Source organism: Camelus dromedarius, chromosome 19, assembly GCF_036321535.1.
Source record: "Camelus dromedarius isolate mCamDro1 chromosome 19, mCamDro1.pat, whole genome shotgun sequence".
NCBI classification, from domain to species: domain Eukaryota; kingdom Metazoa; phylum Chordata; class Mammalia; order Artiodactyla; family Camelidae; genus Camelus; species Camelus dromedarius.
In genome coordinates this window covers 36363802-36507980 of record NC_087454.1, presented here as the reverse complement: position 1 = coordinate 36507980, position 144179 = coordinate 36363802, and the positions used below count along the sequence as shown (strand labels likewise).

Sequence of the window (144179 nt, the reverse complement as noted above, 5' to 3'; positions counted from 1 at the left end):
TGTCAACAATCTTAGGCTATCTTAAATTCATTTCTTATGAATGGTGTCGTACATTGGAGTTTGTACTTAATTTGCTAAGCAAAAGGAGACACTGAGAAGTTTAAATGTGAGGATAACATGTTTAGATTTCTGATACTAAAAAGAAAAGAGAGAGAGTGTGTGTAAAATGGTTTGGGTAGATTGTTGGAGGTTGGGGGGCAGTTAGGATGTTACGCAATCATCCCAGTGAGAGGTGAGGCAGTCGGGTACCATAATGGCGGTCGTAAGAAAGGATACAGTGATTCAGGGAGAGAATATATTATTTGCAATAATTAACATCAACATAAGTAAAAGCAAGAGGAGTAAAGATGCCATTGGTCAAAGACCCACAGTTTTGTAAAGAGGAACTTTCATTCATTGTTGGTGGAAATATAAATCAGCCAAATCTCTAAGTGGGGAATTTGGTAATTTATACTAGAAATGATAAAAACAAAAGTACAATCATGCTTCTTTTTCCAGCAATTCCATTTTTGGTAATAATTAAGGGACTATTCAGACAAGCCTGTTACAGTGTATGAGCAAAGATTTTTACTGCAGCTTTGTTTCTGAGGTAGCAAGTTAGGACAAATCGATAATTTATTCAGCAAAATAGAAGAGTGTCACCAAAAATGAAGGTATAAATCCAAATATTTGAACGTCAAAAATTCACAATCTGAGTAATAACGTAGGTCACAGACTAGTATGTAAACTTTTGTACCGTTAACAAAATAATATGCATGCTGTGTAGAGCATATTTGAAAATGTGTTTTTAGCAAGCCTTAGGTCAGTGTATTTTTCTCTATTGCTTTATATTTTGACAATGCATGTGGATTGCTGTGGTTTGGAAAAATGATGATACCGTTCATAGGCACTTCAGAGAAGCTGGTTTAAACTACTGGTTGGCTGGGGAAGGTGATGACTTACATGCTGCTTGAGGCTCTGGTTGAAAAATCCACTTGGCTATATCAGAACGTCAGTTTGAAGCAGTTTTGACTATCGAGGATTTAAAATGGCTGATGATGGAATTTTCAAGAATTTCAGATTAAGTGGCTGATGGAGAATTTTTTCCAATAGCTAAGAAAAATTAATGCTTCCAGGATGTTTGGTACTAAATTTTAAATGCTTAGTTGAAAACATGAGAGATGCCTGTATTCTGGTAGTATTTATAAGCCTCTTTCCTTTATGTATAATTACGTTTATCAAATATTTGAAGTCCTCATAGATTGGGTGGGTTCTACATTTTAAAGAAATACACTGTACAAGTGAGGAATGATTCTGTTGGTCACTATTTATGACTGGGACATCTAATAGGGTGTTTTAATTAAATCCCATAGTTGAATAAAAATTCTAACATGTTCACTTCCTCCCAAACCACTTTTCAAGGCAACCTTTGACTAACACATTCTTCAATCATTAGTTTGCCAATTTGAAGTTTTGACTTTTAAAAAACTCCCAACATATGCTTGCATGCTTGTTTTTTCAAAGGTTAAAAGTCTTACTTATCATAACAAGATGGGAACTCCTCGAATGGATTTATGGTTGGTATGAAAATTTGGTAAATCCTGTGGACTAAGCTGTTTCGATTTCACAAGTAGGAAAATTGGTCACAAATCTACACCAACCAAAACGGAGGTTAAAAAAAACAACTGTTCATTTCAAAAGTTGTTTGCATCTGTCTCTGCAATTTAGTTAAAAACCATCCACTCTCCTGGTTCAAGTTCTAACTTTTCCCCTGGATTATTGCCTCCACCGAGACTCCCTCCTCTCAGTGTCCCCTCATTTCAGCCTCTCCACATTGGTAGTTGATTATGCAAAGTCTCTCCTAAAAAATCTCCACTCCCCACTCCTGCCCGACTAAATGTTTCTGCGTGAAAAGCAAAACCATCCACATTTTTGCCCGATCCCACTTTCCCTCTAAGATGCTTCAAAACACACCCTACCATTCAGCTCCTCAAAGGTCTTGGGGGCGTGAAGTGAATTTTCTTGTCTTAAACGTTTGTGTCAGTGCCACAAACTTCTTTCCCATACCTCTTTACCTTCTCAAATTCTTATGGATCGGTTTTGATAGGCAGCAAAACTAGCCTGCAGAATCTGGGGTGACAATTCATTTATCTCGTGGCTCAGTAGATTTCCTGATTCTCCTCCAGGTCCCAATTCTGGCTCAAGCACAGGGTTGAAAACAGTGACCTTTTCAGGGAAAGAAAGGCCATTCTGTAACAAAGAATAAAGTCTTCCTTGAGGACTCAGCTCACACATCACTGTGTCTGAAGTTATCACAAGTTCACCCTCTTCACCCCACAGCCCGATGTAGCATTTCCATTCTTACCATGTATTTCCCTCCTATTCATGTCAACACTGGTGATGGCTAGGTAACATTCCTTGATTGTACTGGTTACAAATTCCATCCTTCCCCTTCAGTCTGGGGAGGATTTCTTCTGTGCATTTTAGTGACAATTCAAATGAAGGAAATACTTTTGAAGTGTAACTAGTAAGTGTCATTATTTTAAAGTGTAATTAATAAGGAAAAAATGACTTTTGATTTCCTAGAGGAGGCAGAGACAAGACCTTAAGGAAGGAAACAGGAAATAATATCGTATCTCTCTTTATAGCCTCCTGGCTATCTGAAACTAGGAGACATTCTTTAAAAAATTTTTTTAAATTTTTTATTCAAGTATAGTCAGTTACAATGTGTCAATTTTGGTGTATAGCACAATGTTACAGACATGCATATACATACATATATTCGTTTTCATATTCTTTTTCATTTAAGGTTATGACAAGATACTGAACATAGTTCCCTGTGCTATACAGAAGAAATTTGTTTTCTTAATCTATTTTTATATATAGTGGCTGACATCTGCAAATCTGAAACTCCCAAATTTATCCCTTCCCACTCCTTTTACCCTGGTAATCATAAGATTATTTACTATGCTTCGAGTCTGTTTCTGTTTTGTAGGTAAGTGCATTCGTGTCCTCTTTTTTCCTTTTTTTAGATTCCACATATGAGTGATTTATGGTATTTTTCTTTCTCTTTCTGGCTTACTTAACTTAGAATGATGATCTCTAGGTCCATTCATGTTGCTGCAAATGGCATTATTTTATTCTTTTTTCTGGCTGAGTACTATTCCATTGTATAAATATACTACAACTTCTTTATCCAGTCATCTGTCAATGGATATTTAGGTTGCTTTGAAACTAGGAAACATTCTTGATGATACATTTGAGCTCCAACAATGATAAGTATGGTATTGGTTTCATGAAGTTAACACGTACGTGTACAGCCCCCCCCCCGAAAGTGTTCCCTTCCAAATTCACCCCCTCCCCACCAAAAGCAAAAAAAAAAAAAAAAAAAAACAAAACAGAACAGAAACAGAGTGTCTAGAGAAAAGTTTAAATGTCCTCATTTTCAGAAATAGAAATTTGTTTCAGACAGAAAACAATTGGGAGTTTGGGATTTGCAGATACTAACTACTATATGTAAAACAGATAAATAACAATTTTCTACTGTGCAGCACAGGGGACTAAATTCAATATCTTGCAGTAACCTATAATGAAAAAGAATATGAAAAGGAATGTATGTATATATATGTACTACTGAACCATTATGCTGTACACCAGAAACTGACACAACATTGTAAACTGACTACACTTCAATTAAAAATAAATAAATGAATAAATGTAATGGCTTCCCTTATATTGGCCAGGACCTTGCAGGCTTGGGTTGTGTCCAGGGTCATTGACATCCATTAGTCCCTGGAGACTAATTGAACCCAATGCCTGGGTGTTTTGTAAGTAGAAGGAAAAAAATGAATAGGTCCCTTACATTTGTAAGACGATTAAGTTCTTTTTGAGTGGATTATTTCTAAATCTGTGGGAAACATTCTACTTCAAATTTCAGCTGGAGAGAGATTAAATAGGAGATCTCTTCCTTGGGTTCCTTAATAGAATGCTTTTAAAAATTAGTTTTCTGTAGCTATTTTGTTTACTTAATAGTTGCTCACTACTAAATGCTTTTAACAGTAATAATTTTCTTCTGGGTAAAAAGTTTTCGTTGCTGGTATTTATCACCATTCCTTTTGAATTAGGCATTGAAGTCAGAGGTCCTGGCATCATCTCTCCTCATTAATTCTATTTATTTTCTGCCTCTCATTTGCTTACTTCTGCTGCTGACAGTCGCTTAGAGAGCAGTGCCAAGATACAGCTTTGTTTTTATGCCTTATTTTCTCTCTCTTTTTTTAAAATCATCTCATAAGACACAAGGATTTTTGTCTTAAGTACCATTTATTTTGGTTTGTGTACTTTTAAAACTTCCATCTTGATATCTTTGGGCCAAATGTTGAGTACCCCTGTACCCATTTTCCAAGTGGAAAATGTGACTGTGTCATCCTGTACTGTCCTGGGCTTCCTGATCAATTCTGAGTCATTTCTTGGTTTATAAGCTCTCTGTGCCATCAAAGTCTCGATTGGGCGTTTCTGATAGCATGGACACTTGCTTCCCTGGCTCTTCAAAACCCACACCCAGCCTGGGCCCCTTCTCCGCCCATCCAGGTCCTCAGGACTGCTGCTGTCCTGTTATCTCTTTGGAATTCAACCTCTCTCTCTGAACAAATGAGTCACGTTTATCTGTACCTTACCTTTCAACTCTTTTTTTTTTTTTTCTTCTTCTTCTTTTTCTTCTTCTTTTGCTTATGTTTGGGGTCTCTGGAAATCTGAGCCTGGGGAAAAGAAAAACAAATATTCTGAACTTTTCCAAAGAATGCCTTGGCTCTTACTCTGTCTGTGTCTCTGCAGCAGACACAGAATGTCCCTGTCCATTTCACAGAGATCCTTCTCCCCAGAGTTCTTTGATTCCAAAGCAGAGCAAAGTCATAGTCATCTGGTGAATTCCAACACAGTACTTCGATTTTTTAAAATAGAGATTTTACTGCTTAGTAGGTTGGCTAGGCTTATCTTATTAATCAATATTATTAATGATCTTGGTAATAATGACCAGTATCAACTGATTGTTTTTTATGTGCCCAGTGCTGAGTTAAGTAGTTTATATACCTAAGAAATCTAGATTATACGAAGTAACAATCACCTTTTTATTTCAGTCAATACTGTGTTTTATGAACCATGATGCCATCCATTAAACATGTCTAGGATTGCTGTCCTTGGATCAGAGACCTGGGTTCAATTCCATGTCTGCTAAGTAGTAGGAGTATGACCTTGTCTAAGTTATTAAATTTTGTTTTAGCCAACAAATTTTTTTTGGAAACAGATATGCCATTTATTGATTTTTAAATCAATTTTAAAATTTAAAATTATTTGCTGAATGTGTGTACATTTCAGAACTTAAGCTACATCATTAATCCAAGGAAATGATCCTGTATCTCATAGAGTTATTGTGGGGAGGGAATAAGGTTATAGATGCAAAACATTTAGCTTAGTTCTTTAGACAGACCAGTAGTCAGTAAACTGTGGTTATCTCCCCTTCCCCGGCAGTTTTCAAGCTGCTAAATTCCTGGGGCCAGGAATCTGCCAGGAATTCTTACTTTATGTCTCACAATATTTCATGACAATTTCTAACATTAAACTGGCTAGGAGAGAAATAACATGAAGTCAGTATACGATTAAAAAAACGACAATTTAGATATATGTTCAATCAGTTTTAAAGCAACGTCTAAAATTTTACACTTTTCCATTTTATTGTTAATTTCCCAGATAAAATTGTTACTTTCCCGGATAAAATAATTATTTTATTTGAGGAAATAAGGGATAAATCATGGGGTTGACTCTCTCCTTTCAGATAAAATTTAAGAGGCAAAGGCCACTCAAAATGTGCTATAACTACTGGCTAGAGGATGCCTTCTCAGAACACAAGAGAAGAAGGGAATTGCTACTTAGAAAAATCTGAGAAAAATAGTCTAGAAAAATGTAGTACACGCTGATTCACAATGCCATTAGGCAACTCCAATCTGTCAAAGAACAAAGATCAGAGAGCAGGTCTATGATTTTGACATCCTACGGGTAATTAGCAAGATCAGATCTAAACACTTAAGCCCTGAATTCAAATTTCCAGCCTGCTTTTCGTATTGTTCTATATTTTCCTACACAGCACACCCGGGCTGGACCACTTGCTCCCCGTGAATAGATTATGTCAGTTGGACTTTGCTCCTGTGATCCGCTGTGTAAGGTCTCCACGCCTCTCCTGCCCCACCTGGGAAACCCACTAGACTTAGCTCACGCCCATCACGTCCACCCTCTCCTTCAAACCAGAGTCAGGGCTGCAACCTCTTCTTTCCCATTTCTGCTTAGCAACCTTGATCTTGGTGTTTCCATGGCAGTTACGTCTGTATCTCTAGTAGAACATTTATTTGAGTCTGTCTCTTCTTATGATTTTTTTTAAATTAAAAAATCTGAGTTTATAACATTTGAAAAAAATCAAATCATTAGTTAATCTTTCCACAAAGAAAACTTCAGATCTAGGCAATTTTATAAGTGAATTCTACAGACTTTTAAGTGAATGGATCATTTCAGTCATATGGAAATTTCCAGACAATAGAAAACCAGGGCTTGCTACCCCCTCACATTTTATAATATTAAAATAATCTTGATATCAATATTAAATAAAGACAATAAAAGAAAAGTGAATTACAGGCCAATCTACTCCTAAACATGCATGCAAAAGAATCCTAAGCAAAATATTGCCAAACTGAATTCAGATGATGTCCCAAAATATATAAACTGAAATTCTTCTATTCTGAAAGTTCAAGGTTGGCTTGACATTAGAAAGTCTATTAATGAGTTTGCCACATTAATAGATGAAGGAAGGGGTTAAAAAATCAAGATGCTTTTCTTAATAGGAGTACATACATCATTTGATAAAATTCAAAATCCATTGCTGATTAAAATAAAAAGACTTTAGCAAATTAAGAATAGGAGGCAGTGTATACTGACAATATAGAGCAAACATGATGCTTAGTGGGGAAGTGTCAGGCACATTCCTTTTCAAATCAGGGATAAGAGGAATGCTCAGCATAGCAGTTTATACCCAGCCTTGTTTAGGATGTCCTGGTCCTAAAGATAAGTGTCTATGATAATTCCCACTGTCAGGGCTCAGAGGACTGCATGCCCCTCTGGAATCTGTAACTGGTGTAGTCTAGGGTGGGCAAGGCAGACGTCACAACTGCGTTGTGCTGAGTATCTTTTCCTACCTCAGTCTCCCTATGGATATCAGATGCCTCCAGCTGGACTCTGCAGTAAGGGGGCGACTGTGTACCTGGGGCTGAAATGTGGTTATTCTGTGTTGAAATGTACTGTAAGCATAAAATTCAACCCTGTATTTCAAAGACAATACAAAAAAAGCAAAATACCTTACCTCATTACTAATTTTTTGATAACATGATGAAATGCTAATATGTTGGATATATTGGGTTAAATGAATATATTATTAAAATGAATTCCACTAGTTTCATTGTACCTTTTAGAAGTGTAGCTAGTAGAAAATGTAAAGTTATATATGTGGGTCACTGCACTGCATTCTATTTCTACTGTCCAGCTCTGACCGACCAGAAATCCGAGTTAGAGGGCATTAGTCCAGGATGGGAGGGGTGGACATGACATGAATGCTGGCGGGATGGCGGAAGAGCCCGGCTCCCCCTCTGCACTGTAGCCGTCAGACCTGGGGGGCCCCAGCTCCACAGGGTGAGAAGCCACAGCTGAAGACACGGGAGCTGTCCAATGGGGCATGTCTGATTCTGGTCTCTGTTGGTCTCAGATGACAGCCAGTTGGGGGCCACAGTGGAGCCATGACTGTGATCCCTGGTGACTTCCATGGACATGTTAAGTTTGGTGTGGGGCCTCCTGCTGTTAAAAACTTTCTGTATCTCTTATTAGACTACAAGATTCTGGAGGAGGTCCTTCATCTTACCATCTCTCTATTACATACTATGTTAACACAAAATGTCTTGGACATAAAATACACTCCGAGTTATCTTCTGAATCAAATTGGAATTATGTGTCAGTTCAAAAACTTTCCATAGAGCCATCTTTTAATTTAATTTTATTTTAATTAATTAATTAATTAAATTTTATTGAAGTACAGTCAGTTACAATGTATCAATTTCTGATGTATAGCACGGTGTCCCAGTCATGCATATACATATATATATATATATATACATGAATATATATATATTCATTTTCATATTATTTTTCCTTAAAGGTTATTAAAAGATACTGAGTATAGTTCTCTGTGCTCTAAGGAAGAGGCCATCATCCTTAATCTCACTCACTACTACACTCCCTCTGGATAAAAACCCAGCACTTGCCAGAAGGCATAGAATCCCTTCCCTCTGCACCGTTCCATGGTGTTTTTAATGGATGTTAGAGACTTTTCTATTAACATCATTATTCTTGTGTATATTAATTGCTTTTTTAAACTTGTTTTTCACAGCCTTCATTAAGAAGTCTTTGTACATAGGATGATCTTTGAAATTCCAAAATCATAGCAAAAATAATGGAGGAATTTGAGTGTCACAGTTACTAAATAGAGAGTAAAATTATTATTTCACTCTTCTGCGTCTTGCCTTTCTTCACTCTTTTTGCTTTCACATTGCTGACAAATGGATTCACATATTTACTCGTGTTATTGAACATCTACTCCATAAGGCTCTGTGAGGACTGAGAAATACACAAGCCATGATCTCTGTCTTCAAGCTGCGTACTATCTAATAGGAGAGTTAAATACACCAATAACTTTAGCATACACGGTGTGTCAAAAATGTGATAGGAGCTGTCAAGCTTTAAGACTGCCAGACTTCCCGGGAGAGTGGGATCTCTTTCACTCGAGGAGATCAAAGCAAATATCCTTGTTGAGATGATGTCTGGGCTGAGCCTTAGATGGTGAGTGGAATTTGGATAAGTGGAGGAAGTGGAGAGGATGTTATCTCTGGGCAGAGGAAATGGCATGAAAAGTGATACTGTCTTGTAAAAAATGTTTAATTGTATGAACTGAGCAACAACTTTGAGTGCTTTTTCTCTGTAAACATACAAGTAGAGTTTACTTTATTTGCTAGGTGATAGGAAAGCACTGGGGAGAGAACGATTGTGAAGGTATGCGATGTGACCAAAGCAACACTTCAGTAAGATAATGTACAACTGTGTAAGGTGATGAAGGAAGGCTGAGGAGGCTGTATGCTTCAGAGGAGGGTGGGTAGGAAAATGAAATAAGTAAATGTGGAATCTGCTTCCCAGAAAGAATTCTCAGCATTTAGCAAGTGACCACTTTTGATTTTGATATAGGTGATGTAGAGAATGAAGAAAAGATCATCCCCAGAGATCTGAGACTGAGTGACGAAAGCATGTTCTGCAAATCTAAATGCAACCAACTATCCAACTTCCTTTTATTCTTTAGTAGCAAACTTCTCTCTCCCCTTCCTTTTACTTTTCAGATTTTTCATAAAATAGTTGTTTTCATTTATTTTTTTCCATGATTTTGTTTTCAATACACTTTGAAATCTGGTTTCCACCAAAGCTACCCCACCAAAAAATTGTAGATAAAGGTCTTTGATGATCAGTCTGTGGCTTGAAACGATGGATTATTTCTATTCCTTATCTTACTTGACCTCACTAAACTATTTGAGAATTGTAACTACTCCACCCTTTTGCACGCCCTGTTATCTGGGCTCTGTGACACCACCTTCTCTTTTTCTTTTCCTACATATCTGGCTCTTTAAAGAACGATGCTTCCTTAACCTGTTTCATGTATACTAGTGTTTCCTAGCCTTCTGTTTTTAGCCGTTGTAGCTTATCATTCTATATTTGCACATTCCCGTGGTTTTAACTGTCACTTTTTAGACCAGTGTTTATGGAGCATCTTCTTTTCCCAGGCATGGCATTGACAAATCCCAAATCACGATCTCCAGCTCAGCTCTTTCTTCTGAGCGCCAGACTTCAGCCGCCCATCTGCCTGCTTGAGTTAACCCCTTGATTGTCTCTCCAGCTTGGCAAAGACAGCATTTTTCATTCTGATCCCTCCTCAGACCTGCTCTTATTCCTCTATTTTTTTTTTTTTGTCTTGGTAAATGGTAAGATCATTCATCCACTTGATGCAGTTAGAAACGCAGGAGCCTGCGGTGCTTGACTCACCGTTTCAGTAGATGATAAAATGGACAGATACCAATGGCCAGAGACCAGATGCCTGCTTATCATTACATAAAATTAAATACCTTCCAAAGAGAAAGGGGAGTGGAAGGAAGGAAAATTTTAAGTAGAAGGCATTTAAATTAGAAATAAAAATGTTTTCAAAGAATCGACTACAGTATGGTAATGTAAATTAAAAATTGAGATTAAAGTGAATTATAGAAAAATGATCCTAAATTTTTGCCTACCTGAGTATATGGCTTGGAACTATGACTTAAACTTGTTTAATTATAATACCCTTATATAAACATTTTTTCAGAGGCTCCTCATAACCTTTAGGATAAAATCCCCAAATTATAGCATGGTCTGTAGAAAACCTTCCAGTATCTCTGGCCTTGTTGTATTCTTGGAATAGGAGCCCACCTCAGCTCTGCCACCATCCTTCCTTTGCTCACCATTGGAGCCATTAACCAGTGGCTTATGCCTTTAACATTTTCAAGGTGGGAGTAAAACACGACCCACTGCAACTCCCACCTCTAAGATGTGCACATTGTGTTCTCTGGGGAGCGCACTGAAATCCTTGTAATTCAGTTTGATGTTAGAAGCAGACACCCTCCCCAACTCCTTCCCCTGAAACGGAGGAGAGACTCTCAACGCAACAGTTTTCTCTACTTTTGACCTCTGGCTACTCTTGAGGTGAAGGACTTACGGGATTTTTAAAGTGATTTTCATAAACCTCCTTTGGCCAGTTTTATGTCTGATGTCTAATAATCTGTCATTTGAAAGCGTTGGTTAAGCTTCCACATTATCACTCTGTACTTGTGATCAGTTGTTTCACGTTTGCTTCTTCCTTAGACGTTTACCTCCATGAGAGCAGGGACACTTTTTTTCTAATGAATGTACTGCCAGCACCAACCTAGATGCCTAACTTATGGTAAGGCAATAAATAAAATGTTTGTTGAATGAATGAATGGAATTTATAGAAGCATTTTCCCCCGGTACCAAATTTTAGAATACAGTTGTCATATGATGTGTTACAAGGGATATATTTAGAGATGGATAATATTCTCAACATCAGTATTATAGAAGGTCTGAGCCAACATAGCTTATTTTACACCTTATCCTTAGATCAAGTTTTCTCACGAAGTATCTGGATAACACGCCCATGAGATGATCTTTTCTAAATAGCTCGTTTCTTGGCCATTTTTAAAAATCAGAAAACAGATTTTTGGGAATAAGTTCTTTGATGAGCTGATCTCTGTAAAGCTGATTGATGACTGACGCCGAGTCTTTAGAAACTGGTCCATCAGGTGATACTATTTCTCTTATGAGTTTTGAGATGCTGGTACCAACACTTTTCCTAAATTAAAGGCTCTTGCAAAAAACTATCCATTATTACATAACAGACAACACTCCAAACTCAGAAGCTTAAAAAAAACAAACATCTATTATTTCACACTTTCTCTGGGTCAGGAATCTGACCCCAGCATAAATAGACACCGATGCTCCAGACGCGGGACTACGGTTAAGCTGGTGGTGGTGGCTGTGGTCCCATCTGATGGGTTGATGGCGGTGGATGAGGGGTGAGATCTGCCTGTAGGCTTACTGATGGAGATGCTAGAAGCCTCAGTTCCTTACCTCATGGACCTTCCCCTAGGCTGAATGATGGCTTCATAGCAGGACAGCTGGGGATTCAGGAGAGAGAGCCAGAGAGTGAGAAAGAGAGAGAGCCTCTGAGACGGGGCAAGTCTTGTTATAACCTGAGAGTGGAGGTGAGCCCCCGTGACTTCTTTTACTCATTAGGAGCAAGTCAGTAAGTTCAGCTCACACTCAAAGGGAGATGCTGACACTAGGGTGTGAATACACAGGAACTATTTTAGAGGCTGCCTCCTCATGAGGACCTAATGCCAAAGCTAGAATTATCTCCAAGAATTCAAATTTCCACAGTGTAGAACATGTGAAAATTCTTAACTTCAGTCATTTAAGGGGGGAGGGTATAGTTCAAGTGGTAGAGCATATGCTTAGCATGCACGAGGTCCCAGGTTCAACCCCAAGTACCTCTTCCAAATATAAATAAATGAATAAACCTAATTACCACCCCTCATAAAACAAACAAAATGAGCAATAATTTAAAAGCCAGTCTTACTATTTGGCAACATGCACATACATTTTTTTTTTCTGTGATTATTTCAAGCAATATATGAGAGTACCACATTGGTGATCAACTGAATAATTGTTCCTGAAATCTGTTTATAAACATTACATTGAGACAAACACCCTGAGTTTGTTGAAGAGAAACCTGCCACAATGTTTTGCAGAGATTTCCAACACTTCCTCTTCATATGTCTTTTCACTTCATTTTTAAAATTTTTTTTGGTAGTGCCTTTGGGTAAACGTCCCAGATCAGTCTTCTAGTTCATTAATTTTTCTTTCAGGTATGTCTAGTTGGTTGTTCAAATCATTTATTGAATTTTAAAATTTTGAAAATCATTTAAAAATTTTCTATTTTTTAAAATCATCCTGTTCTTTTTTCAATGTCCTGCTTTAAAAAAAAAATTGTGGTTTCTATGTCTTCTATTGTCTCTGTCACCATTTTAAGCACACTTTAAAACAGTCTGTTTCAGATGGTTTCTCTGCCTCCGGGTTGGCAAGGGTGACACCTCTTGCTGTCTTATTTGATGGCACCTGCTACTGTTAGATTGTTTCCTTGTGCAGTTTGTAATTTGTGATTGTGAACTTCTCTTCAGTGAGAATTTCCCCCCTTGCTGGAATACTGTGTACCCTCAGATGTTGAAGTGATGCTCGGTACTCATGTTTGTTCAATTGGTTTTAGGACTAGTTTTTTTTTTTTTTTTAATTTCTAGCCTTGGGGATTCTACCATCATCTTGGAAGACAGCCTAGTACCATGAAATCTTTTGTTTTAATTTTTAAAGGAGAACTTTTTTTCCACTTAGGTCCTCAAGCTAAGTCAAAGATCCTCATTACTTTCCCAGTGATTTTATCCCTTTCCTCTATCACTCACGAGTCAGTTTTTCATTTTCTTAGCTTTTTATAGTGAGCTCAGGTTCCACATCAAACCTCACGTATGTCCAAGGTCATGTTCTTATCCCAAATGGACATTTAATCTGTAGCCCCTACGGCTGAGGTTTTACTTGAGTCTAATAAGCCCCGAACACCTACTGAGTCACTTTACAAAGTTTTGTTTTACATTTCTTCTTTTTTGCTGGCTCCTAGGAATTTCTCTTTCGTTCCTTTAAATTCTTACACATGTATTTTTTTCTTATTATTTTGATTATATGTTACTTACTGTTTTTCTATTTTTATAGCCAGAGGGCCAGATTGTAAGAACTGGACTGAAAAAATAGTAGAATATGCTGTTCAACCAGTTCCTTTATTTATTTATTAAGTCTGTCTACTCTTCCATTCTTTATTTTCCTTGTTTTGTCCCATTCAGAGAAAAACATCATAATTTCAGATGCTGCCCTAAATGAAATCTGTCTCTATTTATAGCCCTCCATCCCATCTCACCCACCAATTAGTCCCTACATGCACCTAGGCACCTACTGTATCATTTCTTTTGCCTTATAATTTAAAACTGTATACATAAAACACTTATGGGTGGGAAGGCATAAATCCTTCTAGCTGAAAGAAATGCAATTAGGGATTCTGAGTGTGTCACTGCAAAATCCTGTTCTGTAGGGCGAGTGGTGTGGTTTGGTATAAAGAGAAGTAATAGAAGTATTCACAACAGAGCCCGAGGATATAAAAGTCCCTTTGTGTTTCTCATTACTGGGTCATTACTTCCCATTCTTTACAAAATAAACAGGAAGAATTGTTTCCAGGTTCTAAAGTTCGAGAGTTTGGGGACCAGCTTGCAAAATGGAAACCAAAATACTAAAAGGACTACAACTGAGAAACAAAAATCTAAAGATGGATATTTTCACAGCAACTGAGATAGGATTACGAGTGCTAAAAGCTGAGAGTATGTCTAAACATTTTCTTTAAAAAAGCCTCCAGTGAACTTCGGCAGCTTCACAGTTTCTATAACCAAGAGGTGGCAGTGTTCCATTTGGTATCCTTTGGAACCTCATCTTCTAGATGTATAATTTTCAGATGTATCCTGCCTCTAATTTACTTTTAAAACAAATATTAAGCAATGTTACTATTATCACTTGTGCCAAAAGATAATTATGACTGAGAAGAAAAAAAAATTTTTTTTGACAACAGGCACTTTAGAGGATTTATTGTATAGAATGCTTTAATCTGAAGAGCCAAAAAAAAAAAAAAGACATTTTCAAAATCAGCGTGTGAGTGTTTCACTTCTAAGATATTTTATTTGTTATTAGGTGATCTCTTTGGTGTTCCATTCTGTCCTGAATATTGATGGATTCATTTTATAACACTCTGCAAGCTTTTGATTTACTTTCAGCTCTAAGTAATTAGTGAGGGAAACAGTTTGGCTTTGTGTTCATCACAGACAATATATTTTCATCACTCTGGCTGAAAGTTTTCTTCAAGAAGCAAATAATATTTATGACCATCGATGAGTAAGTAGGTTGAAAATCTACACCAATGTATTCTTAAGCTATGAATATTGCAATGAAAGCAACTAACATAAATAATTTAAAAAGATTTCAATCCCAAACCCTAAATCTGCTCCAAAATCTTAAATGAAAGCTTGCAGGAGGCAAAAATCCTCTTTTATAAGTGTATTCTGGCAAGAATTGACCTAACAGTCAATTATTATAAACAAAGTCCTGGTTTCTTAATTAAAATACAAAATATTGGCTCTCCTACTTAGTCTGAAATTAGTTACGTCTTAAGGAGTCTGCAATTACCCGGGTGCCTTGTGTCACAACTGGTGGTCAGAGCCTGTCAGCGTTTGTATAAAACCCCCTTTTTCAGAGCGTCTCAACAGTGCTGTGGATTGTTCCTTCCTTAGCTAAAGCTTGGCATCAAAATCCTAAAACAGACGTTTAGGAATTTTGTTTTGAGTTTGGTCTGGGCACCAGAAGACTTTCATTTTCATTCCCACGCATGTGGGAAAAAGTAAACTCTTCCATTTATTACGGCTCCATTTTTGGACACGGGGATTTTATCTCTGTTCACCTACTATATATAAAAATTATAATTGGCTATATTTGGCAAATAAAGACCAAAGACCAAGTAATGAACCATTCATAGTACTTCTCGTTTTAGAATGGCTCCTAAAGACAGCCTTGTTGTATTCGGATGGTAGCTCTTTTTAGCTGGTGAACCAAAGTTAGTTTTTATAACTGATTTTATCAAAATGAGCACACCTTTTATTTTCGGTTGTCTGTGTTAAGGCACAAAGTCTTTTTAAATGACTCTATTTATTCCTTTAAAGCTCCTTTACCCCCTAACCTAAGAAAAATTTCTGGGACAGAGCAGGTTTGATTCATTTTAATATCATCTTTCTTCTGCTGCCCTGCTTCCCTATTGACAGAATGAATGCGAATGACAATCAGATTGTCTCCAGTTGGTCAGTGAGAGGAAGAGAAAGCGTGAAAAGCCATGAACTGATTTTAATACCTTGGACCCATTTTTATGATCTTTATTTTTTTTTTCCCATGGAGTATTTCTCAAAGTATTTGTACAATTTGAAAAAGTGAAGCTGTGTCTTTTCAGTTCAAGAAAACTACTGTTAAAAGCACATAGTCCTAGATTCCTTTGTGATAACTGCCCGTGGCTAATGATGTTAAGGTTCACGCTGGTGCGCGGAAACCTCCTATAGGAGTTGGGCGTTTAGACCTTTTGTGTGGTCAGTTGCAGGGTAGATTCTGTTGAGCTGTGTTATTAATGGCATCACAGTTTTGTGGACCAGTCGCAGTCACAGCCTACCTTTCTTAGCCTTTGATGCTATATTCGCAGGTAGTAAGATATGCAAGCACTCACTGATTTAATAGTTGCTGTGGTTTAGCTACAGGTATATGCTTAGTAAACATTTTTGAAACAGATGAGTGGATATTCATTCTATTAAGCACCTCTGTGCTGAACACTATGCCAGGCATGGAGGGGTCTTGTGAGACATTGGAAGAAAATCCTGTCTTCCAGGAACCAGTCACTAAGTCGTGAAGTCCATTATTACCTGCCACGTATTACATAGTCTGTGCCAGACCTTGTGCTAAGTCTTTATACACTTATTAATTCATTTAATCCTCATAAAACCCTGTGTGGGAGGAACTGTTTTTTAACCCCATTTTGCAGAGCAGGAAACTGAGGCAAAGCCTGGTGACACAAAAGAGTGGAGCCAGGATTCAAATTCAGTCTGGTTTCTGAGCACAGGGTCTCAATCATGGTTTTATCTTGCTTCCCCAATGATAACAAGACACGGATGAATTCTTTCCCCAAAAGTGCTGATTGCAGATCAGTCCTCGGATGTATTTTGCAAAACAGCAATTGGCTCCTTAAATAAATGATAAAATTTGTTTGGAAAACACTGCATATTATAACTCTGCTCCATCACTGCCACCATTAACCTATCTTTGTTTATTCTAAAGGTGCCCCAGGATGCTAAATGCTTTGAGTAGTCTCTCGGCTAAAAGTATGAGAATTGTCCAGTCCACCACTCAATGACAGTGTTCTGAGTAATAAATGTAGCACCATTTTTTTTTTTTTTAAAAAGAGGATGTAACCGAGGCAGAGGTGTTAAGTGACCTTCCTCATGTGGAACAAAGCAGGCAGTACCAAAATCTCTACTTGACTCAAGTCTTTGGATCCAAAATGCAGGGCTCTACATTGTGTAAGTATCTCTGCTTCCCTTGCACACGTGCCCATATGCATTGGACAGTCCCTTTCCCCCATCCTCCGTCCAGTGTTGCTCACTGAGTCCAAGAGAAGCAAGCTCTCTCTTCCCCTCGTTCACTCACCAAGTTTCCATGAACACGAACCGAAAACCTCCACTGAGTGTGCATTTTACATTTTCCATCTTGTGCAGTACAGGAGCTGTTAGTCCAGCAAATTTTTTTTTTTTTTGGTCCTGCACTGGGATCCCATAGGATGGAGAACTGAGATGAGCTGATAAAACCAGGAGGGGGTGTCACCAAGGAGAAAGAGGTTTTATGTCCTTCAAGATGTTGGGAGATGGTGCATAAAGATAACAGCGTAAAATCCCTGGCTTTGTTGATCTTTGTCTATTTGCAGACATAACAACCTTATTTCGGGGAATGATCTTTCCATAGCAATTCTGAAATGTTTTTCTCTCCATCAGCTGATAAAACAGGAATACAAACATCGTCTCAGTCTATCAGTGTGCACTGACCAATGGAAAAACTTACAGGAATCCAGTTGCACTGGGTCACGTGCCCACGATGAGACACGAAATACATCCACATCAACTTGTACTCATGTCTTCTCTCATTTTAATGGCTTTAACCACCCTCCTCCCCGTGGTGAGGTCTTGTTTTTTTTTTTTGCCCCATTTCACAGATGAAACAACTTAGATTCAAAAAAGTGTCTCTAGTTGTAAGGTTCCAAAATGACATTTCCAAGGTCATTCAGACAGCTAAGTGGCCCAAACCAAGATATAAATCTGGCTTCCTGACTGACGTTCTCTGAGCACGTGTTAAGCGATAAAGTGGAAGGGGGTGCCGAGTGGAAGAGTCAGGCATCCAGACAGCGTTTGGAGACTTGCCAAGAAAACAGCACGGAGATGACAGGGCGATGAGCTTTAAACTCATGCACTGCAGTCACTGCTTTTATCCATCTAAGTGGCTCTGATGCCAGTGGATGTGGACCGTCTAACACTGCGTGCCAGCGAATTCCTACAGACCCGGGCATCCGTTAACATCTGTAGATTTAGAAGTGCAAACCTCAGAGCCGCTGAACTGCTCCAGAGTTCTGTGGACACAACTTTTGCCACGTAGAAAGCGCTGGAAAATCTTAAGCAGTCCTGAAGGTTGGCATTTAAACCGCTCTCTTTAAGGGACATTATCTGATCGGTCCTCATCGAATGAGTCCTTCACTGATTTAAGAAGAATAAGTTTGAAAATACATGTGAGTGAGTGGTTTATTGACATGTGAGGAATTCCTGGGTTACATTAGAAATTGTAGACGATTTGGCTTCATTTTATTTTCTTAAAAGAGTTGGAAGATAACATACAATTGATAAGCATTGCATCTAGAGAATTTTCTAGGAAAAGTCTGAAAAGACATCTTAGAAGACAGTATTAAATTATATGGCATATATAATAAAGGCCTCCTCTTAAAATAAATGTCTCCTGTCAGAATATAAAAATATTAACTAACGCAACATTGTAAATCAACTATACTTCAGTTTAAAAAAAACTTAAAAATAATTGGATGAAGGTGAAAAAATATTGAGAGAAAGAAATTAATACGTTGGGCTCAAAGATAATTAACCATTTTGCTAGGTGTGGACTAGTATCAGGGTATTTCAGTAGCTATGTATGTTATTTTTTTGTATTTTCACTATAAGGCTGTGTATCACATTAAAACTCAGAGTTATTATTATTGCTATTTTTAACATATTGGCGAGACATATTTTTAAAAAGTTATCAGTGTTTCAAAAGTATTTCTGCATCTGAACACACAGATCAAGAGTTGGATTGACAGGTTACGATATTTGCATCCATTTCTCCTGAAGCAGCTTAAAAGTAAAACGGATTTATTAGCTGGGGAGAGTATTGTTACAGTATGATCTGATTTTATCACTGCCCTGCTAATGAGCACGCAGCTATGGAAAACACAACTGTTCTCCAAGGAAGAAAGAACTGGAGATTAGGAAGGAGAGGGCAGGCTTACCCTGCAGGAAGAGCGAGGCGGTGAAAGGTGAGAGATAAAGAAAACAGCCGCCCACTTGAAAGAGAGTTCTAGATAAGGAGGCCAGAGGGATAAGGCCTTTAAAAAGGGAGGCGGAGAGATAAAGAATTTTTTGGAAAATGGAAGAACAAAAGATATCAAGGGAATGCAAGGGTTAAGAAAAGCAATAGCTTTTAAATATAGAAAGTACCCGGGAAGTGAAGCTAGAAAAAGACCCGATCCCAGAGGGAGCCTCAAAATGCACGTGCCCCTCCGAGGAGCTCACGTGCATTCACTCGCGGACCCCCCCCCCCCCCCCCCCCCCCGACAGCCAGGAAGGACCACAGGGCGTTTTCAGAACTGAGCATACCCAGGCTAGGCACGCAGGGCGCCAGTTATGTGGGTTGAGATGACAATTTTTTTTAATTGAATTATAAACACTTACATAGTGGAGCGGCCTTTGCGATTCACCTTACCTTATAGTCCAAGAAGGAACTGGAAACGAGCAAAGAGGCTGGTGTGATAAACAGATGCCCTTTTGCGGAATACATTCTTATTCTTTCTGTGTCTAAGAAGTTGCCCCCTTTCAGCTCAGCATTCAAATACAAATATCTTAGGAAATTGTTCTAGAAACAACTCACCTCTAAATTTGGAAAGAGCAGGGACTGTGTGTTTTATTTATCTATTGCTGAGTGAGCTGTATTTAGTGTAAAGATGGGTGCAAAAGGTTCTCTGAATGCAAGCATCATGTGCTGTTTAAATTGGATTACATTCCAGGGAATCTGAGCAGCAGTCAAGTTAAAAATCAAAGATCTTGTCCTAGTTCGGAGACGCGCTCATGATACTGAAACATACACATATTATGCGGGTAGTGGTTTGGATGTTGCCAAGACTGTTTGTTAGGGGTGCTCAACTGTCACCACTTACTAATCAGTATTAAAATGTACTGATACCTGGGCCCTCCTCCAGAGTTGTGATTTAATTGGTCTTCTGTGCGGCCCAGACATTAGTACATTTTTTTGTTTTGCTTTTTTCAATTGAGGCGTAATTGACATACATTACATTAGCTTCAAATACACAACAAGATTCAATATTTGTGTATATCACAAAATGATCAATACAAAATACATAGGAGTAAGAGCTACTCTCTTAGCAACACCATTAGTAATTCTTAAAGGTTCTCCCAGCTCCCCATTTGTGGCTGTAATGTGTAGCCTGGTTTGAGAGACTTTGTGTTAGACGGATAGCATTGTATGTTTCCAACTTGAATATTAGTAAATATTGTCCACTGGCCTCCTAATTAGTTACCTTTCCTCAGCGTATATTGACTTAGAAAACAGAGTTGGTTTCCTCTCGTGTGGCAGAACATTAAAGGGTATCGAGTGATATATACACAAGTTCTTTCTGTCGCTGCTGGACAGTGTTTGTGTTATAATTAGGGCTCATTTGTTAGGCTTTAAATTTATCCTAAAGCTTTACCGTAAAGTTTTTGATGAGGATTCTATGCAATTGTGTCGGTTTCCTGGGAAAAAAGAAAGATAATATGGAAGAGTAGGGCTTTACTTTTTTATCTTAAATTAAAGCATTGCAGATAATAGTAAGTATACTCTGAAGGCAGTTTTGCATTAGGTAAAGTCATTTAAAAATTTCCTTTGAACGGTCTCATTCTGAACGTATCACAACTAGTGACATTTATAGATTGTATTTTCCACTGAGGACTAACGCGCTGTTCCTGGGAATTATGGGGATAAATTGGCAGTTGTGTCATTCATTGATCTGAGAGACTCCTACACGTTTTGACTTGGCCAGTATGTTGGTAAGATGCTTGTAGAGTCTTCCATTGCTGAAGTGTGAAGTATGAAAAACATGGGTTGAAAGGCTTTGAAACTCTCCGACTTGCTTTATCAAATGCCGACTGTGTGTCTCAACTCTGTGTATACCTGTGTGAGCCTCAGCAGGTGTGGTGTTCATTGCTAATGTTTATTAAACAAAAAGGGGTCACTTTCAGGGCTTCTTGCATTGTGATACGGGTCATAAAAACAGCGGCAAAACACAAAACTAAACTAACCAGAGAAGCCATTTCAACTCAACGTTATGAGGTATTAATGGATACGAACAGAAGTTGCTCTTTTGGGCCGAGGGCCACTTGCATTCAAGAGGCAGTCACCTGATCAGTGTTCCCTGTGGGGACAGACCAAGGTATTTTGCAAGTGCTAATGTGATTCACTATATGATGCTTTTCCTTCTGAGTCATCGTGATTATCTGGTACTGGCAGAAGTTTGCACGTTGATTCCCAGCTGTGAGATGAGGCACGGAATAAGCCAGTTTCCCCACGAGGGGAACCTTTCGTAGTATAGGTAAGCCTACGTATTAAAAGATACAGTGATTTGTCAACTACTGTGTCTAATGAGTCCTTATACTGTTTCCAGAGAATACTGCCCTTATAAAACCCCTGGAATTTTGTTCACCTTTATTTAAAAACTGATTGTTCACCAGATATTAATTGAGCTGCTAACTTGTGCTGTTTATGCTGATGAACAAAATAACCTCAGCCCCTACTTTTATCCTGCTTGCGTTCTAACTCAACTCTCAAGAAAAATGTAGAATTATCTCTTGATCATTGAAGCTATAATATATGATTGTAAACTCTGTGAGGACAAGAATCTCAGTTGGGTTTTTTGGGGGGGGGGTGGGATATAAAGCTTATGGCACATGGTAGTCCCACAGTAGGCATTCGGTCAATGCTTGTTGAATGAATAAATAATTCCAAATGCTGAATTGTTGTGAATGAGTTTTTAAAATTATGAAGTGCTCTACAAATGAAGTTATTCTTTCATGGTTAATTACATAACTGCTTAATGGCCAACCTACCTATTTTAAATATTCTGTCAACTTGGCTGATGCCTAAAGCATCTGCCCTAATAATTTGACTTAGGAAGTGTCTTGAGGTCAGTTATTTGGAGTCTGTTTGTCAGATTCAATCCTTACATGGGTATTTCATTAATAGTGCTTACTTTTTAATGTTCCAGTGTTGTTTTATTCTCCTTTAAATAGCTATTAGAACCCCTACTCTCATGAAACAATATAAAACAATCTTAGGAACGTGTAATAATATGAAATGTACTGACAAATTCTCTGTTCACTTAAAAATAGTCAGTGATGTCACCACTCATTAAAAATAATACCAAACATTTCAAATGTTTTCAGTCACTCTCTTTTATTATTCATTTCTAAGGCTTCTTTAACAACTGTTAACCAGATAGAACATGCAGCTACTTCCACAACCACAGTCCCTTTCAGGTTACTCCCGCCACGTCTAAGTCGGAGGGTGGGGGTGTAGGCATCACTGCCTTGCTGTGGACCCCTCCTATGGACGCCATGTTCCCTGCTTACATATGTGCTGTATTTGGGCTCCAAGAAAAGAGTGGGCTGAAAGCAGTTTCATGTCACAGACGCTACTCTGTTCTGCACTTGTACATGCATTCACCAAGAAGCTTCTAGAAGGGGGTGTCTCCCCTGGGTTCCCCCCCTGCTTTCAGCCTCTTCAACCGCCTAAGTGCTCTCACCCCGTCCAACAGTTCTCCTGCTCCCTCCAACACAATCTAAGACCGTTTCTGCTTAAGAATTTTATGATCATATTCAAATGACTCTGGATCGTTTTCAAACTTGGGAGTGCAGATACCATCGACATTGGGTATCTGTCTTTCACGGCAAACGTTTGTCTTTCAACGAGGACTCTCCCTTTCAAGGAGAAACCAACATAACAACACCACCAACAACAAAACCAGGCGGGAAACAGAGAGATTTACAAATGCTTCAGCTTTCTTTTGAGCAAGTTTCTTTTTGAGAGGCTGGGGAAGATGGGATCCGTCTATGGGACACATCAGTTTACATATCCACAGACTAAGTGCGTCAGATTTTTGTGAGGGAAAGGGAGAAATGAACAAGAGGAATGACAGTGGGGAATTACCTCTTCCATGCATTCAACTGCCTCTGTTTCTCGCCAGAAGGCCACTTATATCAGCGTGTTAGTACGTACCCCAGGCAAATACTACACTGTGAGAGGTGGGTTTCCACGAAGGCCCCTCTTCGTGGAATGTGCTTATCTTTACGAACAATTCTTGTAAAAGCCCTGGATGTTTCTCCTGTCCCACCTTCTTTCGTACTAAATAGATTTATTCAGTCTGTTTAGTGACTCATATGACTTTTAAATACATGCTCTCACATTTAGAACATTAATACTTTGCAGTTGCAAAAAATTTCTTCTAAATTGCTCTCACCTACTTAGATACAAATTGACCCAGGAATCCCGATGATGTGTTAAAATCCCTTTACTTTTAATTAAAAATAAATCTGACTTTTCGTTTGGTGGTTAGCATTTCCCTTCTATTCCTGGCAGGTTTTTTTTTTTTTCTTCTTCTTCTTTATTTTCTTTCTCTCATTGCACATGTTGATCCTTTTGAAAAATGAATGTTTGCCAAATCTTGTCTGCGTTAGAAGGAAAGGTTGGGGGGAGGGTGGATACTAAAAGTGCTCACCAAGATTGCTAGCAATTGACTTCCAGGACAGAGGTAGCACTATGCCTGGCTAAGCAATTAAATTACAATTACACTGATTAATATTATAAATCATACTTCGGGAAAATGAGTTTTGGGGACTTGTGATACCTACACTCATTTTTATTTTTCACTTGTATCTTGAGGGGAAGAAAACCAGCACGTGTGGAAGATAAGAATTGTTTCTAGGGTCGCCAATTTTTTTACTTGTAACTCTGGAGACATGAGACAAATTCATAACCTTGATGATTTCTTCTAAAATATAGGGGAACACCGTAATATACTTCATCTGGGATTATGTAGCTTTTTATCTCAAAGTAATTGATTGGACTCTGCACCAGTGACCAAAAGATTCTGAGTTTGGTTTGGCTATGAAATAAACAATGGCAAGAATTTTAGTGATTTAAACCATTTCTGACTGAAATGGTATTCTTTCACTAAATTTCAAACTGCACTGCTGTTACTCATGCGATAACTGTGTTATAGAGGTGTTCCCGTGGATGTCAGTGTTTGTGCCTGCTACTGTGGCATCCTGCTTGGCTATTAGCTGAAGGATTTCCAGGAGGGCAAAGGCTGAAGAGCAGCACCAAGTTTGAATGCAGTTTGTGTAAGTTTGCAGAAGGAAAATGATGCACACGGTAAGATTTCACAAGCCCTTTCAGTATCTTGCCTTCACCAATAAATTGCCAACTTACGAGAAATACGGCTTTGCTTTAGACACTCGGAGGAAATATTTAAAAAGAAATTCAACCAGAAACCAGGTGCCTCTAAGTAGAGTAAAGGAAAAACATTAAAATTTCATAATAGTTCTAGAATTTGCTCGATAAATCTACACTGGTATCAGAAAACTATCCCAGACAATGAAAGTACTGTGAGCCCTCAAGTTCAGGGAGAGCTTGTAAGGAAAATTATAGCTGCACAAAAACATTGTAGACTTCCAAATTTTAAAGGCATTAAACATTAAGGATAAACACGTACTTTGCTCATTTCCCTGGATTAAGTATGGTATTTTAGAAAGGTGTGCACGTTCCCCCTTGTACCCATCAAATTTTAAAAACGCAAATTTCAATCTTCATGCAGTCGTGAAGAACATTTGACTGGTGTTTATTTGCATAGGTTAAACCGAATCAAAGTACTGAGTACAACTGATGGGAAATAGCTAATTTGTAAGTCTGTTTACATTTCAACCGAAATGACTTAAAAGTTAAGAATCAGGACACCATATCTTAGGCTATTTGTATTTCCAATGCACTGAGTTAACAGGAGAAATATGAATGTATTTTTCTGCATAAAATACTGATATTTAAAGATTATTAAAGCTGGGCTATCTAATCACTATTATTTAATTATTATAACTACTGCTTTGGGAGTGAGAATATATTTACCGGTGATGAGTTCTCTACTGTATTTTATTCTGAAAAGATCTGGCTGTCATTAAGGAATAACAAATTAACCTCAGTTTATGCCTTGTCCTCTTATTTCTTAAGAAGTAACGTTTAATAACTTATAAAAACTAGAAATAACCTCAAATATAGAACGGAGTCATGTGAATTCAGCCGCAACCTGAGACTTAATATAGAAGTGTGTTCAATGTGTACTATGAAAAGAAAGATCTGAAAGGGTCCACTATAAAATTGGTGACAAAATTTTCAGTCTGCTGCTTGAAAAGTGGCTTTTCCCCACTCCTAGGACTTAACACGCTCCAGGCATCACTGTGCTGTGTTAGATGCCTGGCTATCAAACTGCGAAAATGGAGGCTTTTCTGGTAGCGAAAGGGTTAAGTTCTTTTTGCTTTACCAGTTTCAAATTACAATGAGAAGCCTCTTCTTTCCCAGCACGGTTGTGCTTACATTACTCTTTAGATCTCCCTTGAAGAGGGCTGGTGTATTTGTGCCTGCTGGAGGTGGAATTAACAGTCAGGAGGAGAAAGGGAGTGAAGGAGCCCACAGGAAGGTTTTCAAGTAAATTCAGGGAAACACACTGACTTGACTAGCACAACCTTGAGTCTTGCTTTACACTAAGACGACACAAAAGATGTTAAAGTTATCACCAAGCTGCCGGACAAATATATGTTCCAACACCAAGGTGCAGATCAGCGTAGATCTGTGACTCAGAAATCAGGATTTGTCTTGGGAAGAGCACAAGGGCTGAGAAGAAGTCAAGAGACAGTGAAGATGACTTTGGGAACTACAGTTTATCAGAAGATCAACCTCCGTTAATTCAAATACCAAAGGCCTGATTGGCATACATTCATATAGGAATGCATAGGTCATCTGATCAAATCATATTAGCCGTCTCCCGCTACATCAATGCAGCAAAAACTCTTAACAACTGTGGATAATTGGAAATCCGAGTTTCAGCTTTCTTAGAAATAACAACTCTTGACATATTCCAAAAATATTTAAAATAGGGCAGGAAAAACCGTGAGGATGTTGTGTTCAGAAATGACACTGTCATGAAGAATAGGTAAATTTGTTTTCAGCTACTGGGAACGTATACCTCCTAGGAACTTAGATTTTTTTTTTTTTTTTTTTTTTTTTTTTTTTTTTAAGAGGAGAAGAAGGACTAAAAATACCAGCTTTTGCTTTTGGACAAAAATGCATCTGACTGTATTTTTACTTAGGGGTATTGTGGGTTTCCTCTGGAGCTGCTGGGTTCTAGTGGGTTGTGCAAAAGGAGGTTTGGGAGACAATCATGTTCACTCCAGTTTTATTTATAGAAGACTACGGAACCACGAAAGACGGGAGATCCAGAGGGAAATTCTCTCTATCTTGGGTCTGCCTCACAGACCCAGACCTTTTTCACCTGGAAAGCAAGCTTCCTCCGCACCTCTCTTTATGCTGGACCTGTACAACGCCATGGCCAGTGAGGACACTTCCGAGGAGCCGGAGTCCTCGGGGAGGGCATCCTTGGCAGGAGAGACCAGAGGAGCCAGGAAGGGACCCCCAGCCTCTCCCAATGGGTACCCTCGCCGTATACAGTTGTCTCGAACGACTCCCCTGACCACCCAGAGTCCTCCTCTAGCCAGCCTCCATGATACCAACTTTCTGAATGATGCTGACATGGTCATGAGCTTTGTCAATTTAGGTATGTTGTTCGTTTCTTTGTTAATCTGTGTTATAACAAAGTAAAGTTTTCCTAATGGTAAAGTAGCTGCCTGGTAGGTGGTCATGTTTATTTAGAGTCATTTTCTATAACTCTTCTCTCTGGCTTCTGTTTCCTTCCTTTCGTTGAGGCAATGTAAGATTTTGCCTTAGGCAACAAAGTCATGTGTACATATATATATTTTGTTTTTTCAATATAAAAAGCTAAAATTAAACACATGGTTTGGGTAGATTTAGGTCTTTTCACATCTTGTTAAAATTTCATCCTTGCTTAAATGTATGAATAAACAGGCAACAGTCTTAAAAAAAAGAGAATTTATGAGGATTGCTATGCTATGGGCAAAATTAATAATAATACTACTGCTAATAATGCAAGTACTTATAGATGGAAAAGTAAAAGTGACATTCTGAACCTTTTTTTTTTTTTTTTGGTTAGTAATTTAAAAAACATACAAGTGTAATTTATATGCCACTTAAGAACTTCCATTTAGGGGAGGCAACTCCTGTGAAAATATTGATGTGAAATTAATTTAAGATCAAATAATATTGTAAAAGATTACTATCAAAGACTTTCAAGGATAGAGTCTGAAATTCTGTCGACAAAGATTTTGGAAAAGAAGTTGCCATTGAACATTTTTTAACTATAAGGATTAAAATCTAACCTACTTATTTGATTTCTTTTTAAAAGCAAGAGAAATGTAAAACATGTTATGATGGTCTTTACCTATACAAAACTTTCCTTTCCATTTAAGATATAAAATTTCAAATGAAAAATTCTTTAAGAGCAGTGTTAGAGAATAATTTTTAAAATTATGTTTTACTCAGTGCTGTTACTGACAATACCAAAAACATTGTTATTGACAGTTTCAAATAATGAATTAGAGCACAGTATTTCATCTTCCAATGATATTAAAGAGTCATTACCTTTAAAATGATTTTACAAGGGCTGTAATTTTCTTCAAATGTTTTGGTAAAGACCCAAGGTGAAAATTTACTATCTTCAAACATCCAAAAAAAAAAAAGTACGTGTTTATTTTTGAAGACAAAACTTAATCAGCAAATGTAATCAACTTTTGGCGTAAGAGCTTTTAAAACTTCGTTTTAAAAATGCAGTCTGCTTGGGCTTAAAACAGGACATGTTTTATTACACACTTAATTAAAAACTTCCTCATCTACTATCTCAAAAAATACTCTTTGAAAATCCAGATAGCAACAAATCTTAATAACACGTGATGCTTTTATAATATATGTGGCTTAATATGCCCTGCTCATTTGCTCTTCGGAATCGTAGCAGGAAGGAGAAGGTCCCTAATAAATCATGTGTTTCACGTTGCTGGAGACAAAGCTCTCATTATGGGTTTTAGTAAGTCTTCATTGGTTGCCCTAATCAGGTGTCCTTGGGGCCCTTTCCTTCTACATATAATTAACAGGTTCAGTTTGGACCATTCAGGCCATTAAAATATGTCTTAATTCTAAATTAGTTTGATTACTTTTTCCTAGTATGAGCCGCATGCAAACATGGTATGTTTTCCTGTGGAGCAGTTTTTCAAGATGATTCAGTAATTTAAATTTGTCCTAATCTTTTCATAGAAAAATTGCAACCTAGCATGATTTACAGATTCACACAATAAATCACTGAGAAAAAAATCAGTTCAGGTCATCTGAAATCTGACAGGAAAGAATGCGTTATGTTCTGCACTTTATAAAACAATAGCTCAGTCATGAGTCTGTTCTAATGATGTATTTTATTATATTTGAATGCTTTGATCATTCACAAGAGAAGTGTGTTTTTTTTCAGACAGGAATTAAGTATGATTTTTGAACCTGTGTGCCATTATGTTTTACAAACTTACCTAGAATAAGAAAGCCAAACACAATAATAAACAGTTTTATTCAGTGATTTCTAGGACCATTTTTATCATGAAAGAATGCTTTTATTTTTAAACAATAAAATTTTGGCTACATTGTTTGGATTATAATAACAAAGTGGTTTATTAAGTATACCGTGAAATAACAATGATTGATTTGACTCCAGAGAAGCAATACTGGACATAAGCTTCAGAAAAATATTTATTTATTCCTATCATGCTTGAATTGCTGAGTAAATCATCTTCAGTAATAAACTGCATTGCCTTTTCTTTATTTAATAATGCTGAACAAAATGTCTTACATGAAATTAGTGACAAATTGATTCTGATACGAAGTGATTTTTACCTAGTAGTCTCTGAAGAGAATTGAACCACAATTTTATTTTATTGTCTTTAGACCATGCCTTCTCATACATCTAAAGCTTACAGTCAATCACTACTTAGTAAAAATTTTAACTTCTATATTTCTTCATAATAAAGAAGGTCAAAGCATGCTTAGAAAAGGTAAAAGTGTAATAGCGTTATTAACTGTGCTAAGAATTTTGGTGTTTCTTATTGTAACATTCAGTAACAAATATTATTTGCAATTTTTCTCATGTTTTATAAGACTCCAGTGGGTTTTGTTTTGTATTTTTAGTAAAGATATATATATAGTGGAGACCAAGGGCCAATGATCAAATTAGCAATAGTCAAGGGACTTGTATGGAGGAAGTCACCTGGATATTTAAATCTGTGAAAAGAATTTGTTGACATTTCCCATAATAAGTTGAATTATATTAAAGAGGGCCTAGTAGCATCTTTGTTATTAATGCCTGCCCTTGTCATTTTGGAACTCAAATAATGGATTTTCTACAGTTATCCTGTCATTCTGGAAGACATTTTTTTCCATCACAAGTTTTACTCACCAAGAACAATTAAATTTTATTCGAACTTTGACTCATATTTAACAAAATATCTCTTTTTAAAAACTTCAGATGAGACTAGTTTTATGTTCATAAGCGAAAAATAGATTAGAATTTACTGAAAGAAAAAAAGTAAAATGTGAAGAAATTGCTTCAAGGCCAATGTAAACAACTAAATATGAAGCCAAAAACATTATTTTCCCTTTTAAATAATTTTAGTGATTTGTTCACGTTGAACAAACGAATATTAACTATTAATTGTGTGAAGAGAAACTTCCCACTCTGTTTTATTCATTATTCTTAGGCCAACTTTTATCAGTCTCATGGCCTCCAGCTTTTACAGGCTGACTTCTCTGCTTTGTCCCTGAAACTATTGAATGTCAGTGGAATTTTGCTTAGTCAGTACCACATTATTTTGTTAGTAACAAAAATATTTTTCCGGTAATTCTTTTAACTATCTCTTTTTCAAAAATGTTAAGGGTTAGTTTACGTATCAGTTAGGTACTTTGCTTGCAATGTTTAGTGTATCTAGTGTATCTCTAGTTTACGTTAAGATAAACATGTAGTGCATTTCTAAGATCTTTTAGTTAGAAGCCAATCTTATTTGATTACTTGGTGATAGTATAATTAAAATGACATAATGCTGTAGATGTTTCAGAGGAAATTACAAAAATCAGTAAACACAGGAAATTCACTTTTATATTGTCCTTTGTCTACATGTATTTCTCTGATAAAGAAGAACTTTGGGTTTATTATTGGGTTTTGATCAGTTGGCTTGGTGTCAAATACTGAGATATAGTTCAAGAGTATATACTAATTCTCATGCATAAAAGTATAAAAATGTGGTTAAATTTTTTTCATATTTTATAACAACATATTTAGCATGCTAAGATATGAAATAGGAAAAAAAAAGGGCTTTCAAACTTTTCAGTTAAACCCTTCTCCCCTCACTTCCCCAAATCATTAAATTCTCCTGGTACTGGAAGAAAAAAATGCTTCTGCCCTCAGTTGACAGATTTGAAAGACATCATTGATATTTACTGTTGTTTTTGGCTGACTCAAGTGCCCAGTGGAGAGGAATTTCTACACAGATCTGCCGAAAGATGCCTATCTATGTAGTCTCTCCAACAGGGTTATTAACACTTGGGTAACATAAACACACCTATAAACACACGGCAAGATTTTTTTCCTTTTTTCAAGGAAGGGGGGTGATGAGATGGGATGGAAAGAAAGATGATCTAAAGATTACAGTTACATATTCAGGGATTATGCCTGGAATAACAAATGCTAATATTGAGTAAAACAGCCACTCTTTAATACATTGAACTTTTTAAATTTCCTTTTTTAATTATGATTTTTAATTATTATTTTGGGGGAGGTAATGAGGTTTATTTATCATTTTGATCACTTTTTTGACGGAGGTACTGGAGGTTGAACCCAGGACCTCAAGCAAGCTAAGCACGTGCTCTACCACTGAGCTATACTCTCTCCCCTGACATGCCTCACTTTTGAAGAGAAAAGGAGTTGCTGAGGGTGGAGCCCTGCTCTCTCTCCTCCATCCACCCTTGGCATCCGCGCGTGCCCGGGGGATGCTTGCTGTCCCCTAAAGCTGTGTGACTCCAGATTGACGGGCTTGGCAGCAGAGAAGGTTATAATCACCGTTCAATGAGAAGTTTTTTTTTTTTTTTTTTTTTTGCACATTTTAATGGTCACTCCCAAATTGCTAGTTTTAGAAGTTTAATCAAAGTAACAGCTGGAAATAAGAAAGTGTGACAAAGAACGAGGGCTGGGGGCTGCTCACTCTGCACTTCCGGTTCCTTCCCTTTCATTCTTCCTTTTTGTCAATATCACCTCCCTCTCTCCTTCCCCCCACTCCCCTCCCACTCTGTGGCCTTTCTCTGCCGTTCTAGGGCCTCCCCGGCTCCAGGCTTTCTTGGCACCCCTCTCCTCACTGCCCCCACCCTTCCTGGGGTCTGCCTTTGGTCCCACTTTCTTCATAGCCTGAGGCTTCGATTAGCTGAAAATCAATTCGTTACAGCTTAATCATTTAGGTACAGTCTCCTGTTTCCTCTCTGGTTGAGAAGGAAAGGCTTATAAAGTGCCAACTGCAGCCTCCACCCATCAGGAGAAAAGCTCCCCAGGGCATCCCAGCCTCCAGGGCTGTTCGTTTCCCGACCACCCCATCCTTCCTTGCCTCCTCACCTCTCCCTGACCATCCCATTGATTGAATTTCATGGGTTTTGCCTTTCCTATTTTATAACATAATTAAAATTTAAAAGGGGAAATTGAAGGGAAAGTAAAAAAAAAAAAAGAGGGAAAAAGGCACATTGAACAAAAAGAACAATAATCAAACATGCAATTCGTTTTTGGCTTCTAAAACCCTTTTGCGTCTATAATTTTGATTGAGTCCTCCTGTCACGCCTGTGAAGAAATTATTAGCTCTGTTTTTAGTGGAGAGGAGATGGTGAGAGTGTAGGAGAGGTCAAGACTCACAGTTGGAGGCAGAGAGCAAGGAGGGTGAGGTGGAGAAAGATAGGAAGTCTTTTCTGTTTTGTTTTGTTTTGTTTCCAAGCCCTTGAAAAGAAGAAAATGAATGAGGTGAGTCATTCGAGGCTGTCTCTGGGCCACGCAGGTGGAGGCTGTGTTGGGAGCTCTCAGTCTACCTCATACCGGCACGGCAGCTAATTCCACATCCCCAACCGCATCAGCTCCAGGGGAAGCCCTTTCATCCTTCCACACTGAAATACCAAAGTGGGGAAAAAGGAGGGGGCCGCTCAGTGTGTGTGTACCAGGAGCGCACAGACGGGGCGACTCAAATTTATAGTCATAAATAGCGTAGTGGCTCAGCTTGAAAAAACCACAGGTTAAAGGGAGAGGCTTCCCTGACACAGAGAGAGGCTGAGATCAGAGCAGCCACTAGAAGGGCTGGAGTGAAACAACGAACCCCTTGTTCCAGGGAATATTTATGAGTGCTTCTTTGCACCTCAAGTTCATATTTTATTGGCAGGACCGTGGGGTTTCCCCATTTGCTCATCTCTTGAAATAATACCCTTGGCTAAGATAGCCTTTAAAATGCACCAGTCAGCCCTGACAACTGGCTCATTTATTTTTGGCGGGGAGAAAGGGATCTGTTGTGATGTGGATGTCTGATGGGGATGTTTCAGACCCGGTCGTGGATCTTAAAGTTACGACAGTTAAGATGAAAATCGGAGCGGGGAGTAGTCACCTGTCTTTTTAGGGGATGTTAACAAGAATCTACGTAACCACGCAGCAGCTCTAAATTTGTGAGAGCCTTGTCTCAGCGGTTGTAATAAAATTATTATCTAACAAGGTAGAAACAAAATCTATTAAAGTGTACGACGTTGAAAATGAGAAAGAAAAATCACTTGTAGGTTAGTTAGAAGGATTTTTAGTGGTTTTGAGAAAAAAGGAAAACAATAAACCTCTATAACCCGAGTACACATCCTACACTCAGAAAGCAGCGAGTTACACAGATGTCACATAGAACGTAAAAACTCAGACCTTGTGTAATGTTAAATTGTTTGATCAGTAAAGAAATTCAACTGAGGTACATGCTAGTTTATAATTTCTAAGACGATGAAGACCCTTGTCAATGACGTGTTGTTTCATTTTACTTTTCATAAAGCACGGAGGGTCAGTGCTTGCATTGGGGAAGAAAAATACAACCCTGTATTTTAGACATAAATTTATCTAATTAAATTATCACTTAGCTATTGTGTTTATTTAACTTTTTTCTGGAAGTAAGTATCAGCTTTTATCGTCCTGGTGGTTTAATGGCTTTCCTGAAGTTGTTTGGAATAAAGAAAATAGTTTAAGTAGGTCAGATGCAAATCTCATTTAGATTTTATGCAGACCTATAAGACCCGTCAACATCCAAAGATTTATTAACATTTACAAACCCCTTCAGCTATGCTGTTCTGATATGAGAAATTCAATAGTATCTGTTGTGCACAGATGTCCTGTCCCTCTTGTAATTTTGCGATCAGCCTTCCAATGTCAGGAGACCCGGTGTATTTTCAGAACCTTAAGTCCCTGGAAAATTACTGCTCAAACGGCTTTGAGGTTTAATTATAAATTCAACCTAATTGCTTTCGTCGCTGCTTCCATCCCAGAAGCAGAGTAGCATAGAAGAAGCCAGCAAGCCTGGATTGGAATCCCACATTCTACACTTATTCTAGCAGCGTGACTTCGGGCAGGTGACTTACTCACGCTGTGCCTCTGGTTCTTTGCCTAAAAAGGGCTGATGATGATAATAGCACCTCCCTCCTTAGGTGTTGAGAGGATTAAATGAGTGGATGGCATACAGTTTTAAGGACAGTATTTGGACCCAAGTGAGACCTCTCTCAATGGCCGTGATTGGTGCTGGAGTTGCACTGGTAGCCAACATCTGTATCCCATTTGCAGGGGCAGCAAAATCAAAAGGTGGGGCCACTTGTTTAAAAGTTACCGAGATTTCCAAGATGGCAGCAAAGTATTAGACGAAGTGCGTGCGGGGCCCCTTCTGAGTGCAGATCTGGTGACATGCGTAGGAGCAGGGACCACGCCCTGTTCGTCCTGTCTTATCCCCAGTGGAAAGAGACAGCGTGCACAAACTGAATCATCGGAGGGGAGTTTAACTGGCGTTATAGCATTTCTGATGTTGTGGGCGGGGTTTTCTGGAAAGACAAGGGAGGATGCAGCACCTGGAATGGGAGCTCAGAGGACAGCTAAAGGGGGCTTCGATAGGCTTTGTGGTTAATGTTTTGTAGATATTTCCTTTGCTTAGAGTGAGAGGGGATTACATGGTTCTCCAACTGTTTCAGTAGGGTTTAAGTGTCAGGGTTTCAGAGTCAGACTGGACTGAATACCAGACTAGCTTTAACAGCTACGCATCCTTGAACAGATGATTTCACTGCATTGGAACTGTTTCTTCCTCTGTAAAGTGGAGATCATAACACAGAATTGTAATGAGGACTCAGTGAGGCAAGATCATAGGTCTCTAAGCCTCCATAAGCAAAGGACTCAGTCAGTGGTCCCCGCTGCTACTACACCTTCTTCTGCTAGAGTCGAATCTCTGCTGTCCTAATGTTGGAGGAGATTGCTACCCCGCCCACCAGCCTCTGTCAAAGAAATGCCTAGCTGAAACCGTGGAACGCAATGCATTTGACTTTTGCTCTACCCAAAAGAAAAGTAACTTGAATTTCAGTGACTCTGAAGACTTCCGAGTCTTCAAGTTGGACAGCTGGGCTGAGATCCCTCCTCAGGGTGTCCTGAGAAAGGTCGGTCCCCATCAGAGCCTTTGGGCGCCTCTGGGGTTTCCCTCTGAGCACCTGAAGGCAGCGCTTTCTGCTGCTGAAAGGTGCTTTTCAATTCCTTTCGGTCAGAAGCCTAGAACGAACCCACCGTTTTCCCTTCGTTCCAGATATTACCTGTTCCATTTCCTTGCTGGTTATGGAGAAGGGAACCGGTGGCGGGCAAAGTAATAATATAGAACTAGAAAACATTTGGTTGTGAAGACACGGGCACTCTCTAAAAGACCCTTTGAAAGATGGGGAACAATCTTGAGTTTTCATGCTTTTCCTTTTTTTTCATCAGCCAACTTGTTTTCCTAGTTTTAATGCCAGAAAAAAAAGTTGATTTGTGATGAAAAATCTTGGTGAATAAACTCCTGAACTCTAAATGGGAAAGCCACTCTGTTCAAATAATCATTCAATCCTGGAGCTTTCAGCGTTGTCTGTTATACAGATCATGTTTGAATTTATGATTTTCTAATTTGTAGCTGTTCTTACTACTATTTGTATCATTATAATCATTTTATTTCTATTTCATACAGTTCTACCTTAAGTATTTTGACTTTCCTAGACTGTTTGTTTTCTTCAGATGATAGATCTTTTAAAAAATTTTCTTGAATTGCTTCTTGTTATTGTATTTTTAAAGCAGGATGAGAATTTATGGATTTTATCCAAAAAGTCACACAAAGACCCTAGATGAACTGTGGACTACTTCTGTTTACAGCATCCATATTGTAAAGTAATCACATTGACTTTAGATACTTCCTAATATGTTGAAGGGGAAAATACGGATTCATCAGTCTTTCATTATTTGATAACATCCTGAAAGAGGAGGCATTAAGATGTTCTTTGCTAAAGTTTTCACTGTGATGCGTAAAGACCTTAAAATAAAATACGGATTCCAACTACATATTTTGACATATTCAAATCAGCAATTAAGGTTTTTTTTGCTTCCGTACTACCATGTTAAAAACAGTTATCAGTCTACAGTTACTTACTTTGAGGAAGAATTGATCAGAATTAAGCAAACAGATGACTATTTCTTATATGTATGTGATCCTTTTAAAGAATATGACATTGTCATATAATATGAAATAATAGTATAGCTGTATGTTAAAGTAACAATGACAACAGTGGTATAATTTCTGTGCTGGGAACTGGACTGAGTGATTTACAAGCATGATTTCAGTTAATCCGCGCCTCAGTTTTATGAGCAAGTATTTTTCTATTCCCATTTTATTGATGTAAAAATTGAGACCTATCAGAGGGTAAGTAACTTACAAAGGACACCCAACTGGTAAAGGGCAGAATCAGTATTGGAACCACAACCTGTCTCACTATAGATTTTTGGGTCTTTGCCACTACTCTTTAGCTAGGGAGCCTACTTTTGAAAAATATAGTCCGCCCTGGAACTTTTGACAACAACAATACTCACGGTTTACACTTTTTGTGCATCGTGTTGCTTCATCGACATTGCTGCAGTGTCTAGCACTCAGGGAAGTACATCTGACCCACAATACGCATCTGTGGGCACTGGAGCTCGGAGGGGTCATTCACTCCGTCATCCGACGATGCTCAGATCACAGGGCAGGAGCAGCCAGGCCCTGGCCCAGAGCCCCTGATTCTTGTGCCAGGATTTTTTTTTGCTCGGTGTCACATGCTTGAAAGAAATCACGGCAAAATTCCAGCACTAAGTAACATTAAAAGCACTAACAAACATTATCTAAAAGAATGGGTTCCTTTGTTATTGAAATGACCAGGAGGAATTAACCTCCTTTGTATACAGAAAATATTTGTAACAAATCTCAATCCCTTAAAAAAAAAAAAAAAAAAAAAAAAAAGCCTCTTACCAGCAAACAGAACCTAAGGAAGTCTTTTAGTCCAAAAAGCATCGGGCCGAGATAGAACCAAGCTTCAGCAGAGCCTTGGGGCTTTGTCTGAGACCCTCTGTGTAGGACTTCACTAGGATGGAGGCTCCAGTGATTTGAAATGAAATATCCAAAAAGAAGGTTCATGTTTTACACTGGGTGCTTATTGCACTTTCCAGAGCGTCAGTGTGGCTTAAACATCCATTATTTATTTGTGCTCTATGTAGGAAACAGGGGTAAAGGTCATACAGTTTTTCAAAATTAAGTTGTTGGAGCTGTCTAAACCTTGACTCCCTGACCCCTCACCCCCTTACTTCTTCAATTGTGTGCTCACAAGTTTGTGCTCAGTGTCTACTTTGTTCCTGAGCACACTGGACGTGGTGTGGATTCAGGATGTAAGAGTCACTGAAGACACATTTTGTAGAGTGGAGAGTAATGGAGAATTCCAAGAATTGATAAATACAGACCTCTTTGATATGCTGCTTTGAATCAACTCGGGATCCTGGACGTTACATAATGACCTCACGTTCATTATTGAGAAAATTTGACCGATATTTTCCAACTGTTTTACTTGTTACAAGCAATCTGCTGTTGATTGTGAAATGAATATTTGCAGCAAAATGCAGATCTAAGTCTACTGGTACACCATCACCGGAACTGGGGTTTACCTATTAATTCATATCAACAAAACACCAGATCATCAGAGATTTCAGTTAATAAAGAAGAACTTCAGACCTGTAATGATTTCTCTCCACTGGAATTCGCTGTCTCCCACAGCTAGCCTGTCTTCGGTACTTATTAAGTGCCACAGTGTGCTGATAGCATTTCAAGCGCTAGCATTGCATTCTCACAGTCACCCTGTTTTACAGATGAGGCAAGCGAGCCCCAGAGATGTTAAGTCATTTGTCCAAAGTCTTACATCTTGTAAGAGGAGGAATTGGATTCAGAGTCCAAGCTGCTCCCTGCCGTGCTGTGTTGCCTTTGTAAACACTTTGGGGAAGGCTGCGGTCGGGACGTTATTTAAACTCTGTACTGTTCTATCTATCTTTCCAACATTTCCCATATTGGATTTGAAACCTTTTCACTTCACTAGTAATGCTTTATATTTTAGGGGAAAGAAAGTCTCTAGTAATGACTTTACCAAGAGTCTTATGCCTGGAGTTGTGCTCCTTCAGGCCTTCTTCTGAATTAGGACGCTGTGGCCTTTTGAAGGAGGCAAATACAAGACTCACAGGGCAGGGGCCAGGAAGCACTTTGCAGACACCAAGGCCTTTGTGCCTTACAACCAGCTGGCCAGTGATGACGGGAGCTGTGCTGATTCTCAGCTCTATTAAAAAAAATTTTTTTTTTCTTTTTAAAAAATACATTTTCTTTCTTTTTTAAACGGAGGTACTGAGGGTTGAACCCAGGACTTCGTGCATGCTAAGCTCGTGCTCTACCACTGAGCTGCACCCTCCCCACCTCATTCCTACCTTTAAAAGACAGGCTTGGCATGAACAGGAGTACCGTTTGGCATAACAGAAAAACGGTAGGATATCAAAAGTTGCACACAGCAATCGGCCTCAAAAGCAATGGTGGGAGGTTGGAATAAACTAACCGTGAGTTCATTTGGCTGCTGGGAAGACTCAACTGCTGGCCACCAGCAGTCCAGGGTCCCCTGCAGCTGAGGATGCGCGCCTGGTCACAGCTTTTCTGGCCCAGCCCTGCATTGGCCAGTGAATCTCGCGAGAGAATTCCTAGCCTGGGCGTTTGGGCTGCAGGACCATCTAAACCTACCAGTTAGGAAATCCCTGCTGCTGTGGATGGGAACTCTGGCGGGTACCCTCTGCTCCATCCTGCTGCCTATGGCCCAGGTGTCCTCTGTGTTCCGTATGAGCCTGCACTCTTCGCGTTTCAGGCACATCTCGTGCTTTGTAGCAGAACGGCCCTAATCTCTTGCATGTGTAAACTGAATGCCGCCCACATAGCTCACTCACCGCCCCTTAATGTAGCACAAAAGCTAAATCTCTTATTTCTGCTCCTTGAGTATCTTATAAATTAAGAGCTAAGGCCTTGGGATAATTCTTTTTTTTTTCCCCCAAGAGAAGATATTTCTGGGACAGCAGTAGTTTTCAAAGTCAAGTGCTGAAGGACTGGAGGACTCTCAGCTGCCCTCAGTCTCAGCTGCCCGCGGCTCTCAATACCCAGCAAAGAAATCAAAAAAGGAATCGTAAAAAGCAAGTCTGATTGCTAATAGATCAACGTTCAGCGACGTGCCCCAGAACTAATCTCTGCTTTGCAAAGCAGGTCAACGTAGCCGCAAAGCAAAGACGAGCGTTTAGGACGTCACCTGCTTCCTTTGAAACATTTTGTTTTCTTTCTCCCTCCCTCTTCTTGCCTTTCCCTACCGACGCCCGCCCGGGCTACCCCGAGCCGGGCTGTAATGTAGGACGAAGTGTGAACAATCCCAGCATCTGATTTCTAATTATTTAGATAGAGATCCACTTAGAAGGTCAGACGGTAAAATTACTGTTTCGGAATAGTAAACACAAATCAGATTTAATTTTAATTCAGCTAACTTCATTGGCATATAATAACTCAAGCCCTTCCTGAATCATGCTCATTTAAACCTCCTGGGTACTTTCAATCATTTACTCGTTTTCATCCAAATTCTTAGTATTTGTAAGGGGATTTCGCTGAAAGCGTTTCTATGTCCTTTTAAGGGGTCTATCTGAAATGTTACAGTCAAATACATTTGCGCTGTGCTGAGCAACAGTAACTGAACAGGTTTTGATATTTCCTATTTTAAGAGAAGACAATGAGACCTCTCAGTATCTTCATTCTGCTAATGAGCATTGTGAACCTCTGCAGGGCGGATGTGGGTTGGTTTCCCATGCACATCGCACCCTGAAAGTCCCCTGACAGAGCACACGGGTACCTGGCGCTCCAGGGAACTCACTCTGAGAAACGCTCTTCCATGTGGAAATCCTGTTCTATAAAAGCCATTTTGGAAATATGGCAAACGAGCATTACGATAATCTAATTTGTTGAAACTGTGGTCACTTTATTCCCCAAATTAAAAAGAAGCAGGAAAAAAAAAGTTTCCATTCTATTATCTAGAATCAGTATTGTTGGTATTTTTATATATTTCCTTTTATACTTTTCAAACATACCTTTTTCATAGAGTTGAGCAATGTTTACCCAATGTTGCACCCTTCGTTTATTCTTGATTTTTTTAGTACATGTGTGCTCTTTATGAGTAGATTTTTAGTGACAACGATATTTCAGCTGAAGAATTCATCATTTGCATAAATATTCTTTTATAGTTGGGCATGTAATTTTTCCAGCTTTTACTATTATACATTCTGTTGCAATGGATATCTTTAAATACAAGTGTTCGTAAACATTTTGGACAATTTCTGATCATTTTCTTAGAATCTGTTCTTAAAAAAGGAGTTATCAGAAAAAAGATATGAATGTCTTTTAAATTTCCTGTAAAGTATTACTAAGTTGTTTTCAATAAACTTGTTTCAGTTACTAGTTGCACTAGTAACTATTTTATCAGACTAAAAGCTAAATTAAATCTAATATATTTACATTCTTGATAATCTTAAACATTTTTTCTTGAATTTGTATTTCTTCTGAGATTGATTTTTTTAATATCTGTGGGTCATTTTTATTTTCTTTTTGGGGAGTTCTATTTTGCTATTTTTGTTCATTTTTCTATTTGCCTTATCTCATTGTTACTTATGTTTGGAAACTCCTCCTATGTATGTATATTTAATAATTATTCACTTTTAATTACTTATTTAATAATTTAAATTATTTAATAATTTAATAATTACTCACTTTTAATTTTTCAAGTTTTTATGCTTTCATTTCTCACTTTCCACCTCACTTGTCGTTTGGGTCTAACGGTCATGGGAAAAACACTTCCAGTTATTTAAGAGTTTGGAAAATATTCCATCCACATCCCACTCGAGAAATAACGGCTCAAAGGTGCAATGTAGCTGATTCCTGGAACAGAAATCGAGAAGAATGAGGGATTCATAGTCTTCAAGGAACCACAGTTTGTGAATTAAAATCAGCTGAACAAATAAATTTGGCCTAAATAACCTTATGCCAAATAATCTCCTTTAATTTAAGTATAAAACACGCATTTATATATAACCTAAGAACAGGGTGGCAGGCGGGTAATAAGTACCTCACTGACTACACTGCTTAAAGGTGGCTTTTGGGGATGGGAGGGTGGGGGCACTAATTATATGCACCCTTATTTTTTTCTCTGATTAGCAACTACCAGCATTTACCCACAAATTGCATCCTTTCTAGTTTAGTATTAAGTTTGATTTTTGAGTCTCAATCTTTTCCACAGAATTCCAAAATGTTTTGGAATCACTTCTTGCCATCAGCAGTTGTGTAAATGAGCACAGTGATGTGGAATATTCACAACCCACTTTTTCATCACCTGGATCTCTTTAGCACCTTCCAGGTTGATAGCTACATCAGAGGTTAAGGAAGCGTGCCAGGGTATGCCTGCATTTTTATTTTGGCTAAATCGAGTCTCTAAATCATGGTTTTGCATTACACTTGTTCATCATCTTATCAATCTCTCTTGGCCCTGAAAATTCAATACTGTATCATAGTATAATTGTAAAAAAGACATTTGGCAACAGTTAGATATCTGGATATTAGTACGATGGTGTGCTAACTGCAAAAATCACTCAACTAAAGTGACAATCAAATAATTAGGTATATTCCAAAGCAAGGAATAAGGTGTATCAGAGATACACGAACAGAAAAAATCAGGAGTCAGACTTTAATATGAGCAAGTCTAGGATCCAAGGGAAAATGAATGACAGGGAACAGAACAAGTCGCTGTGATCATGAACTATATAAAGCTCAACAGAGTTCCAGCACTTCCTCATCTTTATATGGGAAGTAATAAATCAAAATGGTGAAAACAAGAATTGTTAGAAGTGTAAGTAAAAACTGGTAGAAACAAAACTGTAGTATGGAATCATCACACAAAGCTGCATAATAGGACACACATGCACACAAATATAAAACAATGATGTGCTGGAATAATACAATTAATAAAGTTAAATTAATTGACATAGCTCGAGGGCTGTAGTTTGAGATACACTGACATACGCCAAATTGTGTAGAGTATATACTTTTTCTGAGATTCCATGGACTGTTTAAACAAATCACTAATTGGATGATATATACACTTTAAAATATTGTAAAGGTTATGGATAACCAATAGGTACATAAAACCATGGTCAACATCATCAGTTACTAGGGAAAAGCTAATTAAAAGCACAATAAGCTAGCACTACACATCATAAAAGTAACTAAAATGGAGAAATTAAAAAAAAAAAAACCGAAAACAACAAAACCTCACAGTACCAGTGTTGGCAAGGACATGGGCCTGTCATAAATTGCTAGTGGGAATGCAAAAGTGATACAGCCATCTGGAAAAAAATTTTAACAGTTTCTTACAATATTATACATACACTAGCCCTTGTGACTCAGATATCTAGGTATTTACCATAAAGAAATGAAATCTTAAGTTCACCTGTACATGTTTACAGAGGCTCTCTTCGCAATTGCCCCGGAGTGTGAAGAACTTAAATATCCTCCAGTGGCTGAATGGTTAAACAGATAGTGGTATATCCATTCAATGGAATTCTCAACCAGAAAAAAAGAAAGAATTATTGAGACATGCTAAAACATAGTTAAACTTAAAAAAAATACATTTTTAAGTGAAAAATACCAGACCCAAAAGGGTACATATTGTATAAGTTTATGTATTCATGTGAAGTTCTAGGAAAGACAAATCTATAGAGTTGGGGAACAGATGAGTATTTGTCACAGATTAAAGACAGGTAGGAGTCTGACTGTAGGATGGTGAAGGAACTCCTGTGAATCTTGATTGTGGTGATGGGCACAAAACTCTGCATTTGTCAAAAGCCAAAGAACTAATTGCAGGTTTTATTTGTGAAAGTAAATCACAAAGAGGCAGATATTTTATATGCCATAATTACAAATGAATATTCATAATATATGTAATAACTCAGTCTATTTAAAAATAAATTTCTCGACTAAATCAAGAAAGAAATTAAATGTTGAAGGAATAGAATTTAGGAAATGCCATGCAGGAAAATTTATCAAAATGTAAGGATGGTTGCCAAAGCTATACTCTATGATAAATTGATACCTTTAGCGTTTTCATACTAAAAGGAAAAACTAGAAATGAATGTAGATTAATAAAAACTAGAAGTGAATGTAGATTAAGCATTTTGTTCAACATGCCCCATTAAATCCTGAAAGGACAACAGAGAAAAAAAAATCACTGAATTGGAAAACAAACTGTGAATTAATTAATTTAAAAGCTGTTAATTTAGAAGACCAAGTAATCAACCAGCTTCTGGCAAATAGTAAAGAATAGATAGAAAACAAACAAATAGAAAGAGAAATGATATATAATTACAAATAAAGACTGACAACTTTAGAGAGTACTACAATAACTCTATGCTAATAAATTGAACATCTTAATGTGTTAGCTAACAATGAGAAATATGAATAGGTAAACAGCACTGGTTAGTTATTGAAAACTTGATCAAATCATTGTTTTTTCAAAGATTTGGAGCTTTTCATTTTAGGCAGGGGAGTGAAAAATTTAAGAAACAGAAAGGTAAAAAATGCTACACAAACTGGTCCAGAATGCTAAAAAAAAAAAAAAAAGACTACTTAGTAATTTTTGATAAATTAGCAAACTTGGATAGAAAAATCTGAAAAAGAAAGAGATCTTTTTTGCATGGCAGAAATCTCAATTAAAATTACTTACAAATCAAAATCAAGAATCCTGTGGCAAAGTCTTAATTAAAATACTTGCAAAAATTGTGCTCTACACTGGAACTTGACACAACATTGTAAAATGACTAGAACTCAATAAATAAAAGTTTATAAAATAAAATAAATAAATAAAATACTTGCAAATTGAAATTAATTTCAAATAGCCATGTATCTTTACCAAATGAGTTTGATTCTAAACATGAATGGATGATTTAGTATCAGGGAATCTGTCAATGCAATGAATTACATAATCTTAATTAATGGCTACCAGAATATTGACCCTCAGACTACATAACACCTGGCTCTTCTGTCTGACAAATTATTTTCAATGATAATCATGAAATGAATCCAGTAAAATAAGACCACAAAGAAAATACAATGAATAATTTTTTATTGGCTGATATATATACATAATACGTAGGTAAATATGTCAATACAATAATAAAAATGATAATTACAGTGTAATAAGTAAAGGGGTACTAGATTAGTATTTTTAAACTACATTAGTATGTTTTTTTAAAATAGAAGACAAATATCAACCAATTATCAATATATTGGTCAAATATATAAGAAGTAACATTAGAGTTTCTGTTTTGAAGGCTTCCGCAAATTTGTCAATGATTTTGTTAAAAGCAATCTTTGTGTATCATTTTCATAATTTATAACTTACAACTACGTTGCAATTATTTTCAGTAGCAGTGTAGCCACTTTCGTCAATCTGTCTTTACACCTACTTGATGACAGAATAATTTGTGTAAATTTTAATTTTGAGAGGTTCTTTTCCCATACAGCAACAAATAGTTAAGGAAAGTCTTAAACATAAGGATAAATTTGAGATTCATAAAAACCCCATTTCACCTTTCTGAAAAATTGCAAGACTGTCTGAGTTTCTTTGGATTTTCTAGCAGCTTTCAAAAGTGTTCATATTTGAACATTTTCTACTAAGATATCTTTATATTTCAAAAATTTATAATAAAATTCTGTTATATTTGGTAAAAACTTCTGAAGTTCGTAATGGTTCAGAATTGCTGGAGCCTGCTCTGGTTCCTATTTGTGTCTCCAAGTCATGTGACACTATGTATTCCTGCATTTAAGCGGTAGATGTGGTTGGTATAAATAATGACAGCACCATGATTGTAAAGAAAAAAATATAACTGAACCTGGCTTGTTACTCACCTATGTGCACTTGGGACCAGGCTATAACAGGCAGTTTTTCACATTAACGTCCACAGAATACAATGTTTCTTAAAGGATAAATAACAAGAATGTGCTAATTTGAAGCTTACATATATATTAGGAAAATAGAACAGTAATAATAGCAGTTTTTTGAACTGTGATCAGCACAGCATTTTTTTCCTGGAAGGAGTATTTTATCGCTGACACTGTTGAGAATTGCTGTGGAATGTCAGTAATAAGGTGCAGAATGACTTATAGTTGGTTTTATTATTGTCTTTAATGAATCCCTTTCTTCCTAGACCCAGCTTGGATTGCTGTAACCGCCTCCTCTTGGTACACCAATGATCTTAATAAAACATTAATGGTGTACAATAAAATTCAGTTCCCAATCCTATTAGAAAGAGCAAGAGAGGGCGAGAGAGAGAGAACTTGGAATAGAGAGATGTTTTACTCACATGGTAAAACCTATCACAAATCGACAACAAACATTTTAACACCTGAGGCCCATCTATTAAAGAAATAAAAAGGACAAACTAAGCAACAAAACCACAACAGTAAAAACAAATGACTGTGCCCTTTATAACCAGCAATAGTTAACCTAAGTCTAGGCGTTCTGGAAAATGCCAACAAGTCTAACTACACACCATTAACATGATTGCTTACTTTGGGAATCAAGTGAAAAGGTACTAGAATAAATTGGTTTGGCTAAATGAGCAGAAATAAAACTAAAGCTAAAAATACACAGATTTCCTGAATAGAAACAACAACCAGTTAGAATCTATAATGAAGAAATTACATCCCAAAGACAAGCAGAGGTAAAAGAAACCAACACGATATAAAAAGTTTAATTGGAACCCTTAACAAGAACGTGTACGGCCTTTAGGACTCAAACTTGACATCAGCAAAAAAGTATAAATCAATTCAGAGTCAAACTATTTCCTGAACAAGAAAAGAGATGTGAAATATTATCTTTTTACGTGGATATAGGTTTATTTTATTATTCCAATGAAAACCCTTAACTGGATCTTTTTTGGACCGTCACAAAACATACTAAAAATTCATCTTGAAATGAAAAGTAAGCTAAGACCTAGTTGAACAGGGAGTTTAGGAATCTTCTTACCATATCTTACCATGCACTGTAAAAACCTATTATAACGTGTTATAATGCTAGAACAGTAGAAGCAGTATCGTATTTGTATATAACAAAGGATATATCCAAGAAGCAGGAGAGCTAAGAAAGAAACACTACCACACATCATAATTCTTACAAGTCAAATTGGAATTAATGTTTTTTTGGTTAATTAATTTAATTTAATATATTTTTAAAAATGTTGATATATTACATTGTATTACTACAACATGATTTGATACATGTATTTATCATGAAATGATTACCATCATATCTTTGATTAACATCCATCACCATGCAGTTACAAACTTTTTTTTCTCGTGATAAGAACTTTTAAGATCCACGCTCTCAGTCTGGTCAGCTGTAGTTACTGTGCTGTACATTTTAACGTTTATTTTGAAGCACTCATTGTGAGAAGAAGCTCTACTATTAATGGAAAGTGGAAAGAAACTTGGGGAAAAGATAGCTGGATTTAACTACATCACAAATGAGCAATTTCTCCACCTAAAAAAAGGGGACCAGAAATAGGTCAACAACCAAATGGATTAAAAAAAATTGGAATAAATATAAAATATAAATGGTACATAATCACTGTAAAATGAGCTTATATAAATTAACATTAGTACTAAGCTTCTAACAGAAAAAAATCAGAGAATATAATACAGATACAGATCAAGCTACTGTTAAGGAATATATAATGACTTGTGCATAGGTTTTGAAAATGTATCAGAAAATATCTGAGGGAAAAAATGTATTTCTTCCTTGGAGAATTGCTTGTTTAGGTCTTCTGCCCATTTTTGGATTGGCTTCTTTGTTTTTTTCTTATTAAGTCATGTGAGCTGCTTATGTATTCTGGAGATCAAGCTTTTGTCGGTTTCATTTGCAAAAATTCTCTCCCATTCCGTAGGTTGTCTTTTTGTTTTACTTACGGTTTCCTTTGCTGTGCAGAAGCTTGTAAGTTTCATCAGGTCCCATTTGTTTATTCTTGCTTTTATTTCTATTGCTTGGGTAGACTGCCCTAGGAGAGCATTTCTGAGATGTATGTCAGATAATGTTTTGCCTGTATTTTCTTCTAGAAGGTTTATTGTATCTTGTCTTATGTTTCAGTCTTTGATCCATTTTGAGCTTATTTTTGTGTATGGTGTAAGGGGTGTTCTAGCTTCATTGTTTTACATGCTGCTGTCCGGTTTTCCCAACACCATTTGCTGAAGAGACTGTCTTTATTCCAATGTATATTCCTGCCTCCTTAGTTGAAGATTAGTTGACCAAAAGTTTGTGGGTTCATTTCTGGGCTCTCTGTTCTGTTCCATTGGTCTATATGTCTGTTTTTGTACCAGTACCATGCTGTCTTGATGACTGTAGCTCTATAGTATTGTCTCAAGTCTGGGAGAGTTACTCCTCCAGCCTCTTTCTTTTTCTTCAGTAATGCTTCGGCAATTCTAGGTCTTTTGTGGTTCCATATAAATTTCAAACTCTTAATTAGCTTAATCTCTGGGAATTAAAGTTATAGTGATTTTTCTAATTTTGTTCTTTATGTATTTTGTTACTGTTTTCCCAAATATATGTATATTTATCATCAGAAATATTTTACTAAAATACCTACACCAAAATCTCTTTACTCTCTGTAATTTATGTAAGTTCCAGAGTTTTCTGCATATCTTTCTTTCTTGTCTTTTCTTTTTTGATGAGCACCTATTATTTGCAAATCATGATTTTATATAACATGCTTTCTGAATTGGACCAATTTTAATACAGTGAGGGTAGATCTAGAAACAGAAGAATGTTCTAAATTTTTTTGGTTAAAAATGCTTGGTATATAAGACAAGTGTATCTTAAAATTTTTGTGAATAATGGGAGACATGAAAATTTGAGTCAATGTCATTTTTTATCTGAATTTACTGGAAAATTACTAGAATCTTCAAAATTTTTATAGACTCAGACTCAGGGTATCTTGGCACTGAAATACACTTCTTAACATCTGACAAAGGCCAAACTTAAACAAAAGAAAGCTTTTTCATACTTTTAAAGGCATTTTTTCCTGTGATTTACTAGACGGAACAAGGAGATTGCTTCTTATCAGATGCTTGGTGTGACGTCTGATCGGAGTAATAACATGATAGCCATGTCTAGTGTTTAAAATGAACAAGCACTTTTTGTAATTCTTAGTCCTTCTGGGTTTTTATTTTTTAGCAACATTATGCATGCACATGTTTTAAATTATGATACAAAGTCTTATTAAGAAAAGCAGAAGTACCCTCTGTTTTCTGAGCCCACAGATTCCTATGAAATCCAGTGGCTGGATGGCCAATCTCTCCCTCCAGGTATATTCCAGTAGCATTGCCTGGGCTTGGAAGCCCACGTTCCATACCCTGTTCAGAGGTTACCACCCACTGTCTTCAAGATGGACCTGGCTCCAGGCTCCATCAGAGTCTTGGGGAATCTTTCTGTTCCATCTTGCTGCTCTCACCCATCTCCCCTCAAAAGCATTGAACACCCCTCTTTCCAGCTCTGACACACCCAGCATAATGCCATCAACGGCATTAAGTTAGAGGCTTAAAAAAAAAGCCAGGCAGGGAGGGGGCCTACAGGCAACCTCTGTTTTCTGTCTTAAAACACAGTCATCCTCTGAAGGAAAAGGTAGCACCGAGGTCTGCCTAGCTGCTTGGAATGAGGAAAGGAAAATTAAGAGAAGAAAATGATAAATGACTTTCCTTTTGCTTTATTCTATTAAAATAGCAAAAGATGCAAACAGAACACAACACTAACAGTTCAGGCCACTATGCCCCATGCTCAGAGGGACATAAGGAAGGATGGGACATAACATCACCTTTTAGAAGTGTACCGTCTGTTAGGAAGACCAGAGCAATTTTGGTCATCACCACCGGGTACCGTGGCCCTGCTTTGCCGTCTACAAATTGATGGATCATGCAAATACGGGTTGTCACTTGAACCACTCCACACTCTGTAATGTGAACTCTGTTGTCTATTCTCCACTTGCAATGAGGAAACTGAGGTCTGGAGAGGCTAAGTAATGTGCCCGAAGTCACACTACCAATCAGTTAAGAAGATGGGATTGGAAATGATTCTATGAATCCACATCCCACACAGCCTCCAGATACATACATTTAGTAGATGCTAAATAAATATTTGATGAAAGAATTTATGGCAACAAACACATAGCTTAGGACATACGGCAGTACTGCTGTCCAGTAACCATGACTGTGAGTGCTTTGGTGGCAAAGAGCATGCTTGCTGTAAGTAGACAGAGGGGGATGGTGGAAAATGCACACCTAATGTTGGGTAAGGTTTACGCTGGATAGAATTTGGAATAGCAGAGCTCTGTGGGCTCACGTAGTGTGGAAACGTTGGAGTGTGCATGTGTGACCAGGACCCAGCATCCCTGGCTAGGGATTTACAAGGGAGAATGTTAGATATGCGTATATACAATGTATAACCCATATATTATCTGTGATTGTATAGAAATCTATCTCTATTTATGTGTGGTGTCATGTCGGGTGAAAATAGTGAACTTTTATCTGCTACTTATCATTCGCCAGGCATGTTCTAAGCAATTTATATCTATTATCTCATTTAATCCTCAACATCATTATGATAGAAATATTATTATTAATCCCTGTTTGACAGACAAATGACATGAAATGTAGAAAAGTGAAGTAATGGGTCAGGGTTGTCCAATCAGTAATAGCAGCTAAACAATTTGAGTCCAGGTCATCCAAGCAAAGGAGATGCATTAGGGATACACTTAAAGCTTTGCTCTCAATCAAAAACAAGACGAAAAATACAGCACTGATAGTGCTTGAGAATTACCATGTGTGCTGCAAAAATGTTCTTCTTTGTTCAAGGAGAAACATGGGATAGGCCCACCAGAGAATGACGTGCTATTTTGACTTTGTTAGTAGAGGAGGTTATCAAGAGTTGGGTGGAAACAGTCCTACTGTAATTGTTGATCAGAAAAGTCTAGGTCTGTTTTCATAATCTTCCCGTACCCATGATTTAAGAGACATGCAGAAAAAGTTCAGCAAGTTCGGAGGAGATCACTGCAGGTTGTGAGCTTGTTCTAAATCACTTAATTAGTTCAGGAACACTTGAAGGAAATCTGAAAACTTTCCATTCCACAGACTGAAATTCAAAATTCTTATTCTGTCCAACAAGGCTGTAAATAACCCAGTTTCTGGCTAGCTTTCCTCCATATCCCCCTGACTCTTCCTGCAGTTCTCTTGGCTCTAGTCTGCTTGTCCTTAAGTGAGCCAAACACCATCATGCCCCAAGGCCTTTGCACCTCCATCCACAGTGCCTAAATGTTCTCCTGCGGTGTATATATGAGGCTTACCCTCACTATGCTAAATAGCCATTTCCTCGGGGAGCCCCTCCTTGACCGCCTTACTAAAATAGCACCCCTATTACTCTCTATTCTCTTATCCTACATGAATGTACACATGTACACATGTATGTATGTACACAGGTATGTATATATGTACACATGTAAATTGCATTCATCACTATCTGATATTATTTCTCTATTCATCAATTCTTAGTCGCTGTTATTACAGTTTTTACCAGTAGACTATGAACTCCACAAGGACTGGGATTTGTCCGTTTTGCCCATTGCTCTACCCCCAGTCCTCAAAACTAGGTGTGGCACACAGTAGGCTTACAGTCCAAATTTACTGAAGGAATAAATGATTTCTCATTTAGCATGGAGAGAGGGAAAATGCAGTCAGGCTAGTCACCATCCTCAAATGTTTGCATTGCTTTTGCATCGACGTGTGCTTCGACAGAGTTGTCAGTAGCACTCGATTAAGTTAAGATTTAGAGATTCATGCTCAGCCTAGGGGAACTTTAAGGGCTGGTTTAACCCCACGGAATTCTATGACTGGAAAGAAGAGAAAAATGACAACTGCAGCATTTTCTTCTCCCACTCGAGGCCTGGCTCATACCCAGAACCATCACATTTTAGGGCCAACAGACACTAGAGGTCTCACAGAAAATGAAGTTGAAAACTAGAAAGTGACATTATCCCCCTGCAATGAAGCCCTCTGTGGCCGCCCACAGACCACAGTGCAAAGTCCCAGCTCCTCAGTCAACAAGCAAATATTCATTAAGCTCCAACTGCATGCCAGGCACTGTTTTCAACCCTGGGGTTACAGCAGGGGATGAGATAAACAATGTCTTACTCCTCGTTGCGATCCCAGACATTGTTCGGTAGCTACACTTGCATACATGTATGTAAAAGTATGTGTCTATAAACTGAATTTATGAATCGGATGAATGTATTGAATTACGAGCAGTGGACCAATCAGCTAGATTTTGTGCATTATTACTAAATGACAAAAGACAGAAGTCAAATGTGGTGCCTGGATTGCAGTGTTTTCTCTGTTTACAAATGTGCATTCTTTTGGCCTTTGAGTGATTACACCAAAGTGACAGCAATTGGTCAACCAGAAACCAGGAGTCAGCCGGAGTTTTGCAGGATATTTATTCATACATTAGGGTGGTCTTCCAGGAAACAACAACAAACAGACCATTTTACGAGCAGTGTTACAGAAATATACACAAAGAACATTCTGGTTGGAAGCAGAAGCTTTCGGCCTCACTCAGGGAAGTCTAAATGTAACTCAGGCTACACCAACAGTTTTGACTATGAAAGTAAATAGGAGTCTTCAAAAAAAAATTGTTTTAAAAGTAATGGCTTCAGAGTCTAGCTGCACATGTTAGAATCATTTATCTTTGTAAGGAAAATTAACTGGAATGAAATGAAAAGAGCTCTTCTCTGAGAGCAGGAGTGATCCCTGTGGAAAAACCGTAGCAGTGATGTGATGAATCCTCGGTATCCGTTTCAAAATTCTGGAGTGCAGTTTTATTTTTCACAATATTGAGCTATACCACTCAATAAGGGGGGTGCTAAACTCCCCGTGATAATAAACATTCCACACGAAAGAGACTTTTCCGCTTTTTACACAGATCTCTGATTTCCTACTGGACATTCCCTACAGGTGACAAACCAAAACCTGGATTCTAAACCTGTGTTTATCATTAAAATATGAGCTATTCGTACATTTTTACACACACTGATTTCTCCACTAATGTTTTTGGTCTGTACTTTTTTGTTCTCGTCTGAGATTTTAAGAGGCAGCATTTTTGATTCTGATAAATAATATGGCTGACTTCAGTGCAAGTGTATCTGCCTACATTTTAGGCTGTTGCCTTTCTGCTGATGTAAGCTTCTGACTATTTCTGCTGTATCGATACATTACTTTATAATACTGATTTTATGTTGAGGTTTTGGAAACGATGAGGGTATGTAGGATACATTATCTAAGAGTTTTCTTTCAAGATAGAAAATTGCAAAATATTTAGCGTGAAAGGAGACTGAGGGGTCTTCCTGGGCTGAGAATGATTGCTTGTTAGTCCTGGATAAGAAACCTCGCTTGTTAGTCCTGGATTTGGTCAAGACAACTGGACGGGCTTGGGGGTGTTGCAGGAGGCATCGACTTTGAATCCCAGCTCCAGGGCTCTCTAGCTGTGCAAACTTAGGCAAGTAAATCTCTTGGAACCTCAGATTCCACATCTGTAAAATAGGAACCATAATTCTCAGTCTATGAGATAATAGGGTTATGGGTACCCAGCACTGTGGGCAGGTCTGGTCCAGAGTAAGACCTCAGGGATTACTTCCTCTCCCCGTCGTAGAGCAGGGATTCCACCTTGAAACTACCTTTTAACTCTAAATATTTACTTTTCTGAGATGAAATCATCCAAAACCAATCTACCTGCACTTCATTATAAAATATCAACGGATGCGTAAATGTAATACAAAGAAAGACTAAGAGGAAAACAGTTTAGTTTAAAATATTATACATTTAAAAATGTAAAGACTTATTTTGGTAGATGAAACAATAAAAAAAAGTTGCTTGAACTCACCAGAAATGAAAATATCTGAATTTAAGAGACAGGATGTCAGAAGCCATTTCATTCAAAAACTACATTGAAATGAAAGGGCAGATATTCAGGGAAACAGAGGCATGCAGATCAGTGTTAAGTTAAACCGGGCCATTTGCACATGACAAGAGAAAGAGGGTGGTAATAAGCATGTGGGTAAGAGTCCACGTTTAAGTGAAGACAAGGATGCTCAAGAAGAATGGCCAACTATCGAAGTGAAGAAATGAGGGACTTAGACTCTCCCAGGTGAGGATGCAGATAACTCAGTGGGGGTGCTTCCGGTTGCCTTCTGTTCTGAGCTACTTTGGGTGGCGTTTCTCTCTCACAACGTAATGAGGACCATCCCAGACAGCTACCACGTGTCCTCGCTAACAATAATAATAATAAGTAAAATATGAACAACAGAAAAATTAGCCAATCAGCACTTACATTTTCTTTTCCACTTTATTTTACTATCGATGGATCACATTTTGGTCGTACCTCAGCTCCAGTTCAGGGCAGCAAGTCAGTACTTCAGTAATTTCAAGACAATGCCTTTATTCAGCTTGGGATTCCCTCTCTGTGTGGAACTTTCATTGAATGACTAGTATTTTCAGGGAAGTGCTTGTAAACGCTCTTCGGTACTGTTTTGTGCTAAGGAATGACCGGTTGGCATCTCTGGAGGTTCAGTCTGTGGTCCTACAACGGCGATGTGGGGTCTGAGACGATTCTCCCCTGGGAGGGACTCTTGTGTCACTCTTCTCACCAAGTGTCGCAGCTCCGTAAATTCCCAAACTCGATTTTCTGTGCCTTAGAACACTGAGGGTGGGGGTGGGGTCGAGGAGGAGAGGGAATTCGCTTTGGTCCCTTTCCTCCCCAGTACTTTATGGTTCTATAAAGTGTGGGAATGAGAAGGAAAATAGCTACCTAATAGTGCAATATACATTTCCTAAAGCTGACAGTGGAGAATTTAATAAACTGAGCCAACAAGGTTTATAATATACCCTCCAAATTATAGAGGGACAGAAGCATGGTAGCCTCTCTCCCTGCGTGAGAGGAAACCAGTTGTCACTTCACTGTGTTTCTCTGAAAGGCTTCTTTCTGTGGTTTTGTGATTTGATCATCCTCATATTTTGACCCAAGTAAGTATATTGTCAATGTAAGTCCTTTTAAAGGAGCTGTACACTATTCTTATCATCCGTAATTCTCCATAGTTAAGTAAAAAAACATCTTAAAGCCGGTAGGAGACACTCACCTTCGCAGTAAATGAAGTGTTGCATACTCATACCTTCATGGAAATCCCTCCACCTTCTGATTGTATCTTTACATCAAAATATCCAGACTGTGATTTGACTTCAAGAGTTGCTCCACAGATTAGGATTTTAGGATTCCAGGTGAATTTGCTCTAGAGTGATTTAGTTACTTACAGATGTCGAGTCATTTGTACGGTAAAATCCTATCTTGGAATAATTCATAAAGTTCCGTGTTTATTTTTCATTGTCTCAGCATATCTGATTTGTTGTGAAACTCAAATTTCTTGGCAAAAATATAAATCTCATTATAAGTGTGCATTGAAGTAAATATGACAGCCCTGTTTCTCATTATGTGCATGTGCTGTGTAAAGATATTAGCCATAAAATTTGGTGAATGTCCTCTAGGGGTTTTCAAATTTTAGTATGTTTCAAATAACTTGCAGAATAGCATTTGTTTATGGTTTTTCACGTGTGTAGGAAATAATAAATACAGCTGACAGTCATGTACATGGTGAATTAAACTGAAGTTACATGATATATACAAAGTGTCACTTTTTTTCTTTTGAAATGAGCTTAAAATGAATTTAGCATGTCAAAAACAATATTTCAAAATGTACATTTTTAGCTAAACCTTTAAGACTTTTAGAAAATATTTTGGTAGGTGTTAAATAGCATTATTACTTTTTTTCTTAGGTAGTAAGTTTCATACCAAATTTGGTATGAAATTGGAAGTATTGTCTATAGAATTTCAAAAGTACTTCTAGCAAGACTTAGATTGTACATTTACTAGATTTTTTAAAAATAGAAAGGCAAGAAAACAGAATTTCAATAGATTATGTAATTTATAAAATTGTCAATAAAAAGGATCAGTATTCCATTTATTGAATGCCCATTGAATTATAATAATCTGCTGTGAGCTATTTTGGAGTTTAAAGTTTGGGAAACAATGTAATCTCTAATTTCTAGAACTCACTAAATCACTCTCAAGGAAAAGGTCCATTACAAAATGCGAATTGTTTCTAGTTTAAATACGTAATATTAAAAAATACATAATATGGATGATCTATCATAGCTATAAAATTGTATAACTTTATGATACTTTATCTTCCCTCAGCTGAGAGTTTTTCTTTTTCATTTTAAAAAGCTCACCCTCTTTAGATGGATGTCACAGGAAAGAAAACCTGACACTATTTTTAGTCAATTATCCAAATCAAAATTAGATCAATGAGACATGATGACAGCAGCCCAGTTGAAAGAATTGATAAACTATCAGTGGACCATCTCCAAACTCTGCCCGCAAAACTTCTGAATGCAAAAGCTTAGTGGGGGAAGTGGCTTAATGGGGAAGACAGAGCAATCAACTCCTTGGCCCCTGCTGTGTGCGGATAAATTAAGAAGATGCTTTATCCAAAGGGTGGGTGAGAACTTCATTAAACCAAAAGTAACTTATCCTGTAGCATAAACACTGATTCTGGAAGCTGTCTTCCTCTGCCCTTCTCCCTCCGTGTATGTACTGGTAGAGACGTGAACAAGGATACTTATGGTCAAGTTTGACGCCTCGTAAAAAACCTGGTAACTGACACCTAGTTAAAATTCAAGGGCAGTTCCTTCTTTTTTTTTAATTTCTTCTTTTTTTTCCCCACTTAAACAAAAGTGCCATAGTCTAAATTTAAAAAATAGTCAGAGAATTCAAATGTTTTTGCTAGATATTTCAGACATTATTCAGAGCAGGCTAGTAAGAGTCAGGAGAACCTGCATGTGCATCTTGGCTCAGGCAGCACTGGAGAGCCCTGTTAATTTACTCAACATTCATTTATTAAGTAAATATTATGTATCAGAGTTTGCATTTGATATGATACAACGCCAAATCAATGATTTCTCCTCTTTCAGGTTAGTTATTTTTTTTTCTGAGTATCAGATGACACCAGTGTACAATGTGAATCCTAATTCCTCCACTTTATTAAATAAAATAATTATATAAAGTCTTGCCTCAAAACTAGTACCTAACTTCAGTTATTATTAGAATAAAAAAAAATTTCACCAAACTAGAAACTGGTCTATTATTCATTTCTGTTTTTCAGTTATTAATGTTGAAATGAAACCTGAAGAACAAATATTATGTAACAAGTTCACGTGGTACTCAACTTATCTTTAGTAGCAACTTGACTTATTTAACCCTTTTATCGAACCCTTTTACCTAAACAGATTTACAGCCAATTTGACTTTCACTGTTCCCAGTGATTATGCTTATTGAAGAACCATCTCATTCTTTAAAGGCAGCCTAACCAGTGTGAGATCCAGGACCTGCATTACAGATCAGAGTAATGCAGAAAAAAAAAATGTAACTCAGCATTCGGGAGAAAAACATTCCATCAAGCATGATCAAATGGTTACGGCCATATGCAATTTTTTTTGAAGATTTTGCTCCAAATGCCTTTATAGAGATGTATACTTTGGCTTTAGTTGGCTGTATTTCTTGACTTCAGAAATGCATCCATTTACATGGTTTGTAAAATGCTTAAATGCTTAAATATTGAAAGAAAACTTGAACAAAAATTTTTATACTTATACCAAGCAATCCGTGAATCAGCCAGTCTGTTTCCCTCTAAGAAATTAGGTACGAATATCTGCTCACTCTGTGTATTCAGCATTGTGTTGGAGTTCATAGCCAGTAAAACAAGTCAGGAGAAATAAAGACACAAAGATTAAAAAAAAAAAAAAAAAAGAAGCCAAACATTCTTTATTTGCAGACAACATTAGCATGTGCAAAATCATTTAAAAATTTTTATACAATCACTAACAGAAAAATTAGTGGATTTAGTAAAGTCACATGATAACTAGATCAGTATAAAATAATAATTGTATTTTTATATCCTGGCATCAAGCAATTGGCAAATAAAAGTTTAAAACAGTATTAACTATAGTATCAAAAATAAATTTAACAAGATATATATGAGACCTCTGTACTAAAAAGTATAAAACAATAGCTGGAATAAATTAAGGAGATTTAAACAAATGAAGGAATAGCCTGACTTCAGGGAAATCTCAGTATTTTCAAGATGACCCCAACTTGAGTTATATGTTCAATGTTAGGACAGTTGAAATACCAACAGTCTTTAAAAAAAATTCTAAATTGAGAAACTGCTTTTGAAATGTATATGGAAACGGAAAAGACCTAGCATAGCCAAAAGGATGCTGGAAAAAGAACGAAGATGGAAGACTTGTATTGTCTAATTTGGGATTCAGTATAAAGTTACAAAGAGCAAGACAATTCAAGGACAAGTGCTTTAAGAACTGACAAAAAGAGCAATGGAACAGCATAGAGATGCTGAAATAAACCCACAGGATTGCACTCAAAAGGATTTTTGACAAAGGTGCCAAGGAGGAAGGGAAACTCAGTGGGAAAAGATAATATTCTCAACAAATGGCACTGAAGCAACTGGATAACCACGTAGCAAAAATGAACTTCAAATCCTACCTCACACAGCACACACATTAATGGATAAATTAGAGTCGGGTCATGCGATTAAAAAAGTTAAAATTATAATGCTTCTAGGTAAAAATAGATATAATATAGATATAAAATAGACACAATACAAAACAGACACATACAATATCTTAAAGACCCTGGAAGAACTAAGTTAACTCACTCTGTGTATCTATATATACGTATAGGTATATAAATGTATGTGTATATGTAAACGCTGTCACTTTATCTCAGTGTGAATGAATAGTCTAAATCCCCCTTCGCTACTGATTAAAACATATGTGTTGATAAGAGTGAGACTAATGTGTCTAGAGTAGAATTTTTTAAATGAAATGATCAACAGGTGGAATTTTGAAATTATTCTTCTACAAAAGAGATTTCCTTTCCTTTTACGTTTTGATGATTGTTTCATATACATATATGTATGAAAGAGAGAGATGGAAAGGGGGAGTGGAGAGGGGAGGGACGGAAGGAAGGAGGGAAGGGTGTTTGGGTGTGAGTGGCCCATAGTAGCTTTTAGTAGGTTGTCATTTTACTATATTCTTAGTTTGTCGGAATATCAGCAACCATTATGCAATACCACTGTCCTTTTCTTGGCTTCTGCCAACATTTCAATTGATTACAAAGCTTTAGGAACACACTGCCACAAGAAATAAAAAAAAAAAGTGGAGGCTCCTCTTGACAGACTATGTGAAACTCAAAATGCCCTAAAAGTCATCTAGGAGCAAGAACAGAACAAACATTGAACAGGTATCAGCGGTCAAGGATGAAAACAATATTCTCTCCATCATGTCGTATTTTCCATATTTTTCATTTTATAAAACATATAAAGCAGTCTGATTTTTGGAAATAAGCTAAAAAACCAAATGATATCATAGCTATTAAAGGACCTGTAGTGAACAGAGTACGCTGGGAAAATTAGCCACACATCGTTCCCATAAATACCATGCTATTAATATCTCCTAGAGAGAGGTTCCCAACACTTCGTCTGCTCATGCATATTTGCCCCAAAATAGTTCCGTGTGACAGCACGCTAAGATTTGTTCTCTCTGTTATTTCTACACACCTATTTGTTAAACCTTTTCCTGAGTTGTGTGAAATTACAAAATGCAATTAGAAGGAAAAGAGATAGGGAACACAAAGTTATTTGTAATTTATTTATCAATTTCTACGGAAGTATGGCAGCAAAGTCACCATAAGCATATGTGATTCTGTAGATGTTTCTATGGGGTAATAATAGGACAGGGAAATATTTTTTTTAAATGATATAAATAACCTGGAGGTCTGGATCTGGAGAACACCTCCCGAATTTTTAAAAGCACTAGCTAATGTGACAGCTTAAAAAGACTGAGTGATTTAGTTCAAAATAACTATCGATCTATCATCTGTCTCAATTAGTTATATTTTATAAGGTATAAAAGATTATTTAAAAACTTTTCTTAGTTATATAATTTTCAGTAGTTCCCCCCATACTTTCAATACCAGGAAAGCACATTTGATAACAGTATGCTTTCCAAATTTAAAGGACTTTGCTTATAATTTATTTATTCTAGTCTTCCCAATATTTCTTCTGATTTGAATTTTTATAGCCCTCAAGTTCAATATAAGACATGTTTTTAAATTGTTCTGTGAGGTAGTTATTTATAGTATTTAAGATAGAGCTATGAACGTCCAAACACTGATATTTCATTGCCCCAGAACAAGAAATTACAGAAGTGCAGCCAGGCGAGTCCGCTGGAAGATGTTAGCTGGCCCCAGGCGGAAGGGTGGGAGGGCCGAGTGGGTGATCTGGGAGGGCTTCCGGTGATACCTACCTACTTGTGTGGTAGGAGGAGCTTTAAAGGTCTTGAGAGCCTAGAGCTTGTCAGCTGAGCACCTAGAGCATCAGGAGACAGAAATCTCATTCTTACCACTGGTGGATCTATAACTGGGTTCACCAAGATAAATCACCAAGATTTTCATGCTGGACACTGGAACCTCTGACTTCTAGACCTAAACCCTGTTAGAGTGATGGAGGAGGTTTTTGTTTGATTTTGCTTTTGAAATAGGCTCTGTAGTCTTTGCAAAAAGTTCCATGTATGTACATGTTCTAGGACTTGGTTAATGTTTACTACTTCCGAACATTAACAGGTTTGCTGCAACAGTGTAATTAACAATCGCTTTTAACGTTATTTTGAATTTTGGTTATAGATTTTTATACAGTATTTAATAAAAATGCATCTCTGGCCCTTAATTCATTGCGGAATCTACATTAAATGCTCAATAAACAGCCCTTGTAATTACGATAGTGATTTGTTTTCTGATATTTTTCTGAGCCTTTCTAGGTATCTAAATCAAGTTCACAAGTGGGTTAATTTGTTTTATTTTTGTTGGGAAAATTGCACCATGCAGCCCTCACTTAAATAAATGATAAGATGGTGTTATTATTCCATTGTGTATTTAATACAGAAAGAACAAAATCTGTACTTTCTTTGTGTTAAATCAAAATATATTGAAAACATACCAGCTGTGGTGTAGATTCTGTGTCTCTGCTTTAGTTCTAAAGGAGGGCTGTTTAAGTTTAAATTCATCTCTCACTTTGGGTTTAAATTTAAATTGAAAACTGTTTGTAGCACTTTCCTCCAAATAGTTTCTGACAGAAAATTCCTTTCTTAGTCCCTTGCCACTGAAGTGGTTTTCAAGTGTTGCAAATCTGCCCTACTATCTGTTGCCTTTCCTCTTGAACACAATGAACGCTGGAGTTGGCATTCTGGAAAGGAAAAGTGGGTTACTGAAGATTGGACAGAATCCAAGCCTCAGACAGAGGGAGATGGAAAAACAGAACTGCGTACCCCTGAGCCCTGAACAATGTAGTGTGGTCTTAAACACAAAAGTAGTGTTTATAATATAATCTTGCTTCCTTCCTTCCCAATTTCAAGCCGGACACCTAGTACGAAATACGTGCTCAGTAAATATAAATGAGATTAGATTTGCATTTTGAGTTTATTTTCAGGGTAGTATGCAGTGCAAAAGGGCAAAAGAGCACTGCTTACCCAAGTCAAAGCTTTCTCGTACATGTGCATTTCAAGTCAGAGAGCTGATCCCTGCTCCATTAAGAAGGTTATAATCCAGGTTATGCACGTGCTTTTGACGAATGTCAGGTTTTCTTGTCTTTTCCTGCTGGGGAATTGAGTGGAGGGAATTTGGGACAGGGCCTTGATTCTCATACAATTATATTTTGTAGACAGTATATTAGGTAAAATGTGAACGTTTCCCAGTAAATTAGATGATGTCGAAAGATTGCATAGAGACTGTTATTCACAAGAACCTCCTCTCAAATAAACTGCACCCAGAATTTTGTACCATTTGTTTGGTATATTCTGAACATTCTAGAATCTGTTTCTGAAATCTCATGTGTGTTGTCTATTTAAATGGGAGTATGTAAAATGGTATGTTTGACTTTTAGGAGAGGAGTGTATTCTCTGTGACACCTAGTTCAGTATCTACCAAGTGCAAAGTTTCAATAAAATGATAGCTGATTGAATTTTTATAGCCATAAGCTAAATGAATGGATATAGAGCCGGAAAAAAAAAAATTACGTGAACCAGCTGAGTGCAAGTTTTCCTTTGAGACAATTCAGAATCCGGAAAAAGACAGGAACAGCCTTCTGTGTCAGAGACAGGAGGCCAGTAATGTTAACCACATGAGGGTGTCACTTGGCTTATCAATCTAATGCAGATAACATTCCTAGTATTTACTTGTATTGAATTCTTTTCTCAGAATGTAAGTAGACGTGAAGGAAAAGCAGGATTCTGGGAGAAAGGAGAGACAGTGCCTGTTCATGAAATCTAACTTAAAGGGGCTCGGAGAGAACAGAAAATTGCAGATTTCGACAAGCAAGACATTGATCACAGATGGAAAAAAATGCTCTAAGTTTAATTAACACTGATTTCATGTCACTTTCCATAATTTTTATTTTGGAGACAGTCTACCCAGGAAGATAACTTTCTATTTCTACCTCCTCTTCCTCCTTCTCTGCTGAAAATGGTGGCTGAATGATAAGCATCCAATAAATGCGAGCTGAGTTTCTCTCTCTTCTCTCCCTAAGTACATACTGTATTAAATCAGATTATGTGCATTTAGCATAATGTCTCCTAAATGTTAGTTATTATAATTTTTATAAAAGCTATCATCACTACTGATTCTGAACAGTCCAAGGCTTTTAAATATCTACTTAAGCTTCATAAACTCATTAGGATTCCATGATTGACTACAAAGTGTCCCGTGTGATTTGAGAAAGAAGAATGGAGACCCCTCCCCTCCAGCTTCCAACTTCTACTCCACCCTTCAGACAGTTAATGACACAGAATTTGCTTTATTCCTCTGAGGTTGCCGTTGAGTGGACGTGTTCTTTGGCATCCCTTGCTTGACTGTATCAGGTAATGAATATTAATGAGATTTATTAACCCCTTACTCTCCTCAGATGCATTCAGTTTCTCTTTCAAGTGAGTTCCTTAACCATCTCCATCACCACTGCCAGCTCCCTTCTGTCTAATGATTATTTACATGGCTATTTTTGGCTTTAGCTCGTTTCCTTCAAAAGTGAAGAAGAAGAAAGCTCATTATAACTGGACGTATCTGAAGCAGGGCTTAGCTTTGAGATTGCTTTTGTTTTTACTGTGAGTTTGGAGCAACATAGAATAAAACTGCTTGGTGGTGTCCCGAGGCTCTCAGGGTTATGCCTTGCTTGCCCTCATAAACACACATCGAGGGGTGAGAAAACGAAACAGAACTCCAGGTGTGTTTTCTGTTTCCACACAAGAGCCATTCTCGGGGCACTTAAGTGTGACTGTGGGACTCACACTGGCATTTCCCAGAGTCTGAACCTTCTGTGCTGGGATCAGCACCGTGAGGGTTACTGCAAGTGCTCCCTAGAGTTAGGTATTCCAAATCGCTCTATGGCCTCTTTATAAAGGAAACACATCCAAAGGAAAAGCGAGAAACGGTAGAATTTTGGAATGAGTTTAAACACTGAGGCATAGCATAAATAGAAAAGTTCAAAAAGAAATTCTGTAGCCTCTTGGAACGTTTCATAAGGGGCACTGATGTGGTCAGACTCGGATTTGAATCCCTGCTCTAAGGATCTTGATACACATGAACTTGAGTAAGTTATTTGTCTCTTCCTCAATTACATGTTTTATGTTTTATCAGCTATAATTCACGAATAAGTAAATATTAAACCAATTACTACAATGAATAGAAAGCACAAAGCTTGATATTTAAGTCAAAGTGTTTAGGTAGGTGCTTCTGGAATTTCATTCCAGAACATTCTGAACACAGCTTCTGAATGGAATTCAGTTTGCTTGGCAGTTTTTAAATGTCCTTGCGGGGAGGTGGTGTCCTGGAAATCTGGGGAGCTGCAGGGTGGCAAGGCCAGGCATGACCCAGTCAAGCTGAAACGCGGTGAGGATGGGGGTACCGGCCGCCCCGTAATCTCGGCTTCCGGACTCAACATCAGCACCCAGCTCTGAGGAGACTGGCAGAAAAGAAAAACAAACAAATCTCTGTGGGAAGAAGTGAGTATTCTCCGATCCCAGGCAGCAGGGCTTGGAGGAGAGAGCAGGGACTTCCTCAGTACCTGTCAGGAAAGCTGCATCTAGGGACAAGTCTGGTTCAAGGTCACCCAGACTTGGCTAGGGTCAAAGGATGGTGCCGACAGGAAATGAGACCTCTGAGATATGATCCTTATGGTATCTCTCTGTCAAGTCACATGGCTCCAAAATGGACCGTTGACCTCCGTTCCCAGAGGGTAACTGCCATCCTGGGATCTCCCTTCACAACCATCCTGGGAGTTCCCTGTTTCTCTTGTGTTAAATCTTCTCTTCCCTGTAGCCTATGCCTTCATCTTCTGTCTGGCTGATTTGTTTCGGTGGCACAAATTCTTCAGCAAACTCCTAAGAAATGTGTTTTTTTGAAACCAGATTTTTGATACCTTCCTTGTCTGAGAGTATCTTTATTATACCCTCACATTTGTTGAATACGGAATTCTAAGGTGGAAATACTTTCTCGTCATGATTTTGAAGACAGTGTCCCCTTGGCTTCTAGCTTACAGTGCTGCTTTCGAGAAGTCTAAATCCACTTTGATTCCTGGTCCCTGTGTATACGATTTGTATTTCATGGCTGGAAATTTGGAGAAACTTCTCTTTGTCCACAAGGCAGACATTTTCGATCTTGAAACTTTTGTAATTGGGTCAGTGAACTGAATTATACCTTTAATGATTTCTTCTTTGTTTCCTGATCTCTCTTCATCACTATTATTAGGGCTAATTCTGGATTAATCCTCCCCCCTACTTTTTTTTTTTTCAGTCTTCCTCTATCTTCCACTCCTTTAACTAACTGCTCTCCTTTTTGAAATTTTTTTTCATTGTAATCTTTCAAACTGAGATTGATTTTCAGCTTTATTTCCAAGAGATGTTTTAGCGTTGAATATTCGTCTTTTATAACGTCTTGTTTCATGGGTACAAAAGCGTCTCAAAGCTCTCAAAGGAGATTATAGTAGTTTTTTAGTAGGTTTTTTTGAAATACCTACAACTTCCTTTTAAAAAAAATCTACTCGTCTCTATTTAGAGGGAGAGACTTTTCTCAGCTATCTAGTGATCTTTGCTTGTCAGCTTTCATTTAATTGCAAGAGATTAAAAAGCTGATTAGAAGCTCTTAGCATATGGGTGGGACTTGGTATTATTTTCTGTCTCAGATATGTTCGCCTTGCCATTTTGTGGGGACTTGGTCTTTCTTCTGGGAACGGTCAGATTTCAACGAGAGGACGCCCTTTCATTCTCTTGTCTGGAAGGCACAGGCCCGACTGTCAACATCCTGGGGACCGAGAGTGGAAAGAGACCTGGCACTCAGCATTTGAATAAGAAGCTTAAGAATCTTATACACTGATGCATGGGAATCTAAAAACAAAAAAATGATACAAATTCTATTTATGAACCAAAAACAGACTCACGGACGTAGAAAACAAACTACGGTTACCAGAGGGGAAAGGCGGGGAGGGATAAATTAGGGGTTGCGGATTAACAAAGACACACTACTATACATAAAATAGATAAACAACAAGGACCTGCTGTACAACACAGGGAACGATATTTCAATTCTTTGCAAGAACGTATAATGAAAGAGAATCTGAAAAGAAAAAAAGTATATATGTATGTCTATCTATAACGTTAGTATACCTGAAACTAACGTTGTAAATCAACTACACTTCAATAAAAAATTAAAAAGAATAGTAAAAACAATCCCCAAAACATTAAAAAAAAAAAAAAAAAGAGTCTTATGTACTAATGCATGGGCTTGTCTAGTTCCTCTGTTTCTGGAATACGACCACCATCCGCACTTGCTGGTGATGCTTCAGTTTTCCCCTGTCCAGAAACCTTCCAAACACCAGCTCCTGTGAGCAAGAGTGCTCGGTAGCGCAGACGCAGTGTCTTAATTCCACCTGCTTATTAAACATCTAACGCCCAAACATTCTTTCTTGAACCCCACACTCACAGCTGTTTTTCTTCTCACTGACTTCTGGGGACTAGGTACCGCCAGTTCCCGGCCATGGTGGGGACTACGTGGTTCACATAAGGATGCTATTCAGCTTTTCCGGTTGCTGAATTTGGTTCTTTATGCAACAGTCCATATGGGTTAGTTGGATGGATTATTAAATAACATTGAGAACAAGTCAAACTTTGAGCAATGAAAGCATCAGAAAACAGGCCATCTGATAATTAATATAAAACTGGATGGGAGGCTCAGGGAGTTATTAAATTTGAATCTAAAATGAGCTCGTCTGACCTGGATCTCAGAAGACATATTGTGCTTTCCAGGTGTGCATCTTGAGGAACTTGGAGGATTTGGATAGTTTGAACCCAAAACCAGATACTGCTCGATGATTCTTAGCTGAATTTTGCTCTGAGTTTTGTGGTTGCCCTAAAATCCCAATACAAAGGCAAAACCCAGGAGTGTGAAACCAGATCAAGCAAAATATGAGACTGTTCCTATGAAAACTCTGTGACCTGAGACCACGAAGGATCCCTTGACGCTAATTACGATGTGGTCTCACTCCACAAATGTGGGGAGGTCATGTGATCTCTTTGTTTCTGGCACCTGTTACATCTTTATTAAATCTAGCACATGTTCTCAAGTCGGTCTCCAATTATAGAAGACATTTTTAATACAATGTATTGATTCATCAAACTCACAATTTTAATAACGTGCTATAAAGAAATGTTAAGCAAGGCATGTATTATGTGCTCCAGTTTCTAGCTGTAAACACACACACTGATGACAAGAGCTTTCACTTTCGAGGACGGTGTTAGAGAAACTTGCCGAATGAAAGCAGTCGTGATAATTTTTTTTCAAATAAAAAAAGAAACTAACAAAAACAAAACATATTTTTTAAAGGAGCAACTATTTTCAGTGTTTCGGGAAGAAGACTTAAATAATTATGAACACATTATCGAAGATTTGATCAGATTACATAAACATAGTGTGGACGAATGAAATTCGTGGTTTTATGCAAATGGAGAAAAATTAGTGAGAATAGATAATTATATTAAAATGCATCAATACTGTCTTCTATAACATACAACTCATTCTGCAAATTGTTTTAAGTACAGTTCTATTAATCACCATAAAATAGAGCAATGTTATTTAACTTTTGTATTACCGATTTCTCATTCCCCAAGAGGAATATATCCATTTAAGAATCAGAGGTTTTATCAGCCTGGAATATGTCTTTAAATATCAATATAGCTAGTGGAAACAAAATTAGACATTGGGATTCTAAGTTATCATTGTTTATTTGAATTTGTTTAAAGAAGATAGGGAAAAAGGAATATGTCATTTGAAATAGTACTATTTTGAAGTACTGGGCAGGACTCATTGAAGAAGACGTGGTTGAGGGGGAGGGTGTAGCTCAGTGGTAGAGTGCGCGCCTAGCATGCACGAGGTCCTGGGTTCTATCCCCAGTACCTCCATTTGAAAAAAGTAAAAATAAATAAATAAAACTGATTGCCTCTCCCCCCCAAAAAAAGAAAATTAAAAATAAAAGCATAAATCAGGAGTAACCCTCAACCAATGCCAGATGAGAATTTTGGATACAGACTCTCAGTTCCTTGTTCTTGAGTTATGTAACTCTGAAGTGGCTCACAGTCTCCTTCAGGTGGTAGGAAATGTGTAGATGTGATCAGAGAAATGATTAGAAATTGAAATGCTTAGAAACAGAATCAACATTTCTAAAGTTTAAATGTGTGGGGAGAGAGAAATATAAGGAGGCAGAAAAAAGTGAATAAATGATTGAATGGTAAATCAACTATATTTCAATTAAAAAAAAAGAAAAAATGGGTGGGGGGTGGTTTGGCTGAGTTGGATTAACGGGGTCTGCATTTACTCTCCCTCTTGAGGAAAAAAAAAAAAAAAAAAAAAAAAGAACCAGAACCAGAATCAGGCATATATTCCGAAATTCTTATGATCACTCATTTCTCAGGCATGTTGACCACCTACTGTGTGCCGGAGATGGAGGTAGAAGTTGAGGGTACAGTAATAAGCCAACCAAAGGTGTGGCTGCTGTCAATCTTAAAATCTCCTGCCAGAGGCAGTCAACAGTCCGCACATCTTAGGAAACAAATGTGGGCCACCAGTGGCCACTTGCGGTCCTCGCAGAACAGATAAATGAGGTCCCCTGATACTAGTCTTAGAGCATAGAGGTAAGACATCCATATACATCTTTTTACTCCTCATCTTAAATCCCTGTAAAACCGTGTAATAGTGTCTCTAATAACTTGATGTGGTGTTAAGTACAATCACATTTCTCTGTGGTCTCCTTTCTTGTACCAAACTTCACTGATGCAACCCATTTGGCAGGGAAAAAAAAAACGTAGAGTTTGCTTTTGTTTCAAAATGATGGATTTAACCACAGATTGAACTTGAGTGAACTCTATAAAAAGGTATCAGACCCGTTTAAAATTTAAAGCAGTTAATTTGAGAAAGACATTTATTTGTTTGTTCAGCTACAGAAATTCTTAGATCCTTTATATTATGCAAACTGTCTTAAACGCTCTTGGTTTTTTCCCCCCATAGGGAAATTCTGAACACATTTAGTATAATCTCAAGTTTTCTAGTTTTCTTTTCTTTCCATTAAGTATAATTTTTTTTTCTAGACAAGATGTTTCTGAAATTCTCCAGAATGAGCACAGAATACACTAAAAATGAGATATGAAAAAAATCGTTTCTTAGTATATAAATAAAAACATGAAAACCCCAATATTGATAAACTGAGGGTGAGTGGTTTCACTTTGATATGAGTAACGGGCGAGGTGGCTCTAAATTATGACCGAAGCAAGTGAGAATGGATTTCAGGCTTGGGGAAGAGCTATTAAGGGGATAATAGACTTTTGATGTCTGTCTTTTCACAGTAGCACAATAGCTAATTCCCGTGACTCCTGACCTCTTAGTGTCTCCGAACCAAGCATCAGCATTAATCTGCGGCTCATCTGTCACCCACCACATTTGGGAACCCTGGTCTCTGTTTTCAATTATCAGTCATTAGAGAAGGCACTGAGCAATTTCAGAAGAAAACTCACAAAACCTTTGACCTGTTTTTGTCAGATAACCACAACTATTCGCTGCAGATAAACTATCATTTCATTGTATTCAAGATAGAAAGGAAGGTTCTTTGCCGGTCTGTCACTTACTACAACCTCTACCACCTTCAGGTGATAAAAATGAATGATTTTTGTCATTCTAAGTGAAGCAAACCAGAAAGAGAAAGAAAAATACCATATGATATCACTCATATGTAGAATCTGAAAAAAAAAAGGAAAAAGAAAAAAGAAAAAAAGAGGACACTAATGAACTCATCTACAAAACAGAAACAGACTCACAGACATAGTAAACAATCTTATGGTTACCAGGGGAAAGGGGGTGGGAAGGGATAAATTTGGGAGTTTGAGATTTGCAAATATTAACTACCATACATAAAAATAGATAAAAACCAAATTTCTTCTGTATAGCACTTGGAACTATATTCAATATCTTGTAATACCCTTTAATGAAAAAGAATATGAAAATGAATATATGCATGTCTATGCATGACCGGGACACTGTGCTGTACACCAGAAATTGACATATTGTAACGGACTGTACTTCAATTTAAAAAAAAAAATGGAGGGTTTTATTTTACTGATGGGGCAGAATTCACGAGGTCATTCAGTGAAATCTGGTGAGATTGGGATGGTTGACCTCTAGTTGCCAGGCATTCTGCTTCCCCACAGATTTTTCCACTAAAGAAACCATGAAATAAATATTTACCAAGAAGTGGTTATCAGACAGTTGTGTTTTTACACTGACTTCTTATAAGTAAACACAAACTTTTCTCAAATATTTGTATACAGTGGAACCAAAATCCAGTATTTACATACTAAGTATATTCACTCATCATTAAGTAATCATTTTTTATTATATACAATGAATTAGTCAGGTACCATCCTCTGTATTAATTTAAATTAACTTTTGAAGTTTCATATTTATATTCAATCCACAAAAGATGAGTATTTGTTTTAAATTCCAGTTAATGATTTCCAGTATAAAAATATCTAAAATAAAGACAATAACAAAATATTTTCTATACCTCAGGATGCAGTGTTGTTTTCAGGGATAAAAATGACCAAGTGACTTTCAGACTTCTTTAAAGAGGAAGTGTGTCAGAATCAGCTAATTTGATTGGGTTCAGGAGCAATATATGAACGTCAGAATATATGCCACTGTGTTATCTACCTTATAGGTGCGAAATATGTAAACAAGGTATCGAGTAAATACAGTTATTTTCTAACTACCCACTGTTGTAAAAACCTAGCCTGAAGTTTTTAACTCCACCATAACAGAATTTAAAAAAAAGACAATCATAGTAATCACCTTTATTTACCTACATTTCAGATAAAGAAATTGACATTTGATAATCAGAACGGCTGTATTTTAGGCCAGGTAGCAATTTTGCACAATTAAACTTTTCTTGACCACTTACTGTATAAAAAGTCGTGGTTGTGATATATGTAGAAATACAAAGATAAGAAACAAAACAAAAGCATAGATATTCTTCTGAAGTATCTTACTCATGAGGTAAACATAAGGTGACATAATAATTGTAATGCAAATGGAAAGTAGTTAATAGGACAGCTACTTTTGAGAACGTGCTCTGTTCCAGACGCGCTGTGGTTCTCTCCCTCAAATATTATTTAACCTTTACAGCGCACTGTGGAGTAAGCCTTTTATGATCTACCTCATCTTAAAGAAAGAGAAATAAAGGCATAAGGATGTTGAGTAACTTTTCTAATGTCACATTCTTTTACTGGCTTAGGGAACTAAGATTGAATGTAAGTTTCATGTTAAATCCAACTCTTAACTGTGGTCCGATAATGACATCTCCATGTTCAAGAGAGAAGTGGAGAAAAAAGTGCAGTGGGAGCCCCAGCAGGAGAAACCAGTTTGGGGAAGAATTTTCAAAGTAGTCTGGGATTCTTCAGAACTGGAGGTTTTAAGCAGAAGGGGGACTTAGACCTCTGAGCCTGGGGGAAGCATCTCAGCTGGAGGAAAAGGGTACTTGAAATCATCAAGTTAGGAAAGGGAGACAGCCACTGAGGGATCATTCATTCATTCAGCTTTCAAAACTTTTTGAGTGTTGACTATGGGTTCCTTGTGTTGGGTGATACTGATTTAAAAAAAAAAAAAGTTTCTCCCTGTAGCTGTTAGAATATAGAGGGCATTGATGGGATGGGAATCCAGGAAAATGTTGTTCGCGTCCCAGGAAACCCTTGCTGTCCTCGTATTTCCAGTACTGATCATGACGCCACCGACCCTGCCGTTTGCAAGGACAGAGAAGGCTTTACCATGTGCTGCCTGAGCCCTAAGCTCTCCCATCTCTTTTCATCTATGTCAACTCCTTTCTCCACTTGGTGATAAGTCTTCAGGACCGAGTCCAATATGACCCTCCCGTGGAAGCCTACTGCCTCTCTTATTCTGTCTTACATTACACGCGTGCCCCCCCAAGCCCCAGTGGAATGGTGCCACCACGATACTTTTCCATCTCTGTCTTTCTCATCCTGAGCTCCTGTCTCATTGCTTCTTTAATCTCCTTCACTATTAGGGTTTGGCTCAGAGCGGTTATCTGATGAATATTTGGGGCTTGGGTGAGTGTAGGGGTAGCCCAGTAGCTATTTTTAGGATAAGGAGGATGAGCTTATATGGAAGGTGAGAAAGAGAAAAAGCAGCTCTCTGACAGCCAGGAGTGGGTGGGGCAGAGGGAGAAACAACAACAATTTGAACTATATTAACTTTATGAAATCAATAGTGACTTAATGTATTGCTGTCGTTGTTTAATTATTACTCAGTATATCAGTTTTCATACCAACCCTTGCTCTGTAGAACTGTAGGATTCCAGTAACCCCTGAGGGCTGGCTGCTGAGACCATCCATCCAATCTGAGGAGGAGTCCGTGTTCCTCCCAGTTCCAAAGCTCTCTGTATACAATATTTAATTCTTTGGGTCCCTAAATTGCTTATATTTTTTTTAGGACAAAATAACATACCAATATTAGTTCATCCACTACATTTTGTAAACAACAAAACTGTAAGCATTGTATTTTAAATTGATTCAGGAAATCAATGTGTTTAGCGCTCATATTATAAACACTGAAATTATTTAACCATCTCACCTTTCCTTTTCGAGATTTTTTTTTTTTTTTGCTTCCTTGTAAAACTGTATTCATGAAGCATTTATGAGTACAGGTTAAGAGTATTTCAACCGTGGAACATTTGAAAGTCAACTGAGTTTGTCCTTTGAAACAAACCATTCAGGGGGACAGTTTCCCCTTTTTCAAGTCACACATGGCTGTCATATTAAGAGGCTCTTAGAGTTTCTGGAATCTGGAGTTTACCACACTCTCTGGGATGGTTAGCCTTTCAAAGAAACGTATACATGTGCATTCACTGACCAATGAATAGGCCTTCCTAGGACCGAGTTTGTTTCTCAGTGGACTAGTCAGCAAAGGATGCCTTGCAAAGATGTATCTTGGTAGTCACATGATATCTTTGCTTTTTTTTTTTCTTTCACTTTAAAATGTTACAGAGATAAGTAATAATTCTATGAGTAATCTCCTAATGATTTTTTGCACTCAGCAGCGAACAATGATCTGTATTCTTTCAACAGCTGGCCAGGCTCCTGGGAGAATGCTATCTTCGCCTTACAGCTACTGTATCTATTTGTATCTTCCAAGTTACAGCCCTTGTGTGGGAGATTAAGACTGATTGCCCATGGATGGGTGTCCTTAAAACTGCAGATAAATCACTAAGAAGATAAAACTGCAATCCTCTGTTAATTAGTTCTCGTCTTCCAACATTGTAGACAGGCAAATATCTAGTCAGGATGTTTCTATCCAATTTCTTTTAATGATAAAGTCACTCTGAGAGGTGCCTGTTTGGGGGGAAAAAAAGAGAGTGCAGTCAGTCACTAACTTCTGTTAAATTACATCTCAACAGTAAAAGTCTTCAGGGGCGTCTTGTCTTTAAACACAAGAAGCACTAATCTTTGCAGAACTTGGGCAATTTAGAGCATTTAGAGTGTCGTTTGGTGCTTATAGAAAAGCAATCCTGTTTCTCCTCACTCTCAGCCCATTACTCATGGAATGTTAATCTTTTGATTCATATTTTACCTTTTGTAGGCTTTGATGGTGCTGCTTTTTAAAACCAAACCGTAAAAATAAATTCATTCTCTGGTTCTGTCAGCATAGATGAATCTCCATTGTTCTAGGTGGTTCGTAGACAGAAATGTGTAGAATACACAAAAACCTGCTTCCTGGAAGCAGAAGGGTGTGCCCTCCCCACCATCATTACGATCCTGTTTTGAGTGGTAAGCTGGGTGATTTTGCTGAATTTTCTGATGGTTTATTTGCTGCGGGTTGGTGTGTATGTCTAGACAGTAGAGCAACTCTTAATTTTTGCAGAGAGCACTGTGGGCAACCATCAGCTCAAATACCTCAGTCAGCCCTATGTTGGGCGGGTTTAATTTATCATGATGGTCACTGGTTTACATGCAGTGATCTTCAGAACAAGCATGTGGCATCAGTGGCGCCGTGGGAGAAGAGCATCCGTGACACATGGCATCTGTGACACATTTGTTTGGCTGCTTGTAAAAAACACAGCCTGTGGGTCTTGTTTAGGCACCGAAACAGTAGCCTGGGCAGGTCGTTGTGTTGTCTTTAAATACAATCTTCAAACGTGAATCCGTTGCTACCGGATGTGTGTTTTCAATCTAGCTACAGAACTCTCTTTTCCACTTCACAAGAGAGAAACGGGGTCTATGGTGTGGGACAAAGAAACGGTCCCCGCTAGAGAGAGGTGTTACCATCTTGCCCTCGACCTGTTTTTAACGTTCATGTCGTTTCATCCCCTGTGATGTGTCTGGGTCTGGCTGGAGTGAGCTAACCCTTCTGCTTGTTTTGTTTTGTTTTGCTTTATCTGTTTTGTCTGGTAATTAAGAGATCTTTTCTATCACCAAATAGGAATATAAACATGGTTTTTTAATGCAGTCTTGTGCAGATTTTAATCTGGTAACAGATATTATTAGAAATGATCATAAAGAGATTTAGAAACCCGTGGTATTTTGTTGATGTTACATTTAAAGGTGAGAATGAATTAGAAGATTCAAGTATTTAATACATTATGAATAACCCCCACTAATAGTATACCTTTTAAAGATTTTTTTCTACTTGTTTATTTGCTTTTCTTTTCAGCTTCCCAAGCAATTGACAATTGCAAGGGGTTACAGAGCACTGTGATAAGTAGAGAAACACAATATATTTAATATATTTACCAAAATCATCACAGTAGGAACAAGGCAAAGCTAGCTCCTATAAAAAGCTTACATTTAAGGAATATACAGTGTGTGTGCGTGTGTTCTCTTTAATCTGTCTTGGGAGTGTTGCTTGGGGTAGTGGGTCTGATGGGCAAAGTTTGGCGTATGGCGGGGTTTGTCTGGTGAGTTACACTTATTTTAAGATACGGTTGTAGGCGAAGGAAGACCTTGCGTACTAACACCGATATTGTATGATGCTAATTCAGGTGGTGAAGACAGTCACTTGCTGATTCATAAACATTTCCTTAGGTGGGTAGTTGAGTCAGTATAAGCAAGTGAATATAATATGACATTTGCGACAATAAAGATCAGAGGAAGTGAGTTCTAGAAAAATGAACAGAATCCAGAATGACTGGCACCCGCTATGGGCAGGAGTGTCAGGGAGGAGAACGTGAACATTGAAAGGTCAACTCCCCTGAGGGATAATTAGTTCAAACAAAGGAACAAAACTACATCCAGGAAAGACAAACGCATGCATGGGGCTGTGTTGTTGAGGGCTTGAGGCATGGAAACCCCCACCGTGGGTGGAAGTCTGTTCGCTCCCAAAGATAGGCTGTGTGTGGGCTCTTGGGCACATTCCAGAAACTCTCGTATGTAAGTTAAGTTGTGAGGATTAAATAAAACCTGTGCCCCGAGGATGAGAGTTAAGTATGTTATCCTGCCCTCAGGATGCTGCTGAGGGCAAAGACAGATCCAGCTCTTGCCCCATTCACAGTCTTCCATTCAGCCTCTTCGGATCAGGCGCTGTACGGTGTTAAGCACTCACCCGCCCTGGCCCTTGCAGCCATTTCTCTATGTTGCTGTGCGGTGCTGATAAACCTCGTTTGATATCCAGTTGACCCTCGAACAACACGGGTGCAGCTGCATGGGTCTACTTATTTGTGGACTTTTTTTTTTTTCAATAAATAATATGTTGGAAAAAAATTTTTGGAAATTTGCAACAATTTGGAAAAAAAAAAACTCAGAGATGAACCGCGTCCCCTGGAAATACCAAAAAAAAATTTTTTTTTAAGTTAGATATGTGATGAATGCATAAGGTATATGTAGATAGACATGTAATATACAAAAGATGTGTTTAATCAATGTGTTTACGTTATTGGTAAGGCTTCCGATCAACAGTAGGCTATGAGTAAGTAGCTACGTTTTTGGAGAATCAAAATTATATGCAGATTTTCGACTGTGCCAGGCGGTCAGTTCCCCTGGCCCTCACATTGTTCCAGGGTTAACTGCACGAACAATGAACTAGTCTCTAAGTAGGATGTCATTATGTAGGTGGTAGGGAAATTAAGCAAAGATTTATAATGAGCTTTAGAAGACAGACATCTGTTACCGCCTGGCTGTCATCACCCAATTTCTTATTCTTAAGTCAGGGATATTAATATTTGACACCTCCCTAGCAGTGCTCTTTGAGGTAACTGAGATTACCGTGTGAATAGTTTTGAGTATCATTAGGAGTGCAAGGCTATATAAATACCAGTTTTATTCCATTACTCACTCCAACATGTCCCATGGAATTTACCAGTGCAATTATAATTCAAAGCAGTGGGATCTGGGACTCTGAATCACTGGACACAAATCTGCACTGCAGCTTTATTCTGTGTGGTATATTTAATATAAAATTTTATGAAACCCTTTGAAAATTTGCCCCCTTAAGGGGTTAGGTTAAATAGCCTGGATTAGAAAACTGAAATTTTATAATAACAGCTGAAATTCTAGCTTCCCACTTTATTACACTAACATCTCACAGGGGATTCCAGAACAGTAGATGACTTTACATAATACACGAATTCAGTACTCGTCTGCGCTACCCAGGTGCATGCCGTGGGCTGGGTCCTGACAAACTCATGCCGAAGCCCTTATTTCCAAGACTACAGTTATTCTTGTCTAAATTTCAAATATAAAATTGATATAAAATTGATCGTTCGTGAAAAATTGGAAAATGAGTGTTATCACTTAGAACTTTGGATATTGACTTTCTGAATCGAGAAAATGTCTTTTTGAATGACTGGCTAGTGTTGTGGTATAGAGTACGGAACCCCTCAAGCAGAGCTGGGGACCACGCCACTTAGTGAAACACACGGACATTTTGCAGCAAAGCCATGCTTATAAAGTGGGATAAACAGGGACTTGAAAATCACCTCAAATGAGTTAATTTCCACTCCTTCTGCCAAATGAACTTGAAGCCAAATTTTTCAGTTTTCAGAGATTTTTGGGTTTGGGACTTATGAATGCAAGATTTCAGATCTTTATGAAAGCATAAATTCTTATTAAATTAGGACAAAGTAACAGTCTCTGAGCAGAAGCAGCAGTGTATCCTGGAGTTTGAGAACCATCGCTTGGTTGGCATCCAATGCCTGGGTTCAAATTCTTTGGCAAGGTGTCTCTTTTCTACACTTCGTCAGTTTCCTCATCTTCAAAACGAGGGTGATAACAAAGCAGACCTCCTAGGTTGTTATGAAGTGTAATATGTTAAGATTAATAAAATGCTTAGAACAGTGCTATTTAAATACTGTTTCATAATGTCATCTACTTCCTTTAAATTGGGTTCAGAAAAGAACATGTTTTCAGTGAATTAAAGGAAGTTCTCTGTAAACAAGAGCTGCAGCTAGCTTCAATATTCATACGTACACTCTAGTTACTGGGTATCCAGTTTGTAGATATTTTCTGCCCCTTACACCTCCCTCTCACATGGCTCAATTGGGAGAATGGACCAACGGAGATGGAGACCCAGCGTTAGCCGTCTGCACTACCGCCAGCCGAAGTTTAGACAGAAAACAGGTTTAAATTATGGACCAAAGTAGGATCCTAAAAATGGAGTCATCTTCCTTACTTAGGGAAAAGTTAATTAATCATCTCCCCGGGAATGGATTGGGACCGAGATAATGATATTTAAATAAAACAAAACTTCATGAGTCTTGTGAGGTGGTGTTGGTGTAAGCCAGCCAGCCCAAGAACACCATTCTTGCCAAGTCCGTGGGATGAAAATGTCTCCTGGGGTGGCTTACATTTCTTTTCTGCAGCTTCTTACTCTCCTAAACCACCTCCTACTCCTGCAGGGAAAAGAAACCAATTATTTTGAAGGATGAAGGCAAGGAATTGTAGGCCCCTTTGTCGTGAGCATCCTCTCAGACATGGAACCCCATCTGGCGCTGGAGCTTAGGGTCTAGCAGCCTCAGTTCCCCAGAATCACTCCTGGATGATAACTGTCTTCTCTCTCCCTTAATCTTGGCTCTCCTCTAATTTTGGATCCCAAGTTTCATGTATTTCTAGCAATGTTAGTATAATTTCAATAAACCTCCTAAAGATATTTTTGTATCTTAATCCAACTTTTGGACATTATAAATCTTTCATATAACATATTTTAAAAATCTTCTTGTAACAAAAGTTTAGCGATGGAACATCACTGGATACATTTACAAAACATTAATTTAAGTTATAATCGTGAGACATGGGGAACACAGTCCTTTGCAGTGGATTTTTTTGTAACCTCTCTCATATTATCTGACATATATGAGATTTTGAGAAACCTACCAATGCTGAGAAACTTAACTCCATCAAATTGTTACCAAGTCCAGACTAGTTCTGCTCGCTGCACGACAGGCCGATACATCAGGAAACGAGGTGTTGGGGCAAGGAATGATGACTTCATTCAGAAAGCTGGCAGACTAAGTTGGGGGACGAATGTCCTGGAGAACCATCTTCCCCAAGTCAGAATTCAGGCTCCTTTTATACTAAAAAGGGGAGGGGGTGTGGTTGGTTGTTGCAAAACTTCTTGGTGTCGAAATCCTTTGTTCTTGCGGCTGTCCACGCAGGTCAGGTCATGGTGTCCCTCTAAACCTCCAACAAAACAAATGTTATATTCTATTCTGCAACTTTTTATTTCTATATGAATGGAAAAGTGTTATACCTTTAAAGGTCAGGCCCTTGAGAATGGGGTCTTCTGTCTGTTTCAGGCTCTAGGCAACATTCTTTTATAAAAGGTGCAGAACCAGCATGACTCAGCACAGGAGCCCAGGGTTAGAACCAAAGGAACAGATCTAATATGGAGTCAGATTTGTTCTTCCCTTTTATAAAATGGTGAGGTATTCATGACTAAAAATGAGCCCTTTCAATAGGTAGCTCCTCCAGAAAGCTTTTGGTACCCAGCATAGACTATATCAAACAATACACTCTCTTACAAAGCCAGATGATGTAATGCGATGCCTGACACTTACTGTCCTGAATTCTCCCACATTCCTCAATATTCCCAAGAAGAGAAATTCTCTGACCTCATTTGGTAGAAAGGTTACTGAAGGGAGAAATACGTTCCCCTCTCAATCCTGTGTGAGAACAGACAGAGGTCATTGGGAGGTTGGATGCCGTACCCCAGATGCAAAGTTGTACTCAATAGTCTATAAGAACTTTTTTTTTTCTTTTTGTTTTTTTTAAAGAAGAGCATTTTGTTTGCAAAAAGGAGGAAACAAAACCTCTTCTGGGGAAGACATTTTCAAAATCATCTTTCTCATGAAAATGACTTTGTTTTATTTACTTGACCTCTACAATTTCATAAACACAGTCCCACTGAGCCTGCAGTTCCTTCCTTCTTTCCTCCCTTGGCTGTGCTAAATCTCACCGCTGACTTCACCTGGAACTCCAGAGTATTTCTGTCACAGAGTCCTAATTCCTGTATGAACCCTCCTCTGTTCTGGTACTTGATACATACTAGTAATAACTTTACAACCTTCCCTTTTAAAAACATTTTTGGATAACCTTTCCATTGAGGAGCCAGGAATTTGTAGAAAACCACAGAGGTTCTATTGCTTTTGAACTCGAGGCTGTTGGTTTGTGGAATTTCCTTCAACTGGAAACACGTCTGAGGCTGCGGTTTTAGTGTTTTCCCAGTTTTATAACATCCTGCTTGTTTGTTTTCATTTTCAAAGCTACAGAATTTACCATTAATTTCCATATTTTATAAAGGACTAACATTTTCTCTTTCTTTCTTTCTTTCTTTCTTTCTTTCTTTCTTTCTTTCTTTCTTTCTTTCTTTCTTTCTTTCTTTCTTTCTTTCTTTCTTTCAGTTGAAAGAGACAAGGATTTTTCTCACCAGCGAAGGCATTACAAAGAATTCCGGTTTGATCTTACTCAAATTCCTCATGGAGAAGCAGTCACGGCAGCAGAATTCCGGATATACAAGGACCGGAGCCACAACCGATTTGAAAATGAAACGATTAAGATTAGCATCTACCAGATCATCAAGGAATACGCAAATAGGTATCAACTTTATATCTGATTTATTATCTTAGCAAACAAATGTTACATTGTGGTCAAATCCATAGAAAACCCTCCTGATCTGTCAAATCGTGCTTTCTTTGAGCTTAGTGGCAGTGAAGGTCAGGTATAGATACACAGAAAAGTAACTGATCTGAAACGTGCCTGGTACATTTCTCCTCAGCTTTTCCCTACTCCTGACACCAGTCTGTGTGCTCAATCGTTTCATGCCCTGCCGTCCCCACCAAAAGCTTTCCAGGCCCACTGCCTCATTTTGTAAATGAAAAAAAAAAAAAAAAAACTTCCATTTTATTCTGCACACATGAAGTTAATCATTAAGATGATGTAAAGCACTTGGTGTTTTGCAAGTTAGAGAAGAGGGGCTGTATTTTTCCCTGTAAGTGTAAATCGTCCATAGGGTTACGTGTATTTTGACGGAAGACATTGTATTTGCAGTCGATTCTGACAGTTAACCTGTATGTCTCTGTCCATTCAAAATGGTGCAGAAATGGACAGATAATGCGAAAGACCAAATGTTTGAAAACCTCAGCAAATGAGCCACCAAATACAAGAATTAGGAAGGGACCTTATGGCGTTTTCACCCAAAAGGCAGAAATTGCTTGGGTCACACCTTTGACAAGTGATTAGCACTTTTGTTGAACAGACCTTACATTTAAAAAAAATTCATATTGAAGTGTTATGTTGAGGTGAAGTTTATTCCAGTAGTTTTCATTCATTAAGTCTAGATCTTTCTCTCGGTGAAATACACTGTTCTTCTTTGATGGGACAAATAATTAAAGACAGCTTTTATGTCCTCTCTAAGGCCCTTTCTCTCCTTGTTGAATATTTCCAGTTTCTGATGTTTGGATTTTTCTTGGTCTTCTGGAGTGTGTGATTTCCCAGTGGGTCTTCCATGGAACACCAGACCCCCTCTCCCAATACTCAAAGAAGGAAAAGAATAAACAGGGTTTGGGGGCAAGTGCATTTGAAAAGTCTACTTGTTAGACTGTGTTTTAGGACATTCACAGTGGGTACCCGAATAGCAAAGTCTTGCAAAGGCTTTATAGGAAGGACACCCGTCAACTTTGCCTTACCTAGTCTTCCTCAAAATTATTCGACTGCGGAATCTTTTCCTTTGGGTTTGTAATCCTTAATATCCTATGAAACACTGGCTCAGGAGGACACCCCTCAGTAAATATTGATCTCTGTACACTGTTATTTTAAAAGCAGTCATTCCAAGGCAGAACGGTCTCTGTTCTTTTCTCAGCTCTAACACTTAACTAGCTATTTGTCTGTGGGTGAATTTTTTATTTGTTGTTTTTAAGTCTCAGTCCTGTGGTTCCACTTATAAAATGAGGATACTCATATTTTTTTCCTTCCTCACAGAGACAGGGCCGGGCTTACTGCCTTGTTTTTTAAAATACTGAATGATGATGGTGGTGTGGTTTTAAAAATTAAATAACTAGAACTGAAAATAATGCTCCCAATATTGTTTACTTACATGGCCATAGCTAACAGATATTTTATTTATAATCCTCTTTTCTGTGTCTTTTTCCACTCTTAGACTGTGAGCTCTTTAGAGGAGGAATAGTGCCTTAAGTAATTTTTAGCCTCAGCACTATGAATTCACTTGGTATGATTTACAGTTTTGAAATTATTATTACCCATGAATGAGATGCTACTTCCATGAACACATACTGAAATGCTTGAATTATCTTTATTTTAGGCCATTAGCAGTATCTTTTTATGAATGTTGAATTTGTTCTTGGTTATTTAACACACCAAGTATTTTTTTTTTAACGAGAACTATTGGTACGCTGGGCCTCTGTCCTCTGGAATATATTTATTAATTGTTTGAATCTAAATACAGACGTATACATTGATCTCAGTGAAAGGTCCTAACTTTTATTTAGGTCCATTGATTTTCCCGCTCAGGATGGTTTTGAATGTCATCCAATGAACAAGCTATTCCTTTTTTCCTTTCACTCTTATCTTCTACGTATGTGAACTGTATGATTTAAGACATAATAGCAATGATGAAAATAGGACTAAGATTCTATTGATAATAATTTGTAGATTTATTTCTGAGTGAACCCATGCTGATTTTTTATTATAATACATTTTGAAATATTTTTTAGTATTGTGTTACCATCTCTTAAAACTTCTGTCTTTCCACATACACAAAATGAATTCATGAAGCTAAAGAAGTGTACAATTAATTTATATAATTCAATTTTTTGAATGATGGTTTTTGTGAGTTTGTAGCGTTTATGCCCCCCAAATTATTAAAGCTTAAAATGGCACTAAAAATGCTTAATCAGACCTTATAGTTTAGGGAAATTTCATCTCTCTTTAAAAATAGAACATTTGTCTGTCTTGAAACTTTGTTTGTCTTGAAACTAATTATAGCTGCTTTTAAACAAATTATTCTCAGTGTTTCTACGACTGGTTTTGCACACTCTTTCGGTACTCTTGGGTGTAATTGGCCACGTCTTTCTTTATTTTAACATGCGTTTAAACCTAGTCTAAGATCCAGAATTTCACTAGTATTATACCTAAGTCTTTGAAAAATGATTTCTAAAATCTAGTACGTGTGTATCTTTGATTGGTATTCTCTTGCTTTGCATACTGTTGCTGAATTATGGTTTTCCTCTTGTGGGGTGATGCTGTACCCATTGCTTTTGTGTTGTTTTCCCTAATGGTTATGGAAGTTTTTCCCCAATTATTGGTTTCAATCTCTGAAACATACAAACTCACATGTGCATACTAAGAGAAGATTCTATTGATAATAATTTGTAGATTTATTTCTGAATGAACCCATGCTGATTTTTTATTAATAATACATTTTGAAATGTTTTTTTTTGTTTATTGAAGTATAGGCAGTTACAATGTATCAATTTCTGGTGTACAGCATCATGTCCCCATTATGCGTGTATATACATATATTTATTTTCATTTTTTTTAATTAAAGATATTGAATATAGCTCCCTGTGCTATACAAAAGAAATTTGTTTTTTATCTATTTTATTATATAGTGGTTAACAATTTGCAAATCTCAAACTCCCAAACTTATCCTTTCCCACCCCCTTTCTCCAGTATCCATGAGATTGTTTACAATGTCTGCTAATCTGTTTCTTTTGTAGATTAGCTCATTAGTGTCCTCTTTTTTCTTTTTCTTTTTTTTTTAGATTCCACATATGAGTGATATCCTATGATACTTTTCTTTCTCTTTCTGGCTTACTTCACTTAGAATGACAATCCCCAGGTCCATCCATGTTGCTGCAAATTGCATTATTTTATTCTTTTTTATGGCCCAGTAGTATTCCATTGTATAAATATACCACAACTTCTTTATCCAGTCATTTGTATATACATTTCAATTTTGATACCCTTGATTAAGTGGGAGAATTTCTAGCAAAATGCCTTCTTTATCTTTGAAAAAGTCATTCATTCACTGCCAGTGGTTCATTAATCTGTAGTGTAAGAAAGTACAATCTGATGCCCTGTCATTAATCTGTACATCTGGGACCTCCTTTTTAGACTCCATTTTCTCTTCCAAAGCAAGAAGAGAAGATAGAGAAACAGGACATATGCCTCTTAGAGTATTTCAGGTTTCTATTTTGAATTTCAAAGTCACTATAGAAAATAGTAATGTATGGCAGTAGGGGCATGGTCTTTGGAATTCCCACATGGGGAAATTGATGTACCTCTTGGTGTCTCGGTTTATAACTTTATAAAAAAATAATTAAAGCAAAAACAAGTGTTTCAGAACAATAAGGAATATTTCAGGTGATGTGGGAAGGACTAGTGCTTATCACAGTGCAAAGACCAGGGATGCTGTTTAATAAATACATCTGTCAATATATACTCTTACAGCTTAATCGGAGCGTCTATTTTACTAGGGTTTAGAGGGTTGCATACAAAGCGTTACCAAAAGGAGATGTTTATTACAATAATAATAGCTACTGTTTGCTACTGTTTCTGTAAAGAAAAAGTTAGCAAAATGATTCTAGGTGACTTTACTTAATAAAAATTTACCTGATCTTTGATTCGTATAAAAGGGATCAGTACATTTTAAGTCTAATAATGAAATGAACGCCATCCAACTTACAAGCCCTGAAGCTATGAACTTGACCCTGGGAACGCAAATTTTAGATAGTCAAATTCTTCCCTAAAATACAGTTGTTTTCTGGAAAATGGAAATGCTATACTTAATAGAGGAAGTAGAAATTGTGTTTAAAAAATATTTAGTAACAACTGGAAAGTGCTCCAACTATAATGTTCATTGCAAAAGTGAGAAACAAATTTCATTTATACTTAATACACATAATTATATTAGTTATAAATTCATGTGGAAAGCAGGTTGGAAGGAAGCATCAAGTGTTCGTTGCAAGCTTGCAGGTAATTTTAAATTTTAATTCTTCTTCCTTTCTGTACTTTCTAAATTTTTATAGCAAAAATTCATTTTATAATCAGAAACAAGCAGAAGTATAGTCAATAAAGAGAGAGAGAAGATAATGAAATAATTTTGTTACACATTTCTTTACAAAACAGTGACCCCAACATTTCCAGGTAGAGAGGGGCAAAGATCAAAACTAAACTAAACTGAACCCTAGGATTTAAAAATGAGTTGCTCTAATTTTTTCTTAAGCTGCGAAAGACATTTTTTTCCCAAGCTGCGAAAGACATTTTTTTCCCCACAGAAAAAGGAGATATTTTCTTTCCCTTGTTTTACAGAAATGTTTCCTGCCAATTGGGAACTTTGACTTTAATTCTCTGAAAATGGGAAAGGAATGGATTAAAAATACTTCACTTATTTATCATGCAATCACAGTTAAAATGGAAAGAATTTCAATCTGAAACACTGATTTTAATATCCAGTTATTATTATTCCTGGTTCAGTATTGATTACTTGTGGTCTCGTGTGTTTCTCAAATCGAGAACTAAAATGGAGATAGGAAAATGAACTAGTTTCTCTGGCCATTTTCAAGCGTAAGTTCACTTCTTAAAACTTCTGTCTTCAAACTTGTGGATTTTATCTATGTACTTAGTGTTTTGGGTTCTTCTGAGAAACAATTGAAAAGTCAGGGCAGACCGTACTCTTTAAGACAGCGCGTTTGACAATGCAAACATCTATGTGTGTGTACATATACATTTCACATATTTAAAGCTCGCTTTTCCTAAGATATCATCTGGGAGTGTCAGGGTGGGGACAATAATTTAGACTGACATTTTATAGATACGTTTTATAGTCAAGACATTGTCTGATCTATTAGCCATCTAGTCTATAAATTCTTTGACAGTGTTGTGTAATTAAATAAGAAAGAGGCAGACCCATTATCTCATCTCTTTTCACACTTACTTATCTTCGCAGGACTTAAAACTCTTAAAATTATATATTTCGTTCCTCCCCTCCCCCACCTCCCCCATTTATCCCTGCTCATATTTAATTTAAATGTGTGCAATTTAAAAGCGTGTTCTGATATTTATCCAAATCTTTATTTTTCTTGGGCAAAGCTTAACGTGCTTCGCATCATTTCACTTATTTAATCTTTTCATGTGAGGCCGACAGCCCCAAATTCTATAGAGAAGGCATCACTCTTTAGTCACACCTCATATATCTGGCATTATTGGGAAATGAGGTCTCCATGTGATTGAATTTTCCAGATAAGGCAGCTGAGTGGGGTATGCTTTTACTGAGCCCCTTACATGTGGCCGGCGCAGGGGACGTGAGGCGAGTAAATAAGATCCCCAGAGCCCACAGCCTGAGGCTGGGGCTGTGGTGGGCTTGCCACACGCAGGCTTCGATAACTATAATACAATGTGCCGAGCAGGGTGATGTGAGAGTGCAGTACGTGGTGTGGAAACACCAGGGGAGGAGAAATTAGTTCTTCACGTGGTAGGGGGAGGAACTTCAGGAAAAGCCACTGGGAGGAGTTCACCCTTGAGTTGAGCCTTTGAAGATGAGTAGGAACACTGTGTTAGGGGAGAGAGAGAGAGAGAGGGAGAGAGAGAGAGAGAGAGGTATCCTAGAAGAACTATTCCTAAGCATTCACATATTTAAATGCCTAAAGAATTAAGTAATACGAATGGAAGTACCAGCGCCAGTAGTACGTTTACTACCAGCAGCCAGCACTTATCCATTTAATGGGCACTCACCATGTGTCTGGCACTGTGCTAAGTGATTTACTTGAATTAATTTTTTCACATATATATATATTTATATACTCCCTAAAGAAAATATGCTGGGTATAATTCAATCGCTGCCGAACTTTCTGCTCTGAACATACATTTCTATGCTCCGTTGTGAACACATTTTCAGCCAGCCTGCGGGCTGTCAGTCGCCACCTTCCCTGCTTGGATGTATTTAGTTGAGCTGTCATCATCCTAGTTCACAGTACATCATCTCTCCCCGCCGCTCCTGCTTCTCTGAGGTTTGTGATTCTTCTGTGGACATACTTCAGAACGTACATGGACAGTTTCCACCCAGGAAGATTTCCTGGGCTCTGAGGATGGTCGGTGCTGTCTTCTCTGAGGATACAGGACAGCACACCAGCATGATGTGCATTTCTGCAGTATGAGGGGATCAAGCCCTACTTCAGTGGTTCCCAGCTGAGGGGATTCGGCTCTCAGGAGGCATTTAGCAATGTCTGGGGGCATTTTTGGTTGTCATTGTTGGTGAGGGTGGAAGGATGGGGGTCTATCAGCATCTAATGGAGGATGCTGCTAAACCTTCTGCCATGGACGAGACAAGCCTCACCCCAATAAAGAATGATCTGGTCCACATTGTCCATAATACTGAGGTTGGGAAATCCTGCTCTAGTTAAAGATTTAAGTTATAAACCTAAAAGTGGGAATAATTTATGCCATAAAGGCAATTTTTCTTTGACGATTTCATAGTTGGGGTCATGAGAGTCCTTAGGAATTTGAACTGCGTAGATCACTCATTCATTAGAGGGCACTGAACGTGGTTGGGCTACACACGTAACGGATGCACTTCTTTGTTTCTCGCTGAGTGAAGGAATCTCTCGCGCATGTGTGTGTGTATTCAGTAGCATTTGTTTAGATCTCTCTGCAGTGAAAAAAATATGGGATGACATAATGCTAGGAAACCTGCTAACATTAACAATATCTTGGCCATTAAAAAAAATTCTGCAGAGAGAAAAAGGGATTGAATTTTCATCGTAGGAATTCAACTTGTTCCCCCCCCCCTTTTTTTTTTTGCCATGCTTGTCATTCAATTCCATCTAATATCATCTCGTTTACCTATTAGCATCTGTGCCTTTTAAATGTAGATACGGCATTGACTCAGATATTCTGAAAATTGGTGTTCCGTGAGATTTACAGAAGCTTGTGATCTCACATTGGTTTGGGGACAAAAAAAATTACCATCTGAAAAAATATCAGTCAGCTAACAGAGTCAAATTCTAACTTTTGAGCTGAACTTGCTCAGGAGAGAAAACATGACATTATAACCCCCAAAGAATATCCTTGATTAATTTGCCGTCCTTGTTAACGTGTCTTGTACTCTTAGAGCTCCTGGAATATCAGGGTCCTCCAATGGTGTGGTGGGATTTATGTCCGATACCCAGAGAAAGACATGTGCTTTCTTCTTGGGTGGCCATCGTGACATTTTTACCGGGTGTGATAAGCTATTCAGAGACAAAAAGGAGATGGAAGGAGGTGAAACAGTTATCACCGTAGACATCTGGGGAAAGGTGCAGATGTCACCATGCTCTACAAGGTTCATGCCTCGTGGAGATAGAGGAGAATTTTCACTTTTCCTCTAAAATTTATCTGTGTATCTTCTAGGCAATTTCCCAAAGTTTTTCTTGGCCATATTTAGAGCTTCTTGGTTAGACAGCAGAATGTTTATGCTCCTGGTGAACTATTTCTTCTTTCTCTTTCCCTCTCTCTCTCCGTATACATGTATTTGTATATATAAAATGCATCTGTATACACACATGCACACATACTTCCGTTTGCAACTAAAACAATCTAAAGAATATTTCTCTTTCATTATCTCATGGTTGATTATATACATAACTTTATTGCCTTTTAATACGTTTTCACCATAATTTTTTTCCTCCAGTTGAATTTAGGGACAAAGGATCATTGTGGATTATACTTACCAATACATGTCACTAAATTCAAAGAAAATGAATGGCTTCTTCTATCAAAAATCAGTACAGGTTATTAAAGAACTTTCAGAGTACTAATTGCGTAAGTCATTTCTGACCCTAATTATGTCATCAAGCATACAAGCATAAGACGTACAACTTTTTTATATGCATACTTACATGCCATAAATATGTTTTGGTAAGAAAATAACAATTTTGGTAATTTGCATAACATTTTTATTTGCATATCTTTTTATGAAGTAGATAGGATTTTGATCTTCATTTAAAGAAGAATAAAAGCTCAGAAAGGTGACTTAAAGGGCTTAATTATTTTTTTTTTTCCTAATACTAAGCAAAGCCTAAGTATAGCAAGTAATTGTTGAAATTAAGTGGATACCAACTCTGCCTATAATTGTGACTTTTTTGCTTTATGAAGGTGGACTTATAATGAGGCTCTTCAGAGGAGCTGTAAGTCCTACACTTTCTGCTCAAGTAATAAGATACCAGTGAGAAATGTTTGTTAATCATGTTTAGAAACAAGCAAGAGAATTTATTTGCCACAAGCCTATGAAAAAACAGATTTTGACAAACAATGAATGAGGGTCCCATCCAGCGGCTCATCCCACGTGTATTACTTTACCCGATTTCCCCCTGCTAAGGAGTGATTTCATTTGTAAAGCAGTTTTACATGTGAACTCCAACAACAGTGTTACGGAGAAGTCACCAAGCATAAGCTTATTTTGGAAGCTTGTCAGTGTCGTCTGTCTACATGCATTTCTTCTGGTGTTGAAATAAGAGAAGATGTTATGAATTTAAATGTGTCCTATAAATATTTCATGTTTCTTGCATTAACTAAAAATCCCTCTGTTTGCCCCAAATCCCACGCTGTTTCTCTTCTCCATATCTTAGTCAAACTCATGATTTAAAACTTTGCTCTAAATCCCATTACTTTTTTGTCTTTTTATTCACCCCTCCATCCACTGGAATTTGACTCCCATAATCCACTCTACTGATTGTCCACTGACATTCCCCGTGCTTCCAAATCTTACAGACACAATTTTTGTTCTTTCTATTTTTCTCAGCATCTGACATTGCTGACCACCTGCTATTTAATATGTGAAATATTTAATGTGTGAAAATGAGAGGGGGTGTATTAGTTTCCTGCAGCTGCTGTAACAAACGACCAAAAGCTTGGATGGCTCAATACAACAGACATTTATCCTCTCACAGTTCTGGAGGCTAGGAGTCCAAAATCAAAGTGTTGTTAGGGTCGTACTCCCTCCAGACACACCAGGGGGAGGATTCTTTTTTGCCTCTTCCAGGTTCTGGTAGCCCCAGATGTTCCTTGGCTGGTGTCGGCATAACTCCCATCTCTGCCTCTGTCTTCGGCCGTCTTCCTTCTGTGTGTCTTTATCTCTGTGCCTCTTCTCTTCTTATAAGGGCACCAGTCATCTTGGTTGAAGGCCCACTCTAATGTCCTCATCTTAACTTGATTACAACTGCAAAGACCCTATTTCCAAATAAGGTCACATCCATAGTCGCTGGGGATTAGGACTTCAACATGTCTTTTTGGAGCACAAAATTCAACACATACCAGAGAGTATGGCAGTGACTATTTGATAAGAGAAATAGAGCCATCGTGAGTGATAAGGGACAAGGAATTTATTACAGTGATTTGACTTCCTGCAATTGTGGGACCTTTCAGGTAAGGCTGTTGCTTCTGCATTGGGTGATGGGTCTGAAGTTTGTAGCAGGGGAAGCTGGAAAAGAAAATGCTTGTGAAACAGGAGAAGTGGGACCTTCAAGGATATGCTAGAAGCCCAGGGACAAAGTGGAATCCAGGCCCATCTCTCAGAAATTCCAAATTCAAGGATGTGGGTGACCTGAGAAGAGGGAGCTGGTGAACTTCACCGTGAGCTCCACCACCCCTTGCTGGGGAGATGATCTGGCAGGAGGGATTTGGGCCAGGATTTGGAGACGCCAATGAAGTTAAGTTTCTGTGGAAGCTGGAAGAACTGTCCCCACAACAAAGTGAACCAGCAGATCAGACACCATGTACATGAGCAGCAGGAGAGCCGGACTCTCCTTCACCCGTCTTCCCAGCATAAACTCGGCCCCTGCGTCAACTTCTGCTCTCACACACATTTTTCTTATTGAGAACCTTAACACACAATGAAACAGGGGCAAGAATTCTGGGGTATTTTTGTCCCAGTTTAGCTAATTTGACAAAGTATGAAGCCATGACAGTCCACCCTTGTCAACTTGGCACCAATACACACCTTTTATAACCATTCTTACTTTTCCCAAAAATATAATAGTGATATAATTCTTCTGCCTTTTTAGTCCATCTTTGGATGCTGTTCATTCCTTTCCTGGTTGAGTCATGTTCACCCTTTGATAACCTGTCACTGTAATACTGAACTTTGAGGTTAGTTAATATCAAAACTACTTAAAATCGATGGTAGGCAGATGGAGAAGGGGAGAACAGAAGAGCTGGTTAATACGTGTACAGCAGTTTTAATATCAAGACCAGGAGGTAATACTCATCGCAATCACAATCCTTATTTCTCAAACGGGTCACACAGTTGTCGCTGATATTTATCACTTCCTTCTCCTGCTATGGAATCCACATGCTCTTTGATTTCGGCAAGTACCATGGCTTTTAGGATCAGGCATCCCACATAGCGTGGTAGCCCTTTTTTGATTTTAGTTAATTCACAGGCGGGAGGAGCCCAAAGTGACCACATGGAGGTCTTGTCTTCTGATTTAATGGAGCCATTGCTGTGGCCATGGCAGGGGCGGGGGTGGGTGGCAGCCATTACTGGGGACTAAGAGTCTGGATCAACGCTGCCCAGCATCCAGGGGCCCAGCAGCAAAAGGTTTGGCTAGTGGGATCAGGTAGGGTGAATATGAAGAGCCACTGCTCTTCCAGCCCTAGATGTCCAGACCGATGCAAGATATGGTTAGAGAGAAACAGTCCTATATTGGTGGCAGATTTAGGTCATATAAAGCTTCCTGAAGAACATGTGTTATTTGCACAAGAATGGCACCAGTTGGTGCCATTCCGCTGTTCTACGAGGCCAGCTGCTGCAAGGTGTTGGAAAACGTGGTAAGACCAGTGGATTCCATGAGCATGAGTCCATTCTGCACATCGTTGGCTGCTGAAGGAGTTCTTGATCAGAAGCAGTGCTGTGTGGAACTCCATGGCAGTGAACAAGGCATTCTATAAGTTCATGGATAGTGATTTTGGTAGAAACCTCATGCGCAGAGAAGGAAAATTCATATCCATCGTGACTATTCCAGTGAGAACAAAGTTCTGCCCTTCCATGGTGTCCGTGGTCCAGCATGTCAGCCAAACACAAGGCAGCTGTCTATTCCCTCTGAGAAATGATGCTGTGCGATTTACTGTAGGTATCTAATCTTGTAAAATTGTGGGAAGTAGTTAGACAGTCTACGTGAGGCTGTTGCTCTGAATCTGATGTTGGTCCTAAGGGCCTCGGGGCAGACAGGAAGGAGAGGTGGATGTGAGTTGGGGAAACGCGGAAAAGGCAGAAACTATACAGATCATTTGTAACCCGCGAGGACACACTGGAACCTGTCGATAAGCCTGTGACTTCAGTGAGGCAGTGATTTCCTAGCTACCACATCCTTCCTTTTAGATGTGCCCACATGGCTGGCCCGGGTTCAGAGGAAATAAATACGGAGATCCTGTGGGATCTGAAGGTGCTGCAGATCCAGCTGTGGGGCGATCCGGCAGATCTCCTCATTGTCCTTAAGCTTCAAAAATAGCCACTTTTAACAGGTGTGAACTGCTGTCTCATTGTGGTTTTGATTTGCATTTCCCTGATGATTAGTGATGATCAGCATCTTTCTATGTACTTGTTGGCCATATGTATGTCTTCTTTGGAAAAACCCATTCAGATTTTCTGCCCATTTTTAAATGATTTTTGGGTTTTTTTGCTATTGAGTTGTATGAGTTCTTTATATAATTTGGATATTAACCCCTTTGCAAATACTTTCTCCCATTCCATATTTCTCCCATTGTCTTTTCATTTTGTCGGTGGTCTCCTTTGCTGTACAAAAGCCTTTTCATTTGATAGAGTCCCACTTGTTCACTTTTTGCTTTTGTAACCTTTGTTTTTGGTGTCAGAACCAAAAAAATCATCACCAAGATCAGTGCCAGGGAGCTTACTGTCTATGTTTTCTTCTGGGAGTTTTATGGTTTCAGGTCTTACATTCAAGTTTTTGATTCGTTTTAAGTTAATTTTTGTGTATGGTGTAAGATTGTGGTCCAGTTTCATCCTTTTACATGTGGCTCTTCAGTTTCCTCAACACCATTTATTGAAGAGACTGTCCTTTCCCCAGTGTGTATTCTTGGCTTTTTTGTTGTAAAGTAATTAAGCCAAATACATGGGCTTATTCCTGGGCTCTCTATACTGTTCCATTGATCTATGTCTCTATTTTTTATGCTAATATCAAATTGTTCTGATTACTATAGCTTTGTAATATAGTTTAAAATCAGGAAGTGCGATGCCTCCAGCTTTGTTCTTTCTCAAGATTGCTTTGGTTATTTGGGGTCTTTTGTAGTTTCATACAAATTTTGTGATTGTGTGTGCTCTTTCTGGGGAAAAAGTCATTAGAATTTTCTTTTTAATTTTAATTTTTAAGGCATAATTAGGGTTTTTTTTTTTTAATTTACTTTTTTAACAGAGGCACAGGGATTGAACCCAGAACCTCGTGCATGCTCAGCACACACTCTACCTCTGAGCTACATCCTCCCTCCTGTCTTTGGAATTTTGATAGGGATTGTATTGACTCTGTAGATTGCTTTGGGTAGTACGGACATTTTAACAATATTAATTCTTTCAACCCATGGGTATAGAGTGTCTTTCCATTTTTTCCCCTGTGTCTTCTTCAGTATCTTTCAGTAATGTCTTATAGTTTTCAGAATCCAGGTCTTTTACCAACTTTGTTTAATTTATTTCTAGGTATTTTATCCTTGTTGATGTAATTGTAAGTGGAATTGTTTTCTTAATTTCTCTTTCTGATTATCTGTTACTAGTCTGTAAAAACACAACAGAGTTTTGCATAGAGACTTTGTATCCTGCAATTTTACTGAATTTATTTATTAGTTTCAACAACTTTTTGTGAAATCTTTAGGGTTTTCATGTCCTCTACAAACAGAGATAGATTTACTTTTTTCCTTTTCAATTTGTATGCCTTTATACAAAAGGAAAGAGGAGAAATGAACAGTCAAAAATGAAATAGCTTTGCTCAAGAACAGGAAACCATGAAGCTTAGGACGGCAACTGAACATTTATAACTGATCAGAGGTGAACTAGAAATACATGGATTTTTCATCCATACTATTTGCTTAGGTTTACCTTCTGATGAATTGCGATTTGCATCACTGAAATTCAGGTATTTCGGGTTTGCTTGGATCTGCTGGCTGATGCTTTTTCAAAATATATCCATTAAAAATGAAACCGTTTTCCTCAGAGACATGCTTAAAAGTTTTGATATTTGAATGTGAACAGTTTGGGATATATTTTTTTCTGGAAAAGTAGCACAATTTAAAAATAAGAGAAAATACATTGAAATTACTACCTAAAGATATTTATTAACTACTTGAAATTGCTCTCAGAATTTACTTCTTTGTACTTTTTTTGTTTTTCAAATGTGTTTTTATATCCTGCCAAGGGATGGCATTATACATACGCTTAGCAGAGTTAGTTAGAGCATCTTTTACCATATTTCTAATGAAAGTGGGCTTGGAAAGCAGGGTAGCACCTGAGTAGCTTCCAGACTGCAAAGTGAGTCCTTCTTCTGTTTAAGAAGCCAATAATGTGACTAGGTTAATTCTAAGATTACAGTCTCAAAGAAATTTTTTAAATATTTCGAAATTTTAAGGATAATCCACATTTTCTTAGGTGCTGTTTATTTGGTAGGTTTTCCAAGTTAGGAGGGACAGGGAGAATTTGATTTATATTCCATCACATGTGAATATAATCGATCCTTAAAATTTAAGTGGGAACTAATTAATCTTTTTATTGCATGGTTGTATATGCTTGTCCTATGTCCATGGTATCTCAGACTGAGTCCTATATTGAACGTGAAGAAGTATCTCTAAGCCTTCTTTGGTAAACACTATAATTAGAATTGTGACAAAGAATGAAATTTGCATATTTTGGGGGTAGGGTAGCTGGACAATTCAACTGATCATAATACATTCATTTTAACTTCTCTAGGTTGATGAAAGAATGATATAAATCAAGTTTAAGTAAAGAAATGAAGGCATAGCTTCTAAAATATTGACTGGATTCTTTACTTCTGTTAAAAATCAGTTTTCAATGATCATAGATTATTTTTTCTAAGGAAATAATAAAGGTGCGTGATTTAATTTAATTCAAAATTAGTTTATTATATTTTGTAAGCCACCTCTGAAGTGACTTCTAAGATGCAGAGAGATGGAAAATACAGTAGACAAGTATTTCCCATAGCTTACTATGACATAGCTCTGATCTTCCTCGTATGAATTATATGCTCTCAAACAGATTCAGTACAGTATAAGATGTCACAAAGTGCATAATAGTGTATTTCTCTTCTACTTTTCTGGAGTGCCTTTCTCTCTCTCTCTCTCTCTCTCTCTCTCTTTTTTTTTTTTTTACCATTAACCTATCAGAGTCTCAATTTCATCAAGATAAAAGATCTGTTGTAAAAATTAAATGTCAGCAATATTATAGCCTTTAGCTCAGAGGCTGCCTGTAGTGAGGAAATAAAGAATAAAATAATTCATTATCGTTACAACCAATACATTTGTAAATGTCACGCTAAAGTTAAGATGATACCTGATAATAACAGGGACATTGTGGAGGTGATCCTAAAACATACAAGCTTATATTCCCAGCTACTGTCGTCTGTAGGGGACTTTTGCACGCAGAGGATGTTAAAGAAAGTCTATGCGGACCCGTCACTCGATGCACAGGATTCCTCCCTTAATCCAATGGTATATTTGATGACCCTCTCTTGGTCTTTGATATCCATTACAATGCTTTAATAAAAAGTGGAAAATGAGATAAAAGTGAAAAAAATATACATAATAGAAGCTGAAACAAAAGGAAAACTACCTTCAAAACAGATGCTCGCATCCCGTCCCGCCTGTGCTTGGAGAACCCCCATCGGTCTGGACCCCGGCGGCTACTTGCCCTTCCGTCTCTGTTCAGTTTAAGCCTTGCCCGTGAACTTACCTGTGAGGGTGACTTACAGATGGCGATTTGGGGAAACACTGATGACCAGGGTCCAAATCAAGATCACGAAGTCAGTTTGTCAAGGAAACCTGACAGGGAAGAGCAGGAGGATGGAAATGACCCTCAGATATGACTAATCGACACCAGGTTTGGGTTGGGATTTGGCAATGAAAGGTTCTGTGTCTTGTTACTCACCCATTGAGTCATTTGTTCCCTCGTTCTGTAACTGACTTGTGTTACTGTAAGGGCTTTTGTAGTGTTTTCACTTAAGGAGAGGAGATGACGGTCTTCCTTCAAATCTGTAACGTCTTCTTGTTGTTCTCTTTCTCCTTAGGGACGCAGATCTATTCTTGTTAGATACGAGAAAGGCCCAAGCTTTAGATGTGGGTTGGCTTGTCTTTGATATCACGGTGACCAGCAATCACTGGGTGATTAATCCACAGAACAATTTGGGCTTACAGCTCTGTGCAGAAACAGGAGATGGTAAGCACTGAATTTCATGTATGTTTTTTGTGTGGTGGGGGCTGGGTTTGACATGTTAAGAGGTACAGCTTTTTGTGGGATTTAACCAATGTGTGTATTATACTCACAATGTGTGTGGTGGTGCATTCCATAGGCTAGGACAGTATGCTGATCAGTTTTATGAATACATGACCCAACACACATTTATCGTCAGGCTCTACAGTGGGGGTGGAGGGGAAAGAAGAAATAGGTACTGTGCCTGCTCTTGGGGTTTTTAGCCTTGGGTGAAGGCCTGTGTATAAACTAGAAGCACTATTGTAATATGACAATCCTTCAAGAAAGTAATGTACAAAACGCTAGCAACCCATGTCTTGGTTGTGATGGTGGTTACACAACTGTATACTTTGTAAAAACACGGAGAAACCTGTACAGTAAAGCAGAAGGAAGATGACCATATTCAAGTTATATCTCAAAAGATGACTAAAATATATCAGAGAGATGCGTATCAAGAAAGATGCTGGGGAAAGAGACAAAGGAGCTTCCATAACACAGGGGGGAAGGGAGGTTGGGGATGGAACTAAGGGGTCCTGAAAAACTGCAGAAAATGATAGTGAGTGAGGTGTTAACACATTGCAATATTTGGTCAAAGGCAACAGCTCCAGAAATCACTTCTGGGAGGGGTCTGTAGGAAATCTTCCCATTTTTAAGAAGCTCCAGAAGTTGTTCTTACCATGTGCTGTGTGCTGGGCTGCATGCTGGAGATGAAATGGGAAGCAAATACAGAAGTGGCTTCATGAGGCCTTCAGCTGAGTGAGGCACACGGTCGTCATCACATTGGGTTATTGAATGAACATCCAACGGACCTCAGGGTAGGGAACAGTGAGTGAATTTGAGCTACAGTCTTAAAGATTGGGAAGATGTGATTGGGGGAAGAAGTAGGAAGGCAGGTATTTCTGACAAGTGGAAGAGAATTTACAAAGACTATGGTGAATGGATAAAGAAGTTGTGAATTATATATATATGTGTGTGTGTGCGTGTATATATGTGTATATATATATATATATATCTATATATATATATATAGATATATATATATATAGATATGTATGTGGAATACTACTCAGCCATAAAAAAGAATGAAATACTGCCATTTGCAGCAACATGGATGGACCTGGAGATCATCATACTAAGTGAAGTAAGCCAGAAAGAGAAAGAAAAATACCATGATATTGCTTATATGTGGAACCTAAAAAAAAGTCACAAATGAACTTATTTACAAAACAGAAAGACTCACAGACATAGAAAACAAATTTATGGTTACCAGGGTAGGGGAAGGGAGTGAGGAAGGATAATTTGGGAGTTTGGGATCTGTAGATACTAACTACTATATATAAAATAAATAAACAACAAGGTCCTACTGTATAGTACAGGGAACTATAGTCAGTACCTTGTAATGGCCTATAATAAAAAAGAATGTGAAAAGAAACATATATATAACTGAATCACTATGCTGTACACCAAAAATTAATACAGTATTGTAAATTGTCTATACTTCAATAAAAATAAAAATAAATAAATTAATTAGTTAATTAAAACACAGACTGTGGTGAGAAGAGTCTTGGCCCGTTCAATCAGGAGGTCAAGGAGGCCAAGGTCTTTTCTACCTTAGATCACTTGGAGTTTCAAAATTTTACATTCAAATCTGGACTTCAGGGCATTGAAAATTGTATTTGTCATGACGGGAGGCTAGAACATAATTTATTTAATGATGTGTTAGCTTGATTAGTGCTTAAAATATTCAGATGTATACCAAGTGGGCCCACCTTATGCTTTGGCCCGTCACCTAAAAATGTTAGGATCCAGGCTCAGGGAAGGTAGGTTTTAAAGGGATGATTAATTAGAGAATGTGCCTTTTAAAAAGTTTACTACCTTTAGTTTTTCGCAGGATTCCGCAACAGAAACATTGACCCTAGAGTTTGTCTCCCTCGCCCCTCCTTACTGTATCCCAGCAGAGCCGTGCTTGCTAACCTACAGAGTGAAATAAAAGTTGGGTCTCCCTCTTACAACTGCACTTTTTCAATGGCTCACCACAGCTGTAACTAAATTACTACTTGTTATTGTCTCCCTCCCTTGCTAGATCATACGTTCAGGAGAGCAGACATGGGTGCATCTTACTGCTACTGTGTTTTAGCTTTTAGAATGGTGGCTGGCATACAGTGAGTCCTCAATCTAGTTGTTAAATAGAAAACTGAACGATTATGCAGCAAGTCTCTAATAAGTGGGTAGATTTCTTAGGATGTGTCTCTCAAGGGCGTTCATTACTGTGACCAATAGGACTTCACAGTGGCATTGTTTTACCAAACTACAACCAGATTCCCAGCCTAAGAATTAAACCATCACCGATGTTGTTACTCCGAGGATTGTGATGATGGAATGAGGCTGACACACACACAAATTAAATATATTCTGTATATTCTGGAGTTAGTCTAGTGAAGGTTTCATGTGCCTCAGCTCTTGATCTAGAAAAAGAAAGTTCTTAGTGAGAGTGTTACAGACAAGTTTCAGACATCCTCCCCATCCCAAAAAACTGAGATTTTTTTCATAGATTTTACTGACAATGCTGATTTTTTAATTTTGTATAAGCAATTCAAATATTTTGAATTGGCGGTTAATTTGCAATTATGGCTTTGAGATTATTGCTAAGGGTTTTCAGAGTTCACGTGTTATAAATGTAGACTTGACAAAGCACATGTTTAAACAAGCGCCCCCCAAGCATTCTTACAATGTTCAGCTACTGTCTGTACATTTATGGTCAGAAATGCGAGTGGGATGTGTACATGGCGGGGGTGAGCCCATTGTCCCTTCTCTGGTATGTGGCCCAAACGAGAAAAGTTAAATTAGTGCAATGTGCTTCTCCCAGTCTTCTCCTTGGGGATATGCTGCAACGTCTAACTACACAAGTCAGGAGATTGTGAAAAATGGCCAGCCTGTTTCCTTTTAATCCCCACGCAACCACCCCGCTTGAACATTCTGAAATTTCTCTTGTTTTTTCACTCCCTGTCTTGTATTGGCTCTCTTTCCTTTACTATCGATATAATTTAGTTCTAGCTGGCTTTCCATTTACCCTTTTCCCTCTGAGAACTACTTTATATTTTGTTTATCCTTGTCCTTTGATGTATTTCTCTTACATTTAGAGTAATTTTACTTTAAATGACTTGAATTATTCATGAGTTTTTTTCTGAACATACAATAACTTTTCACTTTTCCCAGAGGTTTCCAAATTATTTAAACTTCAGGATTGAGATCAGTCTTCTGTTGCTCTTTTTTGTTTCTTTAATATTGTCTGATATGAAAATATGAAAATGGTTCAATATGCTGGGTAAGCTGGCCTTTTGCGTTTAAGCAATACTTTAAAACAGATTTTAACCAGAGTTCGAGCTTATATGGGCTTGGGAACGCAAGCGACCCTCTGGGTACCTTATTTTTATTAACTGCAACCTCATGCAACGTATGCATGTGACATGTCTCTATAAATGTGGATAACCCGAGGCTCCACCTTATGACTGTTCCACCATCACTACCACTGATGCTCCCAACGTGGTATTGCAATATTGCTACTGACAGAGTAGACAGACCATCTGTTATCTGCAGTAATGAATTCTGAATACATTTACTTCTTAGCAAAAATAATTGGAAGTCATGAAATAATGATACTCAGGAAAGTCTGCTTTCAAATTCATTGGTTGACGATTATTCATTTATTCATTTGTTCAACATAAAATGTTTGAGTGCCTATACAGGCAAGAAAGTGTTAAGGAGGCTATAACCTGGGAGACAGACATAGGTACCTACTTTCGAAAGAACAAAGTGCCCTCATTGCTAAAAATAGTGATGCGATCAAGACACTATAGGAAAAGATAAGACAGATGGTTAAGTCCAAATGGAGGCAAAAGAACCGTGGTCCAGGTGACTTTTAGGCTGGTCAGTTGGGTAAGATTTCAAGGAATGGCGAAGAAGAGTGACATCTAACTCACGTGTATGTTCTTGTAGCTTGATCACAGGTCATTAAAGGGCTGGACTTGCTGCTTTAATCAATCAGAGTTACACCTTCACGATTCCATATTTGAATGAATATGAGTTTTATGAGCTCATGGATGTGGATTTCCGTTTCACAGTCACACACTTGGTACTCGGTGCAGTGCCGTTGTAGGTATTAAAAACATGTTTTAAATGATCATTGAACGAGTTTGTGATTTACATGGCTCTTAGAGACCACCTGCGTTGAACATGTAACTGTTCAGAAGACATCCAAGCTGTACATGTGGAGTGATTATTAACCACACCAGTTTGGTGTAACACAGGAGGAGAATTTTGTACCACAAACCACAGGACAGTAGTTGAAATCATTTCCATCACAAGGTGAGGAGAAAGTCAGGGATATGTATTATTAAATTTTGTTTATCCTGCTTACACACAGAAAAAGTAGGAGAGAAGCCTGAATATACTTTGGAAATCAAAAGACTGTTGAAATCAAAAGTAGCATGATGATTTCCCAGAGGACCTATGGAATGTTTGTCAGTTTGTGAAATATTCTTTTTAGAAATTTGATAAATGAACTGCCATGGATTTGGCAGGAGAGTTTAAGGATGTTCTACTGAGTTTTTTTTTTTTTTTTCATGCAGAATAGACAATTCTCTGAGATCCATTAAGTCTGTTTTAGCTAAACAAAGCCAGCACATGAGCAAGCAAACAGAAAAGAAACATTGCTGCTTCTTCATGGCCAAATCTAGAAATTCCACACAAGTTGTTGCATCCAATTTTGCAAGATCAGTTTCAGCGTTCTCTCATGGTGGTTAATAATCCTCTAGGATAAAATAAGTACTGTTTTTAATAGCAAATGAGGAGACTTAGTAATTTAAGATTTTCAGTTCCCTAAATTAAAAAGATACATGAATTATCTGGCTTATTAGATCTTTATTAAAATTGTAAAAAAAATCTATCATAATTACTATCCTTTATATATATATGTGTGTGTGTGTGTGTGTGTGTATGTGTATATATATATGGACACGGTTTATTACACAGATAGCAATTTAATCTAGCTTTTAAGACTTGGATTTTCTCCCCCAAACACTATAATTTTCCATTGTTTGATGCTTTATGTAAACCTTCCAAGTAAATTAATTCTTTTTTTTTTTTTCAAATTTGGGCTTATAGAATAATTGAGAGATGGAAAACAAAGATAGTATTATGGGATCATTAAGATGTCTTTAAAAACCCTGTGTTTTCAGACATTTTAGCTTTGGCAATACTCCGAATAAATTTTGCCAATGACTTTTTCCTTTCTGTTCAAACCCACTTACACATCAAGGAAAACTCGATCCGTATGTTTCTGATTCATTTGTATTCAAGTCATCAAAATGCTGTTGTGTCAGAATATTGTTTAGTGTCCAAGAAACATTATAAGCTTCTTTTTTTAATAAAACTCTAAAATCCGTTTTTCTTTGAACAAAGTTGTGGCATAATTTCCAAATGTATCAAGGTAAGAATTCAGATTTAAAGTCAGAGATTTCAAAGTTTCACTAAGTTTTGTAGCCAAATCAAGGAGGGAAAAAAAAAAGATTTCAGATGTATTAAATTATCAAATTAAATCCATTATAACAACATTGTAAATCAACTATACTTCAATAAAAAATTTAAATATAAATTCATTATAATTAATGCTTAAATGTAAAATAAAGAAATTAGCTATTGCTATGAAAATTTAGAGTACAAAGTTTTGATACTTAATTTAAATAAAGAGGATCGATAAATAGAATAGATAGGTCCATTCTGGACATAGAAATTCTAAGAAGAAATCATTAGGAAAGCTAGAGTCAAATCTCGGCGCTGATAAAATATTTTATGTTTTAGCCACAGCATTAATAAAATGAGTGTAATGGTAATTGCCTCATGAGGACAGTGTGAGACCGTCCTAGACAATCATGCCTGGACCACGGAAGGCAGGAGTAACAGTCCTTGGGCTGAACTGGACGAGAAAATGCTCGGAGACTTACTCCATGTGGCACTTCTCTAATTCAGGATCAATTCTTTTACTGCTGGAAGTTTTACAGTTGATTTTCAGGGGTTTTAGATAAATTCACAAATGACAGTCCACTGGAGAAAGGTAAGATTATTGACACATGTTCCTAAACTTTGAGTTGGAAGCCTAGCAGATAGACAGCTATGTTATTAGGTGCATGTGTAATAACATTGGTTAATAAAATGATTACTGGTAGGAAATTTTCAAATACACACTGATCTAGGGTATGAAGCCAACAAAAAAGAACATTCAGAGATATCTGTCATGATCAATTGATTGCTTATATTGGCTAGGGATTCATATCAAATTATTAGTACCTAGTATGGTAGTCTTCTCAAGGTCTGACTACTTGGAAAAACATAACATGATTATTTTGGGGATAACTAGTTGCATCAATGAGTTTAAGGGAAACAAGCTTCTTGTCGCTCAGGAGGGGTAACTGATTAAAAACTGGCCCACATTACCACATAGATTTTCAACCCAAAAGATTTTCAACCCAAAGATGCCTCAGTGCAAATTTGGCTCAGTGGACCTATCAGGAAGCTTTACACATCAACTTGGCTTCTTACGTTTACAAGCAGTATTTTAATGCTCATGGAACACATGGCTAAAAAAACACTGATAGTCTTTGTTAAAGAGTGGAGCCCAACAGTTCCTAGTGTATGTTGTGCTAATGTTTTGAGAAAATTGCATAAAATCCCCACTACATAAAATGACATTTCCCAGAAAAAAAAAAAAAAAACCATAAAACTGAAGTTACCTTAGGAATTGGCTGGAAGAACATCATAGAAGACCTCTTCAAAGGTCAAGGAAACAAACCCTTGTAACTATAACTGTTGCCTCCTTCTCAGACTGGAACCCATGCTGGTTAGCAGTATATTTCCTAGACATTGTAAAGGGGCAAAGTTACAGCTTTTTGTTTTCTACTTGTTGGTACATTAAAGTCTTCTCTATTCCGTTTTTCCAAAAGCACCGACGATTTAATCCTCTTTATAACTATATTTTTTTTAAAAAAGGTCTTAATTTTAGTTGTCAGTACAATTAAATTGAAAGTGGGTATTTTAAAACGTTTACTACCCAAGGTTTTGCCATGTTCTCTCCTCTTCAACTTTTGGTATTTTCGGGGGTTCGTTCCTGGAAATTGACAACTGCCACACCCACATTAATAAGAAAAAATGGGATTATTTTTTTTTCTACAACTATGAGGTGTTGCTCACTCCAGTTGTTCCTTGTTATGTGTGGAATAATTTAGCATACTGATACAATGCAATATCATGTGACATCTCCTAAATATACTGTATTAAAAAATGAGGTTTTTCCAAAACTCTATGATGTCTTTTGAATTACAACATCTATACTCCTAATTAGAAAAATACATTAGTATTTAAATACATTAGTATCTAAAGTCCTCCTGTCATTATATATTAAACATACGTGCAAATTACTACTTGATACTCTTTGATTAAATGTGAGCATGCTTAATGAAAAAGCTGCTTCAGTTTAGGAGGTCCTGGAATCTGCTGTTTTTAAATGGAAGTATCTGGTAAAATAAGCTTGTTGTGTTAGCCTTAGATTCCCCAATGCAGTCTTTTTTACCTCAGGGGAAAAATTTCCAAATTAAGCCCCTGTGTTGTCAGAGGACTATTTATCTGTGTCAAGGGTCAGATGATCTATGCGGCTGGTTAATCTCAGTATCAGCTGACACAGTGCTAGTAAGTAGCAGAAGAAATTCAGAGATCAAGGGTGATATTTTTCTTTTTGTCCTGCTGTTTTGACTACAGTTTCTCATTATTATTTATCTAAGTTCAAAAAGTTGAATTATGTCCACTTATCAGAGGATCTCTTAAACATTTTGAGATTTGATAATATTCTCTTCCCTTATCTGAACTTCATCTTATAAAGCAATTAAGTCACTTTTGTTCATGAAACCATATGGCTCCCTTTTGCTGAATTTACGGTGATGACAGTTGGTTTCAAATAAATAAATACATGAGTCTTGACAGCCAAGAAATGGCAAGAATCACATATCTTGCTACACGTTCTGATAGGGAAAAAGGAACATATACTCCTATGATTTGTTTTAGGTAAATATTAGTATAAATGGGGTAGTTCTTTATGGACTGTTTAATGTCAAGGATAATTAGAGCATCTGTGCTTGACTTTTGGATGAATATTTAAAAATAAGTTGGGAGGACAGTTAAGAATAATTCTCTTCAAATACATCAATAAATACAGTGAATAAGTAAAATTAAGCATTTTCCCCATAGACCAGAAATTAAATCAATGTGTAAAAGGGCGGACTGAAGGCATTAGAAAATGTACCAAAGACATGAGAGTTAATGGCTATGGAATTGATTGTACTGTGTGGGAATGAGCTGCAGGGGACTAGAAGAATCCACTGTTTCGTTGACCTTTTGTTTAGGGGTTATTATACTGCACGAAGGGGTTGCTCAGATAATTGTTTACACTGTAAGCACTATAGGTATGCAAATATTACATTCAGAGGGTACAGTTGATAGGCACGCATCGTCTTTGGGAATCTGGTATTAGATAGTTACATTTAAACCAGAATTCAAGAAACCGATAAAGGGAAGCAGGAAACGTTAAAATTCAAAAAACCGATAAAGGGAAGCAGGAAACGTTAAGACGTCCCATGAACTTTCTTTTGGGGTAAGTGTATGTGTGCGCATGTGTGCACGGAGAGCGGTGATACCCAGGCGCAAATTCCCACGTAATCAGCTTGCGGGATCCGATGAGTCCGCAGTTGAACATCTATAATTGAAAATCTGTAATTATTAGTTGGAAATCTATAATTATTAACGTGTCTAGAGAGCTTTTATGACAGCATTTAGTAGGGTTATATTTTCTTTAAGTGCCACGATGTTTTTCAGTATCGTAGCAAAACATAAAACTTAAATCTAAATTTTTCCAGAACATCTTAAAGTGGCTTCTGTTTTTATCCTAATTCTATAGAATTTTAAAAACATTAAAACATAAATCAAACTATGGCAATGTATTTGTTTCTAAAAAACTTTTTTTTTTTTTTTTTTTAAATGAGTCAAGCCATGGGGAGATTTATTTAAAAGAGAGCTAAACAAAACGACGACATTGGTCATTTCATGTGAATGACTCGGGAGGGTTTCCATTGAGCAGAATTCCTGTATCTTTATGGTAAAAATGACTAGATTTTTACTAAAAATAAATATGACATAGATTTCCTTTGGGGTTTAAGAACTGTGTTTGTTAATTTTCCAAACCCATGTAAGCTGTGACCTATGGGTTTTCTAGCTTGTGTAATGTCTTAAAGCACATCAGAGAACATTAATCTTTCCTGTGTGCTTTAGATTTTTTGCCATTTTCCCACTGCATAAAAATGAGCAAAAACATCAATATACCGTTCATGGTTAGAATAACTCAACATGAATATCAGAGCACTGTTAAATTTCTACTTTGTTCCATCTAAGTTCTTATTAATTCTCTTTTTAGTCATGTAAGATTTTTGTAAACCATACTTTATGTATTTTCAAACTCACTCAACTTAGCAAAACTTATTTTCTGTCTATACAAAGATCTCCTTTTTCACACCCTGATTAGTGGTACTTTTTTTTTCCCCTTGCATGCTAATATTTTGTATTTTTCAGTTCTTCATGATTAATTCAGGTTTTATTTCCCTGGTGCATCTTTAGTTCATTTAAAATAACCCTGCATTTGCTGCGATGGTCAATCAAAATGATATTAATAACTAATGGAAACTAACATTTCCTGGGCGCCTACTAAATGCCTGACATTTGGTAAGCTCTTTAAATGGAATGTCTACTTTATCTTCACTATTTCCTTATTTCGTACATGAGGAAACTTAGCCTTAGAAGCTTAAGAGTCTTACCTATGAATCTAAAAATGATTTGTTTCCAGAGCTAGATCTTACATACTGTGACCTTCACAAATTATACGAGTTTTGTGTAAATTCCAAACTGACAAAAATAAATGTATTTTTATAATTTCCAAACAAAACAATGCTATTAATGATTATGATGGAACAAGATCGATCTTACGTTGGATCTGTTGGCAATTACCTTTGGGTTTTTATATTTTCTGTCTGGAATTTAATTGTGATCTGACCCACTAAAAGGAATAGCATTTTTACCATGTTTCTTGTTTTTTAAATCTAGCTACTTCAATATTTCTTTTAGCTCCTTGCATAATGATAGTTAATTCGATAAATTTACAGACTGAAAAGAAGAAAAAGTCACTTTTCCTCTGCCAGTGATTGACTTCAACGTTTAATTAAATTTAGCCAAATTTAATTTCTTTATTTTGAATCTGATAATGGACGTTCCCCATCCTTAGTGCCCTAGGTCGCCCTAGGTATTTTGCCAGGTTCTCCTTCCCTGTTTCCCCAACTTCTCCATCTTACGCTCTGTAATCCCCACTCCCCACTGTGGGATCCTCACATCCAACTCTCCCACCATCCTTTGTAAGTATCAGTTGGTGCTCAAGTTTGTAGTTTACATCAGTGTCAGTTGGTGCCCAAGTTTGTAGCTTACATCAGGGCACAGCAAACTCACCAGAGGCTAGGCAAGCACACAGTTTCCAAAATGCATTATTTTGCAAAAAATCAGGAAGAAATCAGTCCTTTCCTTCATCTCACTGTCCCTTTCCAGCATCAAGGCTGAGGGTGACCTGGTATTGTTCTAGCCTTAAAAAGTTTTGACTCCTTGAAGTGTGTTTTAGGGGAGCAACACATTAGGGTAATCCCCCCCCCCAAATGGAGAAGAAAAATCTTTGGCAATGAAACACGTTTTTAATTTCTCAGTATGCTTAGCTTCACTTTTTTTGTTTTTTCCCTGTGAGCAGAGTTTAATTGGGGGAGCCATGACTGCTTTTCTAAAAACCTCATATTTTGAACACAATGGTTTGAATATAATTACAGATCCTTTAGTTCTATAGTTGAAAATGAAGAATCATGATGATGGTATCTATGTTTGTTATCTGTATTTTATTTTTTTCTGGTTGGTACCCGGAAATGGGCCTATATCACCGAATTAATTTAGACTTCTATAGTGATTGGTAGAAAATATTTTTCCTTTAAAAATAGATATGCCTAGAGAATACATTCAGTAATAAATTGAAAATCTTGAATTTGCTGCTTTACTGTGTCCACTGTCTATACAATGTTTTAAAACTAGGTTTTCAAGGCAATTTCCTTTGCTTTAATTTATGGTATGTTTATATTTGAATGAGAGCCACAGGGTAAATATCATTTGCTTATCCAAATTTTAGCCTCACAACTCAAAAACGTCCGTGAAAAAGAGTTTTGAAATCAATGATTTAAAGTAAGCAGAGACAAACAGGAGTTAGTCTTGCTTCATTATCTGCTGAAAGATGTATTTTACCTTTTTTTTTTTTAGATTCCCCTTAATGGAAAGGGATATGGAAGTATTTGGCTGCATCTGTATTTCTGTTTTGGATTTTCCCTAATTCAAAACAGTAAGCATGGAGCGCCAACCTTGCCAAACAAATGCCAACGTCAGAAACATATTCCAGTTTTTGTTGTTTGTTATGTTCCCTATTCTAGACTCTCACTCTGCTTGGACTAATGATCTCAGGGGTAAATATTTTCATGGTATTACTGCGTTAAGGCCATGAAGAATATGAGTCTCCGTTTTTCTTCTCATCAGACTTAACTCTGTCTTTCCTCTTTTTCTCTCCACTCTGAATTTAACCTTTTGCTGACGTCTTCAGATAAACCCATTGCTTCATTTCTTAAAGATCTATTACAAAATAAAGACAGTGCTGGTTTTGTATCATAAGTAGGCAAGAGAGAGCCTCTGGCCAAGATGATACAGCACAAAAATGTGGGGCGAGAGGATGGCCGTGTCCCAGGTCTCTGCTGAGCCCCTGGGATGTGCTCTGCCAAGTGTGGGTCCTTGGCTTTGCATGGGAAAGAATTCAAGAGCGAGCCCCCGTTGAGTAAAGGTAGATTTATTCAGAGAGATACATACTCTATAGACAGAGTGCAGGCTGTTGCAGAAAGCAAGAGAAAGGCCACCAGGTGTGGGGGTTGGGTGCTCAGTTTAAAGTAAAACTAGACACACACTCCAGAGACAGAGTGTGGGCTGTCACACTGAGAAGGGAGAGCGGCCATGAGGAGCTGTGTTGCTAGTTTTTATGGGCTGCGTGACTTCATATGCTAACAAGTGGGAGGATGATTCCAACTACTTTGGGGAAGGGACTGGGATTCCCGGGAACTGGGCCACCCTTTGACCCTTCATGACCAGCCTTAAAACTGTCCTGGCACCTGTGGGAGTGCCATTTAGCAGCTATTGTATTACAAGGGGTGATCAAAACTTGAAATTAGAGGGAAAAATACTTTGATAGGGAAATGACGTATCCCAGCTCCTTAACAATGCACACTCATTTCTCCGCAGTCAAACTGGTCAAGTTTCAACTTGAGTGGAATAGAAACTGGGGAACCACCTGCGTTTTCCTGGTCAGAAGGAGGGTTGAGCTATCTTCCCACTTACTGAGGAGAGTCTGACCTTAAACTTGACAAAACCAGCAGGGATCACAGTGTTCTTGACAGATCTGGGGGTCACCAGCAGACCCGTGAGATGGATGGATTTCCTCCAGTCTTCTCAAGATGCAGGGCAGAGACCCAAGAGCAAAGCATCAGCCCTCAACAGTCCCTGACAAAGGGGAACTCTATCCTAATAGGAAGAGTGGACAGCTTTAAGGTCGACAGGGCAGAGTTAAAGACAGGACCCTTTTCTGAGCCCTACTGCATTCATTTCCAAAATGCAACCATTGCTTTTTTTGTGAGGAGTAAATAAGATGATGTTGTAAACAATTGCCAAAATACTGAGAGCTTCAATAGATGGTAGCTGGTGTTTCTTTTTCATTTTCTTTTTATTGAAGTAGAGTCGGTTTACAATGTTATGTCAATTTCTGGTGTACAGCATCATGTTTCAGTCATACATACACATACATATATTCCTTTTCATATTCTTTTTTATTACAGGTTACTATAAGAGATTGAATATAGTTCCCTGTGCTGTACAGTAAAAACTTGTTGTATATCTATTTTATATACAATAGTTAGGATCTGCAAATCTCAAACTCCCAATTTATCCCTTCCCACTCCTTTTCCCCCACTGGTAACCATAAGTTTGTTTTCTATGTCTGTGAGTCTGTTTCTATTTTGTAAATAAGTTCATCTGTGTCATTTTTTTAGATTCCACATGTAAGTAATATCATATGGTATTTTTCTTTCTTTTTTCTGGCTGACTTCACTTAGAATGACAATGTCCAGATCCATCCATGTTGCTGCAAATGGCATTATTTTATTCTTTTTTATGGCTGAGTAGTATTCCATTGTATATATACCACGTCTTCTTTATCCAGTCATCTATCGATGGACATGTCAGTTTTTTCCATGTACTGCCTATTGTTTGCTGCTACAAACAGTGGGGTACATTTCTGAATTAGCGTTCCCTCTAGATATATGCCCAGGAGTGGGACTGCTGGACTGGTGCTTCATTTTTACCTTCAGAAAGTGGGAATTGGGCTTACCTGCTCCATTCCCAACTTCCCCGATCCTTTAGAAAGACTTGCTTGTTATTACTTTGGGGTACCAGCTATGTTTATGTGTGGAGGCCTTCACATGAGATTTCTCTCTGGGTTAATACAACTAATAGAAACACGAAAGGTTTACTTATGCTGCGAGATCAGATGTGCTTCTGACCCAGGCAGACCAAAGGGTAAGCCCTCTGGGAACCCAACTAATATTTTGCATGTGGACAGCTCAGAAAGATCCTTTTGCTTTGGAGGCCACAGTGGACTCCTGGAGGTGCCTTATGTGCCCGGTCCCTTACGTGGTGCAGATCAGTTCACATTTTGCCAAAGCCAGAGACAGAAGAAACTGGTGAAGAAAAGTTCTGCTGCTTTTTACTCAGCAGAATGTTTTGTGACCCAACTTTCATACATAGAGGAAAGGATTAAGTCCCAAATGTCTTAACTCTATTTTTTTGGCATTAAGTATGTCAGTATCAGTTCTTCACTGTGTACTTTGGAAAATAGTGTTCACTCTTTCTCGTTATCAAGCCTCAGTAGGATTTATTTCTCTTCCACTTTGGTAGTCCCGGACTAGTCTAAAGATTCTTGAAGTAGCTTAGTGGTCATTTCACAGGTTCCCATATCAGACTGGAAGGAAAGGTCAGACGTTCAATGAACTATGTTTTTCTGAACGATGAAAGTTCAAACTAGAGGGTATGAAATTAACTTCCCTGCTGTGACACAAACCCAGATGAATTTAATGCCTGAAAGCTTTGCTTCATTGATATCTGAACACAGAGAAATCATTTTTAAAGACTTTTTGGTTGATTTCTTCTGAAACTGTTTCATTATAGTTTTATTTAACTCTCTTATGATTTCAAGGAAAGAAATATGTGTGTGTGTGTGTGTGTACATTTTTTTTAATTTAAAAAAAACCCATATAATAACTGGAAAAAAGACTAAAAATAATTCACCCTTCCCATGGTTTTGTGAAAAGAATGTTTCTGCTTTCTTAAAATAAATGAGGCCTGTAAGATCCACTGCTAACCAGTGTTTTCGGGCCATGTGACAGATGATGTCTGAAAAGTTCGGCGGGCCTCAGGGGAGAGGCATAAATATAAAGAGAACAGCTATTAAAAAGTAAGTGCTTATGCTAAGGTAAACTACGATGCTCAGTTTGAGATTCGTATTTCCACCAGCTGAGGGTAGGGCCCCAGTGAAAAGCGTTTGCCGGGTCCGTCCTGCCTGAGACAGGGAGCCTCCGCGTTTCAGACGATGTCCCATGGAAGGAGGCTAATCCTTTTCCATCACCTCAGTCCCACCCTCCGTGCAATAAAACATTTGAGGGTTCTGGAAAGCGTCCACCACCAGGCACAAACCCCTGGCCCTGCTCCTTTATGGTTCTCGGCCTTTTCTTCTCCAGGCCCTCCTTCCAGGAGCCTCTGGAGCTGCAATTCTCAACTGTTTGCAATCCACCCCCCTCGCCGCCCCCACCCCGGTCCTGGTCCCACCTAGAGCCATCACGTCTATGCTTCTGCCCAAATATCCCAGTTTCTTGTCTGACTCCCGCGGCTCTCTCCAAGTGCAGGGCCTTACAGTCCCTTGTTAGAAAGAATTCAAACTCTTGAAAAAAAATCTGTCCCCTCCACGCCCCCAGATCATAGAGGAAAACGGGTTTCTTTCGCCGCAGTGTAACCAGGAACTGGGACCGCATTTCTCATCGGCAAACAGCGCTCGACCCCACGGTTGGTGTCGGCGGCTCGTCAGGACGGGGTCCCCAGTTGCCCTCCGGGGAAGTCACGCCTCCAGAGGTGTCTTTTCACAGAATCCTTCCTTATTCCCTCGTATTATCACATGTGACTCTCCTTTTGCTTTGGATACTTTTTAAGAATATAAAATTGTAAAAATTTAATATTTAATATAAAACAAAGTGGTTATTTTTAATTTACTCGTTTTTGTTTTTTTGTTTTTTGTTTTTTGGAAGTGGGGGAGGTAATTAGGTTTATTTATTTATTTTAATAGAGGTACTGGGGACTGAACCCAAGACCTTGTACTTGCTAAGCACACATTCTACCACTGAGCTGTGCCCCTACCTCTTAATTTACTATTTAAAAATTTTTTTAAATTTATTATTTAATTATTTTATTTTGGCAGGGGCGGGGGGTTGTAATTAGGTTTGTTTATTTAATGGCGGTAATGGGGATTGAACCCAGGCCCTGGGGCATGCTAACCATGCATTCTACCACTGAGCTATACCCTCCCCCATCTTAATTTACTCTTTTAAGTATCAGTATAAAGAAGTGAATGAAAAGATCTAGCAATAGAAATTGCATGAAGAGCCTGGCATATTAAACAGAACCCCAGAATTACCGTGAAAAATCGCCAAAGAATCTACCTTGCACTCTGAAGTTCAAAAATATCTTTTTTTAAAAACCAATACCATATTACTAGGAGTTTCCAGTATCACCATGAAAGTTTAAAATCCCAGCTTTTCCTTGTTTTCTTTCTTTCTTTCTTTTCTTTCTTTCTTTCTTTCTTTCTTTTCTTTCTTTCTTTCTTTTCTTTCTTTCTTTCTTTCTTTCTTTTCTTTCTTTCTTTCTTTCTTTCTTTTTCTTTCTTTCTTTCTTTCTTTCTTTCTTTCTTTCTTTCTTTCTCTTTCTTTCTCTCTTTCTTTCTCTCTTTCTCTTCTTTCTTTCTTTCTTTCTTTCTTTCTTTCTTTCTTTCTTTCTTTCTTTCTTTCTTTCCTTTCTTTCTCTCTTTCTTTCTTCCTTTCTTTCTTTCTCTCTTTCTTTCTTTCTTTTTGAGACTATAAGGCAAAGTAAACCATCTTAAAAACAAGAAAATCCTGAGCATGACTGTAAAATTCTATTTGTGACACTTCAAATGCCCGGCAATAGGTCTCTGCTTTTACTGTAAAACTAGAAACTCTGCAAAGTTTTCATCAAAGAATGGCAGCCTTGAAATTCATAGCTAGATGACAATATGCTTAATTTCGGGTTACACTGAGTTAAAATGTCTATGGAGTTTAAGTAGAGAAAAATTCTATCTCCCCCACATTCCTTAAAATCTGATATGAAAATGATTTCGTCTGTACACCCAGGAGAGAATTCTACACATTTTAAATCATCTGTTTCTAAAAAGGGTATAAAATTCCAGTCTAATTGAGAGTCAGGGAAACTATAATTTAAGAGCACCAGCATCAAATTTAATTACAGATAGAAAATTAGCGAAGATCAGAAGGATATGTGAATGAGAAACAGTGTGCTGACTTGTTTTCTGTGAACTAGTCCATAAAGGATGCTGCAGGAGACTTTCCAGAAGAAGAAAAGGTAATGTGTGTGTAAGTTTTATCACAGGTGTTTTGGGTTAAGCAGGCAATTACTGTAGGTTTATAGGGGAAGAAACAAACTGGAATTTATGCTAACATCGTAGAGTGATATCAACGTTTAGACTCTGATAAATCCTCAAATGAATGTTTTTTTCAAACTGTGTATCTGGAGGGAAACTAAATGCTCATATTTGGAACCACTTATCCTTATAACATCAACATGTCTGTGAAGGGCTGTTTTATGTCAGAGCCTCCTTTAATAACCCTGTTTTTAAAGAAATAAACATTTTGAAAATCACGTTTTCCAAAAGGAATGGTCTGAAATACAAAACTTGTGAGTTTGGGATGGATCTTTGGTTTGCCTGCCTACCTGCTCTGTGACTCTAGACTTGAAATAGTTGTGTCCTTAGGCAGATGTGAATCCAATACCCCAGCTCCAGTGCTCAAACAAAGTAAGGGTAGGGGAGCACATCTGGAAATTTTGAACCTCCATCTTCAATTGTGCCGAAATGTGTTAGGTTAGAGCTGCAGCCTCATGTAGTTTCCTCTTGATTCCTGTGTGAAGAGAATAATTATTTCCTTGAAGATACCATCCTGACTCCATCTTCATTCATTCTGTAATCAATAAAACTGAGAGATAATACAACCATCCATTTGCTACTCTGATTGCTTCTCTTCCCTCAGTACCTGTAGGATAATTTTGAGATGAGAACAAGATGGCCAAGGTGGGACCAGTTCTACAAAATGTTCACACAGAGAGGTTCAGTGGGTATTTTCTTCTTAAATGCAAAAGACAAAATCTCTGTCTGTACCAGACTCTGGGCTCCCACATTTGGCCTCAATACCCCTTTCATTTTTAAAAAATTTATTTTTTTTAATCAAAGTGTAGTTGATTTACAGTGTTAGTTTTAGGTGTATAACAAAGTGATTCAGTTCTACATATACATATACATATACATATATATTTTTCAGATTCTTTTCCATTATGTTATTACAAGATATTGAATATAATTCCCTGTGCTACACAGAAGGTCTTTGTTGTTTATCTATTTTATATACAGTAATGTGTATCTATCAATCCCAATCTCCTAATTTATCCTCCCCCCACCCCTTTCATTTTATGATCCAAGGATTCTGTGATACTCAGACGTGGGAGAATTGGGCACCGTGTTTCTTTGGTTCTAGCTGCCATCAGTGAAATCACTGGGATGCCGGTATATCCTGCAAAGAACCTTTCCTGTCTCTTCTCCCCTCCCATTTGTGTGGGAGATCCCCCAGTGTCTTTAAACTTGAACTCTCCACCATCAGATTCTTCTCACTCTCTTGTTACCACCCCACCCACTTAGCAGATCACTTCCCTTCCCTCCTCTGAGGGTCCAACATCAGGACATGGACGTGACACAGGGAAGTGTCCTCTTGTTCTAGGATCACGTCATCCCATCACTGTCACCGCCTCTCACTTTGGGACAGTTTTGGGTCCACCTTAAAAGTCCTTGTGCCATCAGCTTGCTGCTCTGCTCACCTCTGAACTACGACTCTCTCGGAGGCGGATCTGATGCTGGTGCAGGAGACCGTCTTGGACCTGCCCTCGGTACCCACGTAGCAAACTCCTTGGAAACCACTCTTCTGATGGAGGAAGAATCTCCTCCCAGCACTTGTGTCACCTTTTTAATCAAGCTCCAAAATAGGGCTGCCTTGTCCTCCCAGGATTTTACAGGAACTTTAGGTAAAAACAGTTCTGTCAGATTTTTTTGGAATCGCCTTTGTTCGTGAGGAGTTAATCATGCCCACCTTGGTACTGGGCCAGAAGGAACTCAGTTACAGACTCAAAATCCCCTGCTTCCTTATACTCACTGGGACGTGGTTCTGAATCTGTGCTTTAGGGGTTCATCATTTCCTTACGATGAATTCTTCCCCTTCAGGCTGGTCCATCCTTATCCAGACGTATCCCTGGTGAATTAAACTTACCCATGTTCTAGCTATGCCTAGACCTGTCTGAATCCTAAGGTGAGGACTCAAGCTGGGGTCCTTTATCACCCTTTTCTTTTAAGGCTCTTTTTATTTCCTATACTTTTTTAATGAGAAATCAAAAATAAGGATCAGCTTTGAAAAATAAAACCATGAGAACACACACCTACGTGCAGTTTTCCTAAATCAGTGTTTTAGGTAGGTTTCTTTATGGATGCATTTGCAGTATCTAAAACATACTGTAACTTAATCGTAAAATTCAACATTGTTAAAGAGATTTTATAAAAGTTTCACTATTTTTAATACATACAATATAGTCTTGGTTTCTATTAGTCCTTCTAAGGAAAACAACCGTTCAGCCATTCAAAGGGCTCCGTCGGCATAATCGACGTAGGTCTAATGTGTCTGAAGGAGTCAGTTGAATAGTTAATGCTTCCACGGTCTAACTCAAGACCAAGAGCCACTGAGCGAGCATTAACTTGTGGAATCTTAATAGTCACCTCATTGCTGAAGTCAAAAGGAAACCAAGAGGAAACTTAATAATATCAAAAGTTATTTTAAAGGGAGTTCACATTGGTTTGAAGGGTCCTTTGCTTCACACACAATATCCACCTTTGTAAAGTCTGAGAAGCCCATATTTGTAACATACACACATCCTTAGAGTTTCCAGAACATAAATCTTGGGAGCAGTATTATTTCTCCACAGATAAAAATTAAAATATTCAAAGTCTTTAGAATAATAACAAAAGAAACCCCTCTTGCAAACCAAGGGAAACTTGGCACTCTGCGTGAATTGCTTATGGAACTATAAAAGGGTCAGTGTGTGTTGTAACGAATGGAAAACCGACTTTAACCATATTCCACTCCTGCCCGTCTTGGGACAACCTACTTCAGCATTAGAGAGATCATATATTCTAAATGATTTCTGCAGTCATCAATAGATGCGAGTAAAAATTGAGTTCCTGTTAAATTAACACTTCATTAAAACATCAAAATAAAAGCTCGACAAATACATTTGATATTGTACTCCGAGGCAGAAAAAATAAATAAATAAATAAAAAATCTGAAGAACAGATTGCTAGTTATTCTATTCCTTAATAGTCAAATTTCTTAGTTCTTTTTTTTTTTCTTTTGCTGCGCTCCCTGTCAGTGGAAACATCTTAAACCAATTTCAAGTGCTACACCTGAATAAACATGTTGTAAAAGTGTTTATGTATTGAAGTGGGTCAGTTCAAGGTATGGTATTTGGCTGGGACTTCTAATTTCTCTTTTTACAGCAAAAGGGCTGCCAGAAGGAGGAAGTCTGAGCTGAATTAATACATTTGTTACAGTGGAAGTAGAATGGAAACTACCCTGACCGCAAATCAAACTGCCTCTTTCATTTATGCCCGTGATAGAGTTTTTCTAAGAAATATAGACCCTGGCGTGGCGCCACCGTGAGTTTGCATTTAAAAGAGAAACCCATACGCTTATTTGTCCAAGGTTTACTGCTCTGATTATTTGTCGGTTCTTTCTCCGGTAGGACTGAGAGTAGGTAGGCATGTGTGAAGCGGGTGGCCGTTTTCATATTTGTAGGAACCGAGCAAGTTTTCCCAATTAGTCGCGGAACAGTTGCTGAGAACGGCCGTGGACGGATGCTGTGCGGCCGGTGCGCATGCGTCCTGTTCTCAACCAGTGCCTCCACCTTTCAGGGACCTCCCTGTCCCTCCCAACAGCTGCACAGCCTCACATGGCACGGTCTCGTTTAATGACGGTGGAAGGTCTGCGCACAATACCAGTATACACAGAAGAGTCTACACTGCCAAAATAAATTTGGTTAAGAGCAAGAGTTTATTTGCTAAAATGCCACAGATGCCATTTCACGGACTTGTTTCCCGTTTCCTTCTTCCAAGGTGGGTCAGGACTTAGAATGGACTGAGGTTGCCCTGCGATCTTCACTGAATAAATATTTTAAGAAAACCTGCACATTTCTCAGGGGGCAAGGCAGGGCCCGTCATGCACGTATTTCAAACCACATTATATATCTTACTCTGAAAAGGTTGGTAACTTCTGTATATGGAAGAGATTTTTTTTTTTTTTTTGGCATGCCTTTTGAGTGATTCTCGACTAAATTTACAATTTAAGATTAAATAGTTCATTTTCTTTGGGTGATTTTCATTAAGCTCAAATCAGCCAATGCTTCTCTTTATATATATAAATAAAATGTTTCCGTGATAATTATTTTAAATGAAAAGAGCATAACCGAGAGTGAAATGTACAAAGGGGCAAAGAATAACTAACTCCTAGAGTATTTGTGGAATGGCATTAAATGATATATAAAACAGATAATAGGGAGCTACTGCATATAGCGCAGGGAACTATATTCAGTTTCTTGTAATGAGCTAAAATGGAAAAGAATCTGAAAAAATATGTATATATGTATGTGTATGTATAACTGAATTGCTTTGCTGTACACCTGAAACTAACACTGTAAATCAATTACACTTCAATAAAAAATAAAATTAAAAAAAAAAGAATGCATGGAAAACACTTAGAAAGATGTCTAGCACACATCGCAAGTACTCCAAACAGCTTTAACATTAGTTTAATGATAAGCAGTATTATTGCCTCCCCACCGGGAGAAGTGCTCTGTCAACATCGTCGTCTAGTCTCTAGAACACCTGACCTTGCCTCACTCCTGCCTGGGCCTCGCTGTACTCCTTTCCTGATGAACAGCCACACCAGCCGGCTCAGAAGGGTCTGAGATGCAGGCTGGTTTAGAGACAAAGGCAAGCTTACATGGAGTTTTTCTCCCTTCCGAGCATCTCCGGGCTTGGTTTGCATCTTCTGAAATCCTTTCAGGTAAACATCATTCAGGTGTGTCAAAGCTCAGAGAGGGAGGGATTCTGAAATTTTCATGTTTGCTTCAAGATCCATTACATGGAGGGAGACCTGGAGCTCAAAGCACACCTCCAGCAGGGGCTTCTGGAAGGATCCATGAAGAGCTGGACGTGGATTACAGCTTTGTACAGTTCGCTGGGCACAGGCCAGGGGGAAGGGGGCGGCTCTCAGCACTGATCACCACGGGAAAACCTGCAAAGAATTAGAGAAAGGAGAGCTGGCCATTTGGCTTTTATCACGTGGAGGGAAATTACAGGGCGTTTAATGAGAAGAGCCCACAGCTAAGATTTTGGAAATTGCTACTGAACTTGGACATTTCCAGGTGATGGTGGTCAAGCCTTTCCCTTGAACCTTGCTGACTTCCAGGTCTGAGAAGGATCAGTCAGTGAAGGCTGGAGGGTATTCTGTGACCAAAGAAAAAGTGATCTAAGATGGAAAGCCAAGCACGCGTAATTGTAACGGTGAACTTTCAATGTGTTTAAGGATCTTTGGCCTGCACACAAAACATCCCAACAGTGTTGCAAAATGTTTCCCTTTTCCAAAGTAGCCCCAGAGTTCATTCTCATCAGGTACGAAGCTTTTTCATGAACTCTTGGTTTGTTCCCTTTGTCCCAGGCCACAGCATCAATGTAAAGTCAGCCGGTCTGGTGGGGAGACATGGACCTCAGTCAAAACAGCCGTTCATGGTGGCCTTCTTCAAGGCAAGTGAGGTGCTTCTTCGATCAGTGAGAGCAGCCAACAAACGGAAAAATCAAAACCGCAATAAATCCAGCTCTCATCAGGACTCCTCCAGAGTGTCCAGTGTTGGAGGTAAGATAAAAGCAGAGCGTTAGTTATGCACAGAGAGTTATGGGGTCGTGTGTTGCAAATCAAGAAGCCACAATAAATTTACCCTCTGGAGATACCTTCATTTGGTCTATTAAATCATCCAGCGATCTTCCTAGCATATCCAGAACGTTTCATCCGTGAGTCACTCTGTTGTTCATTTTCAAATCAGTAGGGCTCACCCCCGTATGTTGAAAGACGCTGTTCAAATTAAAATCAAGCTGGCAGTAATAAAACTATGAACTAGCTCACTCAGCAAAGGCTAACCCAAACCGAATGACGCAACTTGTAGCTGACCTCCCCAGGGCCTCTCAGCGATGGCTGGGTAACCAGGTAAATTCAAAATAAAAATTTTATTTTTTGGTACTTAAAGCAATATGTGTAAAGCATGCAGCTTAAACTTTTTTTTTCTGACAATAGAAGCAGGATAGATTGTATGGTCGTTTCTGTAAATTATTTGGAGGCTATTATTTAAATCGTCTGCTCTGAGTATGTGTACACACAGATGTATATATGGAACCTAACGAAATTATTACTAATGCATAATCGGTTCCACTGTGCTTGTAATTTAATCTATTCAATGATCGAAAGGGAGATAAAAGTACAGTTGGATCTGAACTCATCAAACTGCCAAATTCTGAAAGGATTTAATCATTACCATTAACATCAGTGATCACCTTGTTTAGCCCCGCAAGCGCATCTTCATAGGCTGCTCTTAGATGCAAATGATGGCTATTTTCTTCCAAGAAACTATCTGTGTCTATGAAAAATAAGCCAGTGTGAAGGGGAAACCTCGCCCTGGAAACATTCCAACTTAGCACAGCATGTTTGTTCACTTGTAAAATGTGTGTTCCTCTTTGTCGTTGGCCATCACACCAGAGCACTTGCGAGACGCAGTGACTGAGCCGGTGAAAAAACCAGAAATGACTCGACACGTGGTATTTCAGCAAATAAGAACGCTCCGTTCTTCCAAAAAGACACATTCAGTGCGTGCCATTATTCTTGAAATCTTCATTATTTCCCAAATTACTTGAAACCGACAAGTCATCTTGTCCTTTTGTTATTACTCAAATTTACATGAGTGTTAGATAAGAGATGAATGATTATAAATGAAACAAAAACAATCATTTTTTTTTAAACCTGAGACTCTCAACAGAAAACACTAAGTGGAATTCGTTGGAACCTCCCTAGAGTGTGGGCGCAGGAGCATCGTGTTAGAAAGAGGTCTGTTTTGTGTATTGAGCAGCAGAAGTGGAGGGGAGAGTCGATATGGAATCGCGTTCTACTGAATTACCTGCTACCCCTAAAGCAGTGTGGTAAAATAATTTTCCATCAAATAAGTCTAACTGTCTTTGTCACTTGAAAGTAAACGTGACATTAGTGCCTAATATTACAAGGCTATTTTATAAAGATCTTCACAAGATATTTAGTTTGGCAAAAATTGTAATTGCTTAGTATGAAAGATGGAGAAATGTAACTCTCTAAGACCTTTTCTTCCTTGTAAATACTACCCTGTCAAGGTTGTATATTTTTCTTTTCATGTAGAATGGTTCTGAAATAGGTTGAAATGTTTTTAATTTAATGCAGCAGACTGCATTAAGAAAAAGATTTGTTAAATCTTGAATAGAACAGTAAATAATTTTTGAGGAAATTACAAAGGGGAAAGGTTAAGTCGCATCCGTATTCTTCGATCTCGTAATGACTCTGGCAGAGACGTTCCAGCGACTGAAATCATCAAAGTCCTTTTCCCTGCTGGTGACCTCTGTTTATCTTCTCTTCCTGACTGCAAAAACAAATGTGCTTCCATCACCAGAGATGCATAAAACACATGGAGTAGAAATCACATAACTTTTCACCAGTTTCCTGACACTGTTCAGAGTACAAAATTATTCTAATATAGACCAATATTGTCTTTTTAAAAAGTGTGTCATTGGCACCCATTTCTGTGAAATATGTGGCAGATGGTTTTGGAGCATGTTCATATTTTGATAATAAGAAGAAAGAAAGTAGCTGCTTTGCGTGTAGAAGACTTAACCTTTCAATAAGTAGTAATCAAGCAGACGGGAAAAAGTCTCATAGGATTTGGCTCAAAAAAAGCAGGGGTTTAAGGAAAGGGAATGCTAATATAAATATAAAATTTGAGACATTGGAGACTTGAAATGCCAGTGAAATTTAAAAATTATCCAAATATAAATAGTAAATGCTGTAACACTCCTAGGCTTTTGCAATAAAATACTGTGTGGAGACTCCATGACTGAGGAAGGCCCAGGACGGAGTATTAGATGTTTGCTTGGTCCCATTTCTTTTTTTCAACGCATATCGTCAAACGTTGAAAGTCCCCATCAGTGCAGGAGAGTTAAAGCCCAGGTTATTCTTGCTGCCTTTACTTCATTTCCTTCTTCTTTCAAAGAGTCTTGCCTTCCCACTCCCCAATGCCCATTTATCCTCCCATGCTCCTACGGGAGAGCCTAGAACAGTGTCTAGCACAAAACAGGAACTTCACAAACGCGCGTTGAACAAGTTAACGTGTTGGCTGTGTGGGAAAAACTAACTTCCTTTTTCAGGGGCGTGTGCACAGAACCCCTGCTCCCAGATTTTCTGTAGAAACCCTCCCTCTTTGTTCCTCTTCAGGGTTTTGGCAAGCAGGTAGAGCAGACACTTTGAGGGAGACAGTGCCTATTTTCACTATGAGGCAACACAGTTGACGTTTATCTGAATTTGGGTTTGGGGGAAAAGAGAATGTTGGCAGTAGCTAAGTTTTAAGTTAGCCACCCGTTAAGATGGAAAGGCACTCAGTTGATTAGAGTTTAAAGAACCTACCGAGAGCAAGATTCTGTTCTAAGGACTGTATCCGTGCTGAAAATAATAGAGCCTTAAAGATTTGGAGAACTAACAGGGCAGATGGAAAGTTCTGGTTCACTGCAGGCCTGCTTGGGAAGTTCCTTATTGCAAGCTTGATCCTAGGGATCTTGGAAGGTGAATCCAGTCATGGGTGCCCGGCCTGAAACCATGGTGGTGTCTTAGGACAAGTGTTTCAAAGAGGCATTAAAACAAAAGCATCCCACACTTACTCTCAATTCTGACAGGCACTGTCTCTTGCCTACCGGACACAAAGTCAAGTCATGCCTCTCAGACAAACTTATTAATCAAAACCAGAAAGAATAATTAATTGCAATTATTTGCTTACAATGTGTTAGAGTCTATAATTAATATACGTTTTCATTATTTCAAAAATAATCAAGTCATAAAAAGAGCTACAGTTCTCCTCTCATCACCTAACTCTTTTGAGGTGGGTTCTGCCGATACCCTGGTATCAGCATGGTGCACGCACTTCCGAATCTTTTCCTCCCAATTTACATCTCTTTTCGAGAATATATTTTTGTTATGCATTTTACATTTGTTATGTATGTGTTTATGTATTAATTACATGAATGGTATATCTTTATGTCCTTTTAAAGACTTTTCTAAGAGCAGTTTGAGGTTCACAAGAACATTGAGAGGAAGGTACAGAGATTTCCCATGTACCCCCTGCCTCCTCACCTGCACAGCCTCCCCCATTATCATTGTCCCCCACCAGGATGGTGCATTTTATTACCAAAAGTGAAACTACATTGGTTGATCACAATCACCCAAAGTCTATAGTTCACTCTTAATGTCATAGTTGGTCTTATGTATTCATAAACAATATATTTTTTCCATCTTTCAAATTGGTGACTATGTTTTTTAACTGCTACAATGTATTCAATAGTGCTTGTATCAGAATTAATCACGTCACTCTTTAAAAGACATTTTGGTTGTCTTAAAGATGACCGGATAAAGAAGATGTGGTTTATTTATACAGTGGAATACTACTCTGCGATAAGAAGGAATAAAATAATACCATTTGCAGCAACATGGATGGACCTGGAGATTGTCATACTAAGTGAAGTAAGCCAGAGAGAGAAATCTCATATGATATCACTTGTATGTGGAATCTAAAAAGAAAAAAAAAAAACAAAGGAGACAAATGAACTTATTTACAAAACAGAAACAGACTCACAGACATAGAAAACAAACTTACGGTTACCAGGGGGAAGGGGGTGGGAAGGGTTAAATTAGGAGTTCAAGGTTTCCAGATGCTCAGTACTATATATAAAATAGATGAACAACAAGTTTCTACTGTAGAGCACAGGGAACTATATTCAATATCTTGTAATAACCCATAATAAAAAAGTGTATGTAAAGGATGTACACGTATGACTGAAACATGATGCTATACACCAGAAATTGACACAACATTGTAAACTGACTATAGTTTGATTAAAAAAAATGAATACATACACACACACACACACACACACACACATATGTATATAAAAACAAGGGCAAAATCATTCAAAAAAAATTGGGGCTTTAGAAAATCAATGCTGCCGTGAAAATCCTATAAGGCTGCCCATGTGAGAATGGTGTTAATGCACGTGATTTCTACAGTAAGGAACGCTAAAAGCTGGTGTCTGTGTCTTGAATGTGTGAAATTTTGGAACTCCCTTCTAAAACAACACTTATTTTGGTGCATGCGACATCCAGCTCTAGTGATCTTCTTGTCTGTCCATCTGTGCATTTCCCTCTCTGTCAACCATCATTCTGTCATCTAACCTTGGGGCCACTACTTACTGGTTGTATCATCTTGGACAAGATATGTCATCTCTCTCTGCCTCTGTTTCTTCATCTGTAAAGTGGGAATGTTAATAATACTGGCCTCATAGGGTAAAATGACACGTGTTGTGAGGATTCAGTGATCTAGTACGTGTAAAAACCGACAACGGTGGTTACATGCTCATTCAGTGTTAGACGTTTCCATTGCTCTTGTTCAAATGACTTCATGCGGTTTGGTTTTTCAGAACTGGTACAGAAAGAGTTCAGACTTTTACATCAGAGAAAACTAGAAATTCTCTCTCCCTCTGTCTCTCTAGTAAGTACCCCTGCCCTTGGTCACTTATTGTCAAGTGTCTTTCTGGAGAAAGTTCGCGGAGAGAACATATCTGGGCGTGGTTTATTGTGAAATAGGTATTCCATATTGAATCAACATCCAGTGAGTGGCAGGCACAACATTAACTCTATGCTGATAAAATGTGGGTAACATAAGAATCTTGCTTCTTAAAAGGTGCTCCCAAAGACAATGGGAAAGGCATGCACACTAGTAATTATCGGGAGATCAATTCTGTTAGAGTAGGTGCAAGGTGGTGTGAGATGAGTAAGCCCAGAGCGCCTGAGCGGTGCCCAGGGATGCCCCACAAGACCTCATGAGGGACTTATGAAAGAATAGACATTTTCCGGAAATGGAGGGTTGAGTGAAGCCATTTCAGACTTACGAGCTCGGTTACGGAGCCAGGTACCGGCCTCGAATGGCTGGGGGTGCAAGTATTCTTGTGTGAGAGGAGTGTGATGTCAGCTGGAAAACCACGCAGGGACCAAGTCATAAGGAGTCTGTGAGTGATGGTCAGGGGCTGTGGTGCTTCTGCGCAGGCAGTTGGGGAAAGGAGTGTCCTAATCAGATACGCATTTTAAAAAGTTAAATTTGGCATCAGAATGAAGGACAGGATGCCAAGGGAGGAAGCTGGAGGCCAGAGTATGATTAGGAGTCTAACCCAACACCCCAAGCAATGAAGATTATAAGATTGGAGAGACGGGAGGTGGAAACCACAATACGTGGCATGGGGCCAGCGGGACTCTGGAGGTGGGAGCATCAAGAATAAGGGGAAGGTGCAGGGAGAAGACGCAGCCACGAGCCCAGCGCTGAGATGCAGCACAGGACTTGATGCTGCCATGGAAACCAGCGCAGGAGGGAGATGTCGAGGATGGAGCCTCCAGTGGGAACGTCGGCACTTCAAGTAAATATCATAAAAGAGGCAAAAGACTTACTGTCAGAGAGCTAGGAGGAGAGCAGGGATGAAGTGTTATCCAAGGACCAAGTTACCAAAGAGGACGTTGAGGGAGTATGAGGGCACCAAGAATGTGGAGGGCTTCTGATAGGCCAGCCAGGCTAGAGGTGGGTCCGTCCGAGGGCGCTATGGATGGATGTAACATAGGGTAGGAGGCAGGAAGAAAGAAAATCAAGAAACATAATAAATTTCCTGGCGTGGACCACTAGCTGAGTGGGGACCCTGTTAACCGAGCAGACAGCACGGAAAGAGGGCGAGGTCAGCAGCGAAAATGGTGGGTAGGAAGGCATCTGGGAAACCTAGGCGCAGCTGGCAGGCGTTTGGAGACTCAGGTCTGTGGGCGGGTTTTTGCGTCAATGAGCTCTAAGGTGAGAATATTACTTGCATCACTCAGGTAGACGCTTTGCTAGGCAGAGTTAAGCAAACACACCAACAGTTGTCATTTTGCAGTGTCTGTTTTGTGCCACACATTCATACATGGACAAAACACAGTTTTCCCTACACAGATAAATAACAGTAATTCCTACCGGGTTGTAGGTAAATTCAGGCGAGGAATTCACTGGCTGTGGGAAATGGGGATTAAGCTAAGGTAGCAATAGCATTTGAAATCCCTCATTTTTGGCGGGATCGTTATTTGTCTGGGGTTTATGGTAAATTTGTTTACCCCCCAAGGTCATATCAAAATTTACGACTGAGTACTCTACCATCACACCTTTCCTACGATTTTTACCTCTTGTACCTTCAGTCATTTGTCATTTTCACTTCCTGCAAATTAATTAACTTCTTGATGCTGTAGAAGTTAACTTCCTGTATCTCCCTCTGGGAATCAAGCAAGAGAGTGTTAACCCTTCCTCCTTTGTTTTGAAACATGGTATCTCATCATATTTGGCTTGTTTAAGCTATTAATGTGCTTAAATGTTAAATTCTATTTTGGATTTTTTCTTTTCTTTTATAGATTTATCTATATTTAACTCCTTAAGGAAATTAACACTCGATTTTAAAGAAAAGGAAACCCACAGTGGTAAAGGGAGTTTTTTGGACTTGATTTTCTTTTGTACCTTCATAGCTAATAAGCTAGATGTATTTATTTATTTGGCTGTTTCTTTAGGGACTAGTGGACAGACTATTGAAGCCCTATGTAGTCTCAGGATATTTTTTTCCCCATGTATTTCATTTTGGTTTTCACCCTTCTTTTTTCCTAAGACAAAATAATTTTTTAAAAAAATCCAACAAAGACAGAGATTAAATTTGCACTGTTGAGGGGCGGGGGAAGGAGGAATTGGATAAAGGCAATCAAAAAGTACCAATTCCAGTTATAAGTAAATACTAGAAATGTAATGTACAAAGTGATAAATATAATTAACACTGCTGTACGTTATAAAAGTTAAGAGAGTAAATCCTAAGAGTTCTTATCACAGGAAAACATTTTTTTCCCTTTCTTTAATTTTGTGTCTGGATGAGACGATGGATGTTCACTAAACTTACTGTGAACATCATTTCATGATGTATGTAAGTCAGAGCATGACGCTGCACACCTTCAACTTACACAGGGTGTCTGTCAAGCCTATCTCAGTAAAACTAGAAGAAAACAAATCATTAAATAGCTAGTAAAAAAAAAAAAACCCATAAATTTGTATGGTTTCCAGAAATTGACCATAAACAAATGGGCGATATTTTCAATATCTGGGGACTGGTTTCAGATATTATTACCATTACGAGGCAAAAAAGGGAATTATGGTGCGTGTGATACCTGCTTTGTGGTTGAGGAATATTTTTCCAGTGTTGGCTGTGGCACCAGACCATTTAGCAGTTTGTGGCGTGACATTTCATTTGTAGGCAGGTTCGTTGACGCTACGACCATGCCCATCTCATTTTAATATTTGAAGGATGGCCAATCAATATTTTTTAAAGATACGAGTCTAATTTCTTCAACCCTCCTCCCACGGGTTATTCTGCCAACCATTCAGCAAACCTAGCTGCAGACCTCGCTTGTTTGGGTACAACATTTACTTAGCTCAGTACCATTAATTTTTATTTCTGACAGAATAAGCATATGGTCCTAACGCTCTATGAAATCAGACTCTTGGAACCAGATTCTGTTATAAATTTCATTGCTCGTCACCTTTTATGTGATGTTACATTATATACATCGCTTAGCCTGCACGAAAAACTGCATAGATGGAACAGATATATTTTGACTTTTAAGCTTTACTTTCTGTCTTTTTTTATAAACATAGAATTCAAATAACCACATACATAGTTTATGGCTTTTCACATACACTTGTGTGTGTTATTGGCTCCAAGGTCTTTATTTTCATTCAATGTTTTCAAATAAGACAAGGATGAATAAATATCCCCATCACTGCCTGATGCAGTAAGACTTGAGCCATCACCTGTTTTGGGATGGCCCAGTTATTAAAAATGATTTTTACATTTTCAAATGTTTGAAAAAAGACTCAAAATGTAATAATATTTTGTTTCATGCAGAAATCATTGGAAATTCAAATTTTAGCACCCATTAGCAAAGTTTTATTGGAATATAGCCCCCTCCACCCATTTACATATTGCCTACAGCTGCTTTCATGATACAACCGCAAATGAGTCATTGACAGAGGACTTTAGTCTGAAGTATATACTGTGTGTCCTTTTAGAGAAAACGTTTGCGCCAGCAAATTAAACTTAGTCTAATGCATAGCTGACTTTTTCAAAAACCTAAATACCAAGAAGTTTATGCAATCAAACAAATACCAGAATTAGTTATTCCTTTTCCCTAAAAACGATACAAACTTACCCATTTCATGTTATTGTACTTACTGTCACAGTACGCTTGTTCATTGCCTGGATAAAGTTAACTCTTTTTGCTATTTCGATTAAGAGAGACGTTTACCCAAAGAATAAGAGTGCTAAGTTTCAAATTCTCTGCCCTCCATTTTCTGTCACTGTGTACATATTTAATGTGTCTTAATGAAGGCGACTGCAGACAGAAATAACTCTGATTGAGGAAAGAGTCTCTGGGTTCAGAACTGAATCATTTTCTTGTTTTCTAGGCTGACATTAAATAAATAATTAGTTGAAGTCACTGTGAAAGGCCGCTAAGACAGGCCCCTTGGACGGCTGAGGTGCCTAAATATTCATTAGAGGCTGAGGACGATTAAACTGGAAGGTGGCACCTTCATTAAACTGGGAGGTGGCACCTGGAAGACAGACCTTCATTTTCACAGCAAACTGCTACACTGATTTGGCAGAGGGATAGTCACATTCATTCCTGGATGAAAACCTTAGCTGTCTTCTTTGAAAATAAGTTCTTTAGCGGCTTCAATTTCCCTACATTTTTTCCTCTTACATATTTTGTGTTGGAAATAGTCAAAGTGGGTTAGCTTTTAGAATATTATTTGTTTAAATTATGCATAAACCCCAAAGACAACAATATAGATTTTCTGTAATGCTCTGTCTTCCTTCAGTTTCTTACTTTATTCCAGATGCAACTTTGGGATTCTCTATTCTTAATTCTTCAAAACAACAATAAAAGGTTATGGGTTTTTCAGATTGTATTCCAAAATAAATAATGAAAACTGTGTACTTCCTTTGCTTCAAATCATTTCTGGAACTCTCTGAGGAATTCATTCCTCAATTGCTCAGATATTTATTGGGTACCTGCTATGTGCCAGGCACTGTCCCTGCCACTTGGGATAGACCAGAGAACCGACAGGAACCCAGCCAGATTTTCACTCTTGTGGGGAACCAACAGGGATCCAGAAAGATTTTGACTCTTGCGGAGCTGACGTTCTAGAGCGAGGAAACAGGCAAGAAACAATGTACATGATAAAGGAGTCAACGTCAATGCCTATTGAAGGATGATAAGCAAAATGGAAAAAAAAAAAAACAACAAAAAACCAAACGAGGGGAGGGCGATCAGAAGTATCAGAGTGGGCACTGCGATCTGAAACGGGGCAGTCAGTGAGGCGTCGCTGTCAAGATGACGCTTGAGAGAAAAGTGGAAGAAGCTATAGGTGTTAGTGAAGTAGAGTTGGTGGGGGACGGTAGGTAGGGGTTGACAGTGAAGACCCTGAGGTGGGAGAGATGACCTGGGTGCCAAACAGCAAGGAGTTGGCACCGACATAGTGGAGAGACGGAGAGGAAACAGGTCAGAGGGGTGATGGGGCCAAAGCACAGGGAGCCTGGTGAGCCTTAGCGATACTGGGAACCTCAGTGGGACGTTTGGCCAGAGAGGGACAGGATTCAGTCGACTCGGTCAAGGTCCCCTCGGCTGCTTTGATGCAGAGGGGCCAGGGCAGAGCGGGAAGATAGCGGTGAGGCTGCGGCCGTGATTCAGTTGCGGGATGATGATGACTTGGACCAGAACCAGTCATGGAGGTGCTGAGGGTCGGTGAGTTTTGGAGGTATTTAATGAAGATAAAATGGGTAAGGATTTCCTGACAGATTGAATGTGGAAGTGAGAGAAGGAGTATGATTTGATTCCAATTTTTGGTTTGTTTGCTTGGCCAGGGAAAGACTATCAGTCATCTACAGGAGGAACAAATTTGTGGGGGTCTGGGAGGGGGGCAATCAGACTCCCTACTCTGGGCATCCAGAGTTTAAGATATTTATTAAAATAAAATCAACCCCATAACATCCCAGTTGGTCCTTTCTGGGTATTTGCCTCATGGGAGAATTTAAAACCTATTGTGTGAATATTTAATATACATGGATATATGAAAAGCCACTGTAGTTTGAGTGAATTACTGAATGAGGGTTTATTGAGGGGCAGGCAGCAGGCTGCAGCACCGTCACAACAGAGAGGATCCAGCCCCATCCTCATTAGAACCTTGCAAGGTAAATGGTCTTGTCTGCATTTTACCGAAGAAGAAACTCAGGACACGTGACTTGCTGAAGTTCACCTGGTTAAGCGAGTGGCTTTCGCTTTGAGATTCGAACTCAGGTTTTACAACATCAAACACAGCCTCCTTTTTCTTTTGTCAGGGATGTCACAAAAGAAATACTAGGATACCTGCTAAGCTGACATTTCCTTTAAAATCTGATTTTCATCTTCAGATTATAACACAAGTGAACAGAAACAAGCCTGTAAGAAGCATGAACTCTATGTGAGTTTCCGGGATCTGGGATGGCAGGTAAGAATTGCCAGATTGGTCCCTGCTTTTCTGCTTTATTATGAATCCTGAGTGACACATAATCTTTGTCAGTAATTTTTCCGATACAGTAACCAATTATTTTTGATATGACTATTCAGTGTGTGGATTATCCACGTCATTTTTATTTCTTCATTATCCTCTCACCACTGAAACATAATTATTAGGGCTTATGGTAAAAAGTAATTATGCTGTAGAATAAATACAACCCTGTGATCTTCAGAAAGTGAAAAAAAGTGCTGTTGTGTAAATATCCCAAATTTTAGTCTTAATGCCAGGTTTTCAGATTAACGTGAGTGATTCCATTTGCCTCCTCTGGTCATAAGGTAGATCTACAGAATAAAAATTTGTTTCTTGTACCTAAAAATCTGATTGCTGTCTTTTACATATGCTTCACAAACAGGGTGAGGAGGAGGATTTAACCAAAATAAGTGTTTAATGGCTCTACGTAGCAATAGTTTGCATTGAATTGTTTGGATTGCTCCATTACAATGGATCCTCAGAATATGACCTGTTGTATTGAGAAGTAATATTAAAATGTAAGCATTTTCAAATTTGTGATAAACCTTCAACACAAACTGTTCAATAATTTTATGTTTGTGCCAAGTTTTGCAAGCCTGGGAAAAAAAATATCAGGGCAACCGTTGCATGCACCAACTTTTTAGCTTCCCCAAATTTTTCATGTACAGTACTCAGGAATTTGCTCTAATTCATTCCTTCTAAAGAGACTATAAAGTTAACGCACGCGTGGAAGGAAAAACAGAACGAGGGACACATACTGAAGCTTTAGGAGGTTGTCAAGCTTCCGAAAGCAGGGACGCATTCTTAAGAAGTAATGGAAATTATCGCAATTAAGTTCATTCTTATTTTCCTTTCTGGTTCACTTGAACTCTCCAGAGTTCATCATTTCCTGTTTAAATGATATTTAGAATGCTATTTCACGATTATGTTTTCATTCATGAATACATGGGTTAATACAGGCAATGCATATCTTACATCGTGACCTCTAGGAGAAATTACAGAGGACAGTTCCTCTTCAAAATATTTATACTTTTGTTGTAAACTTTAACTGAACAATAAATTAAGGGACTGGGGGAGGCTGTCCTATTAGAATAATTGTTGGACCAAAATGAGAAACCAATCCAGCTGAAATGCCTTAGAGTTTTCTGTAAGAACTGCTTTTCTGCCTTTTCACTTTGGTGATATTATTTCTTCTTTTGGGTGGGTGTATTTTAGGACTGGATTATAGCGCCTGAAGGATACGCGGCCTTTTACTGTGATGGAGAATGCTCTTTTCCTCTCAATGCTCACATGAACGCCACCAACCACGCCATCGTCCAGACTCTGGTATGCTTTATTTTTGTAGGATTGAAAGTGGCTTATGATGCAAGCTTCATATGAAGTTATTTTAAAGGCAAACACCCATTTATAGTTAAAAATGCATTAAATCTTCCCACGCTCCCTTGGCACTTTTTTAGGGCCAAAGTAGCAAATTGTGGATGTAGTCGGGAAATTCAGGCGGGTAACCCTGATTCCAGAATGGGGAAGGATTCAGCTGGGAAGTTGGGAGTAACCACATAAAGCGGTCGTTCTGCACTGAGGTCTTCACGATGCACAAGGGCTGTTTCTGGCCCAGCAGTACCTTAGTAATCACGGCAAAAACACGGAACAAGAGCTCTGCTGAATTGCCTCTGAGGGCTTTTACTCTAATTATTCAAGAATGTTCTGTTACATACGTTGGTATTACGGAAATTCTTCCATGTAGAACATAAGCAGAAGGCTGATGTCTATTTCTTGATGCCTTTTTAAAAATAGTCTTTAAGGGAAAAATTAATCTTTATTATTTTTTTCCCTTCCACACTCAGGAATACAGCAGTGATTTAATCTCTAATAATTTAGGCTTATTTTTCTGAAAAAGACAGCAAGATGGGGATTTCCTGGTCTCTAAATGGCTGGACTGTATCTCATGAGCTCTTGAAATCTCTTGAGAGTCTGATGTACCTGCCCAGGTGTGCAACTTGTTGACGTTGACGGGGGACAGCCTCTGGAAGACTAAGGGGGAGGCTCATCGAAGAAAGAGATGATGTGAAATGTGCAGAATTTAGTCTCTACCCAGCATAGAGACTAAACAGGCCAGGTGATACAATTCCAAGTTAAAGTTTGGGTTAACACGAACATTTTAACTCTACATAATTAGGACAGAAGGAAGGGGACACATTAATTAATACCGACTATGAGTATCTTACTTACGTCATGACCTCTTGGGAGAAATTACAGAGGACAGTTTCCCTTGAATCTCTCTTTAGATTCAAGACAATGAAGGGAGTGGAGCTGTTCGGTGGACAGCAGTCGGAAAGCCGTAGGTACTAGAAAAAAGTCTATCTTTGTGGGGGGAGTCATGTTTATGACCAACAAAAAGAGTAACTATTCGAGTCTGTGAGCAGATGACTTCTTCAGAAGGTTACTTTTTCCCCACAATTAATTTAAACTTTAAAGTTGACGGAAAGAGCACCCCAGTTTCCTTCTGAATGGGGAATGGTGTGTGTACATTGGCAGCCTCCATCCTTGACATGATGTTTTGCCGGCATCTTGCTGCCCTCAGAGTTTCTGCAGGGAAGCTAGACCCCAAAGATGCACGCCTGTGACCACTCGTGTGTAGGCATTGTCGGAAACTTGGGAGGTAACTCGGGAGTAAACACGAAACAGAGGGAGAAAACAAATGAGTATTTTGAAAGGTAGTCATGTGTAAATATTCTTTTTATTGATTTTTTTTTTTTTGCTGGAACTTTTTAATTGAGTATAGTCAGTTTACAATGTTGTGTCGGTTTCTGGTGCACTGCATCATGTCACAGGCACGCACATACATACATAGATTTGTTTTCATATTCTTTTTCATTATAGGTTACTACACAATATTGAAGAGTTGCCTGGGCTGTACAGTAGAAACTTGTTTATTTTATATATAGTAGTTAGTATCTGTGAATCTCAAACTCCCCATGTCTCCCTTTCCACCCTCTTTCCCCCTGGTAGCCATAAGGTTGCTCTGTATGACTATGAACCTGTTTTCTTTTGACCGAGGTAGCCATGTACAAAGTATAGAGTCAGTTCCGGGAAGAGGGGAAGTTTTAAGTTCGGATATGCCTTCATCGTTGCTAGCTGTAAGGATAAACAATTCTTGATACAGGATATCATTTCCGGGGAGGGCGGGGAGCAGGTGTGTGGTGCAGGGAAGGGTACGGTGCATTCAGACTTCCTCCAGTAAAAAGAAGGTGCATGGAGCCCAGCCTTCTGTTCGTCTGCATGAGAGTTCACATCCCCTGAGAGCCAGTCACGGAGAGTGATGTGCCCTGTTGGGTCACAGAGGAACAGCCCCTTGTAGCCCGTAGAGAAATCTGTCATTTCAGTGACTCCGAGAGCTTTTTTGGGCTTCTTAGATCCGTATCTAACACATCCAAGTTCCTCAGGCTATGCAATGCTTAATTATTGAAAAAGCTCTTTGTCAAATATTCTCTTCTTCTTTTTTTTTTTCTTTTTCTTTTTTTCTTATAAATATATAACTGCCTATTGCCAGCTTTTAGGACTGTAGTCTACAAGGCAGTGTCTGAAAACAAACATTTTTTAAAACTCTGACGCAGACTTGGACGGGACGGCGGCTGCATCACTGTCCTGGGAGGCAGGGTGTAAGTCACGGCGGACCTTGAGACGTACATGGGAAGGTTGGCTGGTTTGTTGTTTTTTTTTTTTTTTTTCCTGGCATTGTACACTCTCTACGCCTGTTCTGTGAGGGCCATGAAACAAGAAGACAGGCGTGTTTGTTGTTAAGAGAACGCATGTTTGTGACTAACATCTTTGAGAAACAACACATGAATGCTCTTCTTTTTTCTTTTTTTTTTTTTTTGGAGCTGTGGCTTGGAGAGGGGGCCGAGGTGGTGGAAGCGGGGGGTTATCCATCACGGATGTGGGGGAGACGGGAGAAAGCTGACGAGGGGTGCTCTTGCCTCTGAAATTCAGAGAAACCATCCAACTTCCAGTTTCGCGAGGTCTTAGGAAATTTCAAGCCCATGTCCGTTCACCTCATTTTTCCTGCTGTTTCTGTCCACAGGCAGGGCTCCTATATCATCTCAGCCTCCAGGATGAGGTGCAGCCAAGACTCTCAGAGCTGTATTTTCTCTTTGTAGGTCCCCTGGGACTCCGCAGTGGGACTTCCCATAAACTCCTCCGAGGGCTGGCCAGGGTAGCGGGGAGGGGAAGGGGGGACCCCGTCCTGGCGCCTTGCTCGGTTACTGACGACTGAACTGCCCGAGAACAAACCCTTTACTTAAGCATTTCACTTTCCTTGTACTTTTTTAGGCTTTGGGGGAAGATGAATCTTCACTTTGTGAAATATCTAGGCTCCCTGCATCTGATTTAGCTTAGCCAGCTTTTTGGCACTTGTCTAGGGGAGAGAGAAAGTCAAAGGATGCTAAACTCTGGCCAATTTGGTTAAAAAAATTACAGGGAGAAGAGTTGAAATAGTGGCTTTGAAACAAGCACTGGGTTTTACCAGCGTCTCTTTTGCTGTGCTTTTTATGCTTCCTTTACCAAGGGAAGTGAAGAGTTGGCATACTTTTTATGATTTATTGTCTAAGTATCCTTTTAACAAATAATTCTTAGATCCAAATCTTCTTACAGCCCAATCGTGTGGCTTCATTGATTGCATGTGTAACTTCAGGATTTCTCATGAAGTAAACAGAAGCGGTCATTTTAACCGAAAGGAACCCACTACCAGTTGCCATGTTCTCTCCCCCAGGAAAATTCCCACTAAATATTCCATAGAGAGAATTTTCCTTCCTTGGCAGAATATTTTTCAAAGCCCCAACACGTCATTAGAACTGGTGGGTCAACTCTAGGAGTTAATGCTTAAGAATACACCCCACCCCACCATAAATAAGAGAAGGGATGTATGCAGCTTAAGGGGGTGCTGGACCGTGAGTGATAAAACAAGAATCTGCTTGAAAACTGCAGACAGAATGTCTACCTGATTTCTTAACAAAACAAAATGTTCTTTCTGCCCCCAGGTTCACCTGATGTTTCCTGACCACGTACCAAAGCCTTGTTGTGCTCCGACCAAATTAAACGCCATCTCTGTGCTGTACTTTGATGACAGCTCCAATGTCATTTTGAAAAAATACAGAAATATGGTAGTGCGTTCGTGTGGCTGCCACTAACCTGAGAGGATAATGGTAATGAGACAAAGATCTGTATTAAGGTTTATGACTACAATAAAAAGTATCTTTTCAGATAAAAGGGGACTTTCATGAAATTAGTCTGGTTCATTTCATTTCTCTAACCTATGTACAATATCATGTATTATTTTTTATTTATTTAAAGGTCTATATTCTCCTTTGTGGATGCCTTTTCAAGAAAAATCTATTTGATAGGTCACTGCTTCATGCAGTAGATGGCCCAGTCTAACTTTCAATGGGCTAGGCTGAGGCCAATTCCATTTCAACATTTTAAAATATGACTTTTATATAATTTTCTGAAATTAGACAGAACTCCTTTAACTGTTAAGTATTGTTGAAGGAAATGGAACGCATTTGGTTATGCTCTGCCAATGAAAACTATGATAGAGTATTGATTTAGAAATAAAACCAAAAAAAAAAAAAAAACCCAAACAAAAATGCTTGGATGAACACAGTTTTTTCTTTGTGAGTTTCTGCTTCATTAGATAAAGGGAAATGTTGAACTGGATGCGAACAGATACACGGGAGGCAGACCACCGTTGCTGAACGATTGCACGCAATTGTTCTAACTGTTCGCTGTAACAGAATCGGTGTGGCTGCACGTTCCTTCTTGGCTTGAGGAGTGTAGATTCTGCAAAGAGCTCAAAGCTTCAGGAATCCCGCCGAGACAGACTTGAGCCTGGGGCCATCACTTTCCAAGTTCACGCTCAAAAAGCGTAGTACAACCTTCTTACCTCAAATCAGTCATGTCTGCCTATTGTCTAGAACACTGCTGCTGCGGATTTTTTTTTTTCCAGACTTCAAAACAGTCCAAAGTAAAGAAATATTTACACATGTTCCACCTCCCCTCCCCCCGATGAGACGCTGCGTGCATAAAACACAGCCGAGCAAGGAGGCAGCCAGAGCCGTTTTCCGTAGCTCTCTTTTGTAACCGAGCTTGCTGATTGATATGATGCTGGGGGTTTTATTTAGGGTAAAAGCACTGAAACTGAACTGGAGGAAATTACCCCAAATCCCAGAATGGCTTTGACAGAATTGCCATTTTGAAAAGAACAGCTGAAATCCATTTTTCATATCTTTGAGAATGAGCTCATTGAAAACCCTATTTTGGAAGGGGATTCTGTAACCCTTCCTCCAAGCACAAATAATTCCAAATGGGAAGGTTCTGTTGTGTGTATGTGCCTGTGTGTTCTAGCCTCTGAAATTAATTTATTTTCTCTGTCACTCTCTCTGCCTTTTAAGGTTTTTCTTTAACCCACTGACTTTGGGAAGAATGACATTTTGTGGATAACTTGCTATTTCTGTTGGCTTCACAGTTAGCCTTATTACAGTTCATCTGAAGTAATCATAAAGTACCGTTTATTAATCACCCTTTTGGACTTTGCAAATAAAACTTGTCTCAGAAATAGCTTCAAAATGTTATGGGTTCGCTTGTAATCCAGGAATATTGCAATGCTGTTTGAAAATACAGTTTATCTTAAAGTGAATTTGATAGTAACTATAATGGAGTACATTAAGTAATATATTTTTGAACTGATGGTATACCGTTATAAGAATAAGAAACGAAAGTCTATTATATTATTCTCTAAATGTGCTGTTTAAATATATTTCTATATTAAACTTGTGATGTTAGTTTCTACTATGCTTTTTGGTTTGGCTCTTTTTTTTGTAAGCGGGATACAAAATGTAAGTACATCATCATAAACTGAGACTGCAAGAATGGCAGATGTCAAATGTGTGTGGATTACATGTCTGTAATTGCCAAAACTAGTTTCTGTGCTGTGGATAAATAACTCGCTATTAAATGAACAAAGCAACTGCCTATGAATTACAGATTTTCTTCATCTGTTCAAAGAAAGGGCAGTTTTTAAAGAGCAAAAAAATAATTGGGAATGGAAATTACTTGTTCTCTTTCATTTAAGAAGGAAGATATTCTGCATCAGTATTTTCTCAGATGATGTATCTCTGCATACACACATGCACATATGCTCAGCTACATTATTCTCAAATAACTATCATAGTCACTTCTTAGTATTCCTTCGATAATCTCAAACTGTTACCTGAAATCAGAATAACCTGGCCTATTTTAACAGGATCCAAATGACTCAGCTCTTTTCAGCTACTTGTGTATTGACATTTTTGTTTGCGTGTTTTGAATTTTTCTGCTTTACACGTACTTTGCTTTGTAAAATGGTCCTAATCCTTTTTGAAAATAGAAGGACGTAAATGACAAATGCTCACGTTGCTTAAAATGGAGGCAAAAATAAATCATCTACATTGAAATAAAGAAATGAGGAAATGCAAGAAAGAAAATCCCAAACTGTTATTTTCTTTTCTCAAGTAGAGAACTGTCATTTTATCATCCCTGTAATCACCATCACTGAGTCTGAGCCAGAGTCTGCTGGCTACTAGGCAGTCTGGCGGATTTCAGCTCGCGAGACATTTACAATGAATAATTAGCTTATACTGCAGCTCAATTCAAGGCAGGAGAAATCCTCATTCCTGAACACAAGTCACTGTCTCGTAACCATTCAGTCAACTGCTCCATGGAGCATCCAATCTCCCTCTCAGATTACCTGCTTTACTGTGGGTTTTTTTTTTTTTTTTCTTGGCCTGGACCTTCTTAAAATTAGAAATGAAGAAGCCTTTGCTGATAAAGCATACATGTATATTGCTAGGTATATACGTCTGTACATTTATATTTTATCAAGTTTGGTTAAGATCATAACCTAGGAAAAAGCAGGAAAAGTAGCAATCAATTCTAGTATTTATTCTTATTTAGGCAGAAAAGTGACACTACATCCAAAGTTAGCAATTAAAAAAAGCAGTTTCTGCAAAAATTGCTTCAACGTCTGTTGTGACATTTGTTAAAGGCTGTTTGAAAAGACAGGTGTTGCAGACACAGAAGAACTGGCACGAGATGCAGCCTTTAAAAGCTACAAAGAAATTTCAGAAATTTAAAAACGTGCACCTTAACCTTTGCATCTTAGCTTTCGCTTAAAAAGCTTCAAGCTTCAGCTTTGCAGAAGCAGCTGGCCTCCAGGCAGTGGGGAGAGGATGGGTAGATACATTTTAGCCTTAAATTCTGTGGCTCGTGCATAGGAAGATGGGAGAGGGCCCACTGCAAAAACAGCCTCCAGACTGGGCAGTCTGCAAACAGGACCTAAGCTGATGGCTCAGGGTGGGGGTGGCCAGTGTTTTTCTTCCCCAGACCATTGTGGCTTCTACTACGTGATGAAATACAATAGAACCAACTTAAGAAAGCAAACAAACAAAACTAGACTGTGGTTATTTTCCTGAAGGTACTTATAGAAAAAGCCCAGACTAGGAAAATAATTTTCTCCCTGGCCAATAATTTTCTACAAGGCCAGTAAGATACCAGATCATGTGCCTTTATATTTTCATCATTAAAACCCACCTATATACCTACACTTACAAAAACGTATATTTATTCAAATAAAACACATTCACACATACTTAGAAATATGTATTGTTTTAAAGAAGACAGAGTAAAAACTTGAACACAAAGCATTTTAAATGAACCAACAGAATTTCTGGGAAGGGAAATTATAATACTTAATTTACATTTTATGGGGTGTGTTAACCAGTGGCTTAGATATGTCTCATGAGAAATATAGTGAACTGAAAGGCAGATCTGAAGGACTTACCCAGAAGGAAGCATTGAGACAGATAAAGTGATGGAAATTCTGAAAGGACTTAAAGGAAAGGGAGTTCTAACTTCCATTTAATCAATATTCCAGAGAACTGGGGATAATCTGGGGGCAAACAGCTGACCTCTTGATCGAAGCTGGCCTCTCCAACTTGGAAGACAATGAACCGGTAATCACTGTCTCTGACAGCTGCCATTTGGAATTCTGTATCCAGCAAGACTATTTTAAACATTAGGGCAAAATAAAAACATTCTCAGGCCAATAAAAACGAGAGAGAATTTACCATCAATGGCAAAACCGCTGCTAAAGGTTTTACCTCAGGAAGAACAAGCATTACCCCCAAAAGGAAATGCGTACAAATATGATGAGCAAATACATGGCAAACATGGGGGGAGATGAAAATAAACATGTCTAATAATTGTGGTTTAAAACAGCAGGAGAGTTAAATAGCATTAAATGGGGGTAACTATAGTAAAACACAGTACAAGTATAGGATGTACGGAAGGTGGATGGGTGGAAATACAGGTTTTGTACTTCTCTTGATGATGATGATTAAACTAGAAGACAAAATGTTATGTATGTTTTGAACCAGGGTTGGCAAACTTGTTCTGTAAAAATGTGATAGTAAATATGTTAGGTTTTTTTGTCTCAGTTGCAACTCCGGACCTCTGCTGCTGTAGGCAGACGTCAATCGCATGTACACTACGATGTCTGTTCCAATAAAACTTTATTTAAAAAACAGGTTGTGGGTGGGATTTGGGCCACAGGCTGTAGTTTGCTGACCTCTGTTCTAAACCAGGAGAGGGAATAATCGCAATGTGGTGCAATGCAATCAGTTCAACAGGATAAAAAAAGGAGAAAAGGATAAAAAAGGAATGTAGCAAAAGGGAAGTATTGCATATAATAATACGATAGAACTAAAGCCAACATAGTTGTATAATATTATTGTAAAGGGACTGAGAAGATCACTATTACCAGACTGGATTTAAAATAACTTCAGCAACGAGCTACATCCTATTCAGGAGCAGCAGACCTAAGACTTAAAAACACAGGAAGGTTGAAAGTAAAATGAAGACAAATATATCTCAGGCAATACCCACCCCAGCAAAACTGGGTTGATCACATTAAGCCATTACTAGGGAAATGAAGCTAAAAACATGTAAATAAAATTTTAATCAGTATTGTCATTTCTAAGCATATAAGTAAGACATGGTATTCTATGTTTTCGAACTGTATAAAGTCAAATTTGATAGAATTACAAGGAGAAATTAAAAGCACTTCTTTTCAGTGAGAGGCTTTAGCAAACCTCTGACTAATGGACAATTAAGAAAAGAAAAATAAAAAAGGAGGAGGAGGGTGTAGCTTAGGCGTGGTTGAGTGTGTGCTTAGCAGACGTGAGGTCCTGAGTTCAATCCCCAATACCTCCATTTAAATGAATAAATAAACCTAATTATCTCCCCTCCCCTGCAATAAAAAAGAAAAGGGGGGGAAAGAAAAGATCACTGAGGCCAGAGCAGACATGCCCACTTAGCAAGCACTCCTTAATGAGCACGTAGAGGACATTGAAGAATATACACTTACTTTCCAGCACATATGGAAAACAGATGAAAATTGATCATTTCAACCAACTGCAAAAAGTAAGGTTGCTAAGTCAAAGCACTTCTGTGACAAGAATATATGAGCATATTATAAAGATTTATTTCTTTCTCCTTTGAGATGTACAAGTAAATAGTGAACAGAGTGCATCCTTTGGGGAAACTACATCGCTACCTCCTTCTGAATGTAAGGACACACTGTTGCTGTCTATTCAATTTCTGGCATGCCTTCTCATAAAATAGCTTCTAGAATGGTTTTTAAAACTGCCTGTTTAAAATTAATAAACAAAAAGTAGTTGTATCTTGGCCTATAATGTCCTTCCCTTCTTTAGGTTATTAAGACTGGTGATTTGAAAACGACTTGTCTTTAAGATGATGGTCCCTGAGATTGTAGGCAACAACACACATGGACACCACGAAGCTGTTCCAAGGTGTTCTTCTTGGGAAAGGAAGCAAAGATTTTGAGAGAACAAGCACTTCTCCAAAGATGTTATGATAAAAAGGAAGAGTATTTGGAAAATCTTGGCTATTGAACATCACGGGTCCAACGAATCTCATCTCACACTAACCAACTAGGGTCATTATTAAGTCAAAATAAACTTAGGTACTTTTTGTATCCCCAGTGCATTAACACGGCTCCTGGGGGCTCGATAATTTTTCCGTTCCCGGGGAAGGCCTTCCCTCAATTCTGCTTCCTGTCAAAGCCCTTCTCATCTGCTGCTTGCTTCAAAAACACCAAATGTACCAACCCAGGTGTGTTGGTTCCTCTAAGCCACTGCAGACTCGTGCTTAGAAGACAAGCCTCCCATGAAGCCAATTATGATAGTTGTTTGGAAGAATCTTCAACTCCTACATGTAAGATGAAGAAATTAACCATATTCATTCACTTATTAACGCCTTGAAATGATTATTAAAGATAGTCTCAGAGTTGACGCTCCGTAAATGATTTGGCAATGACTAGCTTCATCTATTACTTGAATGGGCAGCAAACAACGAACATATAAGGAATACTGTTACACTGAGACAGAAAAGGGACGATAGTCCTCATTTTAAAATGAATGTCCCCAAGGTATCTTTCACTTTTTGGGCAATTGAATCTGCTTTTCCTTAAGCTTTTTTCCTGAGGTTTTATTTGGCTCTTTTGCTTGGAACCTAGTCCTCTGTTTCTTCATTTTGCTTGATTTTCTGTGTTGCTTTCGATGTACTTGGTGGAACAGTCCCCTTTCCTGATCTTGTGGGACTGACCTGGTGTAGAAGGTGAGCCCCACCGTTCAGCCCTGCCCTGGCTGTTGGCTGTCCCTCAAACTTTTGGGATTGTCCAAACAGCAGATTTGACTTTCCTCGCTCCCTGGAGTCGAAGGTGTGCCAAGACCAGCCAGTGTCCCCAAGGGGAGGATCTCCCTCGACACCACAATTCAGGTCAATTGGCAACCAACCCTCAGACCCAGGTCCCACGGTCCTGCAGGACCACGAGTATAAGCCTTACTGGCCACCAGGGTCAGGCGATCTGGAGGTGTCCCCTGGCGACAGTGGCAAAAGTCAGGGCTCCAGTTGGATATTTGAGCTCCTTTCTGGGCGAGCTGCGTAAGCTGCAGCCGGGCAGATGGAGAGCAATGCTGGCATCCCCAGCCCACGTCCCACGAAGGCGCTCCCGTAGCCTCTGGATATGTGTTCAACTGAATCCCACCCCTCAGGGTAAACTCCAGGACTAGAAAGTAGGGCTTTCCCAGAAAGGCTGGAGGTGCGTTTCAGGCTGCTGCCCTGGCGTGGCAGCTGGCCACAAACTCTCACTGACTGTCACAGTCCCGTGGGACCCAGGAACTCAGGGCCCCCGGGGCACCTGAGCCGGGTGATGTAGAGCTGTTTCCTGGTAGCAGCTGCTAAGCTCAGGGCACCAGATGCAGGAACAAGGGCACCAGGCACGGATAAGGGCTCTCTCCCGAGCAATGCCAGCTCTCTGAAGCGTGGCAGAGGCGAAACTGGTACCCACCCTCCAAGTCTCAGGAAGGGTTTTCCGTCAGCCCTCAGAGGTGTGTTTCACTGGGAGCCTGCCCCTCAGGCTGCAGCTACGGTGATAAGCTAACAGGTTTCCTTCGCGGAAAGACAGCTCCTGTGTCAGTGGCCTCTTGCTGTCCCTGGGAGTGGTAGCTGTTTGGGAATATTTCTAGGTGGATTCCTGTCCTATGGGACCCACAAGTCTAAGACTACTGGCCACCAGAGCCAGGTGATGTAGAGGTGACCCTGCAGCAACCACAGAAGCCAGGACAGCAGACGAGCTCCTTCCTGGATGAGCCGGAGCGAGGCAGAAGGGGAGCGCAGAGACAGGGCCACGGTCTCCATCCCCAGGGCGCACCTCCGGGGCCCCCAAAGTGCTGAACTGGGAGCCACCCCTCAGCCTATGCTGCTGGACAAGCAAATGGGGCTTTTGCTCAGAGGGGTTGGAGCTGTGATTCAGGCTGCTGTCTGGGCGGTGGTCTGGGGTGGCAGCTGGCCAAGAACGAACTCTCGATTGTCACAGTCCCCTGGGACCCAGGAACCCAAGAACCCCTGGGCACCAAGCCAGGCGGCCAAGGGGCATCCCCTGGGTGGCAGCCACAGACACCTGGTCACCAGACGCAAAGACTGGGTTACCAGGCACAGGAGATACTGGTGCTCTGGAGGGTGTGGAGATGGTATCCAGCAGCTGGGTGGGGATGGTGGGTGGGGGGAGCGTGGGAAGGTGGCCCCCAATGGGGGAAAAAAAAACAGTAAAAAGAAGAAAAAGAATAAAAAAGAAAGACAAAGAAAAGAGGGGAAAAAAGGATTTTTTTTTTATTTTAAGAAGAAAGGAAAAAAGAGAGAGAGGAACTCTGCAGGCGGAGCCAGGCAGAGGAGGGCAGGAAGATGGAGGTTCCAGCAGGCCCTGCCCTAGACCAATGCTTTAAGATGAGCAAACAGTCTCTCTCGCATCAAGTCTGGGCGGTTTTCTAAGGCTGCCTTTGCGGGACCTGGGCTGCAAGCCTTGCAGCTGCCTGGAGGAGGCGGCTCTCAGCGCGCCACAGGCCGTAGGTCTCCGTGTAGGAGCCCCTTGGTCTTCAAAGCCAGCTGCCCCGGGGCTTCTCCCTCCGGGGCCCGACGACAGGGGGAAGAACACTTTGCTCCGCTGCGGCCAGGCCTGAGCCCCCCTCCCTCCGCGGGTCCCCGCGCCTGGGGCGGGCTCACGGACACGCAGTGGCAGCCTTTCCTACTCCCTTCCCTGGGGTTTCCCTCTCGTTTGCTGGCCGTGAAGAGGTCGCCCTACCAGTTTCTAGGTCTTTTTCGGAGGAAATTGTTCTTATACAGCTGTAGATTCAGCGTGCCCCGCCGGAGGAGGTGAGGTCAGGATTTTCCCCATCACCATCTTGAACCCGGTCTTCTAATTCTTTTTAAACTTATTTTTCCTTTTCAAAAAAAAATAAATTTTTTTTTCCTTAAAGAAAACTTTTTTTTCCTTTCTTAAATGGCAGTGCTGGGGATTGAACCCAGGGCCTCATGCATGCTAAGCAAACGCTCTACCACTGAGCTATTCCACTGGGGCTCCGGGATGATTTAGTACCACGCAATTGAAGAGGGGGAAAAAAGCCTCCTGTAAAGGTAGGAAGTGCTGCCTCGTTCCCACGGGGAGATATGGAACTGGACCCAGAGACGGAAGGAGTGATTTCTGCAGGTGCCTGTGGGAAGAGCGGTCCAGACAGCTGCAGAAGTGAGGCTGGCATCTCCGAGGGACAGTGTGTGGGGCGACAGGAAGGACTTGAGTTCAGGCTGGTAGCTGGATCGTGGAGACTTGTCAAGGCCACAGTAAGGACTTTGCATTTTTACCCTGAGATGCAAAGCCCTTGGGGAGGTTTTGAGCAGAAGAAGCCAGGACTTGTAAGAAGAGTGCTGGGTAGGACAAGAAAAGCAGAAGCAGAGAGGACAGTTGAGGGGGTACTGAAATCATCCGGTCCCAGAAAGGATGGAGACTGGGACTGGTGTGGTAGCTGTAGAAGCCGGGAGGAGTAATTAGAATCTGGAAGTAATCCGGAGACAGAGCTCCTAGGATTTGCTAATGGGATGTGAGGCAAGAGTTAAGAGGGCGCCCATGAAGGTGGCCCGAGTAAGTGCAAGGAAGGGAGGGACCATATACTGAGCTCCAGCGCAGGAGGGATTCCACGCCAAGGACTTGAGAGCTGGATTTGGGGCAAGTTAACTTCTGAGTGAAATGTCCAGAAAGTGGTTAGAAATATGAGTCCTGAGATGACAGGAGAGGTCCTGGCCAGAGACAGAAATGCATAAGTCATCCCAGCAGGCGATGGTGTTTAAAGCCATGTGGTCAATGAAGTCACCGCAGCGGGAAGGAGATGCTGTAAATGAGACCCCTTGCCCTGCATTATGACCCATCGCTTCTTCATGCCCAAGGTCTACCTGTGGGAAACAGGTACCGATGTGGAGACAGCCACAGCTCTGCTCCTGACTGCTTTATAAATCACGTTCTCTCTGTTTGCTGAGAAAGGGCCAAGGGAACTTCCCCCTATGTTGTGCAGAAAATAAAATTGAAGTATATTCATTTACTAACCATACTTGTGTAACTTTGTCATCCTTTTTTGCTGTACCTGGAAAATAGTCCAAGCAGCTTTGGGAAAGTAAATATGGCAGTGAGACCAAATAATAGATGAAGCCAGATATCTGGGAACATTTATATAAAATGTCATTGATAGAAATGCTTTCTGCATATGAGTTCTTAATAAAAAACAAATTAGAAAGTAACACATTATTTTCTATCCATTCAATATATGTAATGAGGGGGAAAGAAGAGCCTTAATGATCGTATGAAAGGGGAGACATAAAGGAGGCATTAAAAACATTACTGAACGTTAAAATGGTTCTTCAAGAAAAGTCTTTGAAAAACCTTCCACAGAAGTGCTGTTGAGTTTCTGATCATCGCTCTCCCTCACCTTTGGCGAGGTTCAGTCCTGCCTTGAACATCTTGGCTGTGAGCTCCTTTGTATATTATTAAAATGTCTTTCACTTACACAGCTTTATTTTGAGCTAGAATTATAGCTGTTTTCTGTTTGGAAAATTGAAGCCTTTTCTGCATTAGGATCTACTTAGTAAGAAAGTTTGTTTTAGAGAACTGTATGTATTAATCCAAAATAATTTATATCGCAAGGAAACAATGTGACTATTAGTCCAAATTTGTTCTAGATGTAATATGAGTGTAATTATTCTGTAGGTGGACAACATTATTATTGGGTTAAGATGTTTTATTTATTGTTAGACATAATCATGTATCTTGTGTTGATATTAATTCTAAAAATAGAATATATGGATTATTTTCTGATATCTTTCTTTACTCTTTGCTGGTTGCTCTGTTTTCAATTTTATTAGCTTAAAAAAAAAAATCAGTGCTTCAAATTTTGTCTCCAGAGTCTGAAGAAGTCTTTTAAATATGCTCTGTATTTTATTTGTTTTATTATTCAAGGTTTCTTTCTCTGTTCTCTTAGGGAGGGCTGTGTCCTGGATGATGTGGTGGGAGTTGGTTTAGAAGAGCTTAGCCGAGTCCGTTGTGTGTTTAACTAGAATGAACAGTTTGAAGACGTCTGTTTTCTTACTTTGCCTTTTAAGTGTCTCCTCAGAAAGATGCG

At 38.5% G+C, this 144179-nt stretch overlaps 1 protein-coding gene across 1 annotated transcript; it reads left to right on the top strand.

Moving 5' to 3' along the window:
• The first annotated feature begins 25355 nt into the window (after positions 1–25355).
• BMP5 (bone morphogenetic protein 5) lies at positions 25356–134900 on the top strand. Its single transcript, XM_010995384.3, has 7 exons — positions 25356–26569; positions 78326–78518; positions 94217–94365; positions 116769–116963; positions 127952–128028; positions 129283–129393; positions 133104–134900. Exons 1-7 carry the CDS (start codon positions 26080–26082, stop codon positions 133251–133253), a joined length of 1365 nt encoding a protein of 454 aa, XP_010993686.1. The 5' UTR covers positions 25356–26079; the 3' UTR covers positions 133254–134900.
• Positions 134901–144179: the final 9279 nt, after the last annotated feature.

What these genes read in the sequence shown, in the direction of transcription:
- BMP5 (XM_010995384.3), top strand. Translation starts at nt 26,080, where the DNA reads ATGCATCTGACTGTATTTTTACTTAGGGGTATTGTGGGTTTCCTCTGG. An exon ending in ATCAAGGAATACGCAAATAG is followed by an intron (nt 78,519 to 94,216) that starts GTATCAACTTTA and finishes CTTTCTCCTTAG; the next exon opens with GGACGCAGATCTATTCTTGT. An exon ending in CTGTGCAGAAACAGGAGATG is followed by an intron (nt 94,366 to 116,768) that starts GTAAGCACTGAA and finishes CCTTTGTCCCAG; the next exon opens with GCCACAGCATCAATGTAAAG.